General features: G+C 36.3%; 1 protein-coding gene across 1 annotated transcript; it reads right to left on the bottom strand.

The window, feature by feature from the left end:
• Positions 1-56,576: 56,576 nt before the first annotated feature.
• LOC123853219 (homeobox protein MSX-2-like) lies at positions 56,577-120,525 on the bottom strand. Its single transcript, XM_045887934.1, is given in 5 exon segments — positions 56,577-57,401; positions 85,789-85,940; positions 99,361-99,494; positions 112,188-112,351; positions 120,439-120,525. Coding segments are annotated over 5 exon segments (1,362 nt in total).
• Positions 120,526-144,179: the final 23,654 nt, after the last annotated feature.

Genomic DNA, 144,179 nt, shown 5'->3' with positions numbered 1-144,179 from the left:
AACTTAATAATAGTCTAAACATAAAAGAATAAAAATATTCCTCTTAGAGAGCAAAACATTACAAAGAGCAATGACTAACAATTGTGATGTCTAAGAGACTCCTACATAGCTTCATTTGAAGTACAGGTGAAAACCATATAAAGCAGGCCATATCTTGTGCACAATTTGTCAAAAAATTGCCAGCAGGGATATGTGAATGGATGTGTTCTGTTATTCCTCAGGATGGTAAGCTCACCTTTCAAAGTAAGCCAGGCACCTGTCTTTGTTCTCTGAAGTTATCATTGAGAGCTACAGTCTGTTTACCTTCTTAAACATTAAATAATTTTTCTATGAAATAAAAAAAAATCATGAAGATATTCTCATCACTGAAGGTGACAATCCATAGTCCCAAATGTGGCTTAAAACTAACACTTAGATCACTGGAGCAAAGAACTATTTTATGCCCATGGTTCCTCGTGGGATATTGTTACAATGATCCTGATTAAATTCCTTTTCGCCTTTGACTGTGAAAAAGCAAGGGTACAGAAGTCCATCTTCTGAGCTGGTACTCAGGAGCATGAGGCTGCCAGGTGTGTTTCCTCTCAGTGAAAGACCACTGAAGGAGCTCTCCCATAACATTCCAACAAGGCACCAGCTTGTTAGGAGGAGGGTTTAATTTACAAGGTTAGGAACATTGGATATTTTCTCTTGCTCTCCTTAACAGGAAAGTTAAGCTAATGGAATTGGTTTTAATTTTATCCTGGGCCAAAAGACCTAAGATCTAATATGGCATGATCTCAGTGACACCACGACCTGGAAAGGCTTGATATCCCCTTTTAATGAGTCTTTAATCACCCTATTTCTTTTATTCTGAATGTAGAATGACATCTTGGTCTGGAAAACAGCAACTCTGACATTTGGGCACAATTGACATTACCTTGAGTGACTCAGTGTGTGTGTGCGTGTATGTGTGTGTGTGTGTAAGAGAGAGAGAGAGATACGCGTTAATTTACATGAATTACATTAGTATATCAATCATATCTTATTATTTGGTATTAGGTCAAGTCAATTTAATGTCGAGGGCTCTAAAATTGCATTCTAATATAACTAAGGATGGAGTGCATACATATGGAGAGGATGATATAAATAAGAGTTATTTGACTTTATAATGTTAGGAAGTCCAACAAAGCATTTTGAGTTTCCCTGTTTTCTAAATGCAAATCAAGATTCTGCCTAAAACCTTTTTAGTCACATTATAGTCTATGGGTCAGCAGCAACATTAGCATCTCTGGGAGGCTCAGTAGAAAGGCATAATCTCATGAACTAGAACCTTCAGTTTAACAAGCTACTCAGGTAAATCATAAACATATTAATATTAGAAATACACCACATAAGAAAAGTATATTACCCAAACTATACTCAATGGTAAAATTTTTGTCTAAGTAACAGCCCACACTGATGTTGTGTCAACTGTCAACCCCATCGTTAGCAGTGATGGTTTTGGTTTACTCAGAGACAGTGTGGTCCTCGGTCCTACCATTGTGCTAAGTAAATGCTATGGACGATGACAAGGACTAACACTGACCAAGGATTACTATCCTAACACTCTGCAGTTGCAGTGAAAATCAAAGTTACTATTCTTAGCCATAAAGTAAGTATTTACTGGCTGTTTATCAGTTCCACAGAAGGCCCAACACCATCCTTTTATGCCTTGTACCTTGGCTTTCAGGAAGATGGGATTGAGAGTGGGATCCACTTGTGACTTGCACAGGTCCATAATTCACAATACAGGCTGTCTTTGTGTCATCAAAAATAATGATTGATATAATTGATAAATGTTTGAATAATTGATAACATTTGATTTTATGTGTGTGAGTGTGTATGTGTGTATGCATGTGTATGTGTGTGTGTACCCTAAATGAATCACTGGGCATGCTGGTAAGCAGAGATAGTCCTAATCTTATCAGTTACATTATTATGATTATGATTATATAATTAATTAAATAATTATAAAGAGTATAATTATGACATTATACTCTTTATCTGTTCTTTTATCCCCATGCCTTTTTTTTTAAAGATTTTATTTTTTTATTTGACAGAGAGACAGCGAGAGAGGGAACACAAGCAAGGGGAGTGTGAGAGGGAGAAGCAGGCTTCCTGCTGAGCAGGGAGCCCAATGTGGGGCTTGATCCCAGGATCCTGGGATCATGACCTGAGCTGAAGGCAGATGCTTAGCGACTGAGCCACCCAGGCGCCCCATCTCAGTGCTTTAATGCTAAGTGCTTTATATGCATTTACTCATTTAATCTTATAAACAACTCTTGGGTAGGGTATTCTAATAATAACTTTTACACAAGTTAGCATAAAGGTTAAGGACATAAATATGTCTCCAAAGTTATACAGCTAAAAGAATGGTGGGTGGAGGACTTGAATTCTAGTTTTATTCAAGGGGACATGATCTTAAGTATTAAAATATAATACAGATCTTAATATAGTCTCCGTAGCTGTGTTCCCTAGTAAGCAGATTCTAGACTAAGATTTGTTTACAGGAAGTTTACTGTTGAGTGAGTATAGGAAAACCATCTGTGAAGGGGTGAGGGATGCAGGATTTTACAGAAGGAGGTGAACTGAGTACATTGACAATACAGGTCTGCCTGGTGAGCTCTGAACATGGAGTAGCTTTTCATAACTGCCCTGGATTGAGACGAGTGGGTCAGGCCCTTACTCTTCCACATCAAACTAGACTTTGGATTGTATCTAGTTCTAGAGAGAACATGTAAACTCGGACAAAGTAGCTCTCTTTACTCAGGGAAAAGTCCTGGGAAAGGACTTAGCCGTGACTCATGAGCAATCTTCATGCCCAAAGCTCTGAGAATATGTGTCTTCATCCTGGAGGGAAGATTTGGGTTATTTACCTAGTATCCAGCTATTGGCCATTCGTCTATCTTCTTTTAAAAAATATCTATTTAGATTCTTTGCCCATTTTTCAATTGAGTTATTTTCTTTTTTGCTATGAAGTTGCATGAGTTCTTTATGTATTTTGGATAGTAAGCCCTTATCACATGTAGTTTGTGAATATTTTCTCCTATTCTGTAGGTTACCTTTTCAATTTATTGATTGTTTCCTTAGCTGTGCAGAAGCTCTTTAGTTTGATGCAATCCCACTTGTTTATTTACTCATATTTTCAAGAAAACAAAACAAAACAAACTATATTGACTTAGTCTGCAAAATCGATTAATTCACCTTAGTTCCGTTGTCTATGCTTCATTCAGTTACATGTACAAGAGGGAGATTCACATATTATAAATAGGCCTTCAGGGTCGAGAGCAAGGGCAGATTATTTTCAAGGGATTTTTAGAAGGGGGCAGATCTCTAGTAGATTGATCTTAGTCTAAATACTTGGAATTCTCTGTTTTGGCTTTAATAGCCTCTTCTACTATGATTAACAATTAAAATGCATTTTTGATTCCCTGTGAACTTTGGCCAGACTGTAACTACTGCATGGGACATAATCTCAAGGTTGGTATGTTTTCCTTTCAGGTAACTCTGTTTCTGCATGGAAATTTTAATGTCTTAAAACTTGAAAATTTGAGGGGTCAAATATCTGAGGCTGGAGGACCACAAGCTCAAAAGAAAAAAAAGTTAGCTCCAATATTGTGTTTAAATTTAGATGTGCTTCTGGGTAGATCACAAATCTGTACACTGTAGATGCAAGAATGTACAATGTGCTTACAGAATTTAGAGACTTGCTATCTAATGGTAATACCCTAAACTGCAGTCAGCCATGTTCCAAGAAAAGGATCCACAGTTTAACACTATCTTAACATTAAATGATTGCAGAAATGTCTTTTAAAAGTTTGCAACAATCCAAATTTTTAATAGTTTTTACTTTGTTAACATTTTCTTCCTATTCTGCAAGGCACAGAGTTTTGTTGATGGAAGACAATTTTTAAATTTTTAAAAAATATTTTCATTGAGAAAAAAATAAGAATTGATTTATGAGAGCCAGCAAGATCATTATAAAGACACAAATAAGTATAACTATTTATATGTTAATAAATGTTAAAAACACTTTGAAAGTATCATTGATACTTAGATTATCTAAACAGATAATTAACTTTAGCTTCATAGACAATCCTTTACATTGTTATTATCCTGAATCTTTGCTGACATTCTAAACAAAAGGGATTATTAGTTTATTTAGAGACCCCTACATTGACCTGTCTTCACAAAATAATACAAATAACAAACAAAGAAGCAAGCAAGTCTTGCTATCATGCAGCCAGTGGTTAGTACAATTTTATAGTCAGCAGTCCAAGTATTTTGACTATGTACATTTTGCTACTTCTTTACTTGCTACACTCTACTTCAGCCATAAAATAAAAGGTAATGTATTCTGTCAACAGAATGAAATAATGCTACTAGGTAATAGAGTCTGAAGTGTTTACAAATCTATAAATGAAGACTGCACCATTAATATGAATGAATATAATCAAATGCTTTTGTGATAATTGCTACGTACATAGTATAGCATAACCTGGGTATTTTTAGTATAATAGTTGTAGGCTTTATAATCAAGGAAAAACGATTAGTGCTCACAAGCACTGATTTTCATGTTACAAAGGACGTTCTTTTTAAATCTTTCCAGGTCCATGTCAAGGCAATTATCACAGTTTCCTATGATTCCTTATGAACTCAAACACACTTTGTATCATAACATATCTAACTAAACCATTTTGAAAAGTGGACTAGCCAATTTAGAAAAACTACCCAGGCAAGATGTCAAGTCAGGTGGGATTCTTTCTATTGGAATCTGACATATGCCATGATTTTGGACAAATTCCACAATATTACATGCAAGGTATGAAAGAAGAGGCTTTGCTGAGTGAAAAGAATCTTACAAGGCCAACATAAGTGGGATGAGAAGCTTCAGTTCTCCTGTGATGGGCAGGATCAGGAACCACTGAAATCAGCTTTTTTTTTTTTTTTTAAAGATTTTATTTATTTATTTGAGAAAGAGAATGAGATAGAGAGAGAGAGAGCATGAGAGGGGGGAGGGTCAGAGGGAGAAGCAGACTCCCTGCCGAGCAGGGAGCCTGATGCGGGACTCGATCCCGGGACTCCAGGATCATGACCTGAGCCGAAGGCAGTTGCTTAACCAACTGAGCCACTCAGGTGCCCTGAAATCAACTTTCAAGGAAGGAGTTGTAGAAGTGGTATCCGCTTCAGCTCTCAGCTGCCACAGGGTTTATATAAGTTGTGGAGAGTCCTTTCCCCCAATGTCAGACCCCTGCTGGAACTGCTAACATCCTAGGACTAGTAAAGGCAGGATTGTGGGTGCCAGATGTTCACAGATTATCTGAGGAGAACTTGGCAGCTGTGAAATATTACTGCCCCCATCCATGTGAACAGCTGAGCTCAGGTGCTAGTCCAACGTCTAAATACAGATGTACACCTGGTTCCAAAAAGCTGACTGTTTAGTCAAACAGTGAACATTCAGTATCATTATCCCATAGAGCTCAACACAATACGTAAGTAAAATTTTCAATTGAAATAATGTTTCTTCATTGAAAGAATTAAAAAAAATAATCAGGCCAGACATAAATGAAGACATAAAGAGTTTCAAGTTCACAGATTTAAGCATAGATAGATAAATAGGTAGATAGATAGAACATTTACTCTTTATTAAAACCTAAGAATGAAAAGGAAATGGTAATAAAAGTATAAGAAATTCATGAAGATTGTTTGATAACAATAATAATTTTGCATATAAATAGGCATAATTAATAATTTAGGTACTAACATCAAACATTAAGAATGACATAGAATTTTCTAGAACATCTAAGAACTTATTGTAGTTTTCTGAAAATAAAAGACATATACAGAAACTAGTAACATACTTATATCTTCTCTAATTTATGACCTGCGATTCTGTACCATTTATTCCTTCATTGCAGACATGATCTGAATATTAGAGAGCATCTTTACAAAACCATGGCCAAGTGCAAATCATAAAAATAAATATGTGAATTTATCTGACTTAACTCTGGATTGCATGGTACACTATCATATATATCAGTTCTAAGCTCCCTTTTTTTAAAGGTCTGGCTCTCTAGACATTTATTTTGGTCTCCCTTGATAGTGGGTAGAAATCTGCTAAATGACATTTTAAAAATTGTAACTTAAGTGGGGAGAGGGGAGTAATGGTATTATATCAAAATAAGTGACCTGGGCCTGGGCTATGGTCTTTATGTAAAGCTCTCACAAGCATTTTGTGACCTTGAGCAGTAAGAATTTTTGAGCTCTTAGACTCTGCTTGGCTATTCTATAAGACACTTCCATTCATATCTGGTTGAGCAAATAGTAAACACAACATCAAAGGAAGGAATCCAGTTTTACATTGTGAAGTACACATTTGACTTTTCTTTTTTTTTGCACTAAAAATGCGTAGAGAAGTGAATCATTATACATGGCATTGTTTTCAAAATAGAAAAATTGTATCTATTGGGACATTCTTTAGGCTTGTTCAAAAAGAAAATGTTCTTCTCTCTCTCTCTCTTTTTTAAAGTATAAACAAGGGAAATGATTTCTGACTGTCTTGTTACTATAGGAAACTATATTTTCAGCAGGAGAGAAATAAGATTGCTTTCATTATTTTAATTGTATGACAGTTTTCCCAATACAGAAAAGAATTGACTTTGGAGGCTTAAAAAAGCACTCATATGTAATGAAAACTCCTTTTCACATTGCAAAAGCATATGATATTGTCCTACCTTTCAAAAAGATGTGAAACTTTCTGCAGCTGTTTCACATAAAGTATTGTGACACTGGGTAATTTAACTGTTGAAATATTTCATCCATAAAAAAAAGTTTTTTGAGACAGAGTTACAGATAACCCAACTGCATTCATTCATATTCACTGTTTGCTTTTGTTGAATGCATAAATGATTTGCCCAACTGTGTAATGAAGTTTATTCCAAGTTTTCCCTAAACTCTATCCATTTTCCTTTGGAAAGGAATGGATGAGTTATATAGAGTCTGCAATTTATGTGCAGTGAGGTAAAATGCTAACAATGTAAGTGTTCTGATTTAACAACAAGGAAAATATTTAGTTGGGGGGAGGTATCTCTTCTATATTTGTAACCTCACTTTTCTTTTTTAGGTGTTGTTTTTATTAGCACACAGTAGCAATGAAAGAGTAAATTGTAAACATTCATCATCTAAGCATTGCATTTATTGATTTTCTCATATGCAGCACTTTGCGTCCTTGGTGATATATGTAAGAACCCAAGAGAAATGAAAGGTTGTAACTATTCACTGATGATGAATTTCCAATGAGAGTTTAAAAATGAGTTAAGAAAAACAACTCTGTAACAGTAGGCAAACAGGAAAATACTCATTTAACATGCTTTAGATGCATCATCTGTGGCTTACAGGGACAATTAATTTTGTGCATGCTAACATGTGTATGCCTTTACTTCCTGAAAAGCCCTCCACATCTATCCCATATTTATGTACAACCTGCCATTCTCAAATCAAGGTAAAAACCGCTGGCTTTGGAAGGTGACGGTATTTCCAGATGTTATTTTTCCATAACATCAGCAGATATCGAGAGTAGCTGTATGCTTTTTATTTTGTTACATTGGCAGTTGAAGCTATGATATAAAAATGTAAATGTGTTAATGACCGCTTTTGGCTTACAAATGATTTAAACGAATAGATGCCATGGGTCCATGAACATAGATTCCCATTTAGATTTGAAAATTCGTTTAACTACTGTGCATAATGGGTGCACAGTAGAGTGAATACACTTAGGCATTGATTAGTGATTGATAGAGATTAGGGCTGAAATACTACATAAAAGTTAAGTTCCACCCCTCATCTTGTGAACTAGCTGTGTCCAATATGATTATCATCTGTTTTTTGTAAAGATATTCTGAATTTTTGTAGTTTGTTGAGAGTATAAATGGGAAGAGAGAAAAAGTGATATTGTTTCCATTTATGCAAAAAAGACACACATTTTTTTAAACTAACATTATTGTCCATAAAACATCTTTCATTATTTCTATGTAGTTCCTGTAAGCCTGAAACGCAGTACTACCTTATTAAATAAGCATCTACTAAAGTACTCCTTTTTTATTCCCTTAAATAGAAGTAAATCACACACACATAAAAAAATATATAGCAAACAGGCCAGACTTAAATTCATTCTGAGTATGGCTTTATATAACTTAAACATCTTTTAACATATCATGATGGGAAAAAATCTATTTAATGTTCTCAAATCATGCAAACTCGACTTTTTTTGAGTATAATTTTTCAAATGCTTTTTGGAATCTAGATAAATGAGATTCAATAGTGGAAATGCATATATCCTAAGGATCATAAACAGATTGACAACAGGAAGCTAAGGTGGTAAGTGCAGGAAGCAGAAGCTGAGAATCAGAAGTCCCTGGGTTGTAGGTTTGTGTCCATCATCTCTTCTGTGACCTTGGGAAATGCCCTGCTTTCATTTTGCCTCTATATTTGTAAAAGGTAAACTATTTTTCTTTCACATAGTTCTAGATTTTAGTGGAGGCACTTCAAAGGCAGAAGTATTGCCTAAAGGGAAGAAATAGCACTATTAGTAAAAAACAGAAATGTGGTAAGCACAATTAAGGGAAAGATGAGTCTAGTGCATTACTGGTATGAAGTGTGAAACTAAGCTGATTTAAGTTCTGTCCATCTTTTCTCCTGGATGCTACCACATGCATAAAATGTCAAGGCACTAATTTATATTGTATACATTCTCTGAAAAGGTCAATGTCCAATGCTATGTCACTTATTCACTGACTTGTTTTCCAGAAACTTTCTCTGTAGCACAAACATAGAAAAGATGCCAAACACCTCAAATAGCTATTGTCAAGCCCTCTTATAGAACTATGCTGTTGTTTCTGTCTTCACTCACAATCTTATTGACTATAGATAATTTAACATATTATTGTTTGCAGTTTGGACTATTTTTCTCACAATCCACAACAAGTAAGAAATAGTTGAGCACAAAGGGTTTGAGAATGGTGACAGGTGAAAAGCTCAGCTCAGGGATAGCAGAAATGTCAAATTGACAGTCAGGTATCAAAGAATAAGACAGAAAAGTTATTTAAAAAAATGAAGCAGTATGGTGAGTTTTACTACTGTTGACCCTGGATCTCCAACAACAACAAGAAAAGGAATGAAACTGTCTTTGATGTCCTCTGATTGTGTATAGTTTATAATCCATTTTTAAAAGATGTCATAAAATGATGGGTGAATTAAACCAGGGGAGGATGTGAGAGATTATCTGAGACTATAGTTTCTCATTTTACAGATGAAAAAATGAAGAAATATGAGTTTCATCATCTACCTAAGATTATAAATAAAGATTTAAGATTAATAAAATTTTACTTGTTGGGGTAAACCTTAGTTATTTATAAAGTTCTCTATGTGAGGTAGTTTATTCCTTAGCAATGTAGTGTGAGTGTGTATGTCTGTGTGAAGCTATCTAGCTATATGTATATATTCATATTTATTTTTATAGCAACATATGCATCTTTCTAGCAACTATATATGAGAAACATATGTCTTAGTTATCAAGTATAACATTCCTCCAATATTTTTACAATATTTTTTAAACTCACATTTGAGGTTGAACATATTTATGCTATTAGGATTCATCCTAAATTTACAAGTCTATATCTAGAAAATAAACCTAATTAAGTCCAGAATCACTTAATAGTCAGTATTAGGATGGGAATAAGAACTGTTCCCTGTTGGGTCTTGTTACCTTACAGATACACATGATAACAGATGGACTTCACTTTGGTAAATCTATTAGGGATATGCCAAATGGCAAGCCAAAAAAAGAAAAAAGAAAGCAAAGAAATATTGGAAACTTTCAGGCCATGCATTAGCCCTTTATTATAGCATGGTTCGTATTTTCCAAATGTGATGCATGAGCCACTTGTGTGAGAATTAAAGAAGTAGCTCTGATACCTGTGCAGGGAGAGAAGGAAAGAATGAGGCATGAGTAGCCAGCATCTCAGATTGCAGTGTAGGTCTGAAGCTTTGTGACCAGGCCAAAAATTTGGAGATCCAGAGCAAAATTTACCCCCACATGCACACATGCACGCGCACACACACACACACACATTTGTGGAGAATATAATTAGACTTTGGAAGACTTGTAAAGGAAGTAATATCTAGACAGAAACTTGGAGAATGAATAGAAATTATCCAGGAGAAGAGATAGAAGTATATCAAGAAAATAGTGCTTCAATAACAATAATTGGAATTAGTCCATGTGCATAGACATGGTGGTGAGATAGGAAACACAGTGTATTTGGTCAACAATCTCTCGACCAGGGAATATGAGTAAGTAATTGTGGATGCCAGAGAATTAGGTCAGCTTATATCAAAAAGGTACTTATCAGCCTGGGCAAGGAGTCAGGGCTTGAGAAAGAAGCCTTTTGGAATGACAAAGATTAAGCATGTTTAAATACTGACAGAGAGAAGTTGAAGAATAAGGAAAGAGAAAAGGTCATTGGCAGAGACTGTCTCACGTAGAGATGACATTGGCACTTACCTTCTGTTCCCTTGTAACTAGCAGAAAGGTTTTCCTTATTTCTCTCCTCTCCTCAGAGTTATCTCCATTCCCTGATTGTTTTCCACTCATGAGTCTTACTTCTCACCCCTTTGAAATTTGCTGTTAACTCTGTGCACCCCACCAAGCTTGCTCTAATAATCAGTGATCCTCTTTGAATAAATCAGTAGTCTACAGTACTTACTTTATTTTCAGTGACCTTTGATTATGTTGACCATTTTCTTCTCAAAAGAATCTCTTCATAATGCTTTCACATCTGCACAAGAATGTTTATGGCAATATTTTCATAATAGCCTCAAACTGGAAGCAATTCAAATATTTATCAAAATTATAAAGGATAGGGGCACCTGCGTGGCACAGCCGGTTAAGCAGCCAACTCTTGGTTTCTGCTCAGGTCATGATCTCAGGGTTGTGGGATCCAGCCCCACATTGGGCTCCATGCTCAGTGTGGATTCTGCTTGAGGATTCTCTCTCTCCCTTATCCTTTGCTCCTAACCACCCCTTTCTACAAATGGATAAATAAATCTTTCAAAAATTATAAAGGTTAAATTATGGTGGTTTTATTTTTACTTTTACTTTTTGTGGTTGTTTTAGTCAATGGAATATTATACAGTAATGAAAAGGAATGAACTTTTTTATAGGCACTGACATGCTGACTCGCACAAACATTAATGTTAAGTGAAAAGAGCCATAATCAAAATATGTTTCCAGTTATTTAAAACTCAAACTGCCAACCAAATTATATTATGCTTAGGAACTCAGGAGAATAATTATTTTATGAGTGTGAGAAGAGTTGAAGTTGGTAAGGGGCATGTGGGGTTTTTTTCAGGGGTACCAGAAATGTTTTATTTTTTTACCTGGATTGTTGTTACATGAGTTCACTTTAAAATACTTTATCAAGTGGAACATTTGTGTTTTATTAACACTTATCTATGTGTGTTATATCTCACATTAAAAAAAATATTAGAAGCATTAAGTCAAGAATACTAAATAAGACCACCCTTTCTCCCTAGCTTTTATGACATTATGCTCTTGCATTTTTCTTATTTTTCTGACTGCATCATTTCAGCATCCCTCTGTAGGGTCTACCATCCTTCAAGTTTTGATATTAATCAAGACTTTTACTTATGTCTGTTTTCAGAATTCCCCTTGGTAATCTGCTGCTTTAACAAGACTCCGGTTATTATCCACAAGCCATCTATATATATTTCAAGTTCAGACCACTTTCTGATGCTCCAAGATCACATGCCCAACTCCATAATTAATATCTCTTCTGGAATGCCTCACAACCATCTCAAATTCAGTATACCCCTAACCTAAATATTGTCCTACCAGAGCATCTCCCTCTCCCAGCTTTCCCTCATTCAGTGAATAACTATTTATACCCCATTGCCCAACCTGTGGACTTGGGAGTTATGCTAAATTCGTCCAGTCCATATATTCCCATCATATAAAATGTCAAACCCTGTAGAACTACCTCCTAAATAAGCTCTAATTTGCCTGTGTCCCTTCAATTTTCTTGCCAGAAAACTGTCCAGGCAATAATTAATTGCTTGCATTTCTGTGCCAGAATGCTTAGCTCATTCCTGACTTAAGCATTGCCCACTATCAATCTAACCCACGAAAAACAGCCAAATAAACATTTTTAAATGTAATCATGAATTCTGATCTTATCACTCGCTTAATAAATCTAGCATGTTTCTTCAAGTTTGTGTAAATAATTTTTTTCCATTGACTAGATAAATTTCTTTCAGATAGATAGATTTGCACCCATTTCTCAAAGGACACCATGCATATCTACATTAAATAAAGGACTGAAATTATGCCAAACTTAAAATTACCGAAGAAAAAATAAAATAATATTTCATAACTACCAGAGTATGTACGACCGATAGTGGATCCTTCATTTCCAGAGCTTGTCATTTATAAATACCTTACTCTAATAGAAGGAATACCACCTATGATCTCCACATATTTTTTTCCATATGTTCTTGCCAATTCCAAACCTAACAGCTTGAAAAGTGGGAGCTTAAAAAAGTAATAGACTCTTCCCTTAGCCTCAATATCATGACACGCTTAACGTTTGTCTGTCTAGATCTTTTCATCAGGCTTGAGTTGGAAAGCAACTTACATTATGGAAATACAAAAACCCAAGACTGTGAATGCAGAGAATGTGTCTGTGTTGTGTTTAGTGTTGTGTTGTGTTTAGTGTTCTAGCCCTAACCCCTGAAACCCTGCCTGGACACAGCAACTTTTCTGTGTTAAGAGTCTCCAATGAATGAGTGGAGATAGAATCTGTTCTGCCAGATTCTCTTTTGAGAATCTTTGCCAAAATTTGTCAAAAAAACAACCTCATCAGTCAACAGTAAGCATTTAAAATGAAAGGTCATTATGGAGAAGGGTAAAGAGAAGGTGATGATCTAACTGAAGTAAAGTGGACCAGACACTACGAGAAAAACAAACAAACAAACAAACAAACAAACAAAAAAACAGCAGAAGTCAGATTCATGGGAAATAAACATGGAAGGATAGCCGAATCCTATTAACTGATTGGTGGGAGAGAATAGGTAAATGTCTCTCTGAAGTAGAATGGGGGAGATGGTATTGCTGGAAATACTCTTGTCCTCTGTGGAGGAATGAAAATTGGTAGGTGGTCTGAAAAAGCATGCTAGTTGAATGGCATAGAGAGGCTAGAGCAATGAGTGAAATGGATAAATAATTGGACCAAGAACAAGACCTTCTGGTTTTCCTTCTCATTTCTAATACTTCCTAACAGAGAGCCCCTGAGGAATTCACTTAATTTTCTTGAGTTTGGTTTTCACATGTGTAAAATAAGGATAAAAACTACCTTGTCTACCTCTCTGAGGTTTTGGGAAGATCAGGCTGGGATAATATCCATGAAACAGCTTTATGAAATTTATAGTTCCCTTTAAATCATCGTTTTTTGTTATAATCATTATCATAAAGCACTCTAGTGTGTACAGTGGGACTTCTTTACTGAAAGTGTGTCTTTTGTCTTTTAAGAGAGATTCTAAGGTGAGTCCCACCTTTGTATTCAGTAGTAACTGAAGAGCTCATCCCTGGAGTCTGTGAAGTCAAAGCAGAGCACAAGAAACTGCACGTACAGGTCTGAAACCTGACTAAAGATCAGGGAACTACAGAGTATAGTTCAAGATAAAGCTGTCTCTTGATCACTTTCTCTGGGGAGAAAAAAGAAAAAAAAGAAAAGAAAAAGGAACAAGAAGAGAAGGCAAAAAGACACTGCCTCCCAGAATGGAAGTCTTGATATAATAATGTCTGAGCCTGGCTTCTTGAGAGGAGTTTAATCACTGCTTAGTCAAGGAAGAGGAGGAAGGAGGGCTGCCACCTCACTCTCTGAAGAGACAGGTCAAAAATCTGCCTCTGCTTTTTGTGGCAATTAATCCCACTACATTCTCTCTGCAAGAGACCCTGAGAATGGCAAGGGCTTTATAGATAAAAGGAATCTTTCTCCCGGTTACACACCCAGATTCCAAGGAGAGGGTGCATCTGTGTGTCCATTACGGCACATAGTGACAGTATGGCTAGAGAATACTTATACAGTAAAAGAGAAAATACTCTGAGCGTCTAAGTGCCTAATTACTTATGCAATGTGTTTAGATTCTTGGTTGGCATTTTGAAAATATTTCTATGGTATCATCAGTGAAGCCTAAATTTAAACAATGTTTTTCATCTGAAATTTGGGTGCCCTATTGAATTAAAATCAGAAATGAATCCAGTTGCTCCAATATTTCTTCTTCCAGAGAATATAGAGTTGGGAATGGGGATTTAATTTGGGAAAAATAAGAACCTCTTGACCTGCCTCACACATAACACATTAAAGCCAGCCTAGTTTTATTTCCTTTGTTCACTTTTAGTTGATTCTAAACAAAAGCAAAGAAAAAAGAATTGTTTGATTTTGGATGGTTTTACACTTCCCAATTCTCAATGATTTACCACATCTTTAAGCCCTCACCCTGTGTCACAAACAATTCAGAGTTTTGCTGTATCTAGCAAAGTCACAAGAAAAGGCAATTTCGACAAAACACAGTGTCTAAAGTCACATATTTCAATATCACAAAGATGATGGAGATAATTTATTTATGTCCTTTTAATTTGCAGATCACAGAAATGAGACTGAGAAAAATTAAATAGCTTCCAAAGTCACAAAACTGATTAATGTTGAAACAGGTTGAAAACCCAAGTTTTCTGACTCCTGCAGCAGTGAAGTTCTCTGTGCCTTGTCTCTCTCCCTCTCTTCCCCCGACTTAGTTCTGTGCTTATGCTTCCAAACAGGAGCTCAGTGCTCTGTGAACATGTCATGTTCTTTAGGCGGCAAGAATAAAGCTATTGTGGTGATACGTTTTCATATTTTGCCTATATGGATAGGTCCAGAATAAGTAGTAAAAAACTCATTTGATGTCTTTCAAAACTATCTGCTGTAAATAAGCATCCTCCTCTGAGTTGCAGAGACAGCGTTGAAACTCTGTGAACTAACATGCCAGCAAAAGGGACTGTACTCTGTGCCATTTTTCTATATATTCAGTAATGATATCATTTTATAAATAAGCTGATACAAACATTTAAAGAAGGAAGATAAACATAAGATGAAGTTATGAAAAACAAGGAATGCTTGAATGTGCAATATAATATTAGAACAAAAGCGTGGATCCTAAGATGAGCAACTATGGCAACCGTGCCCATCATTAAAATTAATTTTAAAAAGTTTAACCTATACATAATAATATATTTTTTGATAGAGACAAAAAAACCAACACAATTACAATTATTTGTGTGTATTGTTGTAATTAAGGAGGTTGCTTGTTTGGGTTCATATTTTTTTAGGGATGAACATCTCAAAAGACTAAACAGGAATTAAAAAATGAGTGAAAAACAAGTGTTTATATAATTACAAATATTTGGCATTCACTAAGCTGTCCAATCTTCTCCTGACTGAAAAGTAAAGAAGGGAAATATCGGGTTTATTTAAGTTTTATTTTGGTATATGTGTGTCTTCCATCCCTCAGGTGCCTGGATATATAGGTACAGTAGGCTGAATAATGTCTCCCCCCAATCCACCACTTCCACAAAACACACACATGCACACACACACACACGCACACACACATAAACCCACATCCTAAGCCCCAGTATCTGTGAATGCTATCTTATTTGGAAAAAGGAAATTTGGAGATGTGATTAAATTCAGGATGTTGAGATGGAGAGATCATTCTGGATTATGCATGTGGTCCAATATGTAATCATAAGACTCCTTGTACAAGGCAGGCAGAGGGAGATTTGACAACAGGAGAGCAGAAAGCCATGTAACCACAGCAACAGAGACGCACTGATGTGGCCAGAGCCAAGGAATATGACAGCCACCAAAACCTGGGACAGGCAAGGAATGGATATTCCTCCAGAGCCTCCAGACTGAACCAGCCCTGCCACCTCCTCGATTTTGGCCCTCAAAGACTCATGTCAGTCATCTGGCCACTAGGACTGCAAGAGAATACATGTCTGTTGTTTTAAGCCATTGAGTTTGTAGTGATTTGTTACAATAGCAGTAGGAAAACAATATAGTAGCAATAGATAAATTTATTAAGATAAGGAACAGTGTCATCTAATCATAAAAATATTAAAATTAAATTATGTCCTTACCCTGGAACTTTGGAGGGAAAATCTCACTGAAAAGTTTAGTATCTTCATATGATCATCTTGTTTTCCTGTTGTTAAATCCATCAGAAAAGGGAAATACATATTATGTCATCTAACCTGTGCTCTGGATTAGGCATTGGCAGAATTGTGGCAAATCCTAATAATCTCAAAGATGGCCCGTCTGGGATACCTGTAAATAAATTACTTAGTAGGAGCTGCTCCCAGTAGAAGTTCATCCCAGTGCACAGCTTTCATAGCCAAGTATTTTTTCCTCTGATATTCTCTCTATATCTTGTCATACTCATTTAAAGGAAAGCTATCATTTAAGGTGATGTACTGCACTGGCCTGCACCTGGACATTTCCAGGATGTGGGAATCTTGAAGGTCACAGTATCTTGAATGATCCTTACAAGGCCTGGGGAATAAAAAAATGAAAGCAGATAAGATGCCCTGAGCTCTTGCTCTCACATCTGCTCCTCCAACACCCATCTCCATCTATTTACAGCATATTATTACCTAGTGGTAGAAGCCAAATTCTAACCAATACCAAGAACTCTCCAGGGAACAGTAACTTGAATTGGAATAAAGGTCAAGCTATTTACAAGAATGTAAATGTGAAGGTGTCTGCTCATTTTATTTTATGGACCTGTTCACAAATAGCCCTGGGAAAGAGAACAGGAGATTAAATCAAAAGTAAGTTTTCATAGGTAGAACAGAGAATTTGGAAGCTGAAAATCTGTAAGTGAATCTGAGCTTCACCCTTTTCTACTTTCCTCATGTACTATGGCAGATACACACTAAGGTGAATCCCAGTGAGTCACACTCATGTAAAATATGCACACACACACCCCCCCCACCCACGGGAGGATGGGTGGAATCTGTAATTTGCTTCTGGTCAATAGAATATGGCAAAGGTGACAGGACATCTCTCCATGATTGCATCATATTGTATGAGACTCCCATCTCAGCAGACCAGACAGATTCTCTTGCTGGCCTTGAAGATATTAGGTGCCATGTTGTAAGGCCTGTGGGAGGGTGATATGGCAAAGACCTGAGAAAGAGGGGTAACTCAAAAATCAGAGAGCGATCTATACATGCCAGCCAGCAAGAAATCAGAATCTTCTGCAAACAATCATGTGAGCTAGGAAGAGAACTGGACCCTAGGAAAGAATATAGCTAGCTGACATCCTGATGGCAGCCATGGGAGACCCTAGAGGACTCAGCCAAACTATGTCCTAACTCCGGACCCACAGAACCTATGAGATAATAAATATATGTTGTATTAACCTGCTAGGTTTGTAGTGATTTATTAAGCAACAATAGAAAAGTAATATATCCATAAAATCTGTAACTCAGCTTCTGAGAGTTTGTCAAATAATGCAAGTAGAATAACTTGTGCATAGCAAAACTCAGTGAATATTAGTTATCAACATGCTTAATTGACAATTTTGAAAAATAAGGGATTAAAACCATGCAAAATCTATAAACCTATAGTTCTATAATTATTTTCATATATAGAGGTGCTAGACTATCCTTAAGCTTTGAGCACTTTGTTGAACCTCATGATTCCCAAACCAAAATAAATAATCTAATCAATCTAAAGATTTGGAGGACAAACATTTTGTCACTGTCGTCAGCGTGTGTGATTTCCACTGTTTTACACTTTGATGTATCTAGTCTTTGACATTGATATCACATTCTTTCAATAGAATTCATTTCATGTAAATTGTTTTAAAAAAATCACCTTAATCCCAATAGATAATTGTGAGTTAATTATTTGGGAAGAAGGGTTAGTAGAACAAGCTGGACTCTTAACTTGGACACCACTTTGCAAACACATCCCTTGTGTGGACTTTGAAGTCAAAGACCTGGGCTTACATCTAAGTTCTGTTATTACGTTTTATCTGACCTTGAAAGTCACTTCTCCTGGGACCTCAATTGTCCTAACTTCAAGTGAAAGTTTCCCTCGTTACTATTGCTGATGTCCGTGAAGATATTTTCTAAATTGTAACCCCCTATGAAATGTTACTTATTATTTATTTTCCATTTTATTGATCCTTTATAAATGTAAGAATGACAAATAAGAAAAAGAGGTCTCTCATGTGTTCTCATTTTCTACAATTTCAATAATGTAGTTAAATTCTTATTCTGTGATAGTCATTTTTAAAAGAAATTATTTTAACTCTCTCTTTTTTCTTCTCTGGCAGTTACATCTGCTGCTCTCACATTCATTATCCTTCCTATCTCTTCAGTTTCTTTCATTCAAGTGAGAAAATCCATCAAGGTGATCAAAGGAAATGTCAAACATGGTAAAAATGTTGAGTTAGATCATCAGCGTACTTCAAAGACTTCTGACTATGGCATTATCACAAGAAAGTAAGTGCCCAGCAAACTGTTATCAAAATCACTGATCAGGTCTTAGAAGAAATTAATTGTGCTACACGTTAAAATTTGTGATAGAGAATCCCGGATTTTATAACTCCTAAAAAGCAGTATTGCATACAATGTAGCATTGTATGTAATTCAACGTGCTCTAGTAGATTTGGAAAACAGGGCCTCCAGTGTGACGAGTGGCCAATCCTCAGAGGGATTACTCCATTGAACTTCGAATTAAGCACCTAGGAAGACGTTTACAGCCATTATCTCTAAGGAAGAAAGCAGTGAATACTTTTCTATCTAAAATATCATACTTCTAAACTATGTGGTGGAATATATAATTCTGGTTGGGAGGTAATGAGCCTATTTGCTTTTTTTTTTTTTTTTTTTTTAAGATTCTTTATTTGAGACAGGGAGGGGCAGAGGTAGAGGGAGAGAGAGAGTCTTAAGCAGATTGCCCTGAGCATGGAGACTGATGTGGGGCTCGATCCCACAACCCTGAGATCATGACCTGAGCCAAAACAGAGTCAGATGCTTAACTGACTGAGCCACCCAGTCGCCCCCCAATGATCAGATATTTCTTATAGATATTTAGTATAAAGTAATATTTGCTCATTTAAAAATTTTATCAGAATAGAAAAGCATACAAAGAAAACCAAAATCTTTCTCTCCCATTTCTAATTCCTTACAAATATGACTAACCTTAACCTGGTCTGTGTTTCAGGTGATGCCCCTAGCAGGGAAGGGCATTTTCACTGAGACCTGAAGCAAAAGTTAGAACATAGCCATTGCATAACATGAAAAAAATATTACTATTTATTAGAAGGAAAGTTATATGTAAGGGTCCCTGGAGAATGTAGAAATGGTGTCAAGTAAATTAAAGAACTTTAGATTTCTGGAAGATATATATTAAGGAGAAAAGTTGTAAGAGAAGAACCTATAAAATTAGAAATGGATTATGGGATCTCATAAACCATGTTGAGGACTATAGACTAACCTAATGGGAGAAAGGTAGTTACTTAGACAGCATAAGGATGAGCAGGAGACAGACCTATGTTGTGTGCTAAAACAAAGGAAAACGTCAACATTTTGCTTTTAACAGTTTGGCTGCTCAGATATCCTAAGAAACAAACAGCTGGAATCATTGTTTTAAAGGTAAAGATGAGATCACAAAGACAAAGGGAATCCTAGAGGGAAAAAGTAAAAAAAGCTTAAACCAGAAATTTATCGCAAAAATCACAGGTGACCATGGAAGCATAAGTCCATATCATACACTGGATTTCAATTGTTATTTGGGTGGTGAGAGAGAAGTTTGATAATGTTGGAGAATCTGAACAGAGATATCCTCCATGTAGAACTAGGACCATTGCAAGGCCAGAAACTTAGTATAGTATAGGTAAGAAAAACACCTATTCTCTGGCAAAAAAAGTTGCCAAGAAATATTTTGTATTCCAGACTTGAGTCAGGTTGAAAAATGAGAGTCTCTACCAACAATCTTAGTTATGATGGGGTATAATTTGGCATAACTTAAGCAGTTAAAAACTCCTAAGAGACAAATCAAACTTAAAGTTGTCTGTGGTGAGTAATGTCATTGTCTTTCTGACATAAATAAACACTGTCCTCCTGGAGGGATTTATTTTCAGCACAGGACCGCATCATTTCCACAGCAGACTTCTCATCATAAACTTTAGATGCCAGTAGGCTTTGGACTCATGTATTCATAGCGCTAAAAGAAAAAGCAAAACAAAACAAAACAAAAAAAACCTGTCAAACAAGAATCCTGTAACTGACAACCATCCTTCCAAAGTGAGGGAGAAATTAAGACATTCCCAGATAAGCAAAATCTGAGGGAGTTCATAACCACTGGACCTATCCTGCAAGAAATTCATGTTTAAGGATTGGTAGACTTAATATTGAGAAGATGTCAGTACTACCCAAAGATAACCACAGATTCAGTGGAATCCCTACAAAAATCCTAACAGTGTTTTATGCAGAAATAAATATCTTGAATAAGAAGAACAAAGTTGGAAGGCTCACATTTCCTAATTTCAAAACTTACTACAATTACTAGTCAGTAATGAAAATCGTGTGGCACTGGTAGAAAGACAGACATATAGACCAATGGAAAACAACAGAAAGCCAAGAAAGAAACCCTTGAGTATATGTTCAAATGGGTTTTTACAAGGGAACCAAAACCATGCAATGAGGAAAAGACAGTCTTTTCAATAAATGGTCTTGGGAAAACTGGCTATCCACAGGCAGAGAATGAAGTTGACCCTTACCTCACAGCACATACAAAAATTAACTTAAAATTCATCAAAGACCTAAAGATAAGAGCTAAACTATAAAACTCGTACAAGAAAACATAAGGGAAAAGCTACATGAAAATAGATTTGGCAGTTATTTCTTGGATATGACACCAAAGTCACAGGCAACAAAAGAAAATTATAAACAAACTGAATTTTATGAAAATTAAGAATTTTGTGTATCAAAGGACACTATCAACATAGTGATAAGACAGCCTACGGAATGGGTGAAAATATTTATAAATCATATCTCTGATAAGAGATTAATATTCAGAATACATAGAGAACTTCTAAATTCAATACAACAATGACAAAAAACCCGAACAACTGAATTCAAAGATGCGAGCAAAGGACTTGAATAGACATTTCTCCAAAGAAGGCATATAAATGGTCAATAAGCTCATGAAAAGATGCTCAATATCAGTCATCATTAGGAATGTGCAAATAAAAGTCACAATTACATAGTATTTCACACCAGTTAAGATGACTATTATCAAAAAATCAATTAACAAAACAGTAAATAACAGGTATTTGCAACAATGTGGAGAAAGTGGAACATCTGTGCATTGCTGGGGGGGAATATAAAATGGAGCAACCACTGTGGAAAACAATATGGAAGTTCCTTAAAAAAATAAAAATAGAATTATCACACGATAATCTCCACTTCTGGGTGTATACCCAAAATCACTGAAGTCAGGATCTTGAAGAGATATTAATATACTCATGTTTATAATGGTATTATGCATAATAGCTAAAATATGGAAATGACCCAAAGTTCCATCAACAGATCCAAAAGCATCCTGAATTTAGTTTGTAAGTGCTTTGCCTTAAAGTCTTTCTCAATGATTCAAGGGGAAAAAATCATCCTTTAAGTGACATTCACTTTGTTAAAAGCTGGGAATCTAAAGATTATTTCTTACCTCAAATGGCTAAAAAGCACGCAAGATTTTTTTTGCAGGTCTGCAAAATGCTGTAACAATTTTAACTTTTAAAAAAAAGTTAAATCAAGGAATGAAGACATACTCAGGGCATCTAAATTTCATTCTCTTCATATCTAACATAGTCAATTGCCTTACTCAGTTTGGGCTATTATAAAGAATACCACAGACTAGGTGGCTTAAACTAAAAACATGTACTTCTCATGGTTCTGGAGACTGAAAGGCCAAGTCATGTTGCATGCATGGTATGGTGGCTGGTGAGGGCCCTCTTCCTGGTTTATAGATGGCAGTCTTCTTGTTGTATCCTTAAATGGCTAAGCAGGAGGGCTAGCTCTCTGCCTCTTATTAAGATGCTAATCCCATCATGGGACTCCATCCTCATTGCCTAATTACTTCCCAAATTTCCTACCTCCAAATATCATCACAATAAAGCTTCAACATATGAATTTGGAGGTGGGGGGCACATTCAGTCCACAGCACCCAGCAAATTCTGTGTTTCTATATTTTTTTCTAAATTGTGCACAAAAACTGAACAATTCCTTCTTTAACTCATCATTTTCTTATAATTCATCATAGATAACAAGAAAACATTTAGAATTTGCATCATTCTGTCCACAAATATCATTGGCCAGCTCTCAGAGATCATTAGTTACCATTTCCATTTTTCTTATTATATGTTGATCTTCTTTCCGGCTTCGAATGACATTTTCCTCACTATCCCAATATTTCTTACAATAATCTCCTCAATCTTTTCCTAGCTTCTACTGAGTCTTCTCAAGGCATGCCCAGCTTTCAAAAACAGTCTCCCGAAGGTTTCTCAGCTTCTATCTACCAGCCAAGATTCAGGAGAGAGAAGATAAGCCTTCCTCTCGATAAGAGGAGTGTCCAAGAACTTGTAGCCATTTTTATTTTGTCATGCATATCAATTGATACAAACACAAGAAGGAAAGCCCAACTGTTGAGCACATTTTGTCTTGGTCACATTATATCACTTCTGCTAATATCCCCTTGGCCAAGTCCAAAGTCAAGGGACAGGAAAATGCACTCCTCTATCAGTGGGAAGAACTGCAAAGTTAGTTACATGGCAAAGGGCAGGGAGGATGCATATTTGTGGTCAATAACTCAGTCTCCCAGAACTCTTTGTGGCAAAACATAGCCTAACTTTTCTTCTATCTTCATATTGAACCCTACTTCAGTGTCTTTTTAGAGTATGAAAGCAGCAAGTTTAATAGGCATTTCAGAACATATATGTATGGATTTCGGAAGTGTTTGGGGCAGGTTCCAAAGAAGGAGAAGAGTCCTATTTTTCACCAAATCTGGGTCCTTTTCTGGTATACTTACCACATACTTCAGCTCTGTGGGAAGAGAATATGTGCATGGAGAAGGAAGGGTATCCTGTCGGTCCGCCTTACTTCTGTAAGGTTTCTTATGAACTAAATAATCATGCCATTTTAAGTAGAAAGTAATTTTAGTCATGAAATGAGGTTTCCTTTTGCCAGAGGGAGTCAGGAATGGAAAGAGCACAATTGTAACAATCGCTTTTTAATGGTAATAGAGGTATATGTGGGTATATCGTCATACCCAAATATAAAGCATGACATTCATGAAAGGAAAGGCATGATTATGTGCATATTGTGCTACTGTCCCATTAAGAAATAGAAAATCACACTTCTAGAAGAGCTTTCAATTAATGGCTGTTATGTATCATAGTATATCTAGTTTTTTATTGTGTCATTAATGGTTAATATGGTACAATTAGTCCTTAAGCATGTGATTAATATCTACTAACTGCTTAATGCTATTTGGCATTCATTACCAATGAATAGATATTCAATTAATGCCAGCTTATTCCTTGGCACTTACACCACTGAAGTTTTCTTATTTCTCTGTGAATATACCCCACTTTCCCTATCTTCTCCTCCCAGGAAGACATTAAATTTTATGGTGACACCCATTTAAGGAAATATCAGTACATGTTAAGTATATGTTGTTATAGCTTATTTTATTAGTGGTGTTATTGTTTTGTAAGTAAAATATTTAAAATATAAAATATTTTAGGATGTACGTGATTTTTTAACCCTAACTGAGAAATCATGAACAATGTCTGTGCTTTCTCTTCTTCCATAATTCATAAACTATAGCTACTCTAAAGACAGCAAACTAAATGACATAATTAAAAAATCAATATGTGTGTCAAGATGTTGTCACCACTTCAAAGGACAGTAGAAAGTTCAACAGTTATACGAATATATCAGAGAAAAGTGTTCACTGGAGACTAAAATATTGTGAATAAACAATTTCTGAAGCTTATTTTCCCCGAGGAAGGATAACAGTTACTTGGCAAAGGGCAGAGAGGAAAATATATATATATATATAGTTTTCATGTCCTGTGAATATAGCTGAAGTAAGCAAGAGGTTGAAAGTCTGGGGGATGAGAACACAATCATTTCAAGCCTTTATTAGTATATTTACTTCCTTTCAATTTATAATTCATTACATGGTAAATATTATAATTTATAAATATCTAGCATCAGGACTGACATAAAATATGGGAAATGCCTGGGAGGGGTTAGAGATTTTTAAATGATAGTCCCTATCATTAGCTTTTTCAGTCTCTATAGGCACTTTCACTTTGCATCTAACCAGGCATGGTAACTTCTTGACATATTTTACTTATTTCCAAATATTTGTAACTTTATATACATATGCATGCAACTGTTATTCTGAGTAATTAGGATGAAATTATAAACCAGTTTTTTTTATTTCCTGGATGGATGTTAAAATCCAATATACTTTGCCCCCCCTCCACCCCCCCAAAAAACCCCCACACAATTCTTCTAAGTGTACAATTTAAATAAATGGGCAGAGGGGGGTATTTGTAACTCACAACACACTAGTAAAACTCAAAAAAAAATCCTCCTCACAAATACGTTCTCCTGAGCGTTTTACAGCCTTGTTTTCAGATGTAGTCCCAACAAACTTATTTGTAACCACACTGTGGTAATGTGCAAATTCTAGGTTGTCTATCTCACAATTTTCATGTATCTATTATTTTTCATATTTTGATGCATCAGTTAAATTTTCTATTTTTTCATCCTATTGCACATCATAGAGTTGACATCACTGAGGACATCTGAGAAAGTCCAGTCTAAGAGATTAAAATCCATGAAGCATTAATATACATTTGTGCATATATATGGGAAGAAAAATCTTCCTCAACCACCTTTGGGTTTATGGATGGATCTGAAAATTAAGCTGATAAAGAGAGTTGAACAGGAGAAAAGCCTATACATTTATTTTATATAAGTTTTATATGACACAGGAGCCTTCATAAGGAAATGAAGACACGGTGAAATGGTTGACCCTTAGTAATTTTGTGTTAGGTGTAATGAAGAGTGGACACCTGGGGACAGATTTGGTAGGTCAGAGGGCATGAGGGAAGTGTAGCAAATTGGGGAAAACAGCAGGGCCTGTTTGTTCAGATTCATCTCAGTGTCCCTTTGTCTTTGGGGGAAAATGGTGCTCCTTTCCTTAGGGTATAAGGAAGCACCCCCACATAAAGTCTTTCTGACCAAATTTAGGAGAGAAGGGCGAAGGAAGGTCAGGGTGACTTTTCTGTTTCTACCATTTTATCAAACTTCTTCAGCTCAAAATATTCAATATGCTAAGGTGCTATATTTTAAGGTAGTGTGTTCTAAATCCCAACATTTATGTACTAAGTAAGTAAATTCTTAGCATACATAGAAAAACAATAAGTGATTAGAGTTATTACCTGGATTTTATTAAGGACATTTTAGTGGAGAAGAAAGCTTTGAGCATGGTTTTGAAGACAGGTGGAAAGGAAGGAAACAAGGTCCTCAAGCTCAACAGAAATAACACACAGCAGCTCTGTCCACCCCACCATTCCTGTTACTTAGAGTTAAGCACACTTTTTTCTCCCCCTCCTCTTCTCAACACACACAAACACTCACTCACAAATAATCTTTTTTTTCTGCTTTATTTTTGACCTGAGATATTTTTGACCTCTGAGCAAAGAGTAAATAATCTATCTTTAACACCTTCTATATTGGACTATAACCCAAATAATTTTATATTTTGAAGTTAATTCAGAAATAGCTGAGGTGCCCGGGTGGCTCAGTTGGTTAAGCATCTGTTTTCCGCTCAGGTCATGATCTTGGGGTCCTGGGATCAAGCCCTGTGTCGGGCTCCCTGCTCAGTAGGGAGTCTGCTTCTCTCTCTCTCTCCCTCTGCCCCTCTCCCCACCACACGTTCTCTCTCCCTCTCTCTCAAATAAATAAATAAAATCTTCTAAAAAATAGCCAAATACTTTAAAAAACATATTTTTAATTTTGTATAAATAATTATGAGATTTTAAAAAAATATGAAAACCTTCATAATACCATATATATAACACCATCCAGGATAAAGCAGGCGTGTGTGTGTGTGTGCGTGTATTTGCACATGTGTACATATGGTATGCATATGTGTACATGTTTGGATACGTATACGGGTGTACACACGTTTAGGGATATGTATACTAGGATTGACCCTAAAAGGGTGGGGGCAATAAGAAACTCAACTAGCAAATTGGGACAGCCCCATCAAAGATAAGTACACCAAAAAAGAGGCTATTGGGGTTCATTCTTAACATGTGTTTTTGGCATACCATTAAAGAAAAAAAAATCATACTAAGTTTTACTGATTTTCAGGAAAGGGGTAACCTCACAGTCCTCTTAAAGATCAAAATAGTTTTGTATTATTTGGTGGGGCATGATACTTGTTTTCATATTACAATTTATTAGATGATTACAACTGAGTGTTTTTTAGTTTGTCATTTAAATGCATGAAAAACAAATTCATAGTTTCATACCTCTGGGTAGATGTTACGAATCTTGAGCTATGATAAAAATGACAATAATTTTCTTTCATACAATGGTAATAAGAGAATAAAAGGGGTCCTTTGATGATAAATGCCACTTTTGCAACCTAGGTTTCTGTTCGGTACCAAAAAGCTGAGGAAAATATGTAGAACATTTTATTAAAGTGTCTATTCTTTCCATCAGTCTTCATGAAAGCATATTTTTTTTTTATCTGACGTTACCTGGACTCTTCTGCCCCCTTTAATCTACTAGTTTAATATAATTGGGGTTAATTGTCCCCCACAGGACATGAAATAGTTAATAAGTTACTGGAGCTTGGTGAATTTATGCTAAATGAAAAGAGCAGCTAAGATACTTGCAGAGTTTGGGAAATAGAGTTCCCAGGAAGTACTCCACATTCCCAGATGGCTAAAAGCATTGAAACATGTGTCCATACTCAGCAGATTTTTAGGTCTATTGATGTTTCTAGGTGACTGTTGTCAAAATAATAACTTCAAATCATGGAGAAATGATGTACATCTGTGCAAATCATTTATCTATAAAAGGGACATATTTATAGTGATAGTGTAAATAAAATGGATTTTTTAAAGAAAACATGGATTTTGTGTATTTACTCCACATTAAGTATCATAGTTTGTGTCAGTCTAGATGTTGTTTAACTCTCCTCCAAAGAGGTAAATGCGTGCTCTCCTCTTGCTTTCCCATCTGCACAGCAAAGGCAAATAGCCCTTTCTCTGAGAGGAGATAGAAAATGTTTCAACTCTCACTCAGAAAAAATTTCAGCAGCAGAGATGTATCTACAGTCCTCTCCTTTCAGAAGGGCACCTGTTTTGTTAGAAAACATTGCATTAAGCCACACTTATGTCCTGCCTTCTTCCTCCCTCTTGCCCTTCTTCCCCGCCTTTCTCTCTCTCTCATTTAACTTAAAAATTACATCTGTCCCTCCTTTAGTTGCTCCCAAAGTGTAGTTTTCTGAAGGTTTGAGTTGAGAAGCTGTGTAGAATTGGCTAAATTAAATTTAATGAAGGGAAAAAATACGACTTTCTCTAAAACTAGGTTCCCTAAATTTAATTTTGTGCCTCTATTTTTAATCATATTCTTAATTATGCCTTATTTTTTTTTTTAAAGATTTTATTTATTTATTTGAGACAGAGAGAATGAGAGACAGAGAGCATGAGAGGGAGGAGGGTCAGAGGGAGAAGCAGACTCCCCGCCGAGCAGGGAGCCCGATGCGGGACTCGATCCCGGGACTCCAGGATCATGACCTGAGCCGAAGGCAGTCGCTTAACCAACTGAGCCACCCAGGTGCCCTTAATTATGCCTTATTAAAAATATAATATTCTTACAGGAAAAAATCCAGGATATGCTGGGAAATGAGTGTTCACACTATTATGTAATTTTAATACCATTTTTTTTAAATTTCTAAAACAAAAATACCTTATTAGCTTTAAAATGGGGGACTGGGGCATTTACAGAAAAAGAATGGGGGTTCTTGAATAGACTTTTCTTCAAAGAGATTGAAAATAGCTTCTGATACTGTGAAGATGTGAGAGGGAAGTAAATGAAAGATGCTGATGAACTCAGTGTCCTGCTGGTAAGTCTTTGCCATAGAAGCTAACATCACTTTGGATATTCAGCTGCCTTTGATTGTTCACATGCTGGGGGAGGGAGGAACCAAAGGTCAAAGGTTGTTTTCAGCACTGTCAGAGCATGTGCTGCTATTTTACAACATTCTGTAATGTATTTTTTCCACATGATTTCAAAAAGCATATGATGTCTTCATTTTCATGTAATGATGAAAAGCAAATATAATATCTGATAAAATAATATATATTCATAGGTAAATAACTGTGATGAGCAAATGTGGATGAAAATGTACTCAAACTTGCTCCTCACGCCCAGAGAATCTGCTTAAATAATGTGTGCAGCCTGGGAGTTAGGATTTGTTAAGAACTTTCCAGAAGATTCTGATGTACAGCTAATGCTCAGCTCACTGGTTTGAAATATATGTAGAATTCCTTTGAAGGTGACAACCACACACACACATATATAATCTCACATTATGTGCAATTTCAAAATTCTATATACCTATATATGATAACCCTCATTTAGTAATGATAATTTCTTCAGTAATTAACATCATGTGGTTAATTGTCTCTTCAATATGGCAGTTCCCAAGAAAATGTAAGAAACAATCTGGCAAATTATGATGCACATGTGTATCGTTCATCCATAGATGAAGGACCAGGGCTGAAATAGATTTCACACAGAGATTCTAGCATAAAATGAACTGCAGTGTTCAATGATTGATTTTTATCTTGGACTTGATTCTCAGGAGTTCCTAGTTTACTTATCATGGAAAGAAAATGTGTATGGGCAGATTAACAGAACACACCCTAATAATTAGCAGATTGCAGTCATTCTGTAGTGTTATTGGTTATTTTCTTATAATTAGCTTTGCACTGTTAACATCTTACTGGTTTATAACTGATTTTGTGTCTATTCTCCTAATCAATGTAGAATGATCCATTAGAGAGTCCCACTTTAGAAAGAAAGGATTTATTTGAATTACCTCTCAAGTGGTTGTTTAACAAGTTAATTTGCTTGCTAGTTGGTTGGTTTGTGCTTGCTTGGTTTACTGTTGCTTTTTTTTCTTCTGTTTTGAACAGCATTCCAATATGTGTTAGATGGTAACCTATTTAATAGATTTGATAAAGTGTGTTTTCCTTAGAAACATTAAGCTTTGATCAAAATGCTCAATCTAGAGATTGAAAAATACAATTCTGGCAAAAATGAAGTGACGTAAATGGAAAGAATGGGGGCTTTTAAGTCCGTCAGACAAATTTCAAACTCCAGCTCTCCAGAGGCTAAGAGCATACATAGACTTGGCAAGTTTTTTAACAACTCTAATCTCCATTTCCTCAACAGTGAGTAGGGATAAGTAATATCTGCTTTATGAGTTTTTTTGTGAGAATTAGAGATAAGATAGTTCAAGTGCCTAGTACTTAGTAAATTCTCAATAATAATAGTTATTAATTAATATGTATCACAATGCATATTATCCTGCAATGTGCATTTAAACATCACAATTGCTATTTGAATGTAAAAACTGACGATTTGTAAAGTGATACTTATGTTTATTTTGTTTAAATGATAATCCTTACTTAGGTTTATGAATTTATATCTTCATTTATTTTGCTTATACTCTAATCCTTCCTAGAATTAGAATCTCAGATTTTTTTAAGTTAATATATTATATAGAACAGCACTATTTTTAAATAGCTCATGAACAGATGATTGAAGATTTTAAACATTTTTTATTTTATTTTAGAGAGAGAGAGAGCAGGTGGGGAGGGTGTGGAGGGACAGAGGGAGAGAGAGAATCCTCAAGCGGACTCCCTGCTGAGCACAGAGCCCTACTCCAGGCAAGATCCCATGACCCTGAGATTATGACCTGAGCTGAAATCAACAGTCAGATGCTTACCCAACTGAGCCACCCAGGTGCCCCAGATGATTAAAGATTTTTTTTAAAGATTTAATTTATTTATTTATTTGAGAGAGAGAGAGAGAGAAACAGCATGAGAGGGGAGAGGGTCAGAGGGAGAAGCAGCCTCCCCGCCGAGCCGGGAGCTCGATGTGGGACTCGATCCCAGGACTCCGGGACCATGACCTGAGCCGAAGGCAGTCGCTTAACCAACTGAGCCACCCAGGCACCCGATGATTAAAGATTTTAAAGTACTATTTAAAACATTTATTTTTTAACCCTCCTTCATCAAGTCCAAATATGGCAGGTTTTACTAAACTACATAGGTAAATGTTTATATTCATTTATTAAACAACTATTTATTGCATACTTATATTTTGAAAACTTCTGTGCTGGAAATTCCTATGTAACTTCCATTTTTGTTTAGGAGGCAGCTATTGAACAACAAAGAATGAAATTATTTTATTAAAACTGCGGTAGATGCTAAGAAAGTAATGCAGGATGGCATGAGAAGTTTACAATGGAGGGTATGACGTAATTTGGTGAGGATTGGTAAGGCTTCTCTGAGGAAAATATATCTGAACTGAGCGACCAATAATTTGTAGATATTAACTGGGTGAAATGTGAGTGTGTTGAGAGGGGCCATTTCTAGGCTGAGGTACAACATGGACCAGTTTCTTGTGGCAAAAAGGAACATAGCAAGATTGAGGAATTTCAAGAAGGCTAATGTAACTGTGAAGCAGAGAGTGAAGTTTAGAGTTGTTTGAGAAGGGGCTGGTAATTTTTTTCTGCAGAGGATATGTAGGCTTTTGTAATGTTTAGGATTTTTTTTTCTTTATCTCATGAGCAATACTGAGCCATTGGACACACTGTTTTAGGCAGGGGGAAGAGAAATCTTAAGAATGGGAATAGAAAAGATATTTTAGGTGTAGCTAAAGAAAAGCAAAAACATACCAGAAATATTCAGATATAAAATTGATAGGACTCAATGCATGAGAAAAAAGTGGTGTACATACTGTTAAATAACAAAAATTCAATTAAGTAAATTTTAAAGATCTAATTGGCTTTATTAAACAATTCCTGGATCTGACAGCATCCCATCTAGCCAATAGAGGGGTTCTCCAAGGAGTTGTACAAAATGGAGGGTTTTTATGGAAGGAGAGTGGGGCAAGAAGGTTATTAGCAAAAGGATTGTTCCAGGCAAGGTAGCTTTTCTACGGGGGGAGGGGAGGGGGAAGCAAGGGACCTTCACAGAGATCGCCTCATCTTTCTTTGTGGGATGGCAGATTCATTGGCATGCTAATGGAAAAATTCCTGACTGACCAGTTAAGACTACATTTCTGGGAGAGGTTGAAATTGCAATTAGATTAGGTTTTAAGCCCCAGTTTGGGAAGTCCATCGAAGTGCCACCATTCTGGGCCTGTGGTTTTCATTTTAATGCTACAAAGGGGCAATCGAGCTTGAAGAAACCCAGTCTACACATTGAAGCTCTGTCCACAACTTCCAGAGCATCGACCATCCTTTGGTTCTAGCACTGCACCCATAGGTGATATCTCTACTTTGGATGAAAAGCCCACTGAAAAGCCCCAAGCTGATTCTGAAAGCAGGCTCCAGGCACTTTGAACAGAGAAATTGAGGCTCAGGTAGCTAATGAATAGTTGGGAAGCAGGAAGCTGGCAGACTCTGGGTGGATACATACCTTTGACCCACAGACTTCTTGCCCTGTAAAAGATACAGGACCAGACAAGGACAAGAATGGGATCTTGTAAAGCATGGTGCCCAGGGCAAATACTACTATTGTTAGGGTTATTTTAGCCATTTTGCCAGTGTGTAGTGGTATCACACCAAGGTTTTTGTATGGCATTCTGCTGATGAAGTAGACAAAATTTTCAGGTGTATTGGTCTTTTGAATATAATATTTGAGAAGTGGCTATTCAAGTTTTGCACTTTTTTCCTGAAAGAATGCCTGCTTTTTTTTTTTCTAATTTAATTATATGTGATTTCATTCTGGATATACTCCCTTTGTTGGTTATTATAAATACCTTCTCCCACTCTGTGACTTTCCTTTTTACTTTCTTAATGGTGCCATTTCGATGCAAACCTATTCATCACTTTCTTTCCATATGGTTATTGAGAAGCTTTTGATTTACCTTTAATACAAAAATATCACTTGGAAATTATATGCCTGGAATGAATATTATCTGAACAATCAAGTTCAACATTTTCCTTCACCAGCTTTTTCTAACAATTCTCCCATATGTTGTTGAATTGCTGTGAATTGCTCTTAGATTATAACTATTCCACTTGTATCCATGTGATTCACTTGTCAAACAGCCTACGAACATTGCATTCCTTTTCCACACATTACACACACACATTTATTCACACTGCTCATAAACTCACACACACACACACATATGTTCTCATACACTCAGGCACAAACCCATATGCTCACTCACATACTCAACACGCATACACACACTCCCACTCCCCCCCCCACACACACACACTGTGTTTCTCAGTTTATTTTTTTTATGTTTCCCTAGTCTAGAGCAACTGAAGGATTATTGACTCTCAGGAGCTTTTCTCGTAACACAATTTTTAAAGATCCCTTTACTTATGAAATCATATTGCTTTTGAAAGTTGCTTCTATATAGGAAATCCCTCCCATCATCACTCTAGTGAATCTGCTGACGTTATCAGAGGTGCTGTTATGGCCAAAGCATCAGCTCCTTTCTGAAATAGCCTTACTCTGAGGCACAGAGTATTATTTGGGCATGAGGTTGGAGTCAAGAGAAAATGTTTATATATTGCTTTTGTTACAAATGAGTAAAACTGAATTACAAAGGCAGTTCAAATTATACCATGAGTTAAGTAGGCTACTTCTGACCCATCCTGAGAATTGAACATTTTAAAACATCTTCAGTAAAAGAAAATATGTCATGATTTCCAAAACTGACTTACAAGTAGACCTTTTTTTCTATAGAAATAAATGTCCAAAGAATAAACTAGTTGTGATCTCAAAAGTATTCATTAAAGATTTAGCAAGTCTACATTTTCATCATTCATCCTAGAATATGAGTTATCAAGGTGGTATTTAAAGTGCAAACAGGCATTTCTTATAAATCCAAATGCTCATGAAGGGAGGTAGTGGCAGAGAAAATAAAAAGAGATCTAAGAACGTGGCATATGCTTTCTAAACCTGAGAGGAGACAGATTCCAATTTTCCATTCTTAAAACATCTCCTCTGTTCATATCTCTGCCTGGCCTCTTGAATTTACTACATGGATTTCATGACAGATGTAAACAGCAAGGTTAAACAGGGGCAACAGTTAGTCCTGCATTTTGTGGCAGATTGTTCCTAGAACATTTGCCTTTGTTCTGTTGTTTGATTTTGGTTAAGAGCTGGACCCTTGAGGTTCACCAAGATATGCCCTGGAGTCTGTTGTCCTTCCAACTTATCACCTGACAGCACTGATTGTATAGTGTAATTAAAAGTCAAAGCTAGCTTTTGGGATATAGACTCTAATGAAGGAACCATCTGAAATTAGGACTTAAATAATGAAGGTTTCAGGGACATGGACGCTGGTATTTGTTATGCATTTTAGTAGCAGAAGTTCGCAGCTAAATGGAGGCTAACTAAACCCCTTGGACACATTTCAAGTCACGTCAGTTAATTTTGGTCCCCAAGGAACCTGATAGGACATGCAGCTTAGTACTGCTTTTTTCTATCTTAATTACCACATTGAGTTGTGCTAATATAGATTAACTTTGGAGACATGTTCTATGATTATAGCTGGGAAAACATTGTTGGCATTTGTTTTTAACTCTAAGAACATCAGATTCTAACTCAACCTTAAAAATAATTATAAATTTGAAGATAAATTCTAAATATTTTGAAATCATTGAAAGTAATTATTGCAGATAAAAGTGCAACCTGAGTTTTCATTTACACAGAAAGGACCAGAAATTCAATCAATTTGTTTTGTTTTAGAGAAAAATAATAGTGCATTTAAGAGAAAAAAAATTCAAGGTTAATGTTGTTTCAGTTGGCAAATAGGATAATCATTTTATCTCTGTATGGTACCATATATTAAATATTTAAAATAGCATTAGTTCAGAGTATGGGGCTAAATAAAAGGATGACATTTTAAATTCTATTTAATTACATTTAAATGTAGTTTACAGATTCTGATAAGGCAGACAGTGGTTAGGATTTTCAATCCCAATGGCACTGCAAACATACTATGGACACAGTGAGGAACCAGCTTCATATTGCTATGTAATTATCTGAATGGATTATGTATAGCATGTATTTTAAAAAGATACAGGGCCAGAATTGAAGCCTGTGGATTGAAGGGCCAATATATCAAAACATGTAAGTTTGAATATTATCCCACTTTCATGAAAGTGACAGATGGTTTCTAGGCCATTTCCTTTAGTCAGTGATATTACCAGTCCAAACCCAGTTGCATTGCTCTGTATGGTGCTAATTCTCACAACTGCTTTGTGTGTATTTCTGAAAAAAGCGATACAAATATATAAAGTATTTTTCTAATTGCTAACATTGTCAATAAACCTATTTAGTAGTAGTGTGCTGATATTTTTTTACTGCATATTGACCAAGTTTAATAATATGTTAGGTTATTCGTCCAGTAGAGAGGCAGTATCTAATCCATTTACCAGGTGTTGTAGCTGAAGCGTGAGAAAGTGAATATTACCCTTCTCACTCATTTATATAGTCATGCTAGTTCAACTCTGGAGAGAAAATATGGAAAATGCATATCCTCTTTCTGTACTCTCAAGATTAATTTTGGGTTTATTTTATTAAACAATTTAACAAGTATTAAGTAAATACTTTAAATGATAGAACTATTGAGTTAATAAAAAAAAGCCATCAGGATCAAAAAGCAATATATATGTAATTTCCTACATTTGCTCAAGAGAAATATACTAGTTAACCATCTTGCTCTCTCCCTCCAAAGAGGAATGTAAATGGGTACCAAGTGTAGAGGCAGATGAGATGGTTGAATATTGTGGAATATGATTGGCTACATCTTGTGAGGTGTGAAATACTGAACCTCTAAATGCAATAAGTATAATCACACATACGCACACATACACATATGTTATATCCATATCTATTTACCTAGCTGTACATCTATCTATACCTACATATATAGAGAGAGATTAAAGGAACATATTCTTTGTTATGTTGGGCATATCTTTATTTTGTAATGTTACTTATTTCTGAATTGGGGAAACCCAGCCAATGTTCCACACATTCCCATTTTATCTATCATGGCTTCTTTATATTGTAGTTTTGATAAACTGAATTGGACCCCATAACTGTTCACCTTGTACCATCAGTCTAGCAGTGTTAATGCAGACCTGCTGTTACTAGCCCCTGATACTGCCCATTACTTGTGCTTGAAAGAAGACATCAAAAAACTGATGAGATCACACCCCCAGCTGACAGCCCAAATGCACTTTTGAAAAACAACCCTGAGCAGAGAACCTAGTTATGCCGTGCCTGGACCTGTGATAGACGGAGCTGGGAGACAATAGATGGCTATCATTGTAAGCCACTAATTTTATGGTAATTTGTTATGTAGCAATAGAGAAACGATGCAAATTTGCTTATACCTAACGCTTTTGGGCACAACTAACCTAAGTCCACATTGCATTAGCTTAGGGAGAAGAAATTTACCAGAGGTCCCAGGTCACCATGGGAAGGATAGGGATGCTGTTCATCTGGGATGCAGTTGGGACCTGACAGTTTCAGGACACATTCTGAATCCTTCACTGCTCTCTACCTCTCTTTGTTGGCTTCACTGTCTTAGACCACTTTCTTCACAGTTTCAACACCAGTGAAATTATCCCTTTCCTCAGCTTTTATGGAAGATTTATCAGTATGTTGGCCCCATCTGAATCACAGTGGTGTAATACAACTAGTCAAGTGTGGCATCAGGGAAGATTACCGGTTGATAACACTCTTGAGAACCACATGTTTAGCATACAAGCAAAGTCCTGGGCCAAAAAAAAAAAAAAAAATCTGTTTCTAGAAGTATAGGGGAATATTGGGCAGAGAAAAAACAATAGAAACAGTAGAAGAAACAAATATTCACTCAACAAATTTTCATTAATATGTGCCAACTACTCTCTAAACCCTGAAGATACAGCTCACAGATACTCTGCCATGATGATGCTGATTTTCTAAAGAGTGGAGATACATATTACACACATCAACAAAAAGAGGTATAATAGAATAACATGTATGAATAAGTCTAAGGTAAGAAGGTAGGATTCAGAGATACTCTAGGTGACAGGGAGGAGTCCCTTTTCTGTCCTGAGCAGTTTGCCAAGATTTAATTTGTGGATTATGGCTGAGAACTTCTGTTTGTTTGAAGGCAAACCTTTTCAGGATCCAAAGACTTGTGAAAGGTTCTAGAGGGGAGGGGGGAGGGGGAGGGGTTAGCCTGGTGATGGGTGTTAAAGAGGGCACGTACTGCATGGAGCACTGGGTGTTATACGCAAACAATGAATCATGGAACACTACATCAAAAACTAATGATGTAATATATGGTGATTAACATAACATAAAAAAAATCTAGTCTTAATATAGGCAGTTTAAATTCCACATCTACAGCTTCAAGCCTTTTTTTTTTTTCTAAGCTCCAGACTCAGATTCCAAAAACCAAGGGAGTCCTCTTTATAATTAATATGTGAGAGTTTAAATAATTTAGTGGTATGAGCATAAAATCTGGAGTCAGATTAGTCTGGCGCAGCCCTGACTTGAGTCTTTCCTACCCAGGTAACCTAGGAACCTCTTGGGGAAGATCACTAAACTCTCTGACTCAACGTTGCTCATTCTAAAATTGGCATAATTGTTCTTGTTTCATAGGGCTACAATGAACATTACATGAGATGATTAATATGTGTGAACCACACTGAAAGGGGTCTGGCATACAATAATTGCTGAAAATTTGCTAGCTTTTGTAATTATAAGCACAGCTTCAGTTTACCCTATTTATTATTGCTTCCCACTTATTAAAATATGCATATCCATTAATATGCATATCCAAAACCATGATTTTATTTATGTGACTCAAAACAAAATAGAAAAATAATAAAAAATAAAGTACCATTAGTATATATGAAAAAAGATTCAACTTCACTAAAATTCAATAAATGCTTATATTAAAATAACAAATACTTCCTCCTTTTCATCTGCACAAGTACAGAAGATATGTCAAAAGAGAGAATAATCTTACCTAATAACTAATAAAATAAAGATCTTAAGTTATGATACATTCATAGATTTAAAAAACCCAGTAATTACAATAATGTTTATTATACATTTTCAAAAATATTAGCCCATAATTATGTTATAATGGCAAATATTAGTAATGAAATAGAAAATTGTGAATTCAGTATGATCCAAAGTACTTAAAAATATAAATTAAAAACACACACACATATGAGAAATAGTCCAAAATGTTAACTTGCTACCTTTTTTCTGAAGAGTGACATTTTTTTTACCATTTTTATATTTCATGCTTTCAAATTTAGTACAATAAATACACATTATTTTATGTTAAGAAAAATATTTTAAAAATGAAATGTGAAATGGTTCCTTACAATCTATAGTATTCCAAACATTTGGGTAGAAGTTTCCCCGACTTTGTATACTTCAGGATCCAGGTAGTTCACGGACGTCTTTCATCTCAGTCATTTATTCTCAAATGGAGTTATTCTAGGTATTTTAAGCAGGGTGGAAATAAATGCAGAGAATGGGTTGCAGAGAGGCAGGTTCTTCTCTGGAGGGACAGAACTGACTCACTAGGGAGGCCATCGCAGTCCTGGAGGCTGCCACAGGAGGACATCGTAACAAGGAGTGACTCCTGGAGAACGGCTGCTTCTCGGGTCCAGAGGATGGAGAATGAATGCCTACAGTTTCAGTTCTGAGATCCGATCAGGACCCAGAGGGATGCAGAAGGCCTTCTGCCATAGTTTTCTTGGCCATTAAGAGAAAGATTACATTTTTCTTCTCAAATGTTTGCTCTATGTAAGTCAATTTTTTTATTGTTTTTAATGATAGTCTTTTTTAAAAAATATTTATTTATTTATTTGAGAGAGAGAGAGGGAAAAAAAAAGCACAGAGGGAGAGGGAGAAGCAGACTCCCCGCTGAGCAGAGAGCCCCACATGGGGCTCGATCGCAGGACCCTGAGATCACGACCTGAGCTGAAGGCAGACACTTAACTGATTGAGCCACCCAGGTACCCCTAATGATAGTTTTTATCAAGAAATTCAAAAATATTATTTTGATACATGTGTACACACACACCAAATCATATCCCACGATAGCCAGTATCAAAAGTTGTAATGCAAAATATAGAGATTAAAATGAAGATTTGATTAAGTAATTTTGTGTAAATTATAACAATTAGAGCCAAAATTACATTATGGAGTTATATCATTGGTTCCATCGACAATTTAAAAATTAGCCATTCTTTGAAATACAGTATGTTAACATTTTTTTCCTTAACTATGCTTTTATGTCCCTTCATTTATCTCTAGATTTTGTCGTATTCTGCCTCCCTCTTTTACAGTTCCCTTTATCTATATTGTCTTTTTAATTCTCTGCATTGAATTCTCCAAGAAAAGGCATAGCAAGCTTCTAAATTTCCCAGTATCTAAAGATGAACTTCTTCTCCTTTGTCACTAATACCACCACTAGACAGATCACAAAGAATACACTTCTACTTCAGGTGGCTTTATCACATTTACTGGATTCTTAGTTTCCTCCATGTGTATAATACCCTTCTATATATGGTGCCCCTCCCAGCAAGAAAGGGACCTGAAGAAAGCGGAATTCACACCTTCCACACTCAACCCGTTTGGTCTCACATACTAAATAAAATACTGCCTGACCAAAACATGGCATTTCTGCAACATCTCCTTAACTTTGGACTAAAGGCAGTATGGCTAACACTCCACTGATTTCCAAGATTGATTTGGCTGGCTGATCAAGTGTAAAGGTGTCTGTCTCCTTCTCCCTTCGTTGCTTCAGGAGGTCAAGAGCAAGGAAAGCTTTCTCAATAAACAAGCTCTATTCTTCAGTCACTGGACTTGACAACCACAATCTCCTGCTAGAGCCTTCAAATATATTCTCATCAACTATGAATTGGCATAAACACACTCATAGTTTCATTAGTTTTTAATTGCTTTAGACATTACATGTAATTTGAAAGATAATTCCAAATCACTTACATGACTTTATGCTTACATGCTAGTTTTAGGCAAGCCTGTTTATACCAAATTACGCTATAAAACATGATGAATAAATTTCAGATTTTTTCTAACAGATTTCTAAGTGTAGTAATATTCACAATCAGTTTTTTTGTTTGTTTTTTTGTCTTTTTGGTTTTTTTAAAGTAGGCTCTGCACCCAGTGTGGGGCTTGAACTCACCACCCGGAGATCAAGAGTCACATGCTCTACTGACTGACTGAACCAACCAGATGCCCCCACAATTGGTTTATTAATGACTTCCTTTAAGAGATCCACCAAAAAAATCACATTTATACATACTTAAATAATGCTTAACATAAATGAGCTCTCAGTCATTCCATATGTTTTCCCATAAAAGTATTACAATTTATTACTAGTTCTTAAAATACTATGTATGTGAACCCAAATTGCATTTGGTCTCTTGAGAATTGTTTTTAACTCAACTACATTACCTTTTCCATATCATAAGTAATATATGATATGTTGGAACTTTTATATGGCCTGGTTTCAATACTGAAAAATTTCGATCTGAAATATAGTTTTGTTCAAATAATTCACCTGGATCAACAACAAAAAAATATATGTGTTGGGGGCGCCTGTGTGGCTCAGTTGGTTAAGCAACTGCCTTCAGCTCAGGTCATGATCCCAGGGTCCTGGGATCGAGCCCCGCATCGGGCTCCCTGCTCTGCGGGAAGCCTGCTTCTCCCTCTCCCACTCCCCCTGCTTGTGTTCCCTCTCTCGCTGTCTCTCTCTCTGTCAAATAAATAAATAAAATCTTTAAAAAAAAAAAATCTGTGTTCATTGCCTACCAGGCACTGTTCTAGGTACTGATTTTTTAAAATTTTCCTTTAAAACTATTTTGCAAACTTGTAATACTGCTATATTACATTTTTTTGTTTTATTATGTTGAATTAATCACCATACATTACATCATTAGTTTTTGATGTAGTGTTCCATGATTCATTGTTTGCGTATAACATCCGGTGCTCCATTCAGTACGTGCCCTCTTTAATACCCATCATCAGACTAACCCATCCCCCCATCCCCCTCCCCTCTAGAACCCTCAGTTTGTTTCTCAGAGTCCATCATCTCTCCTGTTTCGTCTCCCCCTGTGATTCCCCCCCTTCAATTTTCCCTTCCTACTATCTTCTTTTTTTTTAACATATAATGTATAATACATTATATGCTATATTACTTTTATAATTTAAAAAATGCTTATAGTATTCTCATAGTCTCTGGGGATGGGAAAGTAGGATGTCATTACTATATTATTACTGATTATACTATTATTGCTGATTCATTTTATTTTTACTTTATTCATCATCCTATATACCACTTTTGTAAATTGTGAATCAGCACTTAATGATTAACCCTATTTTTTCACAGATTTTTGTACCACTAAATAGATGCTGCAACTATACAACCAAGAGATATTTCTACATTGTTTCATTCATTATAACGTGTGCGGCATTTTAATTACTACGTAGAATGCGGATTTCCCCCAAGGGTACCCACTGTGGAAAATGTTTAAATGTAATCACAATAAATCTTCTTATCCTTGTTACTTAAAACATTCATCATTAAAACTCTGGGTTTTCTTGAAATACTGTCCCTTCCAGATCTCATTTCAGTAGTCATGCTTGAAGAGAACAACAATAAAATGGGTCCAAAAAGAAATTTTAGTTAAAAGTTATGAAGACACTTTCATAGTCTGCCACTTACCATTGTGTGTGCAGACCATGGACATTTTTTATGATTTTACAGTTATCTAATTTACTGTTTATAATATAGGGAAGTTCATTTATTCTCCAGGCATCTGAGTTTTATCTGTCTTGGTGAGATTTTTATAATTCACCCAACAAATTAAAATATTTCAGGAAGAACAAAGAATGAAATAAAGAAATAAAGGGAGTCTGAAAAATCAGAAAATAGGAAATATAGTAGTTTGAGTAAAGCAACTCTAACAAGATTATTATATATATTGTGTATATATATATATATATATATGTCATGAACCATCTACATTCAATTTGAGGTACCCTTTTAAATAACAAAAACAACCCATAGTCACATTCTGATTTAGTTTATTAAGCTATTTTCAAATACAAACACAAACAGAAATAATAGAGTAAATAATAATAGTATACCAGATTACTAAATACTAATGATAAGTAAGTACACAAGTAGATATTTTTAGTAAAAAACGTAAGCATAAGCATTTTCTAAGGTTATTATAGACACAATATGTAAAAAAGCTCTAGAAACCATCTGAAGGTTAGCATTGCATCAGATAATAAATTTTAAGTTTTTGCATGACTTTGAAGAAACCTATAAATACAGCTAGACTATGTAGTGTTATGGTGTTCATGACCTTGAGTCAGAGAGCAACCAGCGTCCACTAGTTTGGAGTTAGAGACAAAGATTTCCAAGATCTTTTTATAAATTACTCTTTCATTTCTCATTTATTAGCTAAATTTTGCAAAAATTCTAGGTCACCTGATGAATTAGTTCATTTATTTTAATGAGGTATATACAGCAATCTATGAAAGATAAAAACCCTTTAAGCATTGCAAGTTCCTAAGCATAAATGGTATTCCTGACAGCAATCTAGTAATCAAGGCTTGCAAAGCTGTAGCTTAGAAAATTTGTTTTATTTCTTCCTCTTATGGACATTTTCAATTAAATATAAAGATTTTTTTGCTTCACATGGTGGTTTTAAATTGGTATTTCATCATTTTATGTATTGCTGGCACTGGCTCTGGGTTATTTAGCATTTATTAATAATTTCCATTTTGACCTTTCCCAGGTTTTGCTATTTATTAGGTGTTTTTGCACTATTGCAGAGATGACTGAGCAGAATTGGGGAATTTTTTTACCCCTTTTTAAAACTTCATACTTTAAATTATTTTTACATTGACCTTTAAAGTTGGTATAGCTAAGATTTGAAAGTTCTGTTTAAAAACCACCCTGCTGAAACATCAGACAATCCCAAAAGTTCAAAACAGATTGGTTGGCGGATGGCTGAAAGCAAAGGAGACCAGGAAGAAGAGAGAGAAGCCAGAAAGGAACAGGGAATGTCAGGAGAGGGAGGACTTTGGCTTATTCCCCATGACGACCTGTTCTCTAAATCATTTCTGGCTTAGGAAGGCAGGAAGCACCCTGTGTATAAATAAGTTGTGTTTGATGGGAAGTGATTTCTGAATATATTTGAGTGTATTTGGAGAAGGGGCATTTTATTTTTCCATTTTGTTTATTCTACCTTGAATGGATCACCCTGTTCTCATTTAGTTAATTTCATAAAACAGGTCAAATTTGTTCTAGGTTAGAATCTGTGGGATCTTTTGGTTTTCAGGATGCAGTCATTGATGGGTTTATGTTTTGTGCTTGGTTCATACTTGGAGTTCCAATGCCAGAGATGACAAAATTGCTCAAGGAATAAAAGCTGTCTGACAGGAGGTCAGAGGGATTATAATTCTTTTATTGCTTGTGTCCAATAAAAGCCAATAAACATGACTAATTGTATTCTGTGGAATCCCATAAGATAGTGGAGTAATGCTCTTCTTCATTTGGAATTTTTCCTGACTGCTCATATTTTACTAAGGCTTGGCATCTGTAAGAACTATTTGTTACCTGCATTTTCTAATGGACAGCAACGTTCTCTTTTTCTTCATTAAAGTGTCATCCAATGAAAGATGAAATCTCGTTTTTAATCAAGCAGCAAAGTGTAGCTGATTATATGTAACAGAATAGTTTGATGTTTATAGGGCTATTTAAAATAAAAAGGCATCGTTGACTGAGATAAACTATAGTGTAAATAACCCATGTGTAGTAATAAAATGGCCTATTATGTGATAGATGGTGCCAAAGAATTCAAGTTTCATCAAAGAGCTATATTTCAAATTTTAATCCAATTTACCCTCTCTTCTCCTATCTTCGAAGTATGGAGACTGTATCTTGAGTTAAACTTAGCAATATGCCATTGAGCCATCATAGCTAAAATCTTTGGCAAAATTGTGAAATGTATATGTTGTCTTTGTAAAAATTAATAATTTATGTTGATTTTGAGTTTCAAAAGTGAATTCTCCAAACTCTGCTAGAGTGTTCTGCCAGGTTTTGTGCTGCAGATATAATTCACAGTGAGTCACATGTAGAGTTCCTATGCTCAGAACCGCCTAGGAGCCTGTGTTTATCCTCCATTAGTATTTGCTTTATCATGAAAAAGCTTAATGTTGATATTAACTTTGAGAATGTGCGTGTGCAGAAGGAGGCAGGGTTATATTTATTTGAGTGAATTAACTGTTATAATTGTAGAACTGGATTCTAATGTGCTCTGTCATGTTGTATTTTCTTTTTAAAAATAATTTATTAAGATAAAATTTACACAACATGAAGTTAACCATTTTAAAGTAACAATTAAGCAGCGTTTAGTACATTTTCAGTGCTGTGTAGCTACAATCTCTCTCTAGTTCCAAAACATTTCTGTCCCTCCCCAGTAAGACCCTGAACCCATTAAGTAGTTTCTCCTCATTCCCCTACACCCCAAACCACAGAGACCACTAACCTGTGTTTCTGTCTCTACAGATTCATCTATTATAGATATTTCATGTAAATGCAGTCATATAATACGTGACTGTTTTGTGTCTGGTTTCTTTCACTGAGTATAATGTTTTAGAGGCTTATCTTTTCTCCTAAGAAAACACCTATTCATTACTAAATTACGCTTATCCTCAAAATGTTTGAGAGCGGACGTAACACATGCTGTTAGTCCAGATAGACCTGGGGCGAAATCTTCGAGTTTCCAGTTACAATGCTTGGGATATAGTGCCTGTTATTTAACCTTTCTGGGCCACGTGCTCTTGCACATAATTAAGAAAGAAATATCTGTTTAACAGGATGATTTTCAGAAATAAGTGACGTATGTTTAAAAAGTTCTGGAACGTACTAAGTCCTTGATTTTTATTCCACGTGGCTTACCAGAGATAAAATTGTTACAGAATCTTCACAATTCAATGACTTGACCGATATTCACTCAAATTATTTCTGTCAATATCTATTACCACGTAGGTAAGTTAATGATATTCATTTTGCATATATAAACTTTATTTTATTTTATTTTATTTTATTTTATTTTTTTTAAAGATTTTATTTATTTATTCATGAGAGACAGAGAGAGAGAGAGAGGGAGAGGCAGAGGGAGAAGCAGGCTCCCAAGGAGCAGGGAGCCCGATGCGGGACTCGATCCCAGGACCCTGGGATCGTGACCTGAGCCGAAGGCAGACGCTCAACCGTCTGAGCCACCCAGGCGCCCTAAACTTTATTATTTTGATTCTATCTATAACGATATTCTAATTTTTAATATTTTATTTATTTATTTATTTATTTATTTATTTATTTATTTATTTATTTGAGAGAGAGAGAGCATCAAGTTGGGGGGTATGGGAGGGGCAGTGGGAAAGGGAGAAAGAGAATCTCAAGCAGACTCTGTGCTGAGTGAGGAGTGTCCACAGGACTGGATTCCATGATCCTGAGATCATGGCCTAAGCTGAAACCAAGATTCTGACACTTTACTGACTGAGCCATCCAGGTGCTGCTTTAATGATTTTACTTCATAAATTTTAGTAAAAGGATAGATTAATGGAAATTACTCTTAAAAAATCACAACATTGCTCTTTGGTTTGCAGCCCATTTTGCTTGAATTGTAATACTTTTTTTTTTTTTCATTCTGACCCATTTTAAAAGATTTCTGTGTTAATGGTGAAGTTCTTCCACAGAAGACAATGTATTTATTCCTTAGGATAGAAATTTCAACAAAAGCAAAGTGATTTTAAGTCACAAAGCTATTTCTGCTTTACACTGAGATTGTTATTCAAAATTACACACACAGTTAAACTGCTTTTATCGATGCTAAAGAAAAAATCTTGGGGCGCCTGGGTGGCTCAGTCGTTAAGCATCTGCCTTCGGCTCAGGTCATGATCCCAGGGTCCTAGGATCGAGCCCCTCATCGTGCTCCCTGTTCAGCAGAGAGCCTGCTTCTCCCTCTCCCACACCCCCTGCTTGTGTTCCCTCTCTCGCTGTCTCTATCTGTGTCAAATAAATAAATAAAATCTTTAAAAAAAAAAGGAAAAAGAAAAAATCTATTTTAGAGGCTTTATTATGACACAAAGGACAACAGGGTTTAATTTTTGTAAAATGGAAATCTGATATTTGGTCTTGTATATGAAAATGGTCAAGCCTCAGCCCTAATGTTGTTTACGCCTCCACAGTATATCAGAGCAAAAAGACTCTAAATATAGATTGCAGTTATAAAAAACAAACAACTTAGTTATCTGTCCTTATCAAAGGGATCTTGTCACTATCTAAACTATAAAAAAAAAAGTCAGGGACTGTTTTCTGGAAATTTTAAGTAAGTGACTCTCTCCCCACTGTGTTCAGGTATATGTTGATTTTTTTTTTGTTCCGTGGTTAATTTTTATTTTTATTCCTTCTTTTTTCTTATAACTATTTATTTTAGCTCATTTCTTATTAGTTCATGACTCATTTGATACATTTGTGGAAATGTAATCTGTTCTATGTCATTTTACCTGATAATTTCATTAAAATATTTCATCTGAAATTCCTTTGAAGCCCATGAGAAATGAAATATCTTTTTTTATACTGTTTTATTGAATTTTATGATGATCCTCCCTTAAGGAAAATCACACACACACATACACACATATTCTCAAAAAAAAAAAAAAAAAGCAAATTAAAGTTGCATTCCCTGATTTCTAAACTAGAAAGTGAAACAATTTCCCTCTGAGCTTGGTCGTATGCTATCAGTTCTCAAGTCATTTTTCTGTAAAATGTCATTTCTTTAGGATGAATGACCACCCATCATCAAATTATATTTCAAGACCACAGTTCCTTAATAAAGTACTTATCAGGTTGATTTTTAAAAGCTTGGAAAATAGTTATGGAACATATTTACTGTTGGCATTTACTCAAACTCTCAGCTCAAGATTTTGTTTCTAAAATAGAAATAATATCATGCAATGTGACTGTATACAGTTAGTAATATAAATAAAGTGTGTGATCTATCTTCCATATGTATGCACCAGATGCATACATATTAAAAATATGTTAATTTTCTCCCCTGGAAGAACATTTTATATATTCCACATCATATTTCATTAAAATATGTGTAATGATAAAATATATGTACAGTTTTAAAATGAAACTTCAAAGGAAGATTATGCTAAAACTCAAATGTCTGCTTGCTTATTATGCACTTGTCACGAATCTAAAAATTATTTAAAGGTTAGTTTTCTAATCTAATTGCACAGCTAAGAGTTTAAGGTCATCATCATGCTAGAGTTGAAAAAAAAAAAAACAACAGTCTTCTAGCCTTGACAGATACAAGAGGCAGAGACAGGAAGGGACTAATTTGAACCGTACATAAATACAAAGTAAAATAAAATAAATGGTCTCGTTGATAGTACACAGGCAATAAGATCAGTTTTGATGTCCCAAGTTAGGAGAAAAAAATCTTTAAAAAGAATTAAGTTATTGGCGCGTGGGTGGCTCAGTTGGTTAAGTGGCTGCCTTCAGCTCAGGTCATGATCCCAGGGTCCTGGGATGGAGCCCTGAGTCGGGCTCCCTGCTCGGCGGGGAGCCTGCTTCTCCCTCTCACACTCCCTCTGCTTGTGTTCCCTCTCTCACTGTATCTCTCTCTGTCAAATAAATCAAATCTTTAAAAAAAAAAAGAATTAAGTTATCATTTTGAATTGTAGCCAAAGAATATTTTTCTTTCACTTTGAATAAAGCTACCAATCCAAGAAGAGTAAGATGTGAGTCTGAATTGGACTCACATAAGGTGAGATTTATCAGGGTTCCATAAAAATGGGGTTATCCAAGATTTTAAAGATGCAGAGGATAATCTCAATATCAGGACTCACAGAAAAATACTACCACTGTATTAAATGATCCCTTAATTATGGATGCTGGATTTTAATTCCAAGGGCATTTTACAGCTGAATCCATTATGGAACCTTATCATAATTATGTGAGGGAAAAATCACACTGTCAACAATTGCTGTGTCTGATGAGGCACTTATCTTTTGATGTTCAGTTACCTTCTGCTTGTTAACCTTGTCGTGGAGGGCCACTGCAGAGAGCAGCAACCAAATGCAACCCCCGGTAATTACTGTAATTCAGTGAGAAATGTAGTCACTGGAGGCAGGCAGTTCTACCCCCATCATCAACCTTGTGCAACTCAAGGAACACACAAACATGGCCGGGCTCAGACAAATTAGGCATGAACAAATGTTTCACATTAAGTGAGTTAAAGGACCTTGCTGAAAATTACAAGGGCTGCTTAGGAAAGCGATGAATCCCATTATGGAAGTCATAGGTCTAAAAGAAAGCAGCTTGTTGGAGACCCATATATAGCTGCAGGATGTGGACACCTTGGTGAGAGCAGGTCCCATCCTGGACCCAGTTCTCCCGCACAACCCTCTCGGGGAGGAGTAGTCAAAGTCATGAGTTGGAGACTGCTCTCCTAGAAATGTAATTAGAAAATAAAATGCTGTTTTGTATTACCTCAAGCAATTTTGCTATGAAAAACCAGGAAGAAAACAATCTTACATTTCACTCTGAGTTTAAAAAAGCTCTATCTTTCTGGCAATGCCTGATTTGAATTCATAGACTGCACATTATAGGGCATATGTGGACATTTATACCTCTATCAGAAATTATTTCCATATTACGATAAATAGGCTTGGGATATGGGTACTTCTAAATAACTATCTTTATGAAATATATTATTTTAATATGCATTTTCCCTGCCTTCCCCTTCACTGGCAGGTGGGCGAGAGGTTCCTATTCTTTAAACACGAATGAGACTGGGCAGTGCTCCACTTAGCTCTTTCTCCTGCTTCAGTGATAATGTAATTCATAGGAAATTCTGCCTTAACTCTGCTTTGTAGTATTTTCTAACGCTTGCTACACTCTGAAAAAGTGCAGTTTTATTCAAGTCCATTCTGCTGTGGAAAAAAAAAATAAAATGGAAGTGGGGAGAGCAGGAATAAAGATAGACATAACACGCAAGCAAAAATACGTTGATAGAGGGGTTTAACAGAAAATGAAGTCAGCAGGGGTCTGTGTTATGTACCACCATGAAAAAAATAGAAGACAGATCAACACCACCCTATGTTTTGCAGGCTTCCATTAAGGGAGTTTGTGTGTGTGTGAGTAAATGGTCTTTAAGTTTGAGCCTTTTTTGTGGTTTTGACTGTAAAAAGTGCTGGTGAGGATGTAGAGAAAGGGGAACCATCCTACACTGTTGATGGGAATGCACACTGGTGCAGCCACTCTGGAAAACAGTATGGAGTTTTCTCAAAAAGTTAAAAATAGAACTACCCTACGATCCAGCAATTGCACTACTGGGTATTTACCCAAAAGATACAAAAATACTCATGCAAACGGGTACATGCACCCCAATTTTTATAGCAGCATTATCAACAACAGCCAAATTATGTAAAGAGCCCAAGTGTCCATCAACTGATGAATGGATAAAGAAGATGTGGTGTATATATGCACAATGGAATATGACTCAGCCATCAAAAAGAATGAAATCTTGCCATTTGCAATGACATGGATGGAGCTAGAAAGTATGATGCTAAGTGAGATAAGTCAGTCAGAGAAAGACAAATACCATATGATTTCACTCATGTGCGGAATTTAAGAAAAAACAAATGGGAAAAGGGAAAAAAAGACGGAGGGAGGCAAACCAAGAAACAGACTCTTAATGATAGAGAACAAACTGATTTTGTGATGGGGATTAAGGAGGGCACATGTTGTGTGATGGGGATTAAGGAGGGCATGTGTTGTGATGAGCACCGGGTGATGTATGGAAGTGTTGAATCACTGTATTGTACACCTGAAACTAATATTACACCATATATTAACTGGACTTAAATAAAACCTTTTAAAAAAAGGATATATAGACATTGTTCCTGCCCTATGATTCTAGTGCTGAAATCAGTCTAGTTGATGCTCTCTGTTTCTAAATGTATTGTAAAAAGTAAAAAAAATAAAAGATACCTGTTTAATACCATGAGTTTTATACTAACATGTTATATTTTTTAATGGTAAACTGAATCAGAAGGAAAAAAAGTTGAGTGAAAAGAATTGATTACATAATCTATCCCAATTTCATCAGTTGCTCATTGGATATAGGATACAGTCAATACTTGCGAATGTCTCTCTTCCTTTTTTTCTCTTGATCTGTGGGCCCTCTTGGTGAGCAAAAAAAGCATCCACCTTTTCTTCCCATTTTCACATTTCAGTTAAAAAATCTTCATGATGAACATGTTACATCTATCTTTTATTTCTTATTTATTTACATTTAAATACTTTATTTATTTGTCAGAGAGAGAGTGCGTGCATGAGCAGGAGGAGTAGCGGGCAGAGGGAGAATCAGGCTCCCTGCTGAGCAAGGAGTCGAGATGCAGAATTTGATCCCAGGACCCTGGGATCATGACCTGAGCCAAAGGCAAACGCTTAACTGACTGAGCCACCCAGGCGTCCCTACTTCTATCTTTTAATGAAATATAGATTACTCACATTTGAACTGGCTTGAACTTGTATGTCAAAGTTTAAGTAATTTGGGTCCCTAAGTATAGTTGATGTAAAATATATTGCTGTAAGTTTAACTAATGACCCACAACTAACACACATATGTTTCATTGGTATGAAATACACTAATAGTAATTTATAATCAAAAGGCAAGTACAGGAGTAATAAAACATTATGTGACATCCTCAGAAGCACAGTGATGATACCCGAATACTAGAATCGCCACTGTTCTTGGGCCTGCATGTGCGGGAAGCGAGATGCTCCTTTGTCAATCATTGCTAGGCCACTACGTTTCCTAATAGGATGTTTTTATTAGCTTACTGAGATATCTTTGGCAAATAAAATTTATATATATTTAAGGTGTACAATGTGATGATTTGATATACATCGTGAAATGATTCTCACAAACAAATTAGCAAAGACACACCTCACATAGTTACCAGTTTTTTTTTGTGTGTGTGTGTGTGTGTGTGTGTGTGGTGAGAACATTCAAGATCTACTATCTTAGCAAATTTCAAGTATGAAATATGGTATTATTAACTAGAATCACCAGGATGTACATTCGATCCTCAGAGCTTATTCATCTTATAACTGCAAGTTTTTACTCTTTGACATACATCTCCCAACTTCCTCCAGCTGCCCCAGACCCTGGCAACCATCATTCTATTCTCCGTTTCTGTGAACTAGACTTTTTTAGATTCAAGCAAGATTACATGGTATTTTTCTTCCTCTGCTTTATTTCACTTAGCTTATTGTCCTCCTGTTTCATCCATGTTTTCGTAAATGGCAGGATTTCCTTCTTTCTCACTGCTGAATAATTGAATGTATATACCGCATCTTCTTTATCCATTCATCTGTCTATGGGCATTTCAGTTATTTCTGTATCTTAGCAATTGTGAATAATGCTTTAATGAACATGAGGGTGCAGCTATCTCTTCGATTAGAATTTCATTTCCTTTGGATATATAACTAAAATTGGGATTGCTGAATCATATGGTAGCTCTATTTTTATTCATTTATTTATTTTAGTTAACTCCATATTGTTTTCCATAATGGCTGCACCAACTTACATTTCCACTAAGAGTGCACAAGGGTTCCTTTTTCTTCAAACGCTCACCACATTTATCTTCTTGCCTTTTTGATAATAGCCATCCTACAAGATTTGATGTGATAGCTCATTGTGGTTTTGATTTGCATTTCCCTGATGACTGGTGATGTTGTGCACCTTTAAATATACCAGTTGGCCCCTTGTATACTGGAAAATATCTATTCAGGTCCTTTGCCCATTTTTTTTTAATCAAGTTATTTGGTTTTTTGCCACTGAGTTGTAGTATTATGTATTTTGAATGTTATCCACTTGTTGGATATGTGGTTTGCAAATATTTTTTTTCCCATTGTGTAGGTTGCCTTTTCATTTTGTTGATTGTTTCCTTTGTTGTGCAGAAGCTTTTTAGTTTGATGCAATTCCACTTGTGTATTTTTACTTTTGCCGCCTGTGCTTTTGGTATCATATCCAGGAAATCTTTGACCTCTTTCTTGGGGGCATGTCACCCCTGTAATCCATGTGTCCCTTCCATCCACAGAGCACAGAAGGCACACAGAGAAATCCTTTGTCTAGTGGATTTTTCTTGTAGTAAATTATTATTATTAATTATATTATGTAACCTAACCTTGGATGGCTTCTGCCTATCTGAGGTTTTTCTTGCTCCTTCTCTTTTTATCTAGAAATTTGTCTACTGCTTATTGTAAAGAGTGTATGACCACTCACCTTCTTTTTAAATTTTATCTTGCCTGCCACTCTTTGGTGTGTAATAGATTTCAGTTGAAGTCTCATGACCAACTTGGACTTTGAACTCCCCCATTTTAAGTAAAGAACTATTAGTTTAATCAGTTAGAGCTCTGGTACCTAATTTGTATCTTCTTACAGATTTGGAGAGGACTGTCTTGCCTTTCAGGGATTTCTTTCAATTTGGCCAAAGTTGTATTGTATTTGACTGTTATTCTCCATAGACTCTGGTCAGGATTGTGATGAACTGATATTTTTCTTCTTGAAAACTTGAATTTTGGGGGGTCATTTTGTGTACCATAGGAGAGAGAATACTTTTTCTCTACCATGTTCAACAAAAATGGAATTCTTAAAAATACTAAATTTACTACTAAAATCAGAAAAAGTTTTTGTGGTCCTATATTTTTTACAAATAATACTTATTATTATTATTTATGCCACATAATATGAGTCTTTTCTTATACATATTATACCTAAACCTCTCCTTAAAACTCTGAAAACCATGTCTGATTTTTTTTCTATTTTATATACTAATGAATGAGGCTCAGTGGAACTAAGTATCTTGCCAGCGTCTAATTAAGAATTAAGATATAATAACCTGATAGACAAGTAATTTATCATCTTTACCCAAACTTCCTCTTTGGTCTAATTTCTTCTCACTCTCTCATATGAGTGATCCATTCTTGATACAATGAATAAAAACAATTCTCTAAAAGGATGATCTCTCATGAGTACCTGCTTCTACATAGCCCCTAATGAACACTAAATCTAGTAGGTGATGTTTTCCCTTGTGCTGCATGCTGTATCATTTTAACAACATAGCCAAAACCCTTTTATCTGGCATTTTCAGAATGTTGGGCTTAATTTGCCCATTCACTTGGTATAGGCTACATCATTTATTCCTTAAAACTTTTTACACTGCAGGGCTCCTGGGTGGCTCAGATGGTTGAGTGTCTGCCTTTGGCTCAGGTCATGATCTCAGGGTCCTGGGATCGAGTCCCACATCGGGCTCCCTGCTCCTTGGGAGCCTGCTTCTCCCTCTGCCTCTCTTTCTCTCTCTCTCTCTCCGTCTGTCATGAATAAATAAATAAAATCTTAAAAAAAAAAAACTTTTTACACTGCTTTGAATAAGCAAGATGTTTATGTCATTGGTGCAAGTCCCAATTATTGTGTCTGTTTTGTCCAAGTTTATTAGCATTTTGTGGAATCTTCAAAGGATTTTGGTTAAGATCATTTGTTAATTAATGTTGTATTTTGATATTTTTATGCTTTGTAACACTTTGTTGCTTCTTTGCTGGTGTGGACATTTTGGTTCTTATTCTATGAACACTTTTACCTCATTCTTTTCAACTCTGGTCTTGTATGATATCAAAATCCTCACTTTTCAGCGAGGTCTTCTTCTGTGCCACAAGGGCAGATGGGATTTGAGACATAGCCTGCTTTTCTTGATATCTGTCATCTAAACATAATATGAAATCAAGAGTCCATGCAGTTGTTCTGACTTAATTTTACCTTGTCTTTTTCCCCCCATAAGTTATAAATAGATGAGCTGCCTAACATGAGCTGAGAACAAAAAGAGGAGACGAGGATTACTGGTGCTGCGTGCTTGTGATGTGGTTACTTGAGAATCAGAAAACTTATATTCTCATCCCATGGGATCTTAGGGTAGCCAATTAAACACTGTGGTCTAATGTTTCTTTGTAGGAAAAATGAAAGAGGCTGGCTTAGATTACTCGGAGGTCTTTTTTAGTTAAAAACAACAACAAAAAAAACACTTTAGTTTCATTTTTTGTATGTAGAAATCTTTGAAAACTGTGAGGTTGAACTGGAAGCTATAAAACATGAAATACAATGTGTCTGGGGCATAGGATGAATCTAGCCCAGAGTGAGGGTTTAATCTGGTCTAAGTAGGCCAGGACTTCACTGACAAATCTTGATGATTTTATGGTAATGGGCAGAGAATCATTAAGGGTTTTGAAATGAGTACTGACTAAAGGAAAATGAAAATGATACTTTAATATCTGGGCAGTGTGGTGTAATTGAATAAGAAACAACTAGAAGTAAAAAGAAGTAGAAAGAAAGACTATCAAGTATTATATGGAAAAACATCCACAAGGTTGAAATCTAATCATTTCCAGCACTTGTTTTGCAGATAATAAAGAATTCTGAGAAAGTGATGGGAAATACTACCTAAGCAAACAATATGACAGAGCTGAAAAAAATAGTAAGTTGTAGGGGCATCATAGAAGATCTTTAAGAACTGGGCTCCCACCCACCCAAATAAGTAAGCCCTTTTAGTAATATCATACTAGTAAATATTTCTCCCTCCTTTTTCTGCACCTTACTCACAGTTCCCCAACACCAATATAACAGGTAATGATGCTAAGAAGAGTCAACTAACAAAAATGGGCCAAACAATAGTCTTTCTTAGGAATAGGGACTACAAAAAATGACTTTTGTTATTAATTTTTTGGATGATTAAACTGGGAGAAGACGTAGCTGTTTTTTTGTCATTTGCAGAGGGAAGCAACTATTTCCTGGATATAAACAAGGCCAAATTGGGACTAGACTCAGCATAGTGTCACTCTAAAATAAAAATATTACAAATCCAATCCCCAAAGCAAAGAAAACCAATGTAATACTTTAATACACATCCTTGTGGGTGCCTGGTGGGGAAAAGGATTTTACTACGTAAGAAATTTAGAGACTTTCTAATCACCTCATTTCCACACTCTCTTCCCAAAGTGACACTGATCATGTCTATAGCTACAAATCAATCCTCCCTCTCCCTCCATCATTTTCCAAGATGATTCTGTGCCACATGGCTGTAGCTCCATTATTAATTCTTCCCTATGCAGCATCATTCATATAAAATGCTCTAATTCTCAAGACTTTATCAAATCTTTTTTCTTCCTTGTTTCAATAAACACAAGGAAAGCTCTGTAAGCTACAAGTTTGGAAGAAGCGTATCTGTCTTCGTGGGTTGGAGCTGGACATGAGAAGCGGGGCATAGAGAAAACTCTCATAATACATTAAATTTGTTTTACCTGACCCACAGAGAAAAATATGTCTAAAGTAAGAGGATGTCATAGAGCAGGTGCACAGGGAAGAGGGACCCTAAGACTCAAGAAAGAGAGTAAGAGGTTCCTTTAATTTATGACACTTCACCCACAGTTACGTTCTTACTTTTCTGAGGCCCACCTGGACTTGGGGAAGAAAGTGAGACACCCTGGACTTCTTATTTAATCCTCACCCCTCCTGGCTCGTGACTCCTAATCAGAGGTGTTCAGTTACTCATGATATAAGAATTCTTTTTTTTTTTTTTTTTACTGCAATAAAACAAACGTTTAATTTAATTCAGAATAGATAAGAAATAACTCTTCAATAAAATATATAAAATTATACAAGGCACCCTTTCAAAGGGATAAAAGTATACTGGGTGGTGGGGGGGGGGGGAGATGGAGAGAAAGATGAAGTACCAGGGAGCTAAATGGGCTGTTTGACAACACCATTTTTAGCAAGTCAAAACATGGCTTTACCCTCTGCCCACAGCATGTTAAAAAGTATATAAATTTTTCTAGTAAGTTTAGCACATACGGTAGGTACACACACAGAGAAAGCATGATTTTTTTTTCTTTCTGGATCTATTCATTGTTCAAGAATATTTAGCATATAGGTAATGGTTACAGTATATATATATATTTTTTAAGCAGAGAATTAATTACACTCCCCGCCCCCCAATCACCTTTGCAATGTGTGAGGACTGACTTGTACCTAGTATTTCACAGAAACCATCAATTCCCCTGACATGCTTTAACTTTTTACTCTCCAATTGTCTGAAATGGAGTTAAGAAACAGCCTTGAGAGGAATTAGGAAGTACTTCCAAGTCCCACCTTACCCCAAGGCATTCTCAGGATTCTTCCCATCCCCCTTTTCTTGATCTTACCAAAAAAAAAAAAAAAAAAAATTAAAACTTTAACACTCTGTAACAATGTGGACGGGGGAAAAATATAAGGCCAAATATGGTAGTATCTAATAAGTTTTAAATGCATGTAAAAATGCAAAAACATGATGTGTCCTCGTCATTTTGAGGAATCTCTCCATATCTACTTCCTATGCATCGTGCCTAATTCTAACCTTTGTTTTCCATAAGCAAAAGTCAATCATCCCATCAAAATCACCAAATGTCAGCAATTTTAGCAAATAATTGGTCTCTCCTATAAGAAAAAACAAATGGACTTAAGCAGTCTCTTTTAGGAAGGTGATATATAGAAAAAAGTATACATATGTGCATATAAATTTTGCCTTTCAAAATAATCTGAATTTTTATGTCTGCTGTATAAAAATGTCATTATATTTTATTATATATATAGAAAAACCATCAGAGCCAATCTTTGTGAAAGGAGGAGGGGGCATCTAGAAGATCACACCAAGAAAATGGGGCTTGGTGCCTCCAGCCTAAAGAACAAATTCGAACTACGTCTGTGGCCCTGTGGGCCTAGCCGCTTAGGGTGGCGCATGCAAGGTTTGCAGAGCAGGAGCTCAGGCTTGGTACTGCCTTCTTGGAGAGGGAGGGGTGGACCCATTTAAACAAACATCCACCACGGAGTCTATGGAGCTGGTCTTCCTTAGGATAGATGGTACATGCCATATCCCACTGGCGTCGCATAGAGTCCGACGGGCGGGATGGGGAGCACAGGTCTATGGAAAGGGTAGGAGGCTCCATATATGGATGCTGCTTGCAGGGGCGAGTTGATGGGGAAAGGGAGGCTGAAGCCAGAGGGCAGCATAGGTTTTGCAGCCATTTTCAGCTTTTCTAGTTCTGCCTCCTGCAGTCTTTAACCCTCGGCCCTTCGGTTCTGGAACCAGATTTTGACCTGGGTCTGTGTGAGGTTCGGAGAGCTGGAGAACTCTGCACGCTCTGCAATGGAGAGGTGCTGTTTCTGGCGGGACTTGCGCTCCAGAGCCAGGAGCTGGGACGTGGTGAAGGGCGTCCTGGGCTTCCGACTGGTCTCGTGCTTCGGCAGGGTGCAGGCGGTGGGGCTCATGTGTCCTGGCGGCGGCGAGTGTCTGCTGGCTTCCTGCATCCAAGCGGCTCCGTCTTCGGAGTTTTCCGACTTGACCGAGACGGTCTCGAAGGGCTCGACCGGCGGCCCGGGGCTGTGAGCTTCTCGGGCGCCGTGTCCAGGCAGTAGCCGTGGCCGCAGGGTGGCCCTGGCGGAGGCGCTTGGGGCTGGCAGTGGGGACGCCTCTTTGGGCGGCTTCTTGTCCGACCTGGGCGCCTCCACGCTGAAGGGCAGGCTGGAGGCCTTGACGCGGCGCTCCTCGGCGGCCCCCTCTGCTGCCCCAGGCCCCGGGAGGCCCACCACCATCGCCGGGCCCTCCTGGCTTCTCTGCCCTACGTGGCTTCCCGCGCGCAACTCCCCGTGCAAGAATTCTGAGGCCCGCTTTCTCTAGATAGAAGCCTAAAAGTTTGTCTTTCAAAACTGGAGAGATTCAGGTACCTATTAATTTTTCTAAATGTTTGGTAGAATTCAACAGTAGAGCTTTCACCTGGACTTTTGTTTATTGGGAGGTTTTGAATTACTGATTCAATCTCCCTACTAGTAATTGCTCTGTTCAGATTTCTTATTTCTTCATGATTCTAGGAATTGATACATTTTTTTCTGTAGTAATTATTCTCCAAGTTAAAATCTGTAGTAATTATTCTCCAAGTTAAAATCAACTATTAACTGCACTTAAATCAAAGGAGAAGTAAAATTAAAACAGATCAGGAGGAGGAAATAACTACGTCATATAGATGACTTTATCATAACCTTTAGCACCTACCTTTCAGAGCAAATACAATCTATGTATAAATCATATACTTATGAAACTGCTTTCCTGCAAAATTTAATATAAACTACATACCAATAGCCACTCATCTTTTTTACATGCTTTCCTAATAGTATACTTGAATATTTAACAAATTTTATCTTAAATGTTTGAGGGTTTTTTTTTTTAATCATGGCGAGACTTGAAATGTCATTATATTGCTTACTTAATGCTTATATTAAAAGTTTGCATAACAGAATTTTACAATAAGCTTATGTATTGCTTATATATGTGATTAAAATTATAATAACCATGGTGATAGAACTGCTACAAAACTGCCATAATTATCATCATAGTGTACTATCTTTATTCACTTAACAATATTTAAAATTATCTTGTTTGCATATTTTCTACCTCCTTCCACTTCACTGAGAGTTTTGTGAGAGCAGGGGCTTTGCCTGCCTTGTTCTTTCTCTTTTTTTTTTTTTTTTTAAGATTTATTTATTTATTTATTAGAGAGAGCGCATGAGAGGGGGGAGGGTCAGAGGGAGAAGCAGACTCCCCGCCGAGCAGGGGGCCCGATTCGGGACTCGATCCCGGGACTCCAGGATCATGACCTGAGCCGAAGGCAGTCGCTTAACCAACTGAGCCACCCAGGCACCCATGCCTTGTTCTTTCTATTCTTCATACCTAGAACAGTTGCTAAGACTTACTGAGGCTCCATGTCAAATAGTCCTAAAAAGATAATAGGAAAACCAGTCATTGTGTGTTTCTGATGTTATTCTATCTATCTATCTATCTATCTATCTATCTATCTATCTATCTATCTATCTATCTATCTATCTCTATATCTAAATATCTATCTGTATATATTATACAATATATGAAGTGTTCTTGCAAAAATGTTTAATTGAAAGGTGACCACTACATCAAAAACTAATGATGTAGTATATGCTGGCTAACTAACCAAAGCTCTAGATTTAATTTCCAATTTACAGAAATACAGAGCATATAGACACTGTGGAAACACTAAATACAATGTGGAAACAATATATAAATATAGAATAAGAAACATTCCATTAGGCAGATTGCCTGGGATCCCCTAAAATTAAGTGTTTTGGGGAAAAAGGTGTAACTCTATTTGATTTAAAATGACTAAAAGTGGAAATATAACATATCAAAATTTATGGGTTGTAGAAAAAGAGATTCTAAGAAAGAAGATCATACTCCGAAATGCCTACCTCAAGAAAAAAGAGTCTCAAATAAACAACCTAACTTTATACCTGAAAGAACTAAAATAAGAACAAATGAAGCCCAAAGTTAGTAGAAGGAAGGAAATAACAAAGATTAAAGCAGAAATAAATGAAATAGATACGAAAAAGACAAAAGAAAAGGTCAGTGAAACTAAGAGCTGTTTCTTTGAAGAGATAAACAGAATTGACAAGCCCTTAGCTAGGCTCACCAAGAAAAAAAAAGAGAGAGCTCAATAAATTAAATCAGAAATGAAAAAGGAGATATTACAACTGATACCACAGAAATGTAGAGGATAATAAGAGATTACTAAGAACACTGATAGGCCAACAAATTGGACAACTTAGAAAACATGTATCAATTCCTAGAATCATGAAGAAATAAGAAATCTGAACAGAGCAATTACTAGTAGGGAGATTGAATCAGTAATTCAAAACCTCCCAATAAACAAAAGTCCAGGTGAAAGCTCTACTGTTGAATTCTACCAAACATTTAGAAAAATTAATACTTATCCTTCTCAAATTTTTCCAAAAAATAGAAGGAATTCTTGTAAACCCATTTTATGATGCCAGCATAACCCTGATACCAAAACTAGACAAGGATGCCACAAGAAAAGAAAATTGGGGGCCCAAATATCCCTGATGAACATAGATGCAAAAATCCTCAAGAAAATATTAGCAAACTAAATTCAACAATACCTTAAAAGTATCGTTCACAACGATCAAACGGGATTTATCCAGGAACGTGAGGATGGTTCAACATCCACAAATCAGTCAATGTGATACACCACAATAACAAAATGAATGATAAAAATCCTAGGATTATCTCAAAAGATGCAAAAAAAGCATCTGACAGAATGCAACATTCATTTATGATAAAATCTCTCAACAAAACAGGTACAGTGGGAATGCACCCCCAACATAATAAAGGTCATACATGCCAAGGTCACAACTTGAGTGCCTCTTATGAAACACTCAGTAAGAAGTACCCAGCTTAGCTCTCTTGAATTTCTGACTGCTGAGCCTGTGAAATAATGAATGTCTATGGTTTTAAGCTGCTAAATTTAGGGTAATTTGTCACTTCGAATAGGTAACTAATGCAAACCCTTCAAAAAGTACTTTGATTTTCTGCACTAGATTTCCTATGTAAAGCTTCTGAAACGAAGAATGTTTATTTCTTTGATATTTTCTAGAACACCAACAATTCCATCAGTCTTGTATAAAACTGTTCAAAAGAAGTCTTATTTACTTACTGCATGCCTATTAGGACATCCATGACCTAAACTGAATTTCTAGAGAGGAACAGAAGCATAGAGTAAAAGGAATAAGGAGGAAAAGGCAACAAAATCAGAAAGAATTAGAGAAAAATAAGTAGGCAAAACAAAATGAGGAAAAATGTTCAGAGAAGTCAACAAAATGTTTGTCTTTGATGATAATTGCTACCAAATAATTCACATTACTCTTATTTTATTCTTGAGCCAGACATTTTTGCTTTGTATTACTTTATGTTATTTTTTTACCTGCCTCAACTTTTACAATGAAAATTTAAAGATCCAATCATTGAAGATAAATAAATAAATAAATAAATAAATATCCAATAATTGGTTTCAGATAGGAGTAAAGTAGTAGGTAAAATATTTGTATGTTTATACGTATATAAACATATAAATAAAAATTTAAAGATGCAATAATTGGTCTCAGATATGAGTAAAGTAGTAGGTGAAGTATTTATGTATTTATATTTATTATACTTATTTACATTTAATATTTATATATTCACCATTTTAGCTTCTGGTTTGTAATTGGCAAATACACATTTTTAAAGCTCCATAATTTCCTTTAAACTCTTAATGTTATGTTTTTCCTAATGGACAATGATAAGATCATCATTGCTCACAATCTATACACGTGTGGCATTTTATAAGATAAATGAAGCATTCACCTTGTGTTTCCTTGAGCTTGCAGGGAGTTTGGCAGTGTTTGCACCAGAGACAAGCATTCCGTTTGGGGACTGAATTCAAGACTGATGTACTTTTCTTAGCCTTACAGACCAGTAGAAATACCTACAGGGTAGGGTGGAAAATTGATGGGTAGGAGTAAAGGTGCCACCATGACTCCGTTTGCTTGTAAGTGTATGTGACATCAAATTTATTTGACTTCCACAAAACTTAAAATTAATTCCTTGGTATCTCCCTGTTGTCATTTCTTTGTAAGACCTTATATGGAGAGGTTAATGAGGAAAATTGTGTTTTCTGAAATGATTAGGTCAGCAGCATAGATAGAATAGAAATAACTTCTCTCACTCTTCCAAGTATAGCAGTCTTAACATTTCTGAAAACGGTAAAGACAAATAATTTGAGTACACTCTGAAGACTCAAACAAGACAATACGTGTAAGTAGAGAAAGGTCGTTTGTAACTTCTAACCATCTTAACTGGTTTCAATTGCATCTATAATTGCAATTCAATTGCATCTCCTTAATAAAGGAGACATTTGCTGAGGGTAAGGCACCGTGGCACATGAAGTATAGGGACTATATCAAAAGAAAGAATTTCAGTGAGCTATTTTTATTATTAATAATATCAGACAGGTGTTCTTCAACATACCCTCTGTTGTTTTCCTAGAACTAATATGAATGTTAATTTAAATATCAATCTAATTAACGGGGTGTGTGCGTGTGTGTATGTGTGTGTGCATGTGTGTGTGTTATGCAGTGTGCACTTGGTGCAAGGAGAAATGGTAAACACAAAAAGAAATCAGGGTTTTTTGTTGTGTTTTGTTTTTTCCATTTAGATACGATTTCCCATAGAAATGACAGTATGTTTCTCCACAAATACTGCTGCTCGCTCTTCCTTGGCTCCTGTGTCCAGGGAAATATCCAGCACTTTATCTGGCCAGAGTTTCACAGAGTAGATTGAACTGATACAAAGGAAGAGCTTTCTAAAGGCTATTTTCGGTCTGTAGTGCCCGAAGAGTCCATTCCAAGGCTCACTTCATGGATTTTGAAGACAGCAAGTCAGAGAACCTGGTCTAGCTTTTGGAAACTGCCCTGTTTGGAAAGGGCATGGAACATGGGACTACAAGTTGCTTTGTGAAGGGCTCTGGGGAAGGTCCTGCACGCATGATTCTTTGCATCGCTGTTTTCACTTTCTGGACCAGGGTTTTCCCACTGTCACAAGGTGGTTATATTAAAAAGGGCAAGATTTAACTGTGATCTTCGAGAGTAAGACCCGTGTTTGGTGTATACTACATTTATACCACAACTCTAAGCTTAGCCTAAACACGAGTTTCCATTGTAAGGTTTATTCTCAAATGTAGAAAACTGTCCTGCCAACTGAAGTTAGTGCTTTGATTTGCAACTGATTATAGAACCTCTGTATCTGGTGGAGGGGAAAACTAAGCCAGTCATCAGAGTCCACAAACTGGTCCACTAATTACACTGAAACGGTAGTTCTGAGCACATCCCACCAGAAACTAATGGTGCCAGATGAGGAATATTTTCCTTCTTTCCTGTACCCTGAAACGAAATGTACATTTTTCTTACTGACTAGTTTCACTAACAAGGCCAAAAGGTAGTGAAAGCCCGTCTCTCTCTGAGAGAAAATCATCTCTGATCAATAGTTCCCCTCTGATGCTTGCTCTGTAATGTGTATCAGAGCCCGGGCTGCAAGAAGCTGAGTAACCTGCTCCCGCCCACTGTGTGGCCAGGAGCCAGTGAGGCACTTAGTGGAGCTCTTGGTCCTCCACCAGCCTTTGATGGCATTTTATGCATCTGAACACTGGGAGCCTTTTGACTTCCCCAACAGCAAACATAAATTTCACTCTAATGTTGTTACAAAAGAAAGTCAGTTAAGAACCCAGCATTTGTATCAAAATGTTCAAACTGACTTTTAGTGTGTAGCATTCTACTCCAAGAAGTACAGGGGTAATTAAAATATAACCAGAAAGGTGATAATGGAATACAATAGAATCCAAAATCATCCTCTATGACACTGAGCTTTGTTTTGTTCTTGATAGGGTATACACAAAATCATAAGTAACATCTGCTCTTAACCGAATGGAAAAGCAAAAGTTTAAGTTATGATATTTCAAATGACACCAGCCACAGACAAGCCAAGGAAGATAAGATGCTGGTAAAATCCTTGGACAGTATTGGAGGAGAAAGATACATTACCAGTGAAAGAGCATACATTTTGAATACAGATGAAATTTGTACACCCACTTGCCTCCCCCGCAACAATAACAAAGCAAATGATTTTGCTGAGCATTACTTAAACCTTGCTTAAATTATCACTTCTAAGTCATCAAATCCCTTTATTGTAATAATGGAAAAAGTTATATCTGGCACCAAAATTTGCTTGTAAAAAATAATCTAATAGTTTTCTATTACTGTTTTTGTGGAAATAATGATTTTCATGGCTATTAATATCTGATATATTGGCTTTATTTCATTCTACTTTATTTAACAATTAAAATGCTGTTAATACTATAAAATAGAAAACTCTATCTGACTCTGAATAAAAATCACTCACTACCTTCCACTGCTCCTTTTGGTCCTTTTAATGTGAGGATATTTACCTTGTGATTCAATAGACAGTGAAAAATATTTCCTTTTTTCTTCAAAATTCTACTTGAAATGTCAAGAGTCTTTCACCTTTAACTGGCAGGTTTCATGACCAAGCAAACTTCTTACTGTTGATTAAGAGTGGTTCCAGAATATAGTTCTTGCTGTACACGCACACACACACGCACGCACGCACACACGCACGCACACACACACAACGTAAACGTATGTAATCACCTCTTACGTTTGTAACATGATGAATTCAGTGGAAGAGTAAGGTATTTCCTGTCCCTCCTAAACTCCTACAGTGTGAGACTTAAAATAGCTGTTATCACTAAAAGATTTTATAATGTGACACAGTCTTATTTCATAAATTTCACTAGTAAATAATATTTTATTGTGTGAATGACCCAAAATATATTGATCTAGTCTACTGAAAATGGACATCCAGTGTTTTCTGCTGTGCCTGGGTGCATGTGCGTGTGTGTTTTTTTATTATTAGCAATGCAAAAGGGACGTTATTTAACATGTCATCTGATGAACATGTGTGTATTCTGTAGCATGTATGTATACATACGGATGTGTATACATGTGTGTGTAGTGTGGATGTGTCTATATATGTATATGCCTATATTTAATTATCGGGTTGTATTTATGTGCATGTTTAACTTTACTAGGCAATGCCTCACAGATTTCTAATGTGGCTGTATCATTTTATATGCCCATCAAATGTAGATAAGTGATCCCAGGGGTACCCATCCTTGAAAACACTTGTTACTATCAGATTTTAAAGTTTTTGCCATAGGAAAAGTGTCAATTTTCTTTTTCTTTTTTTTTCTTTGTTTACCAAGATAGTTGAGGGTGTTTAATGGTCATTTGTATTTCCCATTCTATGAAGCTATATTTACACCTTTATTCACTTTTCATCTGGTTTATTTGTCTTTTTTTTCTAATTCATAGAAAGTTTTTATATATTCTGGATATGAGTAAATTGTAGGCAAAATGGGTTGGAAGTATTTTACTTTTTTTAAGGATTTTATTTTTATTTTTTGTCCTTTTGGTATTTATTAATAAACAGAATGTTTAAATGTAAGATTGTGAAATTTATTAATAGTTCCCCTTTTCACTTAATCTTAATTAAAACATCCTTTTAAACCTACTTATAAAAATACCTCTTCCGTTTTACTCTAGAGATATTCATTCCAGCTTTTATATATAAATTCCTCTAATTGTTAGAGTAGGCAGTTAGTTAAGTTCTAACAGGATGCCTGGAGGCCAGCAAAGAGTAAGGCATGGTTGACTATGAGGACGTCAGAGGTCCATGCTGGCAGCACTCTAAAACAAAACTAAGAAACCAGGTCAAACCAGACAGGCCCGAGATGGCTGACAAAGTAGGCCGGAGTTCACAGTGGTCCTTCATTATACTACAGTGCCTACTAAAATCTCCTCCCTAAGGGTGCCATGACAAGAAACCTACGACCAAATAAGGAAGAAAAAAACCCCAGAACCCACATTCCTGGAAGAGACCACCCTGCTTCCAAGAAATCCCTACCTCAAGTGGTGAATATTCCATCCTTTGGTTAACAACTGTCAAAAGACAGAAACCCAAAACCCAGTGGGCAAAACTCTCCCTTCCGCTCACCCACTCTCACATCTCCAGAGCTTACTTTGGCTTTAATAAACTTTCCTGCTAGGACTGCTCTTCCGCTGTGTTATGTCTGTCCTTGAATTCTTTCTCCTGATAAGACAGACCAAGGGTCTCCTGTGACATCACTTGGACCGGCTGGATCGGGGCCTCAGGGCCTGAGGTTCTCTCAGTCCACCTGGCAACAAAATCATCTTAGTTGTTCGTATGTGTGCTGAAAAGTTCAGTTCATTTAAATCACATTATAAGAACTGTTATACATGATTTGTTTTCTACCATAATGTTTGTTTTCTATTTCCTTTTTTTTTTTCTTCTTTCTCTCTCTTTCTTCATTTTGGCCATTTATTTGGATTGAGTTTCCCTTCAATATTTCATTATTTTTTCTTAACTAATATGGAAGTTATACTTACTATGTCTTCATAATTTTGTGGTTGCCTTTGGAATTTTAATATTCACTTAAAATGTTTGATCATAAGTATTTTTACCTTTTTTTTCTGGACAATACAAAGATCTGAAATTATTTCACTCCGAAGTCCCTACTCTCCCCTCCCCCCTCCTAATAGTACACAGTGGCTGATAATCCTGGACTTTAGTTCTTTCTACCTTGGTTCCTTTAACCACAAAACCTAGATGTTTTCTTTGTTGTTGGGATTCATGCTATGTTTAACATTTACATTATTTACCATCATTTCATACATATAATACTTTCTTCCTGGTTTACTAAGACCCAGTTTTTAGAATCCTAGAAACAGACAAATAGACACAGGCAGATGCTAATGGCATTGTTGTTCACCCTCACAAATGTTTGTTATTTCTGCTGTCAATTTTTTTTTAATTTCCAAAAGTTTAACTATGCCTTTTAAACTCATGTTGTTAATATATTATCCAGAGAGGAGTTGGTCTTCACATCTAGTTTACCATTTGGAGAAAAAATGGAAACAAACCCAGCATCTTGAACGAAAAGAATGGCGGGTAAATTTTTCAGAGGAATATTTATTGTGTAAGATGCCAATATCCATAAAGTATTTGAAAATTTGGGGAAATAAAAGAACTTGAAAATTTTAGCAAAAGGTAGTGTGTAAGTTTCCGAAATATCCCTCTGACCCGACGAGTTGGGAATGATGTATGGCAGGGGTGGTGTAGACACTTGGGTATTACCAACAGAGGAATGTCTGTAAGCAAGGCATCTTTGGAAAAATAGAAAGTCCCCGGCTTATGAGAATTAAAATAACTCCTTATATATTTGAAGGCCTGTCACAACAACATAAATTTCATCAGTAAGCAGAGTTTAAAACACCATTTTCTCTGAGTTGATTCGTATTTTGTTTCACTGGTCTGTCATAACAATTACTGATTTCTTTACCTGACAATGGCCATTGATATTAAGGCTTAAGAATGGGATTTTTTTTTTTTTTGAATGCCACTCGTATACATTCAGAAGGAGATAGAGTTGAAAGTTAAATGTTTCTCACTGAAAAAAAAAAAAGTCCTTTAATTTTCTGCCCACTAAAGTGTTGCCATCTCATGTCATTTTAATATGCAGTTAACCAGAGGATGGAAATGCTATGATTTATTGTGACAGGATAAATAAAGCAATAAGAGCAAATCTAATTTAAGCATGCATCACTGAACATGCCTTTTCACTCCCGCTTGATAGCTAACCAAAATGATCCAATGAAAAATAAAAGGCTAGCTGCATTAAAAGTGGGAGACTGACTGGTATTCGAGTGCACTAAGAGCCTGTTGTGTAGTTAGGGTTCTGCACCTCTTCCTGACTTCTAGCTGAGAGCTGGGAAAGGCTTATCATGATCTTCTTAAGCATTTTTTCACTTCCTGCTGCTCTTTGAACCATTGAGCGCAGCTGATTCTTCTATCAGGAAGCCTAGATTTGAAATTTATCTCTCCCATTTACTAACTGGGGGTTCCGGGACAAGTTCTGTAACAAGCTACACCTCCATTTCTATGTCTATAAAATGGAAGTACAAATCATGTCAAACACAGGTCTGTGAGTGTTGAATGAGATAATATGTGTAGAGCACTTAGCGATTGTATAGTAGTTATAAAAGCTCAGTAAATAACTAGTCATTTTTATTAATAATAAACTTAAGTATAAGTAAAAAAAAAATGCCTTGAATAAGTGGAGACACTCAATTTAACACCTTTCTCTCAAACAGAAAAATAATATGAAAACAATCTGTCTTCCAACTGCCAATTAACTAGATTCGGGGGTAGATATTTAACACTCTATGTGAAACGTGTATGACTTTGATGGCTCCCCACATTCAGTCTGGCTAGGGTCGGTCTTTATTTTGAAAGCCATAGAAGGTGTTTCCAGTATCACTGTCCTTGTTTTCTCCCTTCTCTCACGTGTCTACCCCGAGTTTTCTTTTCAACATTTTCTTGATAACCTTAATTTCTCTTTTCAAACACCTTGAGTAAAGCATTACCACAAACAAAAAGAGAGAAAGAAACAAAACAAGATTTTCTCTAAGAAGAATTCTACTTTTATTTCAGGGTCAACACACTCAAATTCTATATGGATTTTGAAAATCATGCTACACTTCCTCCCATTACAAAAGACTGTTTTATGCATGCCAAAAAAAAAAAAAAAAAAGAATAGTAAAAACACACTTTTCAATGTAGGCCAAATTGTGTTATTGTGGTGGCTGTTGATGTTCTTACTGAGAGCCTAGAGCATAATTTTGGCTTTTTCACATTCTGTAAATGATTGGAAAATGTGATAAGATGGTGTTTTCAAGGAACCCTATGGCATTAGTGAATAGAAAAACAGGGCAGGACTGATAAGGAAGGCTGACATGAAATGCTCACTGAGTACCAGGCCCTGAGCTAAGTGGTTTATAGACATTTGTTTAATACAACAACCAGATGAGAAATGTTAGTAACTGGATTTTTTACAGAAGAAACGTTAAGGAATTTGCTCAAGGTCACACAGCCAGAACTTGAAGCTAAACTTTGGACTCATGTTAACTGCTGCTAGTTCTCAGTATGCTAATAATGTTTCCATCGAGGAGCCTGCATTGTTACTGAAGAGAAAACCACCCAGGCCTTAATAGCTAACCTTCTAATGAGTTCACAATCTCATGAAAATGTGTTGCTTAAACAATGCTATGATTTGAGTCCATACACACGTACATAGCAACTTTGTTCCTACAGATCTTGGTTTTGGTTTTTGTTTTTGTTTTTTTGCTGCAGTTGTGGTTGATCAAATGTTTTAGTTACAGAAAGATAACTTCATTTACTTCCACATTCCGAATAACATAAGTACACTAAAAATTCTGCTTCACTGAATTTACTATCAGTCTTTTAATGTCCTGATTTTTAAATTTTATGTTTAATGTGGAATATGGGTTGGGTTTCAAAATAAAATCTGAGAACTAGTTCATTTTTTTTTTTAAAGGATGAAAATACAAAGTAGCTGAAATCATATAAGTTGTGACACATAGGTTAATGTTCATGAAGCTTTCCAAAAGGAACAAGCCAGAAAAGGAACTGAAAGCAAATACCATCCACTCTCATGTATTTGGTACTAATTCTAAAATGTGTAGAATGCATTTAGGTATTGAGGAGACGATTTACTATTGTATTTATATATTTATATATTATATTGCAGTGGCATCTACACCCTGGTGGCCCAGTAGACCAAATTGCTTATCTCCCAGTGCAAGTCTCAACACAGGAGAGACTATTTACCCATATTTCCTAAAGGAATGAATGTGTGGCTAACCAATGAATGAATGAACTTCTGGGTTGTGTGACTATGAGCAGATATATTTTGCTTTATTTTTCTGTTTTCCACATTTTTACCACCAAGTTTGTATTTTTTTATATAGAGATAATAAATTTTATTTTCAAGAGTCCCTGTGCTTGGAGAAGTGAGAAGTCAGGTTGAATGTCACTAAAGGGAGTATACACATTTATCTCCCAAAGATCCAAGCCCACCAAAGCTGTGATGCTTAGTAACTCAGTTAGCTCAGTTTACACCCTAAATCTCCTCATTAGCATTCCATACGTGAGGTGTAGCATGAAGGGGACCTTCCCTTTTCTAACAGAAACATGAAAAGGAAGGGAGATGAAAAGAGCAGTGAGAAGGAAAACACTTCACTATGAGGAGAAATGCCCTCGGCTAGAGTTCATGATACTTACAAGAAGAATCTAAGCATAATTATGAAAACATCAAAAAATGTATATTTTAACATTGTTTTCACTCCATAGGCCATTTGATGATGGGTGTAAGATTTATTGAGGAAAGATTTAAAAAATTACTCATTAACAACACAAGTTCATACAATGAAACCTCTTCTGCATCTGTAAAGTCCTAGGGGTGTTTTTATCATTACTTTTCATTCTCTTCTTTGAACTCACTGTCCTTTGTCCTGTTATTAAAGAATATCCAGGTCAAATATTTTGTCACTTCCTTTGATGAATCACTCTTATATTCCAGAAATTCCACAGAGCCAAACAGATTTCTCTGTGTGTGCGTATAGATCATTGTATGTGCGTGTGTGTTTTCCTTAAACTGTTTGAGAATATAAAAATAATATTTATTAAGATATTTATTTAATTTTTACTGCTGGTGTTGACATTTAAATATTTAAATATTCATGATGAATGAATGAAAGAAAATACTGCCTCACTTGATAAAATTGGATTTAGATTCTGGAAGATTTTATGGTGTTTAAACACACCTCTGAGACTAAATGCCCTCTGAACTTCTGTAAAATGGAAGATGAAGTAAATTGTTCAAGGTCACATGACTAGGAAGTGGCAAAGCTCTGTTTCCAACTGAGGCAGTAGGGCTCCAGCGCCCATTCTCTTTAGCATTATGTGATCATTTTTGTGAAGGTTAAATGAGACAATGCCTATAAAATAATGGTATGTATTTTCTAAAATAAATAAGTTTTATATCATTATAGTTACATTTTTTAAAATAATGCCTGCCAGGATAGAAGGTGTTTGAGGAATACAGCAAATAAATTGGCCTGAACAGCAAATACAGGATGCATAAGAGGACATTAAAGGTAGTAAGTTACATCAATGTAGAAAATACTGTTGTGCCAGATAATAGAGTCTCTTAAATGCCAAATTTAGTATCTTTATTTTAAATGCAACCAAGAGGAATATTTAACATATTTTGTAAAGATGCACCATGGGCTTGAAGGAAGTTATACAAACAGCATGTTTGGGGAAGGGAGGTGACAGGATAACCCATTGATTTTGCACTAGTTGAGGTATTTACATGATTAGTGGCAGTGGATGTGATAAACAGAGGATGAATAAAAGTGTATACAAATGGAAAGCTGTATGACCATCAAGAACATATAAGCAGGATTAAAATTCATTGAGTGACTTTTCTATCCAGACTTTGCTAGAAATTCTACATTAAATCTCACCGGAAGTTTATCATATATTTATGGGATTTATTTTCTTCCCATCTTATAGTTGAGAAAACAGTCTCAAAAAACATTAAACAAACAGGTCGAGATCATCTAACAAATACAAGGTAGAAGATGTAGACGTTTGACTCCAATACTTGTGATCTTTCTATCACCCCAAATGCCCCATGCCACATAATACTGGGGAAGGCAAATGTAAACTGACTAAGAAATTCTAAACTTGTTTGAGGAGAAGAATGGTGGCAATTCTAACCAAAGTGGATGTAAGAAGAGGAATACATTTTGATGAGACAACGAAAAATCTTGACTTAAAATTTTGAGTTTAGTGCAGAGATGATTGCGGGGGTTAGACCATTCTGGTGCATATAGCATGTAACTGTAGCTGTACCATATGATACCACTAACAATTATTATGTCTAAATCCAAAACACTTAAGGAGATTTCACATCATTATTTACAGCAGACCCTTGACAAAAGAATAATTTGCCAAGTACTTCAACTTGACTCAATAACAAAACTCTTCCCTCCTCCAAAATAGTACTGTCCACTTTAAAGAACATAATGAACAATGAATGCTTTTATTGCCATCTCCAAATCATCAATGAGAGCATGTATATAAATCCTGCCAGTTTTCATCAAACCCAGTTACTGGTTGCTGTGATCTTAGGAAGCTATGGATCATTTTTGATAAGCAGATCAGTATGGGAAAAAATTCTGTAGAAAACATGAAGTTCTTGCAGTTTTGTCAGTCCTTTGCGTGTGTCCATAGGCCATGACATTTTTGCTTAGCCTCTGTGATATTCACAAGTCACAGGTTCAGGTTCACATTTTTTAAGTGGATCATTTTTTCATTTTTTCCCTCAGGTTCTAGTCTCAGATCATTTGCTTGGTCGTTAGCAGTTAGAAACACACATTTAAAACTTTTGAGAGAGAGGGTTCTAGAGGGGAGGGGGTGGAGGATGGGTTAGCCTGGCGGTGGGTATTAAAGAGGGCACGTTCTGCATGGAGCACTGGGTGTTATGCACAAACAATGAATCATGGAACACTACATCAAAAACTAATGATGTAATGTATGGTGATTAACATAACATAATAAAATAAAATTTAAAAAAAAATAAAGCTTTTGAGAGAATACAACATAGCAGGAAGATTATTATGATGACTGTAGACAGCATAATTTTCAACATTTGGAGTGCACTTTGAGGCCATGGTGCCCCAGACCCAAAAGAATCAAAATCAAAGAAGTCAAAGAAAGACCCTGCTGAAAGACTCACCTTTTTTTTTTTTTTTAAGATTTTATTTATTTATTTGAGAGAGAGAATGAGAGAGAGAGAGAGAGAGCACAAGAGGGGAGCGAGAGAGGGAGAAGCAGACTCCCCGCGGAGCAGGGAGCCCGATGCGGGACTCGATCCCGGGACTCCAGGATCATGACCTGAGCCGAAGGCAATCTCACTCAACCAACTGAGCCACCCAGGCGCCCAAAGACTCATCTTTTTAAGCCAAGTGCCTTGCTCCTTGATTTCATGTAATTGAGCTTTAACTTCCCTAGAAGTGTCGATCCAGACACAGCAGGTGGTGTTACCACAGCAGAAACCCTGCTCAGCTAGAAGATACTCAAGGGCTAGCCTCCTTTCAGAACTTTGGCCAGAGAGTCTAAGGATCTTTGCTGGGAAGCTCTTGTCTTAACAACAGATTCTGAAATTTTAGGAACTAAGAAGTTCCTGAACATAGTCTTACATTTCCCTAACCAGGGAAGTAGGGACCTGCCAAAGGGAGTGAATCCTAAATCATGAAAGCCTCCTCGTAGGCCTTTTCTAACTCGATGATGTAAATTAAGGGGAGTCAACCAATGAGTTGTCTTATTTTGCTTGTGAAAAATTCGGGGCATGTTTAGATTTTCTCCTAGCCTGAAATAAAAGGTCGGTCTAAATTCCAGAGGTTAACCCCACTCTTAGCAGTAGGAGACACAAATGAGAGCATTATCATTCTAGGCCAATACCAGAATAAAGGAAAGAGGAAAGGGTTTTACTAAAGTATGAAGTCTTTATCTGTTGTTTTGGGCAGAAGCAGTCTACCTCCATGTCAGCGCCTTTCCTTCCACATCAATTTGATTTGGAGGTCTTCAGCATCTGGATAGGACCAACTGTCAGCTGGTGCCTTTTTTAGCTGTGTGATGTGCACTTAAGGCTTAATACCTTCTGGGAGGTGGTAACTGAGAGTAGTACCCTAAATTTTTATCACATCTCTCAGTTAAAGCTGAGCGTTGATTAAAAGGGCACAATTCTTTTCTTTTAAAGATTTATTTATTTTACAGAGAGCACGAGCAGGAGGGGCAGAGGGAAATGGAGAGAGAATCTCAAGCCGACTCTGAGCTGAGCATGGAGCCCAGTGCTGGGCTCCATCTCATGACCCTGATATCGCGACCTGAGTGAAAACCAAGAGTCAGATGCTTAACCGACTGCGCCACCCAGGTGCTTCTAAGAGGGCAGAATTCTTAAAACCACAGGCCCAAAATGGTGTCACTTAGGCCAAGTCACCAAACCTCAAGTTCTTATAAATTTTATAATCTTGATATCTTGGCGTGGGTGAACATGTACACACACACACTCTCTAAAAGTTATTTAAAAATTTAATAATGAGGGGCACCTGGGTGGCTTATTTGGTTAAGCATCTGCCTTCGGCTCAGATCGTGATCTCGGGGTCCTGGGTTCGAGCCCTGCATTGGGCTCCCTGCTCCAGTGGGGAGTCTGCTTCTACCTCTCCTGCTCCTCAGCCCACTTGTGCTCTCTCTTCTCATATAAATAAATAAAATCTTTTAAAAAATAATAAAATAAATAAATATTTAATAATGACTATCTACCAGATTTGAAGCTACTTCTAAGTCAATTATTAACAAAGTATGTAAAACTAGATGAAAGTTATATGGAAAACCAATGCATTGAAATAATTCTGTAACTCAAAGGTCTCGATAGGTCCTATCCAATTTTGCTATTTGGGGTAAGCAATTTCTTTTCTCTGAGTTTCACTCCCTTTTTCATGTGATATGAAAAGCAAAATAATAATGCTGTCTTCTGCAAGTTGTTACACAAGTCATATGAGACTATATAAGCAAATATGCTAATGATATACATATTTAAGACATTTTCCTTATTGTCAATATCATGTTTTATTTATTTATACCTTGCCTTTCTCTATAAAATTTTGAAGTGACTTATGAAAATATACTAATAAAGCATAGAAATGTAAATAATATTTACATTCAAAGCAAAGAATAATAAAAGTCAGATGGACAAGACCAAGATTATTGCATTATTACTATTAATAGAAGCATAAAAAGAAATAAGGGGGGGTAATTTGAGTTCTTCAATTTCAAAAGCATTTTATTTGCCCTACTTTGCTACAGCTCTATTTTATACACCCCTAGAGTTGTGCAATCTATAACACACAAAGGTTGGTTTATGGGTCAAGAGGCAGCTTCATTAAAAAAAAAAATTCCCTTTATGTTGGTGGAGGGCAGTTGTTACCTAGGTCTTATTTTATTATTTCACTTTTCTAGTAGAGGAAAAAATCAAGATCATTCTAATTTCTAATAGCATAGGGTTTAATATCATGAAAATAACAAAAACAAAACTAGAGACATATTGCGGTGGTTATACCACACACTACTTTATTAATACATGATGTCAGTCGCATGCCCATTTCCAGAAATTTAACAATTGCAAGGAATGTAAACGAGGATTTTTTTAAAAAACAACCCCTAACAGATGTTTGCAAGATTTTTCCCCCTACTTAGAACATAATAAACATATGGAATGGCGCAATTACTGAAGCAAAACACAAGGATCATTCAAGAAACAATTAGATCCTGTTCTAAAGAAATGGAATACTTAAAAAGGATGAGTCCTGATGGGCCTATAGTCCTGATGAGCAAATACCTCCAGCTAAACCCTTCATGATTCTATCTCCATTTGAATGTAAATATCACCACAATGTACTCAGATCAAGATGTGGGAGCGCTGTGGAGATTTTCCTCTTCTGCTAGAGAAGAGTGAGTGTTGATAATATTCCCTGTCTATGTTGTAAAACGCCCACATGTGGTAACATTGTTTGCATTCTCTTTCATATTAAGAGAAAGAAGATGTTTCTCATCATCTTAATGTCTTCATTTTTTAGACAATGTTTAGTGGAGCTGAGATTTTTTTAAAGAGTAAAATCAATTTTAGGCATATTTCAAAGCATATATTCCGAGCTGCATCAGGAAGTAAATTTGGGAAATAAATCAGGGAGTAAATAAAAATTATGAATTTACAAGACAGAGTACAGCATAACAGCATATGCAAAGAAGAAACCTCTGGAATTCAATGCCACATTGAAAGTGGTTTGTCCTTGAACAGCTAATTTTAGTGTAGCATGATTGAACATGGCCCCAAGAAAATGTAAGTTTATGTATTACTGTATAAAATAATAGTCTATCTGTAGTTGGGGTGCAGGGGTACATGAGCACCTGGCTCCAGGGGTCCCAAACAGATGGGTTTTGGCCACTTACCACCGACAAAATCTAAAGGAGAGAGGTGTGGTGGCAAAACAAAAAAGGAATTTACTTCAGTGACGCCAACACAGGACAGCAGACTAGCATCTCAAAGACTGTCTCCAAAGTGCTGAAAATACTTAATAGGTTTATGTAAGGAAACTGTGGGACAAAAGGGGATGGGTATGTGCAGGTGGGCAGTGAAGGTCAAATGGATCACTGATCACTGTCTTGGAGTCAATCACGTGGTTGTGCAGGCTCAGGGCAGACCCTATTGCTTGAAGGGCTAGTTTCAGTTCCCTTCCAGGGATGCTTTGCCCTGAGCCAAGAGACTAGCTGGAAAGAACCTAATGAGAAACTGCGAGGTCAAAATGGAGGTGGTCCAAGTCCTCTTTCCTATCCTTACAGGAAAGGTCATCTCTTGCATGCATTTATTGCCTGCTGTGTGGCTGCTTAAGAATGGGCCTTGGGTCTGAAACACCTTCTTCCTAAGAGGTAAAAAGCTCTCAGTCTGTGCTGGGCTTACAGCCTTGTGGAGGAATATCTTTTTCTGTTCCAGACCCAATGTGTGCTCCTATGTTTGTCCTAAGTATGTGCATAACATGGCACCCAGCCCATCCCAACTAGTCTGTCTATTCCCTGAAGGGTGGGGACAAGGTCCTTCACCCGCATCACAAGAGGGATGCAGATGCTCACTATTAAAGGTGATCTTGCTCTGTCTTTCCCCGATTCGAGTAAATCTTCATTCCAACCAGGGCTTGTGGAAGTCATGTCTTGCTTAGCCACCTTGACACATGCAGTGGGTTGACATCCTGAGACAGTTGCTCTCGGTGGCAACATTGCTGTGCTCTCTGCTATCCTCCGTGAAGCCAGACTCCTCCCCTGGAGATGGGACTGGGTGTTATTCAACAATCCTAATAGTACATGCACTTTTCTTTCTTTGTCCCAATGTGCTTTTTTTAGAAACATAGGATTTTACACCATCCTAAAAAATAATAAATTTACTTAATCTATCGTCCATACCTGTTGGTCATAAAAATTTGAATTATTTTTGTACAGTGTATATTATGAAAATGAATAGCTCTGTGTTTTCCAAAAATTAAAGTAGTATTTGAGTGTATGTGTTAGACTACATATGGCTACCATTCTAAGATCTGGCTGTGCTTTGCAGGGGCTGCTAATTGTTCCTTCTCTTTTCCTGTTGAGGATTCATTTACCTGACTCTTAACATCAATATGTATGATCGATGTATTCTTGTAGACAACTATGATAATGATGTTTAGAAAAGGATTCACTAATCAGATAAAAGATATTAGCTGTTCCGTAAATTATGAAGATAAATCAGTTATTTCGATAAATACCATTTTTATGTATCATTCACATGGTAAGAGGTAAGCCTTAAAATAGTATTAATTTGTAATATACTCTGAATTCTCCTTTGTTTTGTTGCTTAGTGAAGTTGGATCAAACATCAAAATAGCATGAATTGTATTTTCCAAGTAAACTTAAATTGACCAACTAAGTACTTACGTGAACTATTGTTAAGTATAGAGGGAAGAAATTTTAGTTTTAGCTTAGTCAGTAAAAATTATTAGTTTGGGGTGCCTGGGTGGCTCAGTCAGTTAAGCATCTGCCTTCAGCTCAGGTCATGATCCTGGGGTCCTGGGATCAAGTCCCATGAGGGGCTCCCTGCTCAGCAGGGAGTCTGTCTCTTGCCCTCTGCCCCTCCCCCCACTTGTGCACTCTCTCACTGTCTCAAATAAATGGATAAAAACTTTTTAAAAAATTGTTAGTGAATGTGTTTGTCTCTGCACTAGAAATTAACCTCTTGAGGGAACAGGCTTTGACCTAGTCAACTCTATGTCTCGTACATAGCATGTTATCACAAAATGCTTGTGGACTAGAAATTAATTGTTAATGCAAATTTGTTTAACTTTATTGATGTATCTTGCTGAAGCATGCACCTTTACCTTATTAAGCTTCCTCAAATTAGATGCTAAGTCTAGAATGGCAAATTTTAAGGTTGTCCTTGAACATTTGCTTCTCATAATTTAAATCCACTTTGGCTTAATGAAATATAGTCTTGTAGGGCCTCCTTGTTTCAACCCACACAAACTCAGTTACTTGATGCCCTTTAACTGCTAATTGCTGTGCATTATTCACATTCATCTGTGTGAAGTTTTGGCATATGGTCAACAATTAAAATACACACACACATGCACACAAGGTATGGAATATATTTTTCCAAGATTCAATCTCTAAAGCTTGTAGGAGACATACTCATAGGATATTGAATTGGTATAATATTAAATATCCTGCCTGATCTCAAACATAATTTTAATCTTATAGATCCAAATTATATGCAATTTGATTAATTGCTTATTTAGGCATATTTAAAAAACATATATTGTGCACCTAATAGTTACACAGATTTGAGTCACCCTCTTGCAATTGGGCAATTAGGTTAAAAAAATCTTTTTTTCTTGAGACACCTATCTGGCTCAGTTGGTGGAGCATGCAACCCTTGATCTCAGAGTTGTAAATTCGAGCCCCATATTGGGTATAGAGATTACTTAAAAAATAAAATCTTAAATTTTTTTTTCTCTTTTAATAAACTTGGACTTTATTAATGTAATAATGTGTTTCCTAAATTATATTATAAAACAAGTATTTGTTCATGTAATTAATACTGTAGTGATAAATTTACCAAGTATTTTTGATACTCACCATTCACAGAATTAAAAGAAAAACTATTCTACACTAGATTTCTTAATTTACTGGGTTTTTGAGCTCCAAACATGAGATATTGCTATGAAAATAAGCCAGATTAAACAGATCATATGGGTACATTGTGGTCCTCAGGAATAATTGGCCCACATAGGGTCAATATAATGTTACTGACCAAGATGGCTTTAACTTTCTCCTGAACTTGACAAGCTTTAGACAGGCTTCTTTCTGACTCCAGGTCCCTGACCACATTTTCCTTAGATCATTTACTGTAGAAAATTTGCAATTGAAAATTCTTTCTCTACCTCTTCAAAATACAACTACTTTTAAAAGGTATTGCCCATTTGACATCTCAGGAATGTCTTGCTCCATGTCCAGAAATCCATCCCTGAGAAATGTAATCATCAAAGAAGATGCCCCTACCTCCCATTTTTCATGGGAGAACAGGAGCCTAACTTTAGCAGGTACCTTGATCCAAGTTATGCAACTACTTCCTGTTATAAAGATATGAGGAAGGTTACTTTCCTTTGGGCAGAGATAATTAGCAAATGCAGATAACCTGAGATTACCCAACCTTATCTTCAAAAACTCTCCAGTCCTTTGTTTCAGTAGAGTTGATCTCAGACAGAGTTCTGACCTCTCTCTCCCATTGCAATAGCCTTGAAAAAAGTCTTCCTTACCTGTTTAACTATATCCAGTACAATTTTGCTTTGATATTACAGATTAAAAGCAAACATATCATTCAACAGAAGAGTGTTTACTCTAGTGTTTTAGCTTCACTAAAATATGGTTCCCTGTTGAAAGGCTTAAAGGTTTTGTTTTTAATCAAGTGAAGTTTAAGTTATAATTTTAAATTAATATATGTATAAACATAAAATTGTTATGAAGTCTCTATGCTTATAGGCTTAGGTTTATTCAACTTTAAAGCCAAACCAATATGTGCATTAAGTGTAAGCAAAATAAAAATACAAAACCAATCAAATTAAAGTTTACAACATTAATGTGATCCAACAGATTGTTTTTTCCTGTAATTGAACTGCCATTTATAATATGATTCTGCTAGTGATAACCAAGTCAAGACAATGATTCTTCGAAATCTGGACACCTCTATTACCTATATGCCAGCATTTTGCCAAAGCACTTCTCCATCCATAACTTTATATAATATGCTGTGAGATCATTTGGCTTTCACTTGATCCAAAACTATGACAATCTGTGTGATAATGAGCACAATTTTACTGATATGATATCAAGCCCAATTGAAAATTCCATCACTGAAATCATATGGTGGTCATCGGACATAGAAGAGTGAAACAAATGATGAGTTTCATTTATGTAGTAGGAAAAGCCTCGCTCTTCCATTGTGGACATTCCATGGCTAGCCCTATTAGGAAACACCACAATTACTCTCTCACCCTCCCTTCCATTCATCCTTGGAGAAGGCTTAATTATTTATTGGTCTGTTCATCTGTTGGTTGATTTATTTATTTATTTAATACACAATTATTTATTTATTTGCATTTATCATTGAGAAAAATGCTTCACTCTTCCTTTAGGTTCCTAGCATAATTGCAATTATGAATTTATGTTTGGGAAGCCAATGGCACAAAGAACTTGAGTTACTGTCCCACCATTCTTGCTTCCCACACACAGACATGCATATTCTGTGTCAATAAATACCCTGAAATGGGAAAAGATCTCTTTTCTGAGATCAGCTCTGTGCTTAAAATAATGACAATTTTATTAGCCCATGTTTCTGTGCGGTGATGGATTACAGCAAGGATTTCTTTTGCAAGTCTTGCTAAGGGTTTCTCCTGTCATTACATTCAGATGGTGGTTAGGATGCTAGAATGCTCTAGTCCATCTGGGATGTCCAAAATGGTTTCTCCACTCACAGATAAGGTGACATGTGGCTTCTCAATGAAATCATTCTCTGACCTTGGTGTCTCCTTCTCCAAGATCTCTCTCCAGCAGGGTAACTGGGATTCATACATGTTGGGACAGGGCAATAAGGGCTCAAAAGCAAAAGCTGCCAGGCCGTTTTTAAAGCTGAGGCTTGATGCTGGCACAGTGTCCCTACCGTCACATTGTTAAACTAAGCAAGGTACAGTTCTGACCCATATTCAGTAAAGTAGGGCATTACACACGGCGTGGAGATAAGGGCATGGAGCTACTTTGAGGGCCATTATTTTTAAAGATTTTATTTATTTATTTGTTTGTTTAAGAGAGAGAGGAGAAGGAGCAGAGGGAGAGGGACAAGAAGACTGTGCTGAGCACTGAGTACAGAGCCCAGCATGGGGCTTGATCCCACAACCCCAAGATCATGACCTGAGCTGAAATCAAGAGTCGGTCGCTCACCCGAGCCACCCAGGCGCCCCTGGGGACCAGTTTTGAAGACCAGCTACTGCAATATGTTTCTTCAGTTTGGGGAATTTCTCTATTGTGATCTCTTTAAAAATCATTTCCTCCCCTTTCTCTTGGTAACTTCTGCCTGGAAGGGCAATTACAAGTATGCTATACCTTCCAACATTTCTTACGCTCTTTTCTGTACTTTCCATCCCTTTTTTATTCTTTTCTTCAGTGTGTATATCTTCTATTGACATGTGTTTCAGACCGTCAATCCTGTGTTCTGCTGTGTTGAATTTGTTGTTAATCTACTGGGTTCTTAATTTTAAAACTTATTTTTTTCAGTTCTAAATTTTCAGTACAATCTTTTTCTATATTCCAAGTTTCTAATATAATTCTCCATCTCTTTATCTTTTCCATCTTTTCCTTTATTTTTTTTAACAGCTTGATCATAGGTTTTTTAATGTTCTGTTCTGCTAACTAAATATCTGTACTATCTCTGAGTCTGTTTCAATCATCTCTCCTGCTCCCTTGGTTTTGGATTTTAGGGACTGCTGGCTTGCAGTGTGGGTAATGTTTATTTCCACCTCTAACTTATCCTCCTCTTGGCCAGAGTACCTTCCATGCTTTCAGATGAGTGCTTGGTGTTATCTCCATGACCCTCTCCTGACATTAAATGAAGTTGGGCATTGTCTCCTCAGCAAGGCTGGAGTTGCTGTTCTGCTTTGCAGAGGCTCTGTTCAGTCTTTTTAGCCTCCTCATCCTCCACGAAGCCATGGAGGGGGAAACAGCTGTGTACTTAGGAACCATCACATTTGCATTTTCTTTCTGGTCCCCTGAGACCTCAAAAGCTCTACTAAATGTTTCTCCTCCCAGCAGCAGACCTCTTCTGGGGCATGGCCTACATTCCCAGCCTCCTCCATAAAGGCAAAATCAGCAAATTCCCTCAGGGAAAAAACACTTCTGCAAAAGTCAGCTCAGTTTTTAGAGGTTCTCCTCTCCCTGGAATTCTGCTGTCTCTAATTATCCCTGTTTCAGCATGTCTCTGATGCTGTAGGCCTGATTTTTATATTTTATCCAAATTTTCTAGTTGCTTTTGGTGGAAGTACTGGTCTGCTCTCTTTAACTCTTCTTTACCACAACATTTAGGTGTCACACATTCTTGACTGCCTGGCTGCACCTTTCCTCAAGGGACTGCAATTCTTTCTACACTTTGACATGCTTATTACACAGAATAAGAGTGTTTGGTAGGCTAACTTTCCCATTAGACTGTTTGCTCTTTGAATAGAGAAACACTGCATTATTCATCTGTGTACTCTTGGTATCCAGCAGTTGGCATCTGAGAATGTATAAGAGTCGTTCTTTTTTTTTTTTTTTTAAGATATTACTAGGTCAAAATGGATTCTTGTCAACATATTTGAGGTTATAAGCTAAATATTTTAGGAGGGCAAAGTTCCCATAAATATATATGGCATCCCTAAGTTAAGCATCTTGGGATATTCCAGAGGAATCTGATAATGTGAGAATTATCAACACATCATAGCTTTCAAACAATTTAAACTTTCAATAACTTGTTTTAAAAGATTTTATTTATTTATTTGAGAGAGAGAATGAGAGACAGAGAGAGATGAGAGGGGGGAGGGTCAAAGGGAGAAGCAGACTCCCCGCCGAGCAGGGATCCCTATTCAGGACTCTATCCCAGGACTCCGGGATGATGACCTAAGATGAAGGCAGTCACTCAAACCAACTGAGCCACCCAGGCACCCTCAATTTTAAACTTTTAAAGCAACCTTTAGTTATAACTTTCTGAAAACTGAGGAAGCAACTTTTTTTTCCCTCTGGATTCCATAATAACTCAAGTGCTGTCATTTGACCTCTCTTCACTGATAACTCTTACCAAAACACGATACCCTGGATGGTAGGGGAGGAAAGTCCTGAAGAAGCAAAGTGCACTGTCAAGGGGGGTGGGAGGATGGGTTAGCCTGGTGGTGGGTATTGAGGAGGGCACATTCTGCATGGAGCACTGGGTGTTATGCACAAACAATGAATCATGGAACACTTCATCTAGAACTAATGATGTAATGTATGGGCATTAACATAAGAATAAAAAATATATATATAAAAAAAAGAAAAAAATTTATTTCTTTGGTTCATTATATATATGGTTTAATGATTTACCAGTGATATAAACAATATCATGTTTTTGTTTTAATAAAATGGTGTTGTTGAAGATTGTGTGTCATCTGTATTTTTACTGTTTCTCCATACCACAGTTTAGAACCTTTACAAGGGAAAAGGAAACATAATAATTATAGAAATACAAGTAAAACCACATAAAAATGACAAAGTTGAAAAATTGGACAAATTTTTAATCCTGACCTTTGTAGAAAAGTAATAGCTTTAAAATAATTTTTAAAGGTAACTATGAATGAATGACATTATTATTGAGTATAGTTTCAGAATGAGCTTTTCTTGGGATTTTTTTTAAAGATTTATTTATTAATTTTTAGAGAGAGAGGGTACCCATGAGAGTGGTGGAGGAGGGGAGAGGAAGAGGAGAGAGAGAATCCCCAGCAGACTCTCTGCTAAGCCGGGAGCCCGCCGTGGGCTCAATCTCAGGACCCATGAGATCATGACCTGAGCCGAAATCAAGAGTCAGTCGCTTAGCTGACTGAGCCACTCAGGTGCCCCTTCTTGGGCTTAATTTTAAAAAAAGAAATATCATGTACTTTGAGATGTTCAAATAAATGTATATATTTATCTCTAAAAAGAACACAGATAAAATTAGATGAACATTGAAGAGTTCTATTGTTGGGATAATGATAAATTTTTCCACCTGATTGAAGTAAAACATTAATTTTGCTACTTATGAAAGATAGAGTTTGACTAGCTATGGCCATAGTTTTGAGGCTCCTCTGTGTGGATAATTTACACTTATAAGTGTAATATTACACCCCCGATAATGCATGTTGTGGTCGTGTGGATTATCATTTTCATTATAAGGAACCCTTTAAAATATTGATTTAATTTTTATTATGGTGAGTTTTTATCAAGATTCTTTGTTGGCTATCTTATTGTTCATAGCACCACTGGCTAATATTATTAGATACATATTTCATATAGCATCACATACTTTTAATGCTAAAATACCATAAAAACATCCCATTGCTTTTTGTCTTTATTTACTTCCTTCTTGAATAATTTCACATTGGTTAATATGTAAGCTTTTATAGAATATATTGTACATATTTTGATTCATCTGTTTATAAATGTGACAATACATTCAGAGAAAATGATGTGACAGATAATGTACTTCAATGAAAATAACAAAATAAAATAAAACAAAGGGTGTTTGTGACAAGTATCACAGCTCTAACTTTCAAAGGAAAATGAAAGTAGGGGATTTGTCCTTGAAAACTGGTATTACGACCTTTTATTTTATAAGCATTTACTTCATGTTTAATGAGAATATGGCATATTTTCTCTCAGGTTAGGGGAAAATAATAGCTTTAGACATTATCTTTGACCCTCAAACTATAGAGGGGATATGAATAATGATGAAGCAGGGGTAGAGAGCATTTTAAAATAGCCTACTATGTCTCAAAAAGGGGCATTCAACTATTAGAGCTAAGAATAACTTCTATAACTTTGAAATAGCTAGCACAGGTCATTTTCAAAAATGGATTAATTTATACCCTTAGAAGTTTTTTTTTTTTAATTTTAATATAAAATCTTTGGGCTACAAGAGACAAGATAACATGTTAATCCAGGCACAGGTTTTGCAGAAAAGAAACTGAGGCCTGGAGCCATTAAGTGATTTTCCCCAGCCATTTGCATAGAGAGCACCATGTGATAGTCTCATCTCTGTCCCACTGTGTCCATCCTCCTCATTTCTACTTCATGATTTCCCCACACACCCTTTTTTGAAAGAAGTTGATTGGGAAGAATATTTAGCTGGAGATCCAATCTTTTGTCTATACAGTGGTGCAAAAAGAACTTCTCTCAACTAAAAAGCCATAGTCCTCATGTCATTTTGACAAAGGTCACCCAATCAGCATGAAATCATGTTTTCTACAGGGTGAGTGAGACCTACCCCATGGACCTATTACCCAAAGCAAATGTTGAGCCTTGAAAGCACCCTCTGCTTTCAGTGAATAAACCAAAGCCCTCAAGAGGGGTTAAGCTAAAGATAGTAGTTGTGGTTTCTGGTTATTTATTACTTCTGGGACTCAATTTTTTTATTAAGTAAGCTAATGGCTGTAATTAATATTTTAAAACAGTATTTGATATAAATTATTAGCAACTATTTTAAAGACAAAACATCTTCTCGAGACATAATGAAATTGTGAGTACACATGAAATTTTCCTTTTTTAAGAAATAAAGTGCAAAAAAAAGACCACCTTAAATAGATATATATTACAAATAAAGTCTTATTTTTAACAGTTACAAATACAAATGCAAAATATGTAGATTAAATTAATTGTTCAATGAGTTACATCTTAATTATTTCATTGGCAACATAACTTCAATCAGGAAATCAGAATTTTATAAAATTAGGCTAAACATTACTGCATATGTACATACCTACATACACACACATTTTTATTGTATAGAAAGGTCACCTGCATTATAATAATCCTATTGGCAAAATTGTGGGATAGATCAAGCTGTTACTATTTCTGTTTGGCACATAAGGACACTAAAACATGCAAGGTAAATTACTCTCCTAAACATTTCACAAGTGAATTTTAAACCAGAGGTGTTCTTGTTGCATTCTCTTTTGATTCTGAGCTCCTTCCATGTTTGTAAATTTTAACAATAATGAGTATTCTAATGACAGTTTCCGTAAGGATTCCAAGTTGAAATGTAATTGCATTATGTTATGCATGCTCTTTTCATTTCTAATAACACCTCAAAAGAGATTAAGTGTCATAATTCTTTCTAAAAGTATGTGTGAGGGGTGCCTGGGTGGCTCAGTCATTTAAGCTTCTTCTGCCTTGGACTCAGGTCATGATCTCAGGGTCCTGGGATCGAGTCCCGCGTCAGGCTCCCTACTCAGCAGGGAATCTGCTTCTCCCTCTCCCTCTGCCCCTCCACACTCTGCCCTCCACTTGTGCTCGCAATCCCTCTCTCTCTCGCAAATAAATAAATAAAATCTTTAAATAAATAAATAAAAGTATGTGTGAGACAGTGAGAATAAAAAATCTATTTATTGACTTATGGCCTAGAAAATAAAATAAAATAAACAACAAATTTCTATTGCCACCATCTAGACTTCATATTCTAATTTTCTGTTTTATTCCTAATTCTTTTTATTCCCTTTAAGTTGTCTCCACTTGTAGAATAAGGAAAGGTAAACATAAATGAAAAGTGCACAACTCCAGCAATATAAAGCATGTATCTGAGAACAAAATACCTAGAGGGTCTTATATGCCAACATTGTGGAAGTGGTAGTATTGCCCAGTGAAGAAATGTGCACATCCGAAGGGACAAATGAATACTTTAGAGGTCTTAATATGAGAACCATTTGTATTTTGTGGATCAGGAATTACCTTTAGAGGTCTAACTATGTTTGGTCTCCGGCATCCATGCCAGTGATCTCCCTTGTTCATCAGTTTGGCCTTTGGACCAGCAGAATCAGCATAACCTGGGATCTTGGTAGCAAAGAATCCCAGCTCCCAGCCCAGACCTATTGAATCAGAATCTGCAGTTAACAAGTTTCTTAGGTGATTTGTGCACACATTCAAGGGTAAGAAGCCCTGAGCACCCCATCAAGCTTCTCTAACCTGTCTGCTGACTTACTATCTGTTTGTAGTTTCTTCAGGGCAGGGACACCTGAGCAGGTTTACCAGATGAGAAATTAATGATCTAAACCCCTTGTTGCACCTGTAAGGGGCCAAGTTCAAATCACACGCTGAACTATTGCAGACTAGAGACAATGAACTAGATCTAGGAGATAGATTACTGTATGTAAGCAGGTGATACTCTGCTTGCAGTCATTGTATCACTCCCTATAGGTGGCTCTAGATAGTCAAAAGGCTGTTGCTGACATAACTAGATACAGATATATAAGGTCATTATGAGAAGGCAGGTACTACATTGACCTAATGGTGTCCGTGACTTAAAAAGAAAAAAAGAAAAAGTCTATAACAAAGGACTGATTTTAGTAATAGACAATACAGTAGAAATAAAAACACTGACCAAAAAAACACCATTCTCACACATAAGTTCCAGTGGCAATAATGATATCCTAAAACTCACCTTTAACCTTTTATTAATGCGAATTCAACCAGAGTTTAATTTAGTTGTATTATGCTTTCTTCTAGAACTCTAATTCAAAATTTTTATCATTTATTGGTGAAAACTTTGCTTTCAAAATTGGACTTCGATATGCATGTGGGCTGGGTTTCGCATATATTTTTCATAGTATTTACTGATCTGCTTCCTGATAGTGTTTGATATAGATACTAAAGACATATTGAGACAGAGCAAAACAGAAATTATTTTTAAACTATTTTCTTACTCTGCTCATGTTACCCAAGGTATAGAAACTGAAAGTAAGCTTAACTTTTAACATGAAAATATCTTTATTCAGAATGAATGCATATCAGCAGAGAGAATTTCTGAGAAAATAAAAGGTTTGATTTATCTCCGTGAAAATAATGGCTGATAACTGAAATACTAACAAACCATGTTTGTAGAAAAAGAGGGCCCTCTAAAGTATCGACTCTTAAAAATACAGATGACAAATCCATTGAACCTTTGATAATATTGACTATTTTCACAAAACAAATTCACATAATTTTATCTCAACTACACACATTTCTAGGCAACAAAAGACAACAATACTAATAAAATCATCAATGATAACAATGGCACATATATTGTGTTACATGAAATTCACATGTAGGTTAAGCTATGAGAAGAAATGGTTCCCGTGGTAAGTGTGAGGCTCACAGAAGCACTTAATGTGTCCTTCTAAAAGAGGCTGTCCTATGAAATAAATCTATCCTGTTCTCAAATGACCTTAAAAGGAAATTTGATATTAGAAGAGAGTCACCATATATATAGCCCCCATTTGGTTAGAGAGAAGGAATAGAAATACACAGACATGTTTCTGGTCCTCTAAATTATGTTTATTAAATATTTAGCTCTGGGGCGCCTGGGTGGCTCAGTCGGTTGAGCATCTGACTCTTGGTTTTGGCTCAGGTCATGATCTTGGGGTCCTGAGATGGAGCCCTGCGTGGGGCTCTGCACTCAGTGTGGAGGCTGCTTGTGACTCTCCCTGTGCTCCTCCCCCTGCTCTCTCTATCTCTCTCTCATAAATAAATAAAATCTTAAAAAATATTTAGCTCCGATTGATCCATACATATATATGTATCCATACACATGCAAACATAAATATAATAAAAGTACATTTTTATTCTTTTTGCCATATTTATTATATTTGATTTCATGCCAATAAATTTTCAAATTCTATCTCAATTTTAATCTCTAAGGGCTATGTAGTAGTATTTCCTCTAAAATGGTAAATATGTATATATATGTGTATGTATATATATAAGTTGATAATTATTTTTGTTAAATAAAGATACATCATCTACTTTTAGTATTTAAAATTATCATCTAAGGGGTGCCTGGGTGGCTCAGTTGGTTAAGCGACTGCCTTCGGCTCAGGTCACGATCCTGGAGTCCCGGGATCGAGTCCCCGCATCGGGCTCCCTGCTCAGCAGGGAGTCTGCTTCTCCCTCTGACCCTCCCCCCTCTCATGTGCTCTCTCTCATTCTCTCTCAAATAAAATAAAATAAAAAAATCTTTAAAAAAATAAAATTATCATCTAAAATATCTAATTAAATTTAAGAAAGTAAATTATTTTAGAAAATATAATACTTTGCCTCATTAATGTAAATATCCAGTTCCACACAAGATTGGCTAATTGACCCATAATTGGTCAATTACAGCTATAATTATATGCAGTTGCTATCTTGTCTACACAAATAATCATAGGTGACAAATACATACACATTAAAGAAGTAATCATTCTTAAAAATAAAATCTTTCTTTTTTTTTTTTTAAAGATTTTATTTATTTGACAGAGAGAGACAGCGAGCGAGGGAACACAAGCAGGGGGAGTGGGAGAGGGAGAAGCAGGCTCTCCCCTGAGCAGGGAGCCCGATGCGGGGCTCGATCCCAGGACCCTGGGATCATGACCTGAGCGGAAGGCAGACGCCCAACGACTGAGCCACCCAGGCGCCCCAATAAAATCTTTCTTAATTTGTGTTCTCCAAGGGCATGTGGATGCATGAAATTACAATTGACAAGCACACATATTTTATACATTTTTGAAGAAATTCTAATCACCTGGAAAAATACTTTCTGTTACAATATAGACAGAATAACGAGCAGTTGCTATCAAAATCTGACGTGTCTAAACATCTTGTTGTATGAAAACCCATTTGCCTGAAGGGTGCCTCTCACCTGTAACATGGTGCCATTCCCGTGGGATTGATGTCCTCCCTAGTTGAACTCTGGGCTGCTTTGCTATAATGGGAAGTTAACAGAGACAGCTGACATAGTAAAAAGAGCTATCGCCACCGCTAGTCAGGGTGTGATCTAGGGCAGTTACAGAGCAAATCTAGAATGAATAGCTTACAGAGGAAGGAAGAAGGAAATCTGCTATTTAAGCTTCTTATACCTTCTAGATTATGGCCTTCAGGACAACAGAGAGACCTTCTAAAATTAGCATTTCTTTTTTGACATAACATAAATCAAGCGAAAGTAGTAGTAACCTTTGTTACCCTGTAGTTTACTGAAATATAAAGCACCTCAAAACCACACTGATTAGCAGACAAATACCTTCTGTTTCCACAGATGCTAAGTACTTATTGATTTAGTTTTACCTGCTAGTGGTCATTAAGCCCGGGAAAAAAAAATGACCACAACACCATAAATCATTATCATGCTGAAGCATTGATTAAGTACCTGTGAGTACATGAAGGCATTTGGCCAAAGGAGACGAGGAGAAGCAAGTAAAAATATGACCAGTGGGAGGATGCGATGATGAAAGAGAGAATGTGATACAGCTGTAGGTTCAAGCCAGAATTACGGCTCAACAGGCTCGACAGGCTCTGTGTGGGCTCATCAAGTCTAACAGAAGAAGTGCAAGCACCCCCAGGTCTCAGTATGTGCTGCTCTCTGCTATGGGATTTATCCAAGCAGATAGTTAAGTTTGGTCTTACAGCAAAATGAGATCTGTCTTCAACAGTCTGTGCCTCTCCATAGAAAATATTAGCAATAGATTTATAATGTATTTTTGGTCTTTTTTGGTTTAAGTTCCCTTGATTTTAATAAATTGGCTAGAAAGTTTAAAATTGTGAACCAGAGGCAGTTATTTTGTGCTGTTTTGGCTCTTAATCCTTAAGAGGACATGGAATTGTCTAGAATGTCTGGCTTCCTCCTAATTACAGGCAGGGAGAGGGTTCTGTGGAAACAACAAGAACTGATCAGTTAGAATAACCTAAGAAATTCATCTCTGTTTTTAAGGAAGTTAACATAACTTCAAAACCATGGACAATTGCAAAATGCCTTACCTGTGCTATCCCTTACATAATTTTCCCTCAACAACCTGAGACTAAAGGAGAACTACATGATTTCAAAGAAACTGCAGCTCTGCCCTCATCTTCAGAAGAGCCAGAGAACACTCACAAGGGCAAGTGCTTTTTCTTTCCACTCTGCCCACTCTGCACCCTCATTGGCAAGTGCAAGGCCACACACCTTTGAGCTGATTGAAGCATAACAAAGCTAACTACCTGCTCCAAGAATCAGACTCTGGCTTTGGGCTATAGCTCAGAACAGAAGTGATCTTTGCTGAACAGAAAGAAAGTTAAACAGATGCAATCCTCAGTAACAATCAAGAGAGACAACACTGATGCAGGAGAAAAAAAAAATTGTAAGGGCAAGCCGACATTCAAGCAACTGCACAGACACTGAACCCATAAACTAAATGAAGCATTAACAGGTTATATAATTTCAATTTGAGTTTGGGGATGAGTGAAACTTTTTGTAAGGAAGACTCAAGGAAAAATATAGACCAAACTGAACATGGAAATCAAACTTTTGAAAGCCTCTCTTTCACCCTCTTCAGAAATGGGTAAGATTTTGACCTTCAGTGATTGACAGCCGTATGTGCCATGGGAAGAATCTAGTAAGGATAAATGTTTTATGTTTAAAAAATGAATGTCCTGACTCATGATTAAAGCAAATGAGTGAGTAGAATCACAATTTTCCGGCTTCTAAAACATATTACTGATTCAAAAAAATATTGGCAATACTTTCTTAGCTTATACATTAATTTGTTCAAACATTGATTGATGCCCATTATATGCCAGGGGCTGTATTAGGCACGTGGTGCCTAAAGGTGATAAGCACCTGTCTCTATAATAAAGAAGCTATGGTTATAAAGAAGTATTAAAATAAGGAAACATCAGCAGATAATGATGTGATGATGAGTGTTAATTATCATTTTTGTATATCTACCAGAAGATTTCTTAAATTGCTAGATTTATGTACCATGCCCATAGCAAAATTAAAAAAAAATGGTTTTTAAAATCTCCTATTTAAAATGGCATATCTATATATAGATATATATATCTTAAACTACAACACACATAGAAATAGCCTGACATTCCGGTGTTCCCCAATAATTCTTCAGATGGCATGGATTCATTATATAATGGTCACAAGTGTTTTGTTTGTTTGTTTGTGCTAAAGATCGACTCTTTTGAGCATAGGCGAATGCCTGCGCTGGCCAGGGCCTATCATGTTGAGAGAGCGGAATACCACTGTTGGGCAGCAAGCAATGAGCAATCCTCTTCCTGTAGATAATTCTGTGGAACCAAAAGACTTTGGAGAAATCCAGACCAAGAAATGAAGTTGTTATCTTTCTCTTGACTGAGGACAGATACTAAGGTAGATTTTAAGAAAACAACTAAAGTCAAAGGTAAAGAGCTTGATTTTCAGGAGCAATTATATCATCCTAATTTAAGTATGTCAGTAAACTTAACTTACACAAATTGAACTATGAGAAGTACCCAGAGGTCTAGAGTAGACTAAGAATAACTGCAAGAGGAAATCATTTTTTTGCCATAAAAAATAAGCTTGCACCAAATGAAATGAAAATGTTTCTAAGAACCCAGAAATTCAAACTAAGTAAGTCTTCTTTTGATTTTCTTTGTCTTTTCAAACTATACTATACGAGTTTCCATAGAGATTCCTTTTGTAAGCATCTGTTACCAACACAGAGTAGGATGTGTTCGGTTCAGTGTTCTCCCTGGGACGAGTGTGACATCAACTCCTGTTTTAGCTTCAAACCCATTTTAGCTTTAAAATGGAAAACTCTAGCATTCAGCAGAAACTGGGAGACAGAAGAGAGATTCTGAATCACTATGGAATATTTTACATATTTTTTTCATGCCAAGGAATTCTGCTCTGGGGTCTCATTTATGTTTTCATAACCTCAATTCCCAGACCACCCACCTCAGTCTGATTATTTAGCAACCACTATACTGACAGACCTCTTACTGGTCACGAATGACATTCAAACTGACCATTGGACACTTTTCAGTGTTATTTTATTTGAACTCTCATTATCATTTGACCCTGTTTACCTCTTCTCCCTTTTTGAAATTCTTCTTCCTTTCCTTGGATAGCACTATATTCTTCTAGTTTTCCCTACTTCTATCAGAACTCTCTTTTTAAATGTGCCATCCCAAAGTATTCATTATGGCCTCTTCCCTCTAATTATGTGTACTCGTTGGGCAATGTTTGTAGCCTGACCGATTCATGTTTGTCCTTCAAGAGCCATGAAGTACATCTTGGAAGACTTCCCTCTTTTAATGCTCTAGCTTGATGCTGAACAACTCATAATTATTCCCCTCGAAGATCCCATATCATCATGCACAAATTTCTTAGAAAACCACAGGGAATTATAATTTTCCACTAGTTTATTTTTCATTATCTTGTTTTTCCACCAGATTTTAAGATTCCCGAGACAGGGGTCTCTGTCTCATTCATCATGATATCTCACCTCATTCCCAATTTTGTCAGAATTGCTGGATAAGTGAGGTAATGTTTGTTCAATGGACCAATCAATTAAAACCAAATAAGCTAACTTCAATTATTGCCAATTAAAGGGTGTGTGATTTTCCTCAAATATTATGGGAATCTGAGAACAGTTCGTATTTTCCTTAAGTTTTTGAGTAGAAAACAAGCATGATGACATATTTCATCAATATATTCTGCTCTGCAGCACATGATTAAACATATACATTTTCCTATGCATGTGATTATATGCAAATGTATAGAAAATGTTTCCAGCTGTACTGCTCATTGCATCTTATCTGCAGATCCATGCTTCATGTTGACAAGGAATAACTCAGATGCAAATATTTTACAGTTTCTGCCCAAAACAATATGGATAAAGAGCTAAGAAATGTATTGACTAGATCTCAGTTATGTACACTATACTAAAGCAAGAGTCCAATTGTCTAAAGCATTTGAAGAAAAAAAAAAAAACCAGCAAGCTAACACCAAACCAATTAAAACACAGGGCACCTGTTTCTCAAATTAAAATAGGGGCAGGCTATAAACAAATGAGAGGTTCAGTTGGAAATATGTTTCATGGAATTACTGCATATTCCTTAAATCACTTAAAAAGACAATACATTTGTTCTTTTTTTTTTTTTTAAAGATTTTATTTCTTTATTTGACAGAGACACAGCGAGAGAGGGAACACAAGCAGGGGGAGGGGGAGAGGGAGAAGCAGGCTTCCCACGGAGCAGGGAGCCCAATGCGGGGCCCGATCCCAGGACCCTGAGATCATGACCTGAGCTGAAGGCAGATGTTTAACGACTGAGCCACCCAGGCGCCCAACAACACATTTGTTCTTATCTGGGCCATTAGAGAGAAGCGTTGGCACAGGTAATAAATAGAAAAACATACATCATGGCCAATTAAGCCAGCATGTAAGGTAGGTGGAGCTCTGGGATCCCAAGCCAAATGTAGGGTGCAACTAAGTAGCAAGATATCCAGAGGGTATGTAACCTTATGTCAAATAAATAAATAAATAAATAAATAAATAAATAAATAAATAAATAAATAAATTTTAAAACAGCATAGAGCTTAATCAAAATGCCTGTGATCAACATGGACAAAATGGAGTGTTATTCCTAGGTGCAGTTCACAAATACTCATAGCTTATGAAAATGGTTGTTGTAACTACGTTGAAACTTACACAGGTGACGCTGGTTTAATGCAAGGGGGTCCAAGATATGAGCAGATGAAGGGAGGTTGATTTATTATTTATTTTACAATCAATGGCAAAGGTAACATGATTCTGATTTTGGTTTCTTTTTTTTATTGTATTTTTTTATTATTATGTTATGTTAATCACCATACATTACGTGATTAGTTTTTGATGTAGTGTTCCATGATTCACTGTTTGCGTATAACACCCAGTGCTCCATGCAGAATGTGCCCTCCTCATTACCCATCACCAGGCTAACCCATCCCCCCACCCCCTCCCCTCTAGAACCCTCAGTTTGTTTCTCAGTGTCCATAGTCTCTCATGGTTTGTCTCCCCCTCCAATTTCCCCCCTTCATTCTTTTGTTTGCAATATATTTAGACCACTGGGTAAAATTCTCACATCGTTTTTTGCTTTTTTGTTTTTTTTTCAAAAGGAAAATGTTACTTGGGACTATTCCCCAAATCCAAACGTAATAAATCAGTCAAAAAAGGGTCCTTAGTTGTGAATAGGTACATATAAACAGAAAGGTACATATGAAAAGAAAGTGGACACAAGGAGTGGCAAGAAAGCAAAAATAAATCATCCAGTGTATTTCAGTGTTTAGGAGTAAGAACAGTTCTGGAGACCATCCAGTTGTAGGTATAAGGGGAAAAAAATAGTATGGAGTAGGCAATGCTTAAAAGTTCACGTGTGAGGACAGGACTCGAAGCATCCCCTCAGGAAGTACTTTTGATAACTCGTTGTGGCATCCTTGTTTACTAGAGTACTAACAGAACTGTCCCAAGGAGAAATCCAGCAAGCTGGGCAAAATCATAAATGAATCTAAGTGTGAACCACGTCACCCTGTTCATCATTGTCCCTCTAACACACACACAGAAACATACACATACACACACACACCCTCATACACACATGCACAATGCTCAATAAATGTTTGTGGAATGAATGAATGAATGAGTTGAGTTAATGAAGTCATGTAAAAGACAGACTTAAGCTGAAAATATCTGCTTGCTATTCAATTCCAGAAAAATAACAGGGACTACCAAGAGTTTAAAAAAGGAAGTGAAGAATTTGAAAGTATCATAGGGAAAAATATAAAGATATTGGGAATTATTTTTCTCACCTCCAAAAAGAAATGTATAGTGCAGGCGCATATTTTGCCAAAGCTAATTGTTAAAAGATTAAGGAAGGGCACCTGGGTGGCTCAGTTGGTTAAGTGTCTGCCTTCGGCTCAGGTCATGATCCTAGAGTCCCAGGATCCAGTCCCACATTGGGCTTCCCGCTCAGTGGGGAGTATGTTTCTCCCTCTGACCGTCCCCTCTCCCTCCTCTCATGTGGTCTCTCTCTCTCTCACTCTCTCAAACAAATAAATAAAATCTTTTAAATAAATAAATAAAAATAAAAGATTAAGAAAAAGGCCACCTGGGTGGCTCAGTTGGTTGAGCATCTGCTCTCAGTGCAGGTCATGACCTCAGGGTCCTGGGATCAAGCCCCGTGTGGGGCTCCCTGCTCAGTGGGAAGTTTGCTTCTCCCTCTCCCTCTGCCCCCCTCCTCACTTATGCTCTCTCTCTCGCAAATAAATAAAATCTTAAAAAAAAAGATTAAGGATAAGTAAAGGAATTAAACACACATCATATTTCTACCCTTTTATATTTTACCACCTACTTATGACATAGGACGCAAACTTGAAAACTGTTATGTAACAACCATGTTCGGGGGTCATTAGGCTATTTTTTCAAAGTGGGGTTACATTTTCTTTAATGTGCAGTCTGTGATGATTATTGCCCTCATCTGTTCACATAAGGATTTAGCTCTTAAAAGTGATCTCATGACTATTTCTGAAAGCCCTGTGAAGCTATTTCCTGTGTTCTGTGACTCCGATACCCTCCTTCCAAATCAGATCCCCTTCCTCTGATGCCTGTGGTCCTGAGAGGTGCCATTCCACTGAACACAGTTTATCTCTAACGAAACTACAGCTGTCGCAAAATGTTGACCTCTCCTTTGTACAAAACTTTGAAGTGTACTTTTCTGAATTCTACCCTGTACACAGTTAAAAATCATAGTCAGACTTAAGGAAATGATCAGAGATCAAAAAGAAAGTAAACTGCAGAAAGGCTCTACAATTGCTTTTAGATATGAGTGCTTGCAGAGCCCAGAGTTCCTGCCATTTGGAAATGTGTGGTTGACTTCCTGTAGGCCAAGGAGGTGAATGGGGGATGGCAACTTCTGACATTGGTTACACGGGAATTGAGCGTTAATTTATTGTGGGGTTTTTCTAGGGGTCAGGAAAGAGAAATTAATTTTGAGTAGGTACCATCAGATACTGTTAGGTTTTTAAAATATTATCTAATCCATATACATTCATATAAAAAATTGTCTGTGAATGTTCATGGTGGCTTTTATTCAAAAACTAAAAAGTTGAAATAATCCATATGTTCTATGGATGGATGGATAAACTAACATGTGGCTTATCCATACGATGAAAGATTATACACCCAAGTACAGGAACAAAGCACTGATGCATGTTACAATGTGGGTGGCCTTTGAATACATTCTGCTAAACAAAGAAGCCGTACCCCAAAGACTGCATATTGTATAATCCCCTCCATTTGAATTCTCCAAGAATATAAAAATCCACAGATACCGAAAGCAGATTAGCAGTTGCCTAGAGATGCAGTGTGATGTGTTGGGAAGTGGGGGGATTCTTTTTTGGGGTGATGGAAATGTTCTGGAATTAGATAGTGGTGAGGATTGCACAATATTGTGAATGTACTAGAAGTCAGTGAATCATATACCTTAAAATGGTGAATCTTAGGTCATGTGAATTTTCTTTAAAATGGTGGGAAAATATGAACTAATCCAATATACAATACAATGCTGTAAGGTAAGTATTTTAAAGATAACTTTTAACATGAGAAAACCTGATGTCAGATAAATTAAATAATTTGTTCTTGAACAGTACAAGGAAACAAAGTGCGGATTTCAAGCTTTTACTCCCTTTATACCACAATGCTCCACTAGATGAATCTTAAGCAGCTTCTTAGTAAATGGGTCAGTCAATAATATATAACAAAGGTAACCTTAAATATGTCCTTCCTGTATTTTCCATCAATATTTTCATAATCCATATTTATTTGAAATTGCCAAAGAGTTCCTCCAGTTGGCTTCCACTGTATTTTCTATTACTGTGTTTGAAGTCTCTCTAGGACAGGCATCTGATAGATCTCTCTTTAAATTCCCAAAGTGCCTACTCAAGTCACACTACACTACATATTTCTTTTATGAAATAATGCTACTTTTTATCGACATGCATTATTTTATGTTAAGGGTTTAATGATCCCCCTTAAGTAACTTTCTTTCATGGGGTTTATATGACTCATATTCTTTTAAAATATTTTGGTTTTATTTATAGTAATCAAGTATGTTATGAGATTTCAAACATTAACATTTTAATTTTAAGAAGTTTTTATAAATAAAAGTAACTTGTGTTATCCAAACTTTGGCACATGTTTCTTATCCTTAATGTAGTAAATGCATTTGCAACCAAACACACAGGTATTTTGTTTTGTTTTTTGCTCGGAACCTCTCACTTCCAGATTCAGAATATTCACTTGACCTTGGAAATGTGTTCTTTCTCCTGTTTAGCTCTTTGTAGAATAGGATAACATTGAGTTCCCAGGAAGTGATGGTAATGTCAAAAATTACAGCCTCATAAAAGCTTTAATTCTCACCATAAAAATAATATATAAAGGAGAGAACTATGAGGGTGCCTCACATATTGCAATGTCAGGTTTAGGAGCACTACTATAAAATTTATAATACCTATCTATTTGATAGTAGGTAAGAGTGCAAGCAAGTGTTGCTTAAATATAGCTAGGTTATAAACAAGTGAATGCTTTGGGGAGAGAGTTTGGGACATGTTTTGTGGTATGAAAAAATGTCAAAGATCTGCTTTTTAAAGACCCTGTTTCTTTAAGATGCCTCTCTAAAAATTAACATTTATCATTAAAACATAATGAGTCAAAATTATAAAATATGGCATGGTGTATGTATATATGGGGGAGTGCAGAGCTGTGATTAACTGAAGATGCAAAAACAAAGGATAGAGAAATGAATCTACCAAAACAACAGCTGGACTGGCATAAACAGAAATGGACTGAGCAACAAAACATCTGTAAATTCAGTGCACCACACACCAGATTAGGCAGAATTAGCTCTGCTTGGCCAATGATATGCCTCAAATCCCAGGTTGTTGAGGGGATCTGGGTCCACTAGGATCCCTTCCCTACCATTCTGATTCTAGCTGGAAGAAACTTTGTCTTCAAATTCTGTCTGTGCATTATTGGAACACAAGACCAGGTTTTGAAAGCGCATGATAGCAGATAGGCAGGTGGGACGGTTCCTGGTGCCTTTCTGTGGGCTCATGTCCTCCACGTGGGCAGATTAACTGCTTCCTCATAGACCATTCAGCAACAGGTCTTTTTTTCCTAGCACTTTACCGACAAATGTCTTTGGTGTTTTTTGTTTTATTTTGTTTTTTAAACATTTTTGCTATTTCTAAATAATCTGTTTTGGACAGATTATTATAAAGTCTACTGTTTTGTTTCGGAGGGGCTGTCTGCTACTTGTGAGTTTTTCCTTTCATCCTGCATCATTTTGCTTTCTGCCATTAAATACTTCACTAGAAGAAATTTTCTTTTTTTCTGCATATCTTTTATTCTGTCTACTAATTTGAAACTATTTTTCCCCAACTTATGTTCCTATTCATGTATCTGTGCCCCAGCCCCCCGTGCCACCCCATAGCAGCTCGTGTACCTCAGGGAATAGACCATAAACTCTGTAATAGTCCAGAGGTGGGTGTCAGTAGAAAAGCAAAAACAAAACAAAACAAGCAAACCGACCAACCCCCAACTAATTTTCCTTATTTGGGTTAAAAAAACCTATGACCCAGCCTGGTCAAAGAAACTTCTGGAAATTTTCTGAATATTTTGGGAAAAGTTTTTCTCCATTTTGCATTTCTCCAAATGCAAAAGCTTGTATTTCTGTCTGCTTCTGCTGGCCATCCCTCAACAAGCATGGCGACTAGACTAAGATGAAGTCAACCATGTGGATGTGGAGAAAAATAAATCTGGAAGCTCGATGACTTCATTAAGCCACTGAATCGATAAAACCTGATCTTCTCTTTAGAGCTGTGTATTCTCTTATGAAAATTAGTTAACTTTCATATTTTCAAAGCTGGTTTGAATCTGATTCTCTGTTACTTGCTCCAAGAGCATATGATCTGATATACACATGTTCATATTTATCTTATATCTTAATAAATTGTACATATTCAGTCATTAAATAGTGACATCATACTTATTGGATGATCAGAATTTTTATTTTATTTAATTTTTTTTAAAGATTTTATTTATTTATTTGAGAAAGAGAGCACAAGTGGGGTGAGGGGCAGAGGGAGAAACAGACTCCCCTGAGCAGGGAGCCCCACACGGGGCTCCATCTGGGGACTCCGGGATCATGACCTGAGCTGAAGGCAGATGCTTAACAGACTGAGCCACCCAGGTGCCCCCAGAATTCTTATTTTAGAGCATCTGGTGGGCTCTTGTTCTCCACGGCCAGTCGCTGGGCTTTTTCTGAGCACATTTTGCCCTATTAACAACCATACTAAGGAACTAGATGCTTTGTTGCCATGTTATTTTCCTCCAGAGTGTGGTACCTTAGGGTTCACCATCTCCAGCCTTAACATGCTGCCACTGACTGAATATTTAAAGTCACAAACAGTTTTTCAGTGTATTCTATTGCTGGGGTGTATTCACATACTGAAGGCTCTTGCCTTCCAGGAGTTTGTCGTCTGTTGAAAGATGGTGCCATCACGTCTGCATGGCTTCACCTCATTGCCGGATGACACACCACTTACTCTTCCCCAGAACACCACAGAGACGGAAAAGTGTGAACTGAAAGCAAAATGAAAAAGAAAATCTTACAGTAAAATAAGCCAAGTATATTAATTGTAAATTTCATCCTCTGCAAAGAAACAGATAAGTGATGGCCTTCCCAGTCTATCAAAGTCACAGAGTTAGAGCCTCTTCTGGAAGAGCTGAGGATTCATGTGAATGTCGTTTGCATCACAGAACCGGGCATTGGAGAATCCCTTCTTCCCGCGCACCTGGGTGCAGGTTTAATATGCTGTTGAGTTCTTGTTTTGCACAGGAAGGCAGTCATGAAACACATGCCATCCTGAACACCTGCTCTCTAGCCATATGAATATTTTTGAACGCTGCAAAAATAGGCAGAGAGTAGGTGCAGATACAATTACTGCTACAGATTTGTAATTTTCGAAGGAAAATTGCAGCTTTCGTGACTGCTGTCTAAATTTAGACGAATGAGAGCAGAATCAGCAAAGTAAGTTTTTGATGTATATATGTATAAATGAAGAGTTTGCATCAGAATCTAGGTTTTCCGGTTTTCCAGTTTTCTCCCTTTAAAAAAAAAAAATCTTAATACAAACATTTTAGAAGATGGAGACTGAAGAGTAAGTTCTAAAATTATATACATCATGTTTTATTCCCTTGATGTGGTTTATTTAGCCATTTTATATCTGAGAAGTGAATGTAACACTGAGCCATGGAATACTGGAGTAATAACCCCTTCCTTTAAGTGGGATTATTTTTACACACTGTTGAGAAGCCGATGAAAGCTATAGAAACTCTCCTCAGAAAAATAAATAGGCACGCCAAAACTCCCATACAATTTTAGGTAATTATGGATTAGTTCTAGCTATTTAATATTTGATATACTAAACAGCCTTCCCTCCCTCAAAACATAAAGTAAATAGAAGGAAAGATGTACTTTGAAAAAAAAAATAGATCCAAAAGTAAATGTAATTGAAGAACTATCTTCTTAGCATCTTCTAGCAAATAAAACATTCTTAAAGAACAGAATTTTTTCTTTATACCTAATTAAGCACTTAACTGTAGGAGATTCAAGGTTTTTTTCAATTATGTGTATACACAGAAAAATTCAGCAAATATACACTTTTTCATAAACTTCACGGTATTTAAGATGTCATCTGTGCATATGTAAATATATTTGATTGCATTTAGGATCCAAATATAGTGGTTTAATGAAAAACATGTTTCCTCCTCACCTTCCAGGAAGCCTTTATGTTGACATTCCAGAACCAGCCAAGTGTCTCTACATCATGAGTATCTCAGGATCTTTCTTCTGCTCATTGTCTTTGACAGGAGACTCACATCTCACAGCTTCCTGCAGTCACAACAGGGGTGCAGTCTTTGGTCTGCACTGAAAGCAGGAAGGAAAATATGAAAGAAACCTGCTTCTGTGGAAAGCGGACTCCCTGGCCAGAACTGTGTCACTAGGACGAACCCAAAGCCAGGAAACATATTCTTGTAGGTAAGTGCATTACTGCTCCTCATGAGATGACGATCCTGCTAGGAGACATGACAGTAAGGATGGATATGGAAGACAACTGGCAGTTTCTATAATAACTGCTAATATTTTCATTCTTCTTCTTCAGTCACTTTTTAGGTATCTAGATATGAATTACTGCACATTCTGAAAGTAGAATCTTAACAAGTGGGCACATTTCCTAAATTGACAGTAACAAGAGAATAATTTAGGTATAAAAGTTATGAAGGATTTGTGAAGAAAATACACCTAATTCAAGTGAAAGTGGGTGAGTTAATTAGAGGATATTCATCCACATAGTTTTCAGTCACAAAGAATGAGGAGAGCAGTTTTCCCAGAGGTCATCATAACATTACCTGTCTTTATGGTGTGCTTACTGTTTGCCAGACACTGGGACTGAATGTCTTATGCTTTATTTAGCCCTTGCAACAACTTTACCAGGTAAGTGCTACAATTATCCTCACTTTAAGATTAAAAAACAAAACAAAACAAAACAAAAAAACAGTTGTTCAGAGAAGTCAAGTAATTTTCTCAAGAACACTCTGATATTATTATGTTTTGCTGAGAATTTAACACAGTTCTCTCCAATGCCAACCACCCACACTTCTTACCAAAATGTAGCACTAATTTATCTATAAGCAAAACTGTGGAAACATGGAACTGCTTTCGAGGGGTGGGGAATTTCAAACAGTCCCGTGTTGCTAGAAAATAAGTAGACTCATGAAATCTCAAGAGAAATGTTCAGAGAGGAAGAATAAACGAGCTCACTTAATAATTTAATTCAGGAGAATCTACTAGAGGATTTATGCAGGGAGATGTCACATAGCAGTGCTTCTCAAACTTTAATGTATGTACAAGTCATTGGAGATTATTAAAATTTAAACTCAAATTCGGGGGTGCTAGAGTGAGGCCTGTGACCTCATTTCTTTCTAGGAAGTCTTCCCCCCTCCCGCCCCCCTCCCTCCCGCCCCCCCTCCCCCCCGCCGCCCAGAGAAACTCTACTGCTGTTAATGCTGCTGACCTTGAGAAGGAAGGTCACTGATCTCTCTGGAAGTACTGCAGAGAGGATTTTGAGGGAAGCTCAAGACATATTTGTTGAAGAACAAGACAGCTTTGAGTTAGGGATACCAGTTTATAAGCTTGTGGGTGCCTCACCATGTTTGTGGGATGAGGATGAGACAGGATCATGTGCAGAGACTGCAGTGTGTGTAGATTCAAGCTGTGGAAAACAAAGATGAAAGAGGCTTTGACTCCATAGAAAAAACTGAGTCTAACAAGAAGTATATGAATTGCACTGTCTTTGCCAGCAATGATATGGAACGTAATGGTGTCAAAGATTTGAAGAAATCAAATCGCATCCATCCCCCATTCTCCTGTAGTCTCTTGCTCCTTTGGAAGGCAATAATGATTGTGTATGTCCATTCAAAACAAACCCTTCTGATTTATAAGGAGCACTTTCCTCATATCAACCATAAAGTAACACATTTTTACCAATGCTATTCAGAGTAGACCATTGCAGTAGTTGTAAAGAAAATATACACATGAAAGTTTCAGCTAGGAGATGGTAAGTATCAGAGCTAATGTGCATGGGCTGAGCAAATTTCTGGTAGGACAAATATGAAGACATTAGTTGTAAATTAGCTTATTGAAGTGCATAATTGGGTAATGGCAGAATAAACGGGCACATCTAAAAACAAATCCAGTAGCATAATAATTTTTATTTTGTGTAGTATAATGCAGGTAAAATAAAGCAGAAAAACAAGAACAAGAAACTGTCTCCTGGCCACAGGGACTATGGTGCTCTTTGTGCTTATGCCAAATTTTTAGAGTTTAATGAAGAAAAAAGAATATAAATGTCTCAAGTAGTGTCTTTTGGCTTCAGTGTACTCATAACTTCTCTTAATTAAAACAGAACCCGGCTAAAAGCAAAATCTGCCTGTTCAACAACATTCATTCATCCGTTCATTCAGAAAATATTTATTGAGTGCCTGCTATTATCAGATACTGTAAAAGGTTGTGTGACTTCAGCAATTAAACAAGACTGAACAAGGCCCCAGCTTTCCTGATGCTTACACTTGAGTGTTGGGGGGGATGGGAAATAAACAGAATTGAAATAAATAGAAGGATAATTTCAGATAATAGTAATGAAATAAAGCAGGAACATTGAAGAAAAAAAAAAAGATCTGAGGCAAGAATCTAACTCAAATTTGACAATAATAAAAGCTTTTGAAAAACTGCCAATTCAGGTGAGATCTTAATGATGAGAAAGCCACTGTTGAAAGATCTGGGGAAAAGTACATGTCATGCAGAAGAAATAACGCCTGGGCTCTGAGGTTTGGGTAAGGTTGGGATGATCAAGGAGGGGAAAGAAGGGTAGAGACTGAGTAGTAGGAGAGGCCCCAGGACAGAGTTAAGATACAGGAGTTAAATCACACGGTGTACTGGACATTAAGGCAAGGAGCTCACACTGGATTTTAATGTGACAGGAAGCACGTGACAGGTTCAAGTTTAGCAAGAAAAGTGATCTGAATTTCATTTTTAAAGAAATACTCTGGCTATTGAGTGGAGAATCGTTTGGAAGAGGATGATAAACAACAGAATAATAGAAGTCTTCAAACTGTTCAAGGTAAACTGAAGAGTTCTGACATGGTCCAGTCGATGCTGAAATGCCTATTAGATCTCGAGGGGCGATGTCAACTGGGCAGTTGTCGTTAAGGGAGGTTGTGTTTAGACAGCTATCTGAGAAACAAATGTAGATGGTTTTTAGAACCACTGAGGCCAAAGAGAGAACAAGAAGTCAGCAAAGGAGACTGAAAAGTATGGGAGGGAGTGGAGAAAATCCACCCCCCCACCCCCCGCCAGAATGCAGCATCACAGAATGAAAGAAGTCACTCTTTCAATGAGGTGCAAAGAGGGAACTGTGCAGATTTCTTCTGGAGCTCAGTTATGGGCAAGACAAATGAGTGGTCACCGACTTTCACCATCTGAAGCAGCTGGGAACTCACAAGAGTTTCACTAGAACCATAGGATGGAATTCCAAGGGAAGTGAGATGCAAGGAGAAAGTGGACTGAATAAATTAAAACATATTTTTATAGGAAAGTTGCACTGTAAAAGAAAAGAGAAAAATAAGGTAGTAGCTGGAGCAGGGTGCACAACTGAGGGTGAGGTTTATTCTCCAGATAGGGACACATAAATCATAAATAAAGTTAACCCTTAGATTATACTCAATGGAACAAAAAAAAATTCAGAGTCTTAGAGCTTCCACTTCTTCCATAAATATCATAATTTCCACCTATCAATAAATTTAGCAACATAAATCAGATCTCTGGGTAAGGAATTTCTTGACAGTAATTACCTATAGACAATATTTAATGTGACTCCTTTTTTTGGAGACACTACAAATATAACACACAATAGATACAAATTTTAACAAATTTGTAAATATCTATTTAAAATGTTGCCACATTTGATTTCTTTCCCAAATGCAGTTGAAATTGCATTTCAATTTCCTTTACTCTAGAAAAAATATTAATTTGTGAATTGTTAATATTTCAAAACTACATTTCTGAAACTATCACTTGCACAATCTCCCAACTCACAGAAACCTGGAAAGACAATTCTAGATAGGTCATAACTAAAATTTGGGGGATGAAAAGCTTTTTTATGTTTTAAAAATCTCTCAAAAGGAAATCCCAAATTCTTATAAGAACCTGTTTGAACACAGCCAAATGTTTATTAATATATGTTCTTTAGTTTCTCAGTGCCTCCCTCCATCATAATCACATAATACAATTATTTTAAAAGTGACATGGTATAACTGGGTTGTCTTCTTTAAGGTTGACTAGTTTATACATATCTGAAATAACTTATTTTCCATAACCCTGCTTGCTCAATCAAAGCGTCACCTAGACACGCAAGGTCTTAACTGTTAGAAATAACTTTTGATCAGTGATTTTATGTTGTTCAACACATACCTTAGGAAAATTATATGTTGGACAAATAGATAGAGCATCCTCAATGTAATGTTCTGGAGTTTGTCTAGTATCTTTGTTTATGCCAAGCACCTTTATCTACCAACTGAGCATAGTGCTCTCAGGGCTATTAATATTTTAACACAAACAACACTGAAGGAATGATGCTCTAATGAGAACATTTAAGCATTAGCCAGGAAACAAGGGAGTTACTGGCATAGGACAGCAAAGTTATCTCTGGTTTTGAAACATAGCTATTCGTCTATAGAAAGTGAATTCTAGAAATAGTTTTCTTGATGGGAAAGAATAAATGACATTTTATGGAAGTATCATTTATTCTCCTGATGTCACTATGTGTACCAATTATGACCATACTGTTACACTGTAATTTATAAGAAGTTTGATGACACTTGATGCCTTGAATAGGCACCCCAAAACATGCCAATTACTGGAAAGAGTATAGGAGGATATGGTTCTTATGAGGTCTTTTGAAAAAATTTGTTTTTTTTAAGGTAATATTGGTAGAGCAGATTGTTGATAGTCTTTCAACTACACAAGATTGGCAAAGAAAAAGCTCTTATTACTTTGAAGGTTAGTTTTCATGATTCAGTCTGCCAAAGGGTCAGTTAAAAATTTAAATACAGTACCCAGATTACTCATGTTTTGCCAGCAGCCTACTTGTTATTACACCCATATTTGAGATGTCTCACTAGCTTCCAGTTATCCAATTTGAAAGAACTGCATTCTGCTTTCAATTTTTAATGCCTAACTCCTGTGGATTTCAGCATGAGATCTGTTGGTAGCAAAGTGTCAGAATATACTGACTTTAAGAGGGCACTTACAGTTTTATAAGGCAGTAAATGACATAAAGTTTCCGTACGTGGATATTTTCCTGCATGTTAAATTATTAAAGGTATACCAGCTTGGTGTTCCATCTCAGAACTCTATGGCAGTAAGAGAACGTTGTTTGTGGTTTTGCTTTTTTCCCTTGTGACACAATTTAAACTTCTAACCCTTGAGAAAAGTAATTTTAATGTTTCATCTTATGATTAAGAATGGATATTCTAAACCAGATTTTGAATGGCAGGTGAACTAAATGCTCTCCTTCAAGACAGCTTATGATCTCAGTTTACATTTTATATATCCAGTTGGTCTTTGCTGTTTTGGGGGATCTTAGAAAAGGGGCATTTTTATTGTATTCTGAAAGCTATTCTGGTGAAAACCAAAAAAGTAACTGTGAATACACAGCAGTAATTAAAGATCTGACTCTGTTTTTGGTTTTTTATTATATCTGGAACATTTAAAAAATATATGAACAAAGGCACATAATAAAATGTGTTATTTACATACATTTTTCATACATTTTGAACATAATGTCTGTTTTGTAAATTTGTAATAGGTTTGTTTCTGGAATTATGATAAACTCATTAATTAACATATTATTAATTCAATAAATAGATATCTAGTGGATATCTTTTGTCAGGCAAAAATATTAGTAGTCATGGGTGATGCCAAACAATGTGAGCATCTCTTCTCAGGAAATGGAAGAAAAAAAACCTATAAACATATACACTATAAACATATAAAAACTATAATAAAGGTCATGAATTTGCTATATAAGAGAAATACAAATAAAATTTCAAAAGAAGTTCCTTCTTATTGATGTTGGGGAGGAAACATTTTTCTCTCCTGTTTATGATTCTCCTGACTAGTCTAAGAATTCAATTGACATGGGACAGATTAACAGAAGAAAATCAAATTTAATTCTATATGCATAAAAAATGTGAGAGATTCTTCAGATAGGCAAAATGAGGTATATATGTCACTCTGGACTGAGGAGAAAGGGGTAGGGGTGTGGGGCTTCAAAGGGGAGGAAAATATTCCTAAGAAGAATGGAAAGTGTTTGATACAAATGTTTGCTGGGCCATCTAGAGACAATGGGACATAGAGAGCGCTATGATGAAACAGGCCTTGCTACACTTCTTGTCTACTACACTTAGTTCATTGTACTATAGTTATCTATGGTGATAGTTCCCTTTTTGGAGCAGGTTCTATTTAAAGTCTTTTAGGCAGTTAGGGTGAATGTCAAAGGTTCTTCCGAAGCTGTCTACCTCTCAAAAACAACCGGCCCCAAACAATCCACATGCCAAAGAGACACACTGTGGGATGGCAAAACCTGTTCCTTCACTAAGGATATTTGAAGATAACGTCACAAGAACAAAGGCATGAAATGGGAGAACATGGGATACTACTATAGAATAAAGGGTAATCCATATGTAGCATTTTACTCTGTGCGGGAAAGGAAGTATCAAGAGATAAGCCTGGAAGGGCAGAGTGGGAAGGGTTCTGAAGGACCGTTTTGTGACACTAATAATAGAAAAATACTCTGTAAGCAACAGGAATCCATTAACTGGTCTTGAGCAGTATGATTTTAGCAGTGTTTAGGAATATTAATCCCCATTATGGGTAAAATGAATTTAAAGAGGATTATAATAGAAAGGGGTAAAAATCTGATACAAATAGTTTCATATGGTTTAATTTGGACAGAATGATGGTGTGAAAAGAGTTGAATGAAGACTGGTAAAGACTTGAGACAGAACATGGTCAAAAACTCTGCAGAATTTGAAATCTAAATGCCAGGGTACAATAAGGAAGAAAAAATAATTTTCCCAAATCATTGAGCATGATGACAGAATCAACAGAATGGGAAATTCAACAGGAGCAAAAGCAGATATAGAAGAATAATAAAAAATGATTTTGCATGTTATTCTTAAGGCCTTGGTAGAAAACATGAACATCCAAATAGTGATGAATAACAGGCACTGTGAAAACCTGGCCTGAATTTTGGGAAAGATTTTGAGTGGGAATATATCAGTTTATATGAAGAAGGCAAAGGTTACAGTCACACGAATGGATGAAACTAATACAAGTAAGTGTACAGAAACTTAAAAGTAAATGAATGTATGCAGGATATCCTCACTACCTTGCTAGAGCCCACCCTCGTGTGAAAGATAACCATGGCAGCCTCTTAAGGTGGACTATAATCCACACCTCTGAGTATTCTTGCCTTTGTTTGAGCTCCTCATCTTGAGTATGGGGGGACTTATATATAATTCAGCAGTATCATCCTCTTTTTTGGTGAAATATGCTTTTTTTTTTTTTTGTAGCTGTGGAAATAAATATAGCATTTGCTGTGGATTAATGTACCAATATCTACATGGAGAAATAAAATTGTTAGTAATTTGTCAGGAGATTTCATGGTTCTACCCACCTATTTCAACATATTTTAAATCAAATTAGAAAAACAAAAGGAATACAGATAAACCTGCATTTAGACTTGGACATAATTGAGAGACTTTTCTCTCTTTTAACCTCAGCTTCTAGCATTCACCATTCCTGCAAATCTCAACTCCACATAACTTTTTCTTCTGCCCCACTTATAATGCTTAAATTCAGGCCCATATTTATTACATGAGGAATTTCAGTAGTTTCAAATTAACATCCTTGCCTCCAATCTTGTCCCTCACATTATGATCTCTTCACTATTCCCAAAACTATCTTACTAAAATGCTGATCAGAAACAACACCCACAGGTCAAAGGTTTTATCTGGTTTTTGTCATTACCGATTTCCTAGCACTTACCACGATGCATTATACTCAATAAATTGGGCTCAATGCATATGAATACCTCTAAACCTTGGCCCTCATAGAGAAGGCTCTTTATGATCTGGTCAGTACCTCTCAGTATTCTATCTGATTTTATTTTAATTTTTTTGAAGATTTTATTTATTTATTTATTTATTTATTTGAGAGAGAAAGTGAGGAAGAGAGAAAGAGAGAGAGTGCACAAGTAGGGGGAGGAGCAGAGGGAGAGGGACAAGCAGACTCACCACTGAGTAGGGAGCCCAAAGACCAGGACCCAACTGCGGGGCTTGATCCTGGGACCCTGGGATCATAACCTGAACCAAAGGCAGATGCTTAACGGACTGAGCCACCCAGGCACCCCTCTATCTGATTTTAATGTCACTCACTTTGTCCCTCCACCTATCATCAAGCCACAGAACACACAGAAAACATAGAAGTCTTTGTAATTTCACCCTCACATCATCAGGTTCACACTTCCTCAGTTTTGTGCAGAAAACTCTATGCTTGCTTCTATAGTGATTACCTAGAAACATAATACCAACCCGTCTTTTAACATCAGGGGTTAAGTTTTTTTTCTAAACCCTTAGTTGGCCCATCCTCAGAAAGTAAAATTGAGCATCAGCTTCTATTATGCCATAGTCCACATTTCTTAAGATGTGCCTTCATCTATGATAGTCCTAGCAAAATTTTACTGCATTTGTTTGTGTGCATACCTCTTTGCTTTTCATGCTAAAGCACCTTGGTTGCAGAAACCATGTTTTGTTAATTTGCACATCTGTAGAAAACTACAGATTTGGTCTGATTCTTATTTATAAATTAAGGGTAACAATACCTTCAGAGAATGTGGGTGTAGATAAAAATGAGAAAATTATTTTGAAATGGCCATTTAAACATGTTTATAAGTATTTGTAAAGAGGTTTGTAAGTATTTTATTTTGCAACAAAATGAAATCCCTAAGCAAACATGTGAGTATTATCATGATAAATTGAATGGTGTCAGAAGGAAGGCAGGATCTTGAAGTGGAGTGTGCCCGGGAGGGATGACTTGGGCACAAGACAGTCAAATCATGGACAGGGAGAGGAGTATGCGACAGTCAGAAGTACAGATGAGGGACCGTTCACACTGACTTGAGCGGGGAACACACTTGTAGTGTTTATGGTGGCTCTCTCTGAATATCGAAATGATTCGGTAGAAGACATACTGAATGCAGTTGATGACAGTTTTGGATTACAGGATGGAAATTGTAGGAAGACCCATGTGAGCTCAAGATAAGGAAGTATTTTCTAAAAATTAGATTTATCCACAAAAGGAATCGGTTTCTTCATATGGAAGTAACATTTAAAAGCGCATGCTAAATGCACACGTCTTTGCGATGCCAGAGTGTTATTCTATGAAACAGATTCTACTTGGCCAAATGAACTCTAAAATTCCTCTCAACTTTCATATTTTGTTATAGCATTTTCCTCTTTTGATCGCACTTTTCAGTATAATCTAAAAAAAATAAACCAATTGCTTCTGTTTTCTTACTAATATACAGTAATTGGAGATAGATACTTACCATGTCTTCTCCTCACCTATCATTGTATATGTGACAACCAGCATGACTAATTTTACTAGAGAAAAAAAAAATTGAGGCCATCCCAGTTTTAGAACATCCAGCTTTGAAGTTCCTTTAAGCATGGGTTGATTTTTTTCTCCTCTTTCAGAAGCAATGCCCATCAAAAGGAACCTTTTTTTTTTTTGAAGCTTTTAAATGAGTTTTGTAATTATTATTTTCATGAATGATTAATCTCTAGCATAAGAAAATTAAGAGGATGCAAATAAGCCTATGGAATTGACTAAAACAAAATGTTGCTTGGTGAAGCAGCAGGTGTTGACTGTTTCACAGTATCCCTGATCCTGGTTGTGGGGTTGTGCCAGGTCTGTGATGACAACTGAAGCACATATTTTTCAAGCCCCATTGAGACATTTGATCAATGTTCAAGTGGCAGATGAGCCTCATTATTACAGTGTCCGGCAGGTGTAGGCATTCAGGAGGGGGCTGTCATTAAAGTATTTTGTATGTATCTGCTAATTATATTCCTCAGTTCCAAACAGCAGCCCTGACATCCTTGTCGCATTTGTCATCCATGCAGCAGGTAGCAGAGGTACAATGAAAAATAAAATACTGTCTTCACGGTCATGTGGAGTTGTGCTAATTCTGGGTAAGGGATGATAAGAAAATCTATCCTTTTCTTCCAAAATGCCATTAGAGAAAAGCAAGGTAAGTCAGACAGGAAGGTCCCATGAAAGTCGTGTGTGTGTGTGTGTGCGCATACACATATATGCTTTATTCCTTGTTTAAATTAGTAATAACAGTTTTACTTGTATTATGTTATTAGTTTACAAATCATGTACATATGCTATTTTATTTAATACTTAAAAAGGACAGTACATTTAATTCCATGAATTTGGAACTAAGATAGTTTAAATGATGTGTCCAGACACTGAGCCACAAAGGGTAGACCCAGAATTTCACTTGCAGCTTTTATTTCTAAATTTCCAGCCACTTTCTGCCTACCCACATTGCATCTTGTTCGGGCTTGTTACCCAAACTTTAAATTGAAATAAATGAATAGAAAACATTAAAGAAGAAATAGAGCAATATAAAGCTTTGTGAGATGTAACTGGATTTGCTCTGTGCACATCATCAATAGTCAATTTGTTTTATTAGTTCTGAAATGTGCTCTGCAGTCAGTTTTATGAACCACTCTATTGGCTTTTAGATAAAACAACAGAGTCAAATGTCCAAACAGCTATCAGCAACATAACTTCAAATTTTAGATCATTTCCCCTTCAACACTTTCTTCTGACCTGTCTCAGCTAGTTATATTACAGAATTAAAAAGAAATGAAAAAATGCACTTTGGAAAATTCTTAAACTATAAAACAGCTAGATTGTAATAGTCCCTGAAATTCTGACTTCCAAGAAATTACTTACTTTGCAAAATAAGATTCTGATCGAAATAGTTACAAAAATCACTGTGTTTAAAAAAATAACAAGGATTTTAAACACCAACATTTCACATAATAAAAGAGTGATTTTGATATCTTCAAGTTTTAGATATTTTTGTAAACTTAGTTGTAGAAATTAAAAATATATATATTTTTACCCACCATATTAGAATCTAAATTAGACCACAATTCTATACCCATAACACCCACTTTAGTTACTTTCTCTGTGTTAAACTTGCTTAAGTTATAACTTTTTAAATTCAATTAAGGAATAAACTGACCGTATGATAATTATTGTCTTTTATATTTTTATTATTTTATTCTTTTAACCGTATTGTTAAAGGGCAATGGGTTTGGGAAATGAGCCCATTATCCTCCAAGGAAAACAAATGTTGACTCTTTCACTCTTGTCCTTTTCCAGTCCTTCTTCCCAACGGTAACCAGAGTGATTTTCCTAAAGTGCAGATCTGTTCATTTAGTCACCAGCTCATAATCCTTCAATAGCTACTTATTGAAGATGATATAAATTCCAATGTCTTAGCCCAACATATAAGGCTGTTTGCTGTCTGACCTACTCCCGTTGTTTCAAATACAGCTCCTGCCATTTACCTTGATGTAGATTTGGACCTTCCTGGCTGGCTCAGTCTCAAGAGCATGTGATTCTTGATCTTCAGGTCCTTGAGTTCAAGCCGCACGTTAGGTGTAGAGATTACTAGATTACTACTCCTTAGTGGTTCATCCTCAATTCCCATACTCCTTTTTTCCCCATAGTGCTAGAATTATAGAATTATTAGGTGGAGTATGGTTGCCTTCAAAATACATTTCCCAACCTCCTTTGAGGTTAAGCATAGCTCTGTGGTTAGATTCTAGACAACGGTATGTCTGATGCCACGTGGCATCCTTTTGAAACTCCTGAAGTGACAGTTGGCATGCATCCTCCATCCCTCTACTTCATCATTGTTTCCCTACTGCTTTCTAGAACGGAGTAACTGAGGGTAACACCAGGATGAGACATCAGACTGTTAATAGAGAGGTACCAAGGTCATCAGGAATTTGTGGTGCAGAACCCATAGCAGCCCTGAATCACCAACTTCCAAAATCAATTTAATAGAGAGAAAAATGTCCTTCTATCTTGTTTAAATCACTGTAATATTTAGGTCACTTGCTGTAGAACCTAATTCCAACCATATATCGTTTTTCAAGATCAAGCTCAATTTTAACACTGTGAGAACTAATAATATTAGATTGAGCTACATACAATTGCAATTTCTGTAGGTCAAAAGCATCAAATATCTTCAATTTCGTATGGTCCAATTTAATACTGCTAATAGCAGTATTTTTTACTGTATCTTGTATAATCTTATTAACACATATCTTTCTCAATTATACCATATCATATTTAGTATTGTAATTATTTCTTTACATTCCTATCTCTGAAACAATCGTGAATGCTTTAAGAGAAAACACCAGACTTAGTCTCAAATTCTCAAACTATAGCATAATTTCTATTTCTTAGTAGACATAAGTACTTTTTAATGGAAGGAATGAATCAATTAAATATAGTATTTCTATGTTGCACTTATATAACTTTTTAAATTGTTAGCCTTTTGATATCAATTTCTATATATTTTCGCAGCTTCTTGAATTTCCAAATATGCCATTTACTGATTATTTCCTCACTCGAGTCTGTGATTTGGGAAGAGATGAATGGTGTTTCGTTGTGGTTCATTGTGCTAAGTACTTAAAGACTTTCAAATAAAATCTAAGAGTCCATTCCTTCTCAACCAGTAGATCAAGGGTCTTTGTTTCCATAAACCTTAAGTTTTTGGCAAGTTAATTTATTTGTCAGTAAAGTCAGGAGTAAGGGGGATAAGTGATCCAGACTTTTCATACGAAAGAAACTAATCCATTATACATAACTGATACTGTCTAAGGCATCAGAGCTTAAATCTCTCCTGAAGCCACTGTTGAGAAAGGCTGTCTTCGACTATTGAGAAACAGTGTAATTGTTAAATTATAATTATTTTCATGGCTGTTGGTAAGGCTTTAATTTTTATATAAATTATGGTTTACTTCTCTTTGAAGAACAATATTCCATGTTCCACCTTTTACCTGCATCCAGCCAGACTATATGAGATCTAGAAAGGTATATCTACAGTTTTATAAGTGTTGAAACAATAATTTAGTAGCACCAACCTTAGCATATTTAGCTGCAGAGAAATGCAAATATGAATTGCTGATGAACACATTGCCATCTTATGATGCCCACTGCATAATTCAACATTAAGCTGCAAGTGGCAATTGGCTTTTGGATGTCTCCTTTTCAAGTAGTATGTTACATTTTCAAGAAGATATATGTGAGCCTTTTCTGCTGACCCTTTCCACTGTACATCAGGTAACTGCCTTAGTTTATATAAAAATAGATACATGTATTGATTTGGACAACGTGCAGAAAGATCCTCTGAAGGGTTGTTTTTAATAACCGTCCTATCCATTCTGTGTAACTCCTTTGCTCTTTTGGCTGATTGGCAACATGTGGGAATACTCCAGTGTTAAACAGAACCTTTAGCTGATATGAAAGTCTTCCACTGAACTACCCATAATCAAATCCACCAGGACAGAGAGAGAGAGATCTTTTCCTACAAGTTAATTGTTGCTTTGTATGTTTCAAATTCCTGCAACAGTCATCATTCTTGTCCTCTCTAAACGTTGTAGGTAGTGAATATTTCTTCATCCTCTCTCATCCAATACATAGCTCTAATCTGTTGGATAAAGTGCACAAAATACACTTTTTAGAAGTTTCAAAAAAAAGACATTTTAAAGCTTGGTAAAAATGTATTGCTTGTGCAAATTTGGCATAAGCTTAGGCCCTGAAAAAAATCAGAGGACACTGATCTAAATGACAACTAATATCTTAAATTCCTATTTTTCAACTCGTTTCATTTGGTTCCACAGTAGCTCTTTCTGTGTATAAGATCTGAAGCGATTTTCTTCATAGGCTTTGGTTCTTTTAAGTGTGTCTCCAAAACTCACAACTAGTAATTGTTTCTTTCTCAACTGGTTCTTAAATTACAGTCTTTTGTTTGCTTGTTTGTTTGTTTTAACCAAACTGTAGTTGTTTGGCACTGGTACAAGAACCAATCAGAAGAATTCAATTCGACTACAATGAAGGGATGCCTTTGCTGACAATGTGAGACCAGAATGCTGGGTGTTATTCACTGGTTGCTATGAAAAACAAACAAATAAAACAAGCAAACATACCAAACAAACAAAAAAACAAAAAAAACCTCCCCTAAATATCCAGGTTAAAAAAAAATCAACAACTTTTTTTGTGTGTTTTTTTTTTCCTGATTTTAGTTCATTGTAGTAAGAAAATATTATTTGTATTATTTCATTTTAAAAAGTATCAGAGTTTCCTTTGTGGTCTAATTTATGGTAATTTTTATGAATATTTTTAATACTTAAAAAACATGTTCAGAAATTGCTACAAATCTATAATAAGCCTATTTTATTCATTATATAATTTAAATCCATATCCATTCTGTTTTTTAAATCTTGAGTGGAGAGTAGAGAATTGAAATATTCAGTTTTGGGGGTGTTTTATTTATTTCTCCTTTCATCAACTTTTTTGTCCTATAAAAGTGGTTGCTGTGCTGTTGTATACATAAATATTTATAATTCATGGTTGGTTTTTTTTTTTTTTAAGATTTACACCCTTTAGCATTATAGGAAGGTTCTTCACCCTCTTTGGTCTGAATTCTGGCCAGTTCTTTTCCTTGGATTTGCCTAACATATCTTTGTCCAATATTTTTTAAAGAAATGTTGTGATCCCTCTCTTTGTCCTTAGGCATACTCCTTGTGTTCGTCCATATCCCATTTGTATGAAAATCTGATTTTTCTCTTTTAACAAATTAGTTAATCCTACTTATTTCACTGATATGATTAGAGATTGCTTCACCAATATTTTGTTATACATATAAATATGTATGTGTATATAAATATCCATGTGTACCTCATTTGTGTGTGTGCCCAAAGATTGGCAACCTCACTGAGTGAAAGGAATGGAGACTTAAGTGGAATTTGGAGACAAAGTGCTAGAGGGAAGATAACCATAGGAAAAGTGCTCCCCAATTCTCCATGGACGCTCATCCTTGGATTCTTGGCCTACTGCTGTCACAAACAGACTCAAAGCAGGATTCTGAGAGCTCCAGTCAAGAATGGTTTCTAAGAATCTGAAAGCTCAAATGATATTTCAGAGTCTGCACAGTGTTGAAGAAATAACAGCCAGGATTTTTCTACATTTGATGAAAGACATCGTCCTACAGAAACAAGAAATTCAGTAGGACATGTAAAGAAAATGATCTCCAAGTTTTGTTTACTTGTTTTTTGGGGTTTTGTGTTTGTTTTTGGTCTTGGTTTTTTACTTACAATATTATTTTTATGATCATGATAACATACACCAATCTTTCCTTTTTCTGTGGCTCATGTTTGGTTTTTTAATGTGTCCTCTATTTTTCAATTTTCTGAAAGAATTTATATGTGATTGAAACTCTATTTCTTACTTTGTTCTTCCTTTCCCTTTATTTCCATATTAATATCATCTCTTTTTACTGTGTTATATGTATTTTCTTTTTGTTTACACATTCTCAGTTTAAAATGTAGACTTACTTTCTAGTTTGGGATTTTACAGCTTTCATTTCTAGAAGTCTTATTTTGCTCTTAAATCCAATTGATCAAATTTTTCATAATTACACTGGCTACTAATATTACTTTTAACCTATTAAATTCACAATTATTCATGATCTTTGATAAATCCATCTTATGTCTTTGTAGGTCTAGTTAATTGTTTGTTATTTCATTATTGAGAGTCCACTCAGAGAAACAGAACCACTAGAAATTGTATAAGAATGAATAAGAGGTTCATAATAGCAATTTGGCATTCTTAAATTGCAGTAACTGGTAAAGTACACTGAGTTCAGCTATTTGTTCTGATTCTGGATCCTGATGTCACAGAATAGGTGGCTAAGAGGAAAAAAAAGATGAACCCAAGTGAGGAAGAGCAGAGAAAACTGGAATCCTCACTGACCTATCCCCAATTCCTAATGTGTATCCTTACTGTTTTGAATGGCCCATAGCACAAGGAAATGGCACTGTTCCCTTAGAAACTCATTGGTACCTTGCAGGGATTTTAGAGAGAGAGTGGGTGGGGAAGAGAGAGAGAGAGAGATATAAAAAACAAACAAAACCCCAAAAACTAAAAGAAGAGACACCATGGGAGCAGGGGCGTGGGATGGGTTGCTGCCCATGCCAACAGAAGTTAGCCTGAAGATAACCAAACATGAGTAAGACTATGTAATTGACCTTTTGGGAGTAGGCATCCACTGCTCCACTTTCAAATCTCATGCTAAGCTCTTCTGTGTTCACCACTAACCAAAAGCATAGAGAAGGAAATCATGGGCCTTATTTCTTCTTATCTAAGTTGGCATGTTACAAAGCCATCAGAGTTGTGTATACTGACTCTCATGTTTACTAGTGCTTTGTGTTTTTTGTTCATGGACCATTGGTTCTCTGTGCTTTGTCTTTGAGGCTTCTTTAAGGCTTGGATTGGTTTGCATATTAGCATTTGTTTGGGCCACAGAGGTAATGATAATTCAGGACTTGAATGTTTGGAATTTGAATCATAGATTTTTTTCCCCTTTTTCTTCATTTTATCAAGAGTCAAGGCTAAGACAAATATTTGCCCATATCTCATTTTCTTATTCCTACCTACCCACTGAGGGTGCTGTTCCTTAGGGATCTTAGCTTAATATACACCATCTTCTTTGACCTCTCAATCTGCACAAACTACCGACATTCCTTCTAAACTCAGCTTGAAAAGTGCATTAAAGTACATACTCTAATATATCAAGGATTAGCAGATATCCCCATCCTGAAACAGTGCTTTATTATTCTTCTGGATTAGAGCCACAAAATCTCTTAGTTTCCCAACAGTTTATCAATGAATGATTTTAGGTAATGCAAGATTAGCAACATAGGCAAGTCGTTTCCACCCAAATGTTAAAACAGAGGGATAGGAAGGATGGTATTACTGATGCCCAGGGGACACATCTGTCCAGGAAGCATTAGAGACACTAAGATACCAGCTGTTGTCAGTGACACTGCCCAAAGCAGAAAGGTACAGAGAGAATATCTGAATTCTTCTTTTCACCAATTTTCTAATGGTGCCACTCATTGACCTAACCCAGCCAGAACCTAGCAGGCCTGGCAGTGTGGGACTGGACCCTGAGCTGTTCTGCCTCCTGCCTTATAGAGCAGAGCACAGAAAGGATCTGAGGACAAACAAGCCAAACAGCCTGCCCAGAGCCTTAATATTATTTTATCTTGATTTCAAAAAGTACAAGGAATCTAACTATATTTGGAACCAAATCTGTGAAGCAGTAAATTTTACATTTATAACTTTGAAATTTGGTGTGATTATATTCATTTTACAGATGAGGTAAAAAACTGAGGTTCAAAAAGGTTAAATGTCTGAGTTCATATAGCTAATTAATAATAATGCCTGGAATAAAGTTTCTTTAACCTTTCAACTGCACTGTCTTTGTTTCTTCCTTTTTCTTTTGGTTAATGCACCAAATTATCCAAATTTCAGATGACTGGTATTTAGCCCCCTTGCCACAGAATCTCATTCAAGGTAAACAGGGAGATAAGTTGCACGTGAAACTCCAGTAATAAGTATTAGGAGGATCGCATGTACTTTTCCCAGCTTTATTCTTGAGATACTCTCTGGGGAGATTATGAGATCCTAAAGAGGAGTAATGTTTGTTGTACAGGTATTTGCATCTACAAAAACGCCTTTGATCCTGACTACATATGCAAATATCCAAAAGAAGTGAGCAGTGGTTCCTCCTAGTAATTGGGATCCTCCAGGGATTTAATTAAAGCAGAATCCAAGTTCATCTGCCTGCCACATTCTCCAGAGGCTGGTATCTATGCTGAATTGCATAGCAAATCTGCCAGCTATTCCCAGGAAACACTTGGCTATGGAGACTTGTATTCTATTCAGTGATGTATGTAAAGGATGGGAAAAACAGGAGGTTCAGTTTCAATTGTTATCATGGCTTTCCTGTCTAGGTAAGAGAGCTAGATAGGCTGCCACTCCCTCATTCGCAGACACTGCATACTATTGACTTCGTGCCATGATTGTTCTCCTGAACGCAACATCCTTTATAGTATGTAATCATTCACTTGATTGGTCCGATCCAGTCTCATTTGCAAGAAATGTGATTAGATCATCTCAAGGGTTCCTTTCCACTTTGAAAGCCTGTGATGCTAGACTAACATGTGCTTCAACTTAGACTTCAATCTATAAATAATAGCGTGTAACTACCGTTACTACTGAGACTACTGCTACTAGAAATAATAATGATATAACTTCCTCTTTAAAATCTGATTTTCAGCCTATCCATTGCTTTCATCAATATCATCTAATTTTATTGCTCCAATAATACTGTAGCCTGGCAAGGCTAAGAAACAGAGTTGATGAGTCTAAGGCCAAAGAGAAGGAACGGGTGAAATGCTGTTGAACCCTAATTTCGTGAACTGATAGAGACATCTCTATAATATCAATTCAAGGGAAAATTCTTGACCACTAGAATGAAGGAAAGAACATTTAATTAGTCTAATACAGAGATTTTTGTTTAACAAAATTGTTAACAATAACATTGTTATTGGTTTTCCTAGGTAAGTTCATGTTTGAGACTCACAGGTCACAGGGTCTTTATGTTTCAACTCTTTGCGCTCTCTGGAATGTCCTGATTCTACCCTAGGTTTTCTTGTCTGGCTCTTTTATGCCTACCCCAGCTTTAAACCATCTCTTCATACCACTTATTATAACCTGGTGATTTGATATCTATCAACCTTCTATCTTAATTATTACCATACTCCTCTGTAATGTAAACTCAATAAAAGCAACGATTTATTTCTGTAGTCATAGCTATATGCCCAGAGCATAAAAGAGTGCCAGCAGTATAGCAAAAACCTGATATTTTTTATTTAATTACTAAGCTATTGAATCTATAATAGGAGAAATATCACTGAAACATTTTATATTATCTTTATTTTAAAATGGGACTTCATCTGCTACAACTAATTAAACTTCCTATAATAAATATGTCATTATCAAATATAGAAGTGAAATATTTCTTATTATCTGGAGTCACATGACTCTTTTGTTGGAAAGCCTAAAATCAAATCAAATGGGCTTTCCTAAAAATTAGTAGATTTAACAACACCCACAAAATTCTGAGAAATAAGTGAGTCACAAAAAGGCATTTACTGTATAATTCCAGTTATATTAGTTAACTAAAGTAATCAAATTCTTAGAAGCATAAAGCAGAATATGGTTATCAGGGGCTGGGAGGAGGTAGGAAAGAAGAAATTTTTGTTTAATGAGTATAAAATCTCAGTTTTGCAAGATGAAAATGATCTGGAGATCTGTTTCACAACAACGTGAATATACGTAACACTACTGAACTGCACACTTCACAAATTTACCCAATACTGTTATTTGCCTTATTTAGAATCATTTCTTTACTTAAATCCATTATAGCTTTTGAGGACATATTAAAATGTGAACGCACTTAAATTATGAGCAAAGATGGAGATGAAAGTGTATCATCAGATTAGAAATGTACTTTTGTGGCCCAAGAGACCAGCAGTTACAAATGAATTCGAACATGGTTCCAACTATGTCACATGAGACCGTGATTCAGTACAAGCTTTGTTAAATGATTTTCCCTTGCAAAGCTGGAGTGTCAAAATCACCGACAAACTTAAAACATCTTTAATAGTCCTCCATTACCTTCAGGATAAAGTTCATTCTTGGTTTGCCTGTAAATCTGGGCCCTCCACAGTCTCCTTCAGAATTCCCAACCGCTTTGTCTGCCATTCGCACGCCCACTCTTCCCAGACACATCTGGTGACACCACCTACATTCATGCCCTGCCAAGTTCTCAGTTCAAAAGCCTCCTTTCCTTGCTCTCTGCTATTGCAAGAGTGTCTTTCAGTCCATTCTCCCATCTGTTTAAACCCTACTAAAAAGGAACTTCCTCAAATCATTTCTTTGTGAAACCCTTCCTTATGTATTCCTCCCTATTCAGACATAACTCTACAGAAAAGTTAGTTTCTCTACTAGGCCCCCAAAGATCTAGCAAACTGCAGATGGGAATAAGGGTGAGAGAGTATTTGGCCTGGCCAGTGACTCAGGACCCCAAACACTAATGGTTTCCTCCACTAGTAGCCGCTCTCCAAGAGATTCTCATGATAAATTATTTCAACAGCAGGCACCAAATTCCTCAGGGAGAAGAAGTCAACTTCAAGTGTGAACCTATCTCAATACTCATGGAATAGGAGTTGAGTTCAGGAGAGCCACAGCAGGGATAACCTTGAAGTTATCTGTATTGCTAAAATATAAACATCTCTCCCATCTCTACGTCATGTCCAACCTACCAGTCATCTAGGATACTGCAAGTGTTTCGGGTGAGCATGCTCGTATGAATATATATGTTCATGAACGTACATACTTATTTTGAGAAATTAAGTGAGTTTTGACCTTCATATTTGTCTCATATGGTATGAAACAGAAACAACACACAAATAGGAGTCCTGATCTATAATTGACCTGCAGAACAGAAGCACCCCAACACAGGAATCTTTGGGCATATTATAAAAGAACATGGGATTTTCAAAAAGCGTAAAATAGCAACACCAACTCGTCTTTTAGTCTTATATTCTTGGAATATCGACATCTGATACTTAAGTGAAATTTTGTAATGGTATTGAGTATTTTTAATTTGTGTTCTTTTTATAAAAAGAAATTAGCCATTCCACTGATGTGTACCTAATGGTGGTTTTGATTTACATTTATATGATAATTAATGATATTGGTCCATTTTTCATATGCTTATTGGTTATTCACATGCCTCCTTTGGTGAAGTGTTTTTTCAAAAACTTTGTTCATTTTTTAACGCATCGTGTATTAACTTATTGGATTTTTTAAATGTTCCTATATATTTTTTTTTTTAAAGATTTTACTTATTTTTTAACAGCGAGAGACACAGTGAGAGAGGGAACACAAGCAGGGAGAGTGGGAGAGGGAGATGCAGGCTTCCCGCTGAGCAGGGAGCCCAATGTGGGGCTCGATCCCAGGACCTGATCATGACCTGAGCTGAAGGCAGATGCTTAACGACTGAGCCACCCAGGCGCCCATGAATGTTCCTATATTAATATAACAATTTTTATTAGATATGAATTTGCCAATATTATATTCCAGGCTGTAGTTTGTCTTTTGATTTTCTTAAGTGTCTTCAAAGAGGCAGAAATATTTGATTTTGATGAAATGCGATATAGCATTTTTTTTTTATGATTTATGCATTTTGTACCCTAAGAAATTCTTGCCTAGCCAAAGGTCACTGTATTAGTTTTCTATTGTTGAATAACATTGCCACAAACTTAGCAGCTTAGAACAACAACATTTATTAGTTAGGTAAGTTAGGTAAGTTAGAAGCACATTATGTCCTGGTTCTCAGCTCAGGATCTCACAAGACAAAAATCAGGGTGGGCACCTTGGTGGCTCAGTCGGTTGAGCATCTGCCTTCAGCTCAGGTCATGATCTCGGGATCCTGGGATCGAGCCCCTCATGGGGCTCTCTGTTTAGTGGGAAGTCTACTCCTCCCTCTCTCTCTCTCTCTCAAATCAATAAATAAAATCTTTAAAAAAATCAAGGTATTATTAGTAAGGCTGTTTTCTCATCTGGAGCCGGTGGTCTTCTTCTAGGCTCCCATGTTTGTGGCAGAATTCAATTCTTTGCAGTTATAGGACTGAGTACCCCATTTCCTCACTAGCTATCAGCTGGTGACCACTCTCAGTTTCTAGATGCTGCCTGAATTATCTGCTGCTGACCCTCTCTATTTCCAAAGTCAGCTTCGGGGAATCCTCTTCGCATCAAATCTCTTCCATGCTTTAAGTCTGTTTATCCAGGAAGAAGCCAGGCGCTTTTAAGGGCTCATTTGGTTATTTCAAATACACCCAGGATAATTTTCATATTTTAAGGTCAATAAGATCCAAGATATTTGTTATAAGTTCATAATCTCTTCCCAGCAACTCTTAGAATAGTGTTTAATCAATTTAGAAGGCGCATATATATGGGGCTTTATATCTTGTGGAATCATTTTAGAGTCTGCCTATCTCATTCCCAAAGATTTCACCTATGTTTTTCTAATTTTTATAGCTCTTTTAGCTATAAAATTAGCACTACAATCTATTTTGAGAAAATTATTGTAAAACTCCAAATTAAAGGATTATGTTCATTTTCTTTTAGTTGGATATGGATATGCAGTTGTCCCAGTGTCATTTGATGAAAACACTACCCTTTTCCCATTGAATTAATTTTGCAGATTAAAAAAATGAATTGATCATAAATGTGTAGGTCTATTTCTAGACCCTATGCCTTTCTATTTATCTATGTGTCTATTGGTACTTTAATATTTCACTGTCTTACATATAGTAATTTTGTGTTAAATCTTGAAATCACATAGTTCCTTTATTTTTCTTTATAGAAGTGTTCTGGAACTTCTAGGTATTTTATATGTCCATAAAAATTTTTGAATCATTTTGTTTTATTTTATAAAACATGCTGAAATTTAATTGGAATTATATTGGAACCCTGTGTCTATTTGGAGGAATATGGTACTTTCAGAATATCGAGTCTTACGATCCATGAATATGGTGTATATCTCTCCATTTATTGAATTCCTCTTAGCAAACATATTTTTTTAGTTGTCATTGGGCAACTTTTCTGGTTTTTTTTATATTTATGCCTAAGTATTTTCAATTAGTTGATGTTTTAGTAAATGCATTGCTTTATAATTCAAATTTTCTATTGTTTGCTGTTAGTATGTAGAAATATATTTGATTTTGTATGTTGCCAAATTTTCTTAACTTACTTAATAGTTACAGTAGCATTTTTATGAATGCCTTAGGCTTGTTTACATAGGCTATCATGTTTGAAAATACAGCTTTATATTTCCTTTCCAATATATATAACTTTTTTGTTGTTGTTTTTTCTTTATCCTGTTTCCTGGACTAGGACTTCCAGCAGCATGTAGAGTAGAAATGATGAGTAAGAAAGAAAATTCTTTCTCTGTTTCTTATCTTAGGAAGAAAGCTTTATTCCTTCATCAGTTAGCATGATGCTAGCTCTATGATTTTAAAAGATGGTTTTCTATTAGGTTGTGTTTTTTTTATTATTTAAAGATTTTATTCATTTATTTGAGAGAGAGTGTGAGAGAGAGAAAGCACGAGAAAGGGAGGGTCAGAGGGAGAAACAGACTCTCCGCTGAGCGGGGAGCCTGAGGCGGGACTCGATCCTGGGACTCCAAGATCATGACCTGAACTGAAGGCAGACGCTTAACCGACTGAGCCACCCAGGCACCCGGTTTTCTATTAGGTTAAAGAAATTCCCTTCTCTTTTTTCAGTTTTTAATTTTTCTAGTTTTTTTTTTTTTTCTTTTTCAACTGAGGTTGAATTTTTTTCTTATTTTTTTTTTTCTGGCTATATTGAAGAGATCATATAGTTTTCCTTTCTATTCTTTCCTATAGTGAATTGCACTGATTAATTTTCACATATCAAACCAACCTTAAATGCTCTAATAAACTCTTCTTGCTCAGGATATAACTGTCTGATGTAATCATGCTCATCATGTGATATATTTACATGCATACACACACCTATATACACAATGTACACACACATATTCACACATACATGGCTTTACTTTGCTAATATTCTCCTAAGAATATTTGGATAGTTTCATGATGAAAAAATGTAGTTTTCTCTTTTTTGTAATAGCTTTGTCATGTTTTGATACCAGAGTAACTCTGTGAAATGAATTGGGAAATGTTTTCTCCTCAATTTTCTAGATAACTATTGTAGAATTGGCATTATTTGTCTTTAGATGTTTTATTGATTTCACCATTGAAACCATTTGAGCCTGGAGCTTTCTTTGTGGAAGAAATTAAACTACAAGTTCAATATATTTAGAAGGTACAAAATTACTCAGTTTATTTCTTCATGACTGACATTTGGAGATCTTAACTTACAAATTTGTTTTTCCCCAAATTATCAAATTTATGGGCATAAAACTCTTAATACATACTTATTTTCCATTTACTGCACGATCTAAATTAAAGTTCTATTGTTCATGTAAGCTATGTTTAATTTGTATCTCTTCTCATTTTCTTACAATTCATCTAGGTAAAAGCCTACCAAAGTTATTAATATTGTCAAACCACCTTCGGTTTCATTTGTGCCCCTTATTATTTTCATACTTTCTAAGTTAATGAATTTAGTGGCATAAAACAATGTATATTTATTATATCACCATTTCTGTGGTTCAGGACTTTTTTCTTCATTCTTCGACACTAACTATTATTTTCTTATTCATGTATGGCATGCCATATATTGAATAATATTTTGAAATTAATTCATATTTTTACTGTTTTTGGAGGTGTAATTGGCATATGTTAAATTGCATATACTTGAAGGTTTAAATTTGATATATTTGGATATATGTGTGCACCTTTAAAAACAGCCTCAAATTAAAATAAATCTTCCCACCACCACCTCATCTCCAGACAACAAGGGATCCATTCTCTGTCACTCTAGATTAGTTTTCATCCTCTATAGTTTATATAAATGGAGTACAACTACATGCACTCCTGGTCATCTGGCTTCTTTCATTTAGCATAATTATCTTGAGATTCATCCCATGTTGCTGTTTGTATCACTAGCTCATTCTTTTTTATTGCTGAACTGTATTCCATTTATAGATATGCCAAGTTTTATTTATCCATTGGATACCTTATGGACATTTGGATTGTTTTCACTTTTTGGTTGTTGTGAATAACGTTCCTACAAACATCCGCATGTAAGTCTTTGTGTGGACATGTGTTTTGTATTTCTCTTGGGTGAATTCGTAGTAGTGGAATTGTTGGGGCAGGTTACAGGGTAAATTTATGTTTAACATTTTAAGAAACTCTAAGTCTGTTTTGCACAATGGCTGCACCATCTTCCATTCCCAGCAGCAATTATGAATGCTCAGATAATTTTAAGTGTTCCCGAGGATGTGGCAAAGCTGTCACACTGACACATTGCTGGGTTCAGGGGTATGGGTAGAGCTTAGCTGAATCCTCCGTCCAGGAGACACACGCGCAATCAAGATGGCCAGGCAGGCTGTATTCACAGCTGTAGTTCAGCATCCTTTCCCGCACGTATTCAGGCTGTTGGAAGAATTCATTTCCTTGTGATTGCAGGACTTGGATTCTCAGCAACTGGAAGATACCCTTCTCCCAAGCCAGTTCACAACACGGCTGCTGGCCTTTTCAAGGTAAGCCAGAGAGAGTCTGCAAATTCTAGACCCTCTTTTCCAGGGTTCACCTGATTCAGTCAGGCTTACCAGGATGATCTTTTTCATTGCATTAAAACTAACTAACCAGGTATCTTAAATATATCCACAAAATCTTCACCTTTGCTACAGAAAATAGCATAATCCCAATCATGATAGCTCACCTTGGTTCAGTCCACACTTGAGGGGCAGGTATTATACAATGGCGTGAATCATTGGGGGCCATTTTAGTATTTTAACTACCATACCCTCCTTCTGCTAACTTTGGACCTATTTTACATTTTATTATTAACTTCTTGAAGTTTAAGGGTGCCTGGGTGGCTCAGTCAGTTAAGCATCTGCCTTCAGCTCAGGTCATGATCCTGGGGGCCCAGGATCAAGCCCCATGTCAGGCTCCCTGCTCAGCAGAGAGTCTGCTCCTTCCTCTGCCCCTCCCCCTGCTTCTCTCTCACCTGCTTACTCTCTCTCTCTCTCTCTCTCAAATAAATAAAATCTTAAAAAAAAAAACCCAACAACTTCTTGAAGTTTAAGCTTACACTATTCATTAAGAATGTCCTTCCCCGGGCGCCTGGGTGGCTCAGTTGGTTAAGCGACTGCCTTCGGCTCAGGTCATGATCCTGGAGTCCCTGGATCAAGTTCCGCATCGGGCTCCCTGCTCGGCAGGGTGCCTGCTTCTCCCTCTGACCCTCCCCCCTCTCATGTGCTTGCTCTCTCTCATTCTCTCTCTCTCAAATAAATAAATAAAATCTTTAAAAAAAAAGAATGTCCTTCCCCTCCAATATAGGCATTTAAAGCTATAGGCCTCTGAACACTACTTTAGCTGAAGTTTACATATTTTGATATAGTAATGTTTTCATTTTCATCCAGTGCAAATTATTTGCTAATTTTTCTTATGGGTTATTTCTTGAATTTTGGGTTTAGAAACATCTTTCTTAATATTACAATATTTGAGGAATTTCAAAATATTGTTATTAATTTATATGTTTATGCTCTTGTCTCAATGGCACCATTTGTAGTATATTAACTATTTTTAATTTATTGAGAATTGCTTTTTGGCCCACAATATGCTCAATGTTGGTGAATATTCTGTGTGCACTTGAAAATAATGTCTATTCTGCTATGGTTGTGTGGACTGTTCTAAAATTTTTAATCAGGGTCAGTTGTTTGAGAATATTACTGAAATCTTTTTATATTATTACTCATTTTTATCTCTCAGATCTCTCATCTTATCTTTCTGATAAAAACCTGGTAGAGCCACATGGAAAAGAGTGGCAAGCAGGGACAGACCACCCCCCCTCCCCGTCGTCAGAGGCTCTCAGGGATCATAAACTTTTATGCTCACCCGCACTTGTCCTTTAAGAATTCATTAAATTTCATTTGATTTTTTCTAACGGGGTCTTATGGTTGCCAACTCTCCCACCAACGCTCTGCCAAAGGTGAAACAATTTCATGTGACCCGTGGAAAAAAAGGCGGGGGGGCTTTTATCACCTTTAGAAACCAGTTCACCTTGTGAACTTCACTCGGACAGAATCTGAAAAATGATTTTCCCCCTTTTTTCGGGTGGGAGCGATCTTCTCTTGTGGTTATTTTTACATTCTAAGTACGGGCAGACCTATAACACGTTGGGGCTTTGAAACTGCCTGCGAAGTTTCTGCCCCCTCCCCCGAAAGTAGGAGCCGGGCTGGACTAGAGAGGCGCCCCACAGACCCCCATCTCCTCCGAGACCGGCCCCCACTCTGGCAGCTGATGGGTAAGTACATTTTGACAGATTTAATATTCTCTAAACAGTGAATAACAAAAACGAGACCTTGCCGGTAGGTGTGGGGAATGATAAATGATACAATGTTGGAAATCAGTGTTGTAAAAAAACCCCTAATATTTATCCCACAAAATGTAATTCTTCCTTTCTCTACAGGTAATTCAGAGGGCTTCTGAGAGGAGAAGGAAACACCTGTCACGGGTCATACTGTGGCCTAAGGTGCCACCTCTAAATCCTCTAGTCTGTTGTCGTTGGTCGTTTTCATTAGAATAAAAGAAAGCAGTGCAAAGACCTTCCGACAGATACATGCTCAGCACTAAATCAGCAGCCAGCTGGGCCAGCCTGTTATTTAGTGATTATCCATGCCTATATATATATGTGCGCATGTGTAAAAGTGCACCGTGTAAGGGACTGAGTCCCGATGGAATACTCAGTACCTATTTACAAAACAAGCAAACACCTGTTAGCTTTTAAACTGAGATGCATCCCGGATTATATATTTATTTAGAATAGTTTATTTGTTCTATTGCTCTTTAGAGTGCAGTGCAAATTACCATAAGTAATGTATTTTTGAAAACAGGCATGCAACTTTAAATGAAAATAATGATAAATTATGAAATCTCCTAAGCCTCTAAAGGAAATAAAAAGAATACACTAGCTTAGGACAGAAAGGGCCACGGAGAGCAAACCTCGGGTTCCTTCAGACCTCTGAGGCCACACTCCAGCCGAAAAGACCTTCTTGTTCTGTGAGCCAATCCAATCCTGATTATGCTTTCTATGTGCAATTTGTTTTAAAAAAAACCTAATCATCCTCTCCTGCTCCAGATATAACCTCTCCACCCCATGTGGTTTATATTATGTAAATGGAATCAGAAATGTAATAGCTCCTATTTGATTATAGCGGCTTGTTGCCCATGATATCATTAAAAGTGCAAGTTGACACATGAGCTTCTGGTTTATGGGACCGCGTGCCTCGAGCACATTAGTTAAGGCGGTCACAGCTCCTGCCCGATTTTACGCCACGACTGGCAAAAGACTTATCTGTGGAATATGCTAAGTGCCCTAGCAAAGAACTTCCAAATCTCAGTGTCTGATGCGACAAGTGTCTTACCTGTGGCTCAGAGGTGGGTAGGTTGACAGGAGGCGGGCGGGGGGGGGGGGGTCCTCAGGCTCTGCCGGTCCCTGGGTCTCCCGGCCCTTCACTGGGTCCATTGGCCTCTGGTGACCAATGAGCTAGGAGGACTGTCACAGAAGACTTCAGGAGCTGTGCAGAGAGGCCTGCCGGCCGCACCCCTTGACCACGTGGCCAGTCCTTTGGTGGGGGTGGGTGGGAGGGGGTGTGTATGTGTGGAAAGGCTGTTCCCAGCATGACATCCAGAACAAAAAGGAAACTGTCAGACAACCTGTTAGGGTTTTCATCTGAGGGTGCATAGTAAACGAAAAAATAGCTAACATAGAACATGACTGGGCCCCACCGGTGCATGGTTAATGGAGACCGTTTTCCCGTGGGCCAATAAAATACAGACTTACCGGGGAACTACCTGCTAAAAATCATGTTTTACATGGCTAGTTTTTTTAAGCATTTATCAAAAAACATTGTTTAAACATAATGAATCATGCGGCATGTACAAAGGTGACATTAGAAGTGAAAAATAATTTTATTTTTATTTTATTTTATTTTTTTAAAGATTTTATTTATTTATTTGAGAGAGAGAATGAGAGAGAGAGAGAGAGCATGAGAGGGGAAGGGTCAGAGGGAGAAGCAGACTCCCTGCCGAGCAGGGAGCCCGATGCGGGACTCGATCCCGGGACTCCAGGATCATGACCTGAGCCGAAGGCAGTCGCTTAACCGACTGAGCCACCCAGGCGCCCTGAAAAATAATTTTAAAAGCTGTAAATAAAAAGTTTTATTCAATAGATAATCTTATCTTGATCCTCTAAGAGTCACTGGAGAGTAGCAAGGCGGCAAGCAAATGAAAGATGAAAGGAAAATCCTGCCTATTTTTTTACCGTCCTTGGTCCCAGGGGTAGATTTTTCTAGCAATTCTGTGGAGATATGACAAGTCATCACAGAGCCACTGCAGGGATTTGGAGTATTTACATTGCTATAGTTACAGGACCAAACATCCACCCCTTAAGCTAGACTCTGTGAGGATGGTTAAGCACATACTGACAAACAGACTCCATTTTTCCCCCAGTTTTTACTATGTGTGTAACTTTTGAGCTTAGGGTATTAGTTTATCTTCCTGCATACTATGAAACAATAAAAGGAAATTAGATAGGTCATTTTCTGGTCACTCTGCTACCTCTTGCAAGTGGAATAATGCATCAGGACATAGTTGATCTTGTCAGGGCAAACGAAGAAAGACCAGATCCAAGTTGATGAAAAGCACCAGATGCTGGAGCACATTTTGTGACTCAGCCGGACTGTTTTTAAGGGCAAGTGATGGGAACTGAAGGTATATTTAAGACTGAATTGCAAGCCTTGAGGGGGTTGCTAATGATTCACAAAGAACTAGAATCAGCTTCAAGTAGAAGAACCACTTGTATTATATGTCTACACTTAATATTGAAGTGTACTAGGTTTTCCATATCCATTGCTTTGTGTTATTATTAAAACACCCCAAATGTATCTTCATCAACATTATATATCACAAATTATGATAGATCTCAGTAAAGGATGAATCTACATATTTCACTACACAATAAATCTGAGGAAACACAGAAGGACCAAGTGTGACATAGAATAAAATAGCACTAAGGATCCCACTTCATGGACACAATAGTTAGCATCCAGGAACGTATCTTTTCAAAACACTTTTCTATATTTTAATGTGATCACACTATCTGTTGAGGATGATCTCTTGAGCAGTCCTTCATTTTATTATCTATTTCCTATGGTAAATTTATTTTAAACATTGTTAAAATCAATTTGATTTATTTTTATGTAGCATATTACATAATTCATTACTTATCTTTATACAGAATAGACCTTTAGAAAAAGAGGGACTGAGACCTTTATTCTAAACTTACGATTTCACAGGTGGAAAAAAAAATGAGTCACATAGATCCTGAACTATAACATTCCTCTCCTTCCAAAAACACCATTTCCCATTTCCCTAGGTTGTACAGAGCACATAGATGCCTCAGAACTCTCCCGAGTTCCCAAGAGTAAAACGTCTACTTGGCCTTTTTTTTTTTTTTTTTTTGAATTGCATATTTAGTCACGTTTCTAGCAATCACATTGTCATTTACAAATGGAGTCTCATAAATATTCCAGTTTGCACTGTCTTGCGTACAGAACATTCACATTTGATGGTGTAATTTCGTTTTGGTTAAGAAAAATCTTATGCATTTGGGATCCTTTTAGTTCGCAACATGATTAAACCTAGTGTTGTAGCTAAAAAGCTCTTATGGCAATTTATCATTTGTGGGCTTAAAGAAATTTTCATTACTTTATCCCGTGACATCGCTTTCTCTCCTAGTTGCACAACAGATTTTTCACTTAAAGACACTTTCTCTTCTCACTCTGTCTGTTACTGCCCACATCCTCTCTCCTCTCAAATGTTTTGTCTTGTTCTTTTCCCTCCCAGCAGATCCAAGAGAGAGTACTTCTACTTAGAAAGAGACAGCTTCTCCATTTCTGCTTCTGAACCTTGGAATTAACTGTACAGAATTCCTTAGTCTGTCCATTTGCTGGGCACATTGGTAGTTACAAAAGGCAATCTATTCACTCACAAATACAAATAAATGAAAATAATTTTCATTTCCCAAAGCCTCTCAGAAACTTTGATTTCTTTTTGGCGCTTGAAATTAACTATAGAACTTTATGTTTGCAGCTTCTAACCTAGAAGATTGCTCATTTTAATTTATAGAAAGGAAACTGAGGATATAAAAGTTTCTGTACATTTTCTGGGGTTCAAATTCTAATAAGTAGAAGTGAATTTTACTGCCAGACTTGACCTACTCCAACTCTTCAATTACCGCCCTGCCATCTTATCTGGTTCCAAAACACCGGACAGAAGCCTTGTTAGTAGGGAAAGAAAAGAGGAAAATAGATGATAAATTTAAATAACTGTGTCACTTATTATATCTATTACTATTCCTTTCTCAAACTATCACAAAAACTTGACAACTGCCTGCAGCACATTCTAAGAAACTACTTGGGGGTACGTATGTGACTTGCTGATTACCTCACTATGATACCTATCTACTTATTTTTGAGATAGAAATGGTAACAGTTCCTTTGAAAATAATCTTAGAATGCTTTACAAATAACTCATTTTTTAGACTTGAAAAAAAACTTTTTTCCAATTCACAGAAAAACTGCATATTTGTTTATAGTTCATTTTGTCTTTAGCCCGAGGGCAGGTATGGTTTTCAGAACACACCTGGTCTAGTCCTTTCTCTCTGTTAGCATAGTTCTAGTACTCATTTTAAATACGGTAGGATTTATCTGTTTGTATTTGTATTCCACCCGTTTCCCACCTTCATTGTTGATTTGATTTGATTTTTGTGTATGAAACATTGGCATGATTCTAAACGTTAGAACTCTATAGGAAGGTACACTCAAAGCAGTGTCCCTCTCTCATCTTTTTTACCCATTGTCCCAAGCTCTCTACAGAGAACTGATCCCAGTGGGTACAGATTCATCCTCCCTGTGTTTCTTTTTTTGCACAGATGAGCATATACAGGTGTATTTCTTATCCCAACGTTTTTTGTTTGTTTGGTTGGTTGGTTTTTGTTTTTTGTTTTTTTTACACGAAAGTTAGCATGAGAGATAGTCCTTTGAACTTCGTGTTTGTTCATATGTGGCCTCTCTCCGTGCAGCCCATGGGCCAAATAAAGGCCGTTGCCTAGAAGCTAAGAATTTTTACCTTTTTTAAGGGTTGTTGGAAGAAAAGAAAAGAAAAAAAAATGTTACAGAGATTTTATGTGCCTGGCAAGCCTAAAACTTTAGAGAAAGTTTTCCTCCCTGTGACTTAGCATCATGTATTTAGGTACATCTATGGTGTAACTTACACTCATCGTTTATTCCTTTTTATTGCTGAATATTATTCCATTGCTTGGATATTTCACGTCGTGTTTATCCATCTTTCAGTTAATGGGCATTTGTATTATTTCCACTTTGGAACTATTATGAATAATGATTTTATAACTATTCATACATATAAATCATGTGGGGGCATATGTCTTCATTTTTCTTGGAATTGCTGGGTTCATGTTCAAGTTTTTTCAGAAAATTCCAAACTCTTTTCCAAAGTGGCTACAACACTTGCCATTTCTACCAGCAACACATGAGGGTTTCCCTGATTTCTATTCTGGTCAGTTTTTGTTATTTCCGTTCTTTTGTACTGTTGCCACTCTAGTGGGTGTAAAATAATATCTCCATGTGGTGTTAATATTCACTCCCCTAATGACTAATGATGAAATTCTTTATTTTATTTTTTTTAAGATTTTATTTATTTGAGGGAGAAAGAGAGCGTGAGAGAGAGAGAATGAGAGAGATCACAAGCTTGGGGAGGGATAGAACAAGAAGCAGACTCCCCACTGAGAAGGGAGCCCGATGCGGGACTCGATCTCAGGACTCCGGGATCATGACCTGAGCCGAAGGCAGACGCTTAACAGACTGAGCCACCCAGGTGCCCGAAGAAATTCCTAAAAGCACTTTAAAGTACATTTGGGTTGGGTGTCTTCTAAGTATTGAGCAGAAGAAGTTCTTCATGTATTTTGAATATAAGTCCTTATTCAGACTGTGTGTTTTGCTATTATTTCCTCCTTGTTTATGGAATGGCCGTGGGCACAGGACCCACTGAGCTGTCACCCTCACTCTGCTCTGCCACCTGCACCATCCAGTACCTGGAGAGCAGGTAAGATTTAGGAAGAGTATGTGTCTAGCCTGTGTTACCTTAGCTGCACACACTCTGAAACTGTTTGGTGTCCATTAGAGTTGCTTTAGGATCACGTCGGGTTCTTCCACAGTCACTTCATTGTGTCCATACCTTTGGTCTAAGACTTTTAGGATCATGACACTCAAATTTAGGGTCATGTGCTTTCTGCTTGAAGACTATTTTACACTTGTCCTCAGGCTATTTCCTCACACAAGTCTAGATTCTTCTGTTTCAGGGGACTCAAATGTATGGTAATAGTTACTGTGTGTGTACTTATTTGTTAAAGAGAATTTTAACTTATTTTTATTTTTGTTAGTGGGATTTTGAGAGAGTGAGTAGTACCTTTAAAAATGTTCTTGCTTGACTTTCTTTGCAAAATTTAGGAAGGGATACTTTCTCGATGAGGTGGGTGGGAGTGGGGGGAAGGGAAGAAAAAGATAGAGATGCAGAGAGATATCCAATTTACCTTTCCATTGTATGAAGCTAGTTTGTACACACCAAAGTGCCTATCAGGTTATCTCTTCTTTGCCTTTTCTCCACTTCTTGTAGGTTTGTTGTTGTTGTTGTTGTTGTTGTTGCTACCAGAAGAAATACAGTGGTTTTGAGTCTCAGAGTAAGAGCATTTCATTTTTTTTTTTTTTATGGGCCACTAAGTGTTAAATTCACATTCAGAATAGGCTTGGAAAGGTTCTATATAGCAATAAGTCAAAAATTTTAATTTTGTTTATTTTCCTTTAGTCTTTATTTCTAGTTTGTTGAACAAATTAAGTTTATTTCTTCTGTTGGTAATTTGTCTGCTTTAATCAATTTTCATAAGATTTGTTTTATGTGAACTCCAAGGGCTTCACCACTACTGTATTCCATACAACCAATTACCTCAATATTAGGTAATATTTACTTAATTAGAATTATAATAAAATGATAAAAATAAAATGATATTTATGTGTTTAGAAGTAATATGTTTTCCTAAATGGAATTTTAGACTATATTTATTATGCCATAAAATGTCTTAACATCATTGTAAATAATAGTGACTTAGTAATTTACTGCTCTTGTATAGTCCCTAGAGAAAAATGAAAATGATAGGAAATGAGCTATCACTTTAGTAATTTGTAATCCAATAATTTATTGGAATTTGGTGAGATTACAAATTAATATTGTGTTTTTAGTTATTTGCAGACAGAGAATCTTGCCAAAACTATGCAAATAACAGGGGTGATGAGATGTTTAAATATCATGTCCAAGTCTGATGATATAGGCAATTTGAATATTAATGGGAGCAGGCAGGCACAGTAGAACATCAATCTAATGAAGTCAGGTCACCTTGACAATGGTACTTCTGTGGTTACGAATCATGCCTTTCAGTTGATAAGTCCTATTTGCTGATTCACTTCTGTTGGGCATATTTCTGCTTGTGAGATTGATAAAAATAAGAATTTCAAAAACACAGAGTTCACTTGACGTTAATTTTTTTTATTAAAGTTTATTTATTTATTTATTTGACATAGAGAAATAGCAAGAGCAGGAACACAAGCAGGGGGAGTGGGAAAGGGAGAAGCAGGCTTCCTGCCTGGCAGGGAGCTCCATGTGGGGCTTGATCCCAGGACCCTGGGATCATGACCTGAGCTGAAGGCAGATGCTTAACGACTGAGCCACCCAGGCGCCCCTGACATTTAAACAGTACAAATATAAGACTTACTGCCTCTGGTCTTAATAATGGAATGAGTTACATTTGTAAAATATTTCTAATTTCTCAAATACTTAAAAATTTGAACATTGCTGGGGCACCTGGGTGGCTCAGTGAGTTAAAAGCGCTGGACTCTTGATTTCAGCTTAGGTCTTGATCTCAGGGTTGTGAAATTGAGCCCCATGTTGGGCTCCATACTCAGCAAGGAGTCTGGTTGAGATTCTCTCTCTCCCCCTCTCTCTCTGCCCCTCCACTACCCTATGCTAACTCTCTCTCTCTAAAATAAGGAAATAAATCCTTAAAAAAAAAAAAAAACAGGTGAACAATGCTTACTACTTGCTACCTTAATATATATTTGAATTTATTATTTTTTTCAAAAGGACATTTTAGTTTTAATTTTGTTTAGTTTTATTTGCTTGTTGATTGATTTAAAAAAAAAAAACACTTGAACACCATAGATTATCATGTAGCATGACCACCAGTATTATATTAAAAGACTATTTCAATCAAAAAATATGAAAAGGACATATAGGGCTCATCTAATTTCAAGTTCTAATCAATTGACCATTATCCCTTTCTTTGATTCCCCTCTAACATTAAACTTCCTTCATTGTAGCTGCTTTGGTTCTCTGATCTGTATTTTCCCAAATTTCTACAGATTTGAGTAACTCCATGAAAGGGGAGAATAATAGCCTTTGTGCATTTTCTGACTGCTTCTATCAGTCCTGTTTTTAGAATGTCGTATTAATAAAGTACCATAGCAAATCATTCATGTCAGAGATAGATTTCAACTAATGTAGTCCAGTGATAAAATTGGGACCAGATCGTTATTTTGTGGTATGAATCTCAGAAAAAGATTTAGTTAAAAAAATAACTATAATATAATTGTATTAAATACACATATAAGTGCATAAAATTTACATTGATATATTTTCAATAAAAGAATATTTATCATGAACTAATATGCATAAAACAAAGAATTCTCATTGTAAATATGTAATTTTCAGCAAACTTTTCACTATTCATTACAAGATACAAATGAGCCTAATAAATAATGTAAATCTGCATATCTTCATCAAACCCTGTTTCTTATCTCTTTTGGTCTCTGCATTACTGAGCAGGAAATTCTCACTTTCAATTTGTAAATTGTGACAACTCTGAGCATTCGATAAACATGTTTCAGATGTTGATTCACAAAAATTAAAAAAAACACAATGATTCAGAAAAATTTCCTTGACTTTTATTAGATTGGAAAGCTTCCTTGATTTTTCCGACAAACTTTTATTAAAAAAAAAAAAATCAGTAACCTTCAGCAGACATTCAGCAGGACTTGACAAAGTTTTGATTGAGGAAAGATTGATTCTCTAAAGTTTGAGTGGTCAGACATGCACTGAATTTGTTGTGGTTCATTGCTATATCCCAGAAAGGATTTCTAGCCATTCTCGCCTAATGAGCTTATTAGTAAAAGGCTGAAAGGATCACAGATTGTCTATCAAGGAAGATTGTCAGTCACAAGCTGTTAGCAACTCTGCTGTGATTTATACACCATGAGTAAAGAACAGAATGGTGCTAAAATGCTGCTTATTATGTCCCCCAGCTTGTGCAGTAACACAAATAAAGTATGTGGAGCAAAGGTTTAAAGGGAAAAAAATAAGTTCTGAAGAAGAAAATCAAAGGAAATGAGACAGAATAGTGTTTTACCACCTCCCATTTCCTTTAGTGGTAATTATAATGCGGAGGAGAAATCAAGGCACCTGCAGCAATAATAGTCAAAGTCCAAAATGACGCTATTCAACTCCTGGTGGAAAAACAACAAAACAAAAAATAAATAAATAAATAAATAAAACCCCACAAAACCTAAAAGTCTGATCAACTGCTGTTAGCAACAGGTAGAACTAAATTTTCTCCTTGGAGATATGTTTTTTTCCATATATTTTGGCATCTTCCATTGCACAGCCCTTCATTTGTACCTTAGTTTAGCTTTAAAATCAGTATTTTGGCCATGTGTTGAATATGATGATCTATTTGTGAAATATAAGTATATGTATGTGATTCGCGATATAATTATAGAAAATACATACACATGTATGTATGTAATTTGTGATATAACTATAGAAAATACATGCATGGAATTTGTGATATTATTACAGAAAACACACACAAAATACAGGCTGGAAAACATGCACCAGTGGCTCCCTGTGATATTCGTTATTTACCGAGACTTTCAATGACTATATATTCTCCTAGTGTCTAATATTTTTAGATAGGCAGTATGTTTATTTTGGTAATAACATAAAAATGAATGCCTTTGCTACACTTTGGCTTTATGAGTTTAGCAACGCTCCCATTTATCTCACTGTGAGTTATGCTGTGTAATGTACATGAAGCCCGTGTAAGAGTGGGAGGAAAATGGTTAGATGCGCCCACCCCGCTCTAGTGTCTAACTGAGAAGGATTGGTAGTGAAGCCCGGTCTTGTGGGACAGTAAACTATCTTCACTGAGGGGTGTTGAATTTCCTGATAAAAGCAGTCATCAGCAAAACCTGCCTCAACAGCAAGCACAGTAGAGACAGTCCAGGAGCACTCAGGGAAAGACTGGAAACAGAAAGCTCATTTCTCCCAGTCATTTCCATTCTCGTAACTGTTGGCCGGTAGGATACTGCACTACCCTGTCATTGGGCATTTGACAGAGATCTTTATTAGAAAGCTCTCCTTTAAATATAGTCGCTAAAAGTCCGTATGACTACTGCAGAGACTTTGCATTCTCTGAAATCACTAGAAAGGAACCTGACCAACAATGAATAAAGGAATGAGAAAACAAGGAATAAAGTGAAGACAGCTGATGATCCCCGTGCATTATGTGGCGGCTTCATCATGGGACACGATAATAAATATTTGATAAACCTGGAAAACTTGAAGATTGTAAATTTCATCAGTTCTATAATATGTGCTAGGCAAGAATTTGGCAGTCTTTGTTTCATGTATATTTCCTGAAAACTCACAAATGATTGATGCAGGTTACTTTTGCAGGAGAAAAGGCATATTATTAGTATTAGTGTTAGTATTGATACTTTTTACGCAAAATGTTAATTGAGTATATAATATAATTATTCAGGATATAGATAATCTTAACAGCAATTACATGCACAAAAGCCTTTTTAATTATAAATTTTTCTACAAGTAGAAAACCTTTGTAAATGCTGCTCATCTCATGTAAATATCAAGAAATAAAGTGTACGTTATAACATTTCTACAATTAAAATTGTATGTGGTTTATTTATATTTGATGGAAATACTTCCTCTATTACCAGCCCCAGGCTCCACAGTGTATAAAATGTGCTGGAAAGAGGGAACCAGGTTTAGCTAATGGACTTCACTTCTAATATCAAAGGCTGACAGTAACGAGAGACTTCGCAGAAATGACGGTCTTGAAATTTCTAAAGTGGAAAGAAGAGTTTGCACCTTTTTTCATCTACCAGAGTCCTGACCGCATCAAGGGTTTCCTGATGACTCTCCAAAGAGACACGATTGCCCTTCTCAAAGCTGTTAAGCTCAAACTAGTTCCACTGGAAATAAGAAAGCGAGAGATAATCAGAGAGAACATAAATAAACAAAAATGAATGTTTGATGATAAAAATCAAAGTTTCTAAAGATGGTTAATGAGGTGATCCCACTTGTTGATATAGCAAATAATAATAGTCATTCTTAAACAAAAGATAAATTTAACCTCACTCTTGTGAATTTTAAAGTACTGATATTCTGTGTGACAATAAAATGAATATACAGAATATAAAAAATAGGTCAAACTCTGAAGAAATATTGGCCTTTTCCTACTTCAGACTAATGTTTTCTGGAACACATGCCCTTAGTTGAAATTGAGTGTTAGCTGTTACTTTAAGTATTGATTTTTTTACCTGTTTTATTGATATAAAACATTCATAACATATTTTACCTTCTCTATAATTAAAATTCATGATTTCGGTAACTTTTAAAATTAGTTTCCTGGTTCTCAGCCTTCTTCTTGAAATTACTTCTGAGATGTTTTTCTTTTTGTGCTGCATTGTTTTCTTATCTATTTTTATACTTGGAATTTTTTTTTTTAATTCAAGTAGTCATTTTCCTAAAAGATTTTATTTTTTTGAAATACTGAACATTGAAAATGCGCTATAGTTGATCATTTGAATTTGTCTCCCTATTAACAGAAATAGCTTCCTACACATGTATCTAGACACATTTTCATTTTAAATTGAACGTGGAATAATATTATTAAAAGACTTCTTCAGATAGCAAAGTCACCCACAGTTGATTACTACTCACTTTGTGCAGAATTGTGTCCCTCTAAAATTCACATATTGAGGACCTACTGACCCCCAATGTGACTGTATTGGGAGATGGAACCTGTAGGGGGTAGGTAATCAAGGTTAAATGAAATCACAAGGGTAAGGCCCTAACCTCTTGGGTCAACCGTCTTTCTACAAAGAGGAACAACTTCATAGATCTCTCCTTCCCTGGTGGGCACAGAGAAAAATGCCAGGTAAGGGCCCAGTAAGGAAGTGCCTTCTGCAACTCGAGGACAGAGGCTTCACCAAACATCTCCCCTGATGTCACCTTGAACTTGGGCTTTTAGATTCCAAAACTGTGAGATAATACATCTCTGTTGTCTAAGTCACCCAGTTTGGGGTATTTTATTTTGGCCGTCCCGGCATACTGATCCACGAATGCTTCAACATTTCCCTTAATATTTCCCATCATACACTGAAACTATATGCTATTCTGAAACTAAAAAAACCCAAAAAACAAAAAGAATCCGTTTTCACCATTTCACCATGGGTTCTTAAAAATTTGGAGGGAAAAAAATTAATACTCTAGTATTTATCAACTGTTGGTGGCTCAAAATCAATTCCTTGTAACACACTAAGAGAGAGGAGAGCTGGCGGTGGCATCACTCAAACCCTGAACTCACACTAGGTTAGCATGCGAGTTGCGCAAGCACCATATGTACAATGTCTTCCTTAATGTGCTCCCTGTTTTCGCAAGTGGAAATTATATACAACATAGAAAAAGTATGTTCGGGGGCAGACACTTTTGTAGGACCGTATGAGGTTAGAGATGCGAGTCACAGGCCTAATGCAATTTTGCAGTAAGCAATTTGGGGGTCTCTAAAGTGAAAACCGAAGAGGACAATTAACTCTGCATTGTTTGCCAGTGTTTTTTGGCGCCTAGACACTCTTCACACTCTCTTATCTCAACTGTGCCTCGAGATACCAGGAGCATATCTCTACAACCATTATTACAAGTTCCAAGTCGTTATTACCTTGAGGAAGGGCCTCCCTTCTGAGCAGCTGAATGTGGTGGCCACCTGTCTCATGCACACCTTTCCTTGACATCTCACTGGCAACTCAATCCATAATTCATAATTTTCTTTAAAATCTACATTTGCACTGAGGTTTCATCTGTCTTATCACCGTGCACCCAGCTACTAAAACTTGAGCACTCTCCTCTTTACTCCACATGTTCAGTGGATCAATCAATTAATTCAGCCGATAAATCTATCTCAAATTATCTATGCACACTATCTCTGTGCCCAAATCCTGGTCTACATAATATCTGATTGAGAGCAAAAATTCTGAAGACAGACAGTTTATTGTTCTCTCCCAGTTCGTCCACTTACCCGCTTTATGACCTCGAGCAAATTATTTAGCCTCTCTTGAGCTCCAGTTTCCCCATACATAAAAGAATGATACGAGCAGTTTCTTTTTTAAAGTTACTGTGTGGAAATAATACCCCCCCCAAATTCTTTACACACTGCCTGGCACATAAAAATTTAGTGCTAAACAAGACTGAGCAGTTACAATTAAAGTGCCCAAGTCATTCATAGACCATTGCTATAGCTTCCTCACTGATCTACCCTGGTTGATCCTTTAAAAGAAAATGCGATCCTTTTACCTCCTTTCTTAAAATATGCCAATGGTTTGCAATCTCTCCTGGCATAAAAGCAGAGTCTGGAAGACAGCCAGCACCCGGGCTCCCGCGGAACTGTGTCCGGAGCATCTCACACCGCGCTCGCAGTCCTCAAGCCATGTGTTTTCATGGGCCCCACCTGCTTCCTGAGCTGCTTCCCATCTCAGGCCTGAGACACGTGTGGTTTCGTCTGCTGGGAACAACTTCCCCTTTACTTTCAAACGTATATGAGAAACTTGTAGGTGTCTGTCCCCCAGGATAATTTAGGTACCTCCTACTACGAGGTGACATAATCTCTGTAGTTCTTTACTGTTGTCTGGAAGAGTTCATCTGGTTAATTACTAATCTAATTGTGCTCACTCCTTCTGGACTAAGGTGTTCGAAGTTAGAGACCATGCTGGCCTTGTGTCCTGCTAAGTGCCAGCACCTGTTATAAAACATCCTACCGATTAAGCAATTGTATGTATCTTTTAAAGGTATAAATGAATGACTGAATGAAGCAATGATGTTCAGTGCTAACCTAGTATCTGCAAAACTGCCCATGTTTCCAAACTTTATTTAATCACAATTATGAAATAGATATTTTAGTTGTCTTCCAAAAAATATCTAAGGAAGGAAAATTTTCTCTCAAATGCCTCTTTTCACAAATACAATACAATCTGCAATGAGCCAAAAAGATTCTGTGACTAGCTTAGGGTTATAAAATAAGCTCCTTCGTACATATGTGATTAATAATACCCTGCTTCTAATGCAGTCTGAAATCCTTATTTTTATGATTTAATACAGTTACTCAAATATATTTCATACAAAAACTAGTTAGCAACTATTTTAAGAAAAAATAGGGAACAGTTGCAGCCTTGCATTTTTTGTGTCTACTCTTACCCATATCATATTCTAATAATTTTGGAAAGCACTATTTGAATTAGTGCTTTAGTTAGCAGGACTGGAAAAGGAAAAGAAAGACCAGCATAATAGAGGTGAAGGTTACAACATTTGTCATTTATATGGCATATTTTTTACTTCCTAAGGCAAATGTTAACACTTTTCTTCTGTTACCATTCAAAGTGGACAAAAAATCTTTACCTTGAACATGTATTTTAATTCAGACTTATTTACAGAAAAGATAATCACTGCTTAAAATGAAGATTATTTGAGAATTCTTCACAACGACACCTTGGACAGTTGTAAAGATATTTAAAACATATTTAAATATTTATATTTATATTTAAAACATAAAGAATTAGGGGCGCCTGGGTGGCTCAGAGGGTTAAGCCTCTGCCTTCGGCTCAGGTCATGACCCCAGGGTCCTGGGATCGAGTCCCACATCGGGCTCCCTGCTCAGCGGAGAGCCTGTATCTCCCTCTCCCGCTGCACCTCCCCCTCCTCATGCTCTCTCTCTGTGTATCTCTCTGTCTCAAATGAATGAATAAAAAAAAAATCTTTAAAATATAAAGAATTAGACATAAGCAAACCCTAAAATCAATCCATGACTACATATATTTTGGAAATCTATTTATTTAGAAGTCCTACTGAAGAAAACAGATTTTTGTTTTCTCATATTTCTAGATCACTACAGCCTTAAAAATAAATACAAAAATTGACATGTCTGTTATTTTAAGCTAGTAAATTTAGCAACAGATCATTTTACCCTTCTCATTAACAACTCAGACATTATAAAAATATATGTATATTCATGTGCGTGTATGCATGTAAGTACCCACACACCCACAATGCACACACATATTAAAATTAATAGATGTATCTGAATCAATATTGCAACCTCTATTTAAAGTATCATCAGTTTAAAAACTAAGGAGTAGACTGAGCCAGAGATTTGCAACAGACACAGCAGGTAGAAGACTGTTGTCCAAAATATACAAATAGAACCTACATAATAATAAGATTAACTAAACACCCCATTGTTAAATTGGCAGGAATAGGGACACATGACATACGTATCAATAAAAAATTAAAATGCAAAATAAAATTCATTATTAATTGAAAATGCAAATTAAAACAACAAATCAAAACTCATGAGATTGTCAAAAACTAAATTGTATCAAGTGTCGATGATTGCGGAGAAAAGGAATACTTTCTTACACTTATAAGAACAATTTGATTGTAATCTACTAAAATTTGGAATGTGCATACTATAATATACAGCATCTCTACTCACTTTGTATCTACACTAGAGAAAAAAATATTTAAACAATGAGACATGTGGGAAAATATCAATAATGCATTGCCTATAATAATACAATACTGGAGGGTGCCTGGGTAGCTCATTTGGTTAAGCTACCGACTCCTGATTTCAGCTCAGGTCATGATCTCAGGGTCATGAGATCGAGCTCCACATGGGGCTCTGTGCTGAGCATGGAGCCTGCTTGAGATTCTCTCTCTCTCCCCCCTCCCTCCCTCATGTGCACTTGCCCTCTCTCTCTAAAATAAATAAATAAATAAAATAATAATAATAATAATACAATGCAGGAAGTATTTTAGAAGTTCATTAATTGAGGAATAGCCAAATAATTTATGGTATGTCCATAATTAAGATATACCATGTGTTAATTAAGAATAATAGGATAGTCTATAGTCTTACATGAAAAAATCTAAAAATATTTAAATTTAAGTAAAATAATGTAATAAAAGATTTTAAAAGAATTTTTAAACTAAACAGTATTATGTGCATATAGTACACATATTAACTAATTTAATTATCCCCAAAATCAACAATCTAGTTATTATTTTTATCCCCATTATGGAAGCAAGGAAATGGCAGTAGGAAAAAACCTATGTAACATGCCTGCTATGTATGTAACAACAAGGTAACATAGCTATTAA

The sequence above is a fragment of the Mirounga angustirostris genome, unplaced genomic scaffold (genome assembly GCF_029215605.1).
Source record: "Mirounga angustirostris isolate CCGP_5_RB_7025 unplaced genomic scaffold, mMirAng1.0.hap1 SCAF_14, whole genome shotgun sequence".
In the NCBI taxonomy this organism is placed as follows: Eukaryota; Metazoa; Chordata; class Mammalia; order Carnivora; family Phocidae; genus Mirounga; species Mirounga angustirostris.
The sequence above is the reverse complement of the archived record's forward strand: the minus strand, read 5'-3'. Positions and strand labels throughout refer to the sequence as shown.